Here is a 144,179-nt window from a genome sequence, read left to right as displayed (position 1 = left end):
ACGATAGGACTTTGTACAAACTTTCCCGTGGATTTTTGTACAAAGGGCGTTGGCCTTAAACTAATTAAGCATACACACGGCAGGACTTTTTCATCCAACTTTCACCAAGTCACGTGGTTTTTCAGCTCCTTACTGCCACCCTTTGGTCAATTTCTGTATCGGCAAAATTTGAGACCTGCGAGCCCCGTTGCGGGAGCCGGCGCCGAGCTGGCTCGCTCATCGGTAAAGGAAAAATGTGTTTTTACCTTTTGCAATGAGCTATAAGCATTGCCGACAGGAGTTTGGTATGAATCTTGAGGAGGAACTCCACGTCAAATTTTAAATAAAAAAACGGCATGGGTTCCCCTTCAGGAGCATACCAGGCCCTTAGGTCTGGTAGGGGTTTTAAGGGGAACCCCTACACGAAAAAAACGGCGTGGGGCCCCCCAAAATCCATACCAGACCCTTATACGAGCACGCAGCCCGGCCGGTCAGGAAGGGGGGTGGAGATGAGCGAGTGCCCCCCTCCCGAACCTGGGGGGTGGGCGCTTTGGGGCTGGGGGCACCCTGCGGGCCCCCCCACCCCAAAGCACCTTGTCCCCATGTTGATGAGGACAAGTGCCTCTTCCCGACAACCCTGGCCGTTGGTTGTCGGGGTCTGCGGGTGGAGAGCTTATCGGAATCCGGGAGCCCCCTTTGACAAGGAGGCCCCCAGATCCCGGCTCCCTATGGAATGTGAATATGAATGTGTATGGGGTACATCATACCCCTACCCATTCACCTGGGGAAAAAAAGTGTCAATGAAAAAAACACACTAGACAGGTTTTTAAAGTAATTTATTAGGCAGCTCCGGGGGTCTTCTTCCGACTTCTCCGCTCTCTCCGGCCTCTTCTCCCAGTGTCCAGTTCTTTTCCCACTCTCCGGCCTCTTCTCCCGGCCTCTTCTCCCCAAGGCATGATGGGACTGTGACATCATAAGGAGGCGGGGTCACCAGGTGACATCACTCAGTGACCCCGCCCCATGCCTATATAAGTCGTCGCGCACATCGCACACGGCATTACAGCGGGAGAGAGCGTTGTGTCAACATCGGAAGAAGAGAAGAGGGAACAAGATGACGGAGAAGACCGAGTCACCATTAGCAAAAGAGCAGCAAAAGAGCAGAAGATAGCGGATGAACCCAGCAGAAGAACCGGAGAGTGGGAGAAGAACCAGACACCAGGAGAAGAGGCCAGAGAGCGGGAGAAGAACTGGACACCAGGAGAAGAGGCAGGAGAGCGGGAGAAGAACCGGACACCGGGAGAAGAAGCCGGAGAGTGGGAGAAGAACCGGACACCGGGAGAAGAGGCCGGAGAGCGGAAGAAGAACCGGACACCGGGAGAAGAGGCCAGAGAGAGCGGAAGAAGTCGGAAGAAGACCCCCGGAGTCTCTAATAAATTACTTAAAAAAATTGTCTAGTGTCTTTTTTTATTGACACTTTTTTCCCCAGGTGAATGGGTAGTTGTACGATGTACCCCATACTCATTCACATAGGGTGAGGGTCCGGGATCTGGGGGCCCCCTTGTTAAAGAGGGCTCCTGGATTCCGATAAGCCCTCCGCCTGCAGACCCTGACAACCAACGGCCAGGGTTGTTGGGAAGAGGCCCTTGTCCTCATCAACATGGGGACAAGGTGCTTTGGGGTGGGGGCCCCCCTGCCCCAAAGCACCCACCCCCCATGTTGAGGGCATGCGGCCAGGTATGGTTCGGATTAGGGGGGCTCTTGTTCATCCCCACCCCCTTTCCTGACCGGCCGGGCTGTGTGCTTGGATAAGGGTCTGGTATGGATTTTGGGGGGGATTTTTTTGGTGTAGGGGGTTCCTCTTAAAATCCATACCAGACCTAAGGGCCTAGTATGCTCCCAGAGGGGAATTCCCTCTCGTGCTGGCTGCAATAGGAAAATGTGTTTTTCCTATTGCAGCCAGCACGAGTTGTACAGTACCCTGTCGCCGAGAACCAGCGCGATGGGATCGCGCTGGAAACATTCTCGCGGGCAGTTACTGTAGTTTGTACAAAAGTCCGATGGCTTTGTGTACACACGATCGGACTTTGCTCCATCGGACTTTTGTTGCCGGAAAGTTTGTCCCTTCGCACAGCCAACAAAAGTCCGATGAAAACAGAAAAAGTTTGTCCGATGGAATGTACACACGGTCAGATGTTGCACCAAAACAGCTAATTTGCATGTTTGTTGTCAAAAAGTCAGATCGTGTGTACAGGCCTTTACACTTTAGCTAGCAAGGCCAAACTAAATAGTAAGGAATACTTAGAAAAATATAATTTAAAAAATTGGAACTGTAAAAATAGACGTAGACAGTGTCAGTAGGGCAGTGGACGGTGTCAGTACGGCAGAAGTTGGTGTCAGTAAGGCAGTGGACTGTGTCAGTCAGTAGAGCAGTGTACAGTGTCAATAGGGCAGTGGATATGTCAGTAGAGCAGAAGTTGGTGGCAGTGGACAGTGTCAGTAGTTTTTTTTAATTTTTTTATAATCTTTTACAATTTTACAATTTTGTTTATTATTTTTTACAATTATTTTAGGAGCCCTGTTGGGGGCTTTGGTGAAATATCAGGGGTCTAAACAGATCCCCTGTGTCTCACTTTTGAGGACACAGATTCTTCAATTCCTTTCTCTGTAGCCTCAGTTGCACTGAAGATGAATAAACAGGGATAGCTCTGTGCAGAGGCTCCTGTTATTTCAGAACTGAAACATAGTAAACACGGTGTATTATGCTTCAGTTATAAATGAACACAGGAGCAATCAATACTGATCACTAACTGTGTTCATTCTGTCATGGCCGCGATACATACATTTTTTTAGAATTTTTAGAATTCATGAAACACTCAGCCAAGGAGTCGTCATACCAGGGGAACGTTCCCCCCCTACACCAGAAAAGGTTAAATATCCTCTCCAGTGGAGGGTTGAGGTCAATATACAAACCTTATGTTAAAACAGAGTAACCTGAACAATGAAGCAACTACTTAAACCCAATAGACAATGGTCAACTGGTATTTTGAGTTCCAAATATCAAGGCCTTTTGTTTAAGGAAAAGCCAGGGTAAATATCCCCATTGCTTCAAAGGGTGAGATTGTCTTCTTAGTAAGAACCCAGTGTCGACTCTGCTTTTCCCCAGACAATGGCAGAAAACAATCAGTTAATTATACACCAGAAGGACACCAGTCACAAGTTTAAACAGAACCAAGAGTATATATATATATAGAGAGAGAGAGAGAGAGAGAGAGATATATATATATATATACACACATACATATATATATATATATATATATATATACATATATATATATATATATATATATATATATATATATATATATATATATATATATATATATATATATATATATATATATATATATATATATACATATATATATATATACATATATATATATATATATATACATATATATATATATATATAAATATATATACATATATATACATATATATATATATATATATATATATATATATATATATATATATATATATATATATATATATATATATATATATATATATATATATATATATATATATCTATGTAGATATATATATATTATGTTAAATTACAATGTTGCAACGCATTTCGCAAGAATCAATGTGTAACGAGCCCCTTGCTCACTCGGTTCCACTCTCCCAACACTCCTCTGCAACTATTGGATCAGATTGCAACGTCTAATGGTTCGGTCATCCAATGCTCCGGGATTAGAACTACAGCTCTGTGCTGTTCTAACCCAGTTGTGATAGCTCAGAACAAACACCAGGCAGGCTGTATGTAAGTTCAAACAGGAATCTCTCTTTATTGACAAAATACAGGCTTTTATACACTCAAAGTGTAGGTGCAGACCTCCTGCTCATATTACTCTAACAATACAGCTGTAACCTAATTAACCTAATTAACATGAGCTAATTAACTAATCCCTTTAGACAGCCTAGATGACTCAGACATGACCGTTAGGACAGACTGGCCGTCTTGTAGTTCAGAAAGTCCAATCAACATTATCACAATCAACATAGACTCTTCTTCACACAATAGCAGTTAATTAACACAAATAACAATGGGGATCTAATGACTCTTAGATCCCATAGTAGACTTATTTACAATACACATTTTAGCAGATAATAGACAGACAGGTGTTGGAATCTCCTAACAGTATCTGTCCCAGCATTATGAATCAGCCACTATTCCAATATGGCAAATCCAGGGTCCCCAGACATACAGCTCACAAAGAGCATCGTTCCCCCAAATGCAAGGACTCCAGGAGAGAAGAAGACAGGGTGTCTGGGCTCACTCCGTCATGCTGTTGGGGATCTGGGCCGACTGCCCAGCATCCCTGGGGTATACAGGTGGAGACTGAAGATCCATCCACCTTCACAGGACATCCATCCACTGTTAGTTGAGGGCAGAGTCCAGCAGTACTCGGCCCTGTTGCCAGCCCTTCTGCTGGAAACCCCACACCATCTGCTCCGGCTAACTGTTGGGGAGGGATGACGAACACCTCCTCTCCCTTCTCCCCCTGTATCCTGATCTGCTGCTGGGACGTGACCACCTCCTTCTCACCCTGAGTCTCCGGAACAGCAGCAGCTGTAGGGCAGAGATCTTGGACCCTCTGTCCGGTTGCCAGCGCTTCAGCTGGGGTACTTCCTTGTGACTTCACAGATACTTCTGTTGGTGCTGGGCAGAGTATAGTGAAGTTTGGCCCTAATAACAGCTCTTCTTCTGCTGGAGGCTCACCAGGTTGTTCTTCCTCAGCAGAAAAGTCTATCAAATCCCCTGTCTCTGCAACTGGTGTCTGGGGATAAAGGTTCACCATCTCCTCTCCGTGGAACCCAGAAGATGCTATCAGTGCTGGGCAGAGGTTAGCAGAGCTCTGCCCTGTTGTCAGCACTTCAGGTTTGGGGACGGCAATCTTCAGATTTTCCACTGCCGATTCTCTGGCATTCTGCTGGACAGGCACATTCCTCCATCCAAGATCATCCAATGCAGAAACAGGTTCATCAAGGTCAGTCAGCACTTGCTGCATCTGCCATAAGACCTCTGCCTCCATAGCTGCGGGTGCAGGTTGGCAAAGCACACCGTTACTCTGCCACATTGTCAACTCTTCAGCCAGGATTTCAGAGTTGTCAACTGGTATTTCCTGATAGTCCCAGGCAAAGGGAGCACCACCCTGCTGCTGAGCAGAGTCTAACAGCTGTTTGTAGGCGATCTCCAACTCCCATTCCTGAACGGCCAGAAACTCCAAATCTTCCAGTGCCCAATGCACTTCTGAGACATTCAGTCCCCGCTCTCTGTGCTCCATTATTTCCTCCAAATGCCCCTCCCGATCACTTCCAAAGTCAGGGTCCCTGGACAGCTTCCAGTATAACAATCCCAGGCCATCGTAGTCAAAGCCTTCCGTGGGGCTGTCATGCGCCGTCCATGGGCACACTTGGGCTACATACCACTGGAGGGCTCTGTAGCTCTCGTCCAACCGCATTTCTGCCCGGATCAGCCTGCTTAACTCGGCTGTCCACTCCTGGTTCGGCTGCTCCCCCAAAAACAGCATTCGCACTTCATACTGCGACCAGTACCTCACATGGACGGAGGGGAGAACTTTTCCCTGGTGTCGCTGCTCACGGGCTAGCGCTTCCTTCCAGAGCTCACAGCGGACAGAATCAAACCATCCTAGCAGGACCTGCTCTGATACTGGTCCTCTGTGCTGTATCTCCTCTCGCAACCTCCTTCTGAATTTCTCATCCATGGTGGCTGATATTTCTCCTCTCCTGCTATCCTGCTACCTTGGATCCAGGTGATGGTTTGAATGTGTTCACGGCAAGGAAGCACGATCCCACCATTCCCTCCACGGCTCTTAAGTAAGTCTTTCAGCGTGGCTCTCCTGCAGGCGGGTTTGGAGTGTCCCAGTAACTGGAGAGCAAATCCCACTGCTGCCAACCAATGTAACGAGCCCCTTGCTTGCTCGCTTCCACTCTCCCAACACTCCTCTGCAGCTATTGGATCAGATTGCAACGTCTGATGGTTCGGTCATCCAATGCTCTGGGATTAGAACGACAGCTCTGTGCCGTTCTAACCCAGTTGTGATAACTCAGAACAAACACCAGGCAGGCTGTATATAAGTTCAAACAGGAATCTCTCTTTATTGACAAAATACAGGCTTTTATACACTCAAAGTGTAGGTGCAGAGCTCCTGCTCATATTACTCTAACAATACAGCTGTAACCTAATTAACCTAATTAACATGAGCTAATTAACCAATCCCTTTAGACAGCCTAGATGACTCAGACATGACCGTTAGGCCAGACTGGCCATCTTGTAGTTCAGAAAGTCCAATCAACATTATCACAATCAACATAGACTCTTCTTCACATAATAGCAGAGTTAATTAACACAAATAACAATGGGGATCTAATGATTCTTAGATCCCATAGTAGACTTATTTACAATACACATTTTAGCAGATAATAGACAGACAGGTGTTGGAATTTACATCAGCATCTCCTAACAGTATCTGTCCCAGCATTATGAATCAGCCACTATTCCAATATGGCAAATCCAGGGTCCCCAGACATACAGCTCACAAAGAGCACCGTTCCCCCAAATGCAAGGGCCCCCAATCGATCGGCAAGAGGCTAGCATACAGTCCCCTCCAAAAGTCTCTTTCCCGGCTAGGTCTGTCACACAATGGTACTGTAGTCACCCATGTATTGGACAAGGATTTGGCACCAGTCTGTTATGGTTAAAAGGTGGTGTTGTTTGATTCCATAAATCTCTGTCAATCTCAATATATTTGGTAAGGTAGAAATTTCTTATAGCCAGCAAGGTACACAAGATGGGGACAACAAATGACAGGGCATAAGGCAAGCAATCGCCATATTATATTAACATGAAACATATTAAAATACATTTCATAATAACACTAAACATCATATTCTGATTAAACCTTTACCATGATCACAGACGGGCGGGTGAGAATTAGGGCAGTTACCTCCCATATTTGGAACCAACCAATCACGAGATGATAAACATGGGAGGTAACCATCCAAAATTTGCACCAAAGAAAAATGAGACACACACATAATTAATGAGGGGGAGGACCACAGATCCACATGCTGACAAACATTCTCTGGACGAACACAAGTGTGGTAATTAGTGACCACTCCCCATCTCGCTGGACGTTGCTGTTAGGATGAATCGAATATACAGCCTTTCCTTTAAACAGTGACCATATAAATATTGATAACATTTTTCTTCCCAAATTTATAGGAATCGTATTTTACTGTTTATATTTTAATCAAAGTACTGTGTGAAGCGTAGTTTAGTATTTAATAATTGTCCCATGTTATTGGTCTTGTCGTGTGTTGAAGCCGTGTGTGGGTGAAATTGAGATCAACCTGTATTGCAACTAATCTGGCTATTGTGACCCCAGGCTTCACAAGACATATTTTGACTTCCTTCCGGCTGGAGAAATTCAGAAGATTGTCTTCTGAGCAACAAGGGATATTGTGTTTTCTCAAATATTAGGGAAGATAGTTTTATCGTCACGTTGATGTCTTTGGTAATGTGTATGAAATATTAATCACCAGAAATTCCGGTTTTATATGAAGTTGTATAATTATACTTGTAAATTAATAAAATGTATTTAACTTATTAATTTTATTGGGAGATATTTATACATTGGTAAGAATTCCCCATAGATTAACAAACTCAGGAAATTATTGTGATATGTTACTGATTGTCTGAACAAAGTTCAAATTTTTTAATACATTGCTGTAACTGGCTGTAGGCACTGAAAAATCCATTGTACTTATAGTCAGACATTAACCTATTATCTATAATTTACTATTCGCCAAAACACTAAATTCTGTTTAATTAAAATTCCCCATATTTATTATCATTAAGATTCCATACCACACTCACAACAATTCAGAAAAGGAAGGGGCTGGTAAATTACACATTTACAGTGATGTGGGTAGGACAGAGGTGTGTCAGTGATGTGGGTAGGACAGTGGAGTGTCAGTGATGTGGGTAGGACAGAGGCATGTCAGTGATGTGGATAGGACAGTAGAGTGTCACTAATGTGGGTAGGACAGAGGCGTGTCAGTGATGTGGGTAGGACAGAGGCATGTCAGTGATGTGGGTAGGACAGAGGCATGTCAGTGATGTGGGTAGGACAGAGGCATGTCAGTGATGTGGGTAGGACAGAGGAGTGTCAGTGATGTGGGTAGGACAGAGGAGTGTCAGTGATGTGGATAGAACAGAGGCGTGTCAGTGTTGTGGGTAGGACAGAGGAGTGTCAGTGTTGTGGGTAGGACAGAGGAGTGTCAGTGATGTGGGTAGGACAGAGGCGTGTCAGTGATGTGGGTAGGACAGCGGTCGTCAGTAAGTCATTGATGGGAGCAGACACTGATGTTTTAGTGATGAGGAGAGGACAGTAGGTGATTGATCAGTCATGTGCACAGCAGTGTCTGTGTTTTCTCACCTGCCTCCTCCATTTATCAGTCCTCGTCGCCCCCAGCTTATATCCTCCTCCAGTCTCTGGACTTGCTCAATTTTTCTCTGATACAGGCTGCCTCACACTGCTAGCATTTCCCTACACAGAAGACACATCAGTACCTTGGGCGGAGCCGGTTTTACTCCGCCAATCACGAACAGTCACCTGCCAACTTGGGCATGTCCTCCCCTCACCTTTGACTATCACTGGGTCTTAACGCTACCCAATAAAACCTCAGAGAAAGACAAAGCAGGGATCATAATGATAGCTACCATTGCTGATATAATTACCGACACCATCACCGCTGACACCAATATTATTAATACTGCTGCTAACGAAGGTGCAGTTTACCACCCACCTCCCCCCCTATCCTGGTGTCCCTCTTGATGTGACGCCTGGGGAACATGCCCTTGCTGCCCCCCTTCCCCCAGTATTGGCCCTGCCTATTTATATAGGCTATAAACATATTAGGTGAATGTAGAAATAAGGAACAAGTTTCGTATTAAAATGCTCTCTAAATCCTGGCTGCTAGCCTGGTTATGACAGCTTGTTTTATGGGTCCTGTTTATGTCCTGCTTATCCTCTGCCTGTGTCATGACTTGCCTGAGTGTCACCTATCCTGGTCTCTGTCTGCAAGCAAATTTCACTCTTACATAATCAGATGATGCTACGTATGTGCAATTGACTAAGTGCAAGCTTTAAAATTCTACACAGCAAGCCCTAAATCTCCATCGCCATGCCATCACTCAGCACAAATGACACATAGGATCCATGTGAATCCCTGAAAGGTGTCTAAGCAATTCCTTTGACATTAATCATTCTTCATCAGCACAAAGTTTTACTGGCAACTGGATTGATTTGCTAAAGGCATTGCACTGTTGTATTGGAAACCTTGTGACCTGATTTTGATAAACCCCCGTTCTCCAGCTCCTTTCACACCTCCAAACTTATCTTACAGTTTCTCATTCATCAACACGCCCTACTGGATACATGAAGGGAATGTAATTCCGCATGCCACCAATATACCTTCTACACTCATCCACACAAAACATTCTTAGAATTGATCATATCTTTATTTTAATCTGGAAAAACCCAGCACTGCTTTCCTCTTCCATAGGTCCGATAGCAGGGTCAAACCATAGTGCAGTCATGACAACCTTATCCTTGCTAATCCCTGAAACCCACGACTGGTCCTGGTGCATTAATGATTCACTGCTAACACACCCAGTGCATAGATAGCAGAGACAGAAATAGTGTTTAAAGAATATCTTACTCATAACTCAACCTCTGACATTTTCCTGGTCATTCGTGGGACATGCATTCGGATAGCAACCCAATCAAAGAAGGAGTGTCACCATTTACAGCGAACATTAGATGCAGAATTTCAGAAATGTTAATGCACTTCCAAGCTGCTGACACTTCAGATAATAGAACACGCCTAGATAAAGCTTGCACTGAGCTTGATTTTTTCCTGATTGAATCCGCCGATAGATCAGTACAAAGATCAAGACATGTATATTAAATTAAAGCAAATAAAGCAGACATATTTGTAACCCAGGCACTTAGGAAACTTGACTAAAATCACAAATCAATTTGATTGAAGTTCCCCACTGACACTTATGCCGCATACACACGACTGAACTTTACGGTATACTTGGTTCGGCGCACTTTTCGACTGACTTTATGATGGACTTTTCAAATGAACGGACTTGCCTACACACGATCAACCAAAGTCCGATGGATTTGTAAATGATGACGTACGACCGGACTAAAACAAGGAAGTTCATAGCCAGTAGCCAATAGCTGCCCTAGCATCGGTTTTTGTCCGTCGGGCTAGCATACAGACGAGCTGACTTTTCCACCGGACTCGAGTCCGTCGAAAAGATTTGAAACATGTTTCATTTCTAGGTCCGTCAAACTTTTGGGGGAAAAAAGTCAGTATTCAATACATTAGCAATATAGGGATACCGACTCATCCTGTGTGGGTTGGGCCTCCTCCTTTTGTCCTGAACTCGGAAAGCTAGTGGAAAAAACAAAGGAGGGGTACAGACCCATAAAGTTCAGATACAGACAAAGGATAGGGCAGACAGCGGATATCACCTATAAGTGAAAATTCATTTAATGCTTAAACTTGATATTCAAAAATACATAAAGATAATAGGCAGAAGATATACAATTAAAAAACTTTAAGAACAAAATAACCACAGGTGTGCACAGGTGTGCACACCCACAAGACAACAATTCACACAAATGTATCCATTTATATTGCCTCACATGTCATGACACAAAAGGGGGGCCGCAATCGGCAGGATCAAGGGAAAGAGGTTCACAAAATGTCTTATTGAGGTGTCAACTGATAATTAGATAATACAGACATCATGCAGACATCGTTTGCTCAAACCCCAAGGGCCTCCAAATGGTGATACCTGGTACATTAATTAAATATAGACATAAATCACAACAACTATTCAAAAATTGAACTAAGATATACATGCAAGGCATCAAGAAGGAGAGCAGAGGTAGTGACGTTTACCAGATAATGGCTAAAACGAACACACTACATACCTCCTGTAGCTCATTTTCCAAGATCTACCGAGCTGTCAAGTGAGTTATTGTGAAAAGTCCACTAATAGAGGGCCCCCTATGGTAATGTCAGGGGATCAAAAAGTCCCAAGCTGCTGAAATAGCCGTATATTAAGTGAAGCACCTATGTCCTATACATGCAGTGCGACTCACTACAGCCTTATTGAGACTTTATCCAGCTCAGAGGACCTGTTTTGGATCAACTTACCGTGAGTAATTCACATTAACTTACACTTAGAAAAATTGCTACATTAAAATCATTGGCTGGATTATCATCATATTGAGGATTCATTATTAGCTGCTTCATGATCTTTGTTATAAGCTGGCCAATACATATCTGCACTATATACAGCTATTTCAGCGGCTTTTACCTGTCTCCGTTCCCAGTAAAAGCCTGTTGAGGGGAAACGTGCGTCGGATGGAGCAAGTGGCTGTAATGCCATCACGTTTTATTCATTTTTTCCCAATGCAGTAAGAAGGCTCAACCCTCTGCTGCCTGTAACTATTGCTATTTTTTATCCGGTTCCCTTTGCTGTGCACAATTTGCGGTGTATTTTGCTGTGCAATTTGATTTGACTTTTTGGCTTGCAGTTCCTGGAATGCTGTGTTTTTAGTGCTGTGCGCAATTGATGTGGAGTGATAAGTGACTTTTTATAATACATTTTATACATCTACACTATGGAGTCTCCCCCGTTTTGTCTTCATTGAGGGGTCTGGATATGTGGAGGATCCAGGGAAGATAATTAATCTCTTCTCCCGCAGTTGTGGAAATCAACACCTGAACCTTAAACAAGTGTCTGTTTGCTGTTCCACTGAAGGAAGAGAGGACAGCTTTCTGGAGTGTTACCCAGGTGGAGATCACAGAAGCCGGCAGGCAAATGCAACAAGCCTTTTAGATCTCTATAATCTGAGATCCAACAGATTCGGTAAGCGAGCATTTTTACTTTACCTAAAGTGGGAAGATCATCTGTGTGTGTCAAAGTGGAAGATTCATGGTTGATCCACAATACAAGATATCCTCACATGGACTTTATTGTTTATGATATATCACGAGGGTGAAATTTTTTTTCCAGAGGAACAATTAATTTAATTGGTGTGTGAAGTGGGAGCAATTAGATTGCTGAGCACATAGATCAACATAATTTCTTTTTTCACAATAACACTAGTTTTAAAAGGCACATAATTATTTCACAATTCTGAAAAGGATTTCATTTAAATATGTTGGTATTAGGTTACTAGTATATAGAGTAACTTAGTTGCTCTTTATTTGTGATATATAAACACTAGGTACAACAATGTATCACAATTTTGTTATTTATTTTTTCATTTATTTTTTCACAAAAATAGTGGTAAATCACGTGGATAAAGCTGTTGTATACATTGTATCACAATATATATTCATTGGTGGCGCGCTTGTAATTTTTCATTATTCTTTTAGGTTTTTTTTTTATTTTTGACTTACACGAGCAGCTGCACCTTTTTGGATCTTTATATGGTTAGCGCAAAATATATTCTTTTGACACAGTGTGATTCTGTACTTGCCAAATATGCTGCAGCAATCTCCCTCCACTGAATCTGGCTGCAATCATTTTAACTGTGGGCAGCTGAAGCTGTTGCCTGTTCACTTCCTGGATTTACACAGACACACAGAGGCACACCTCCAGCTCTGCAGCTCTCATTGGCCCTCTTGTGACTCATCCCCCCTCCCTTCCTGGCAAACTCTCACAAGAGTGAACGAGAGAGAGCTGTGGATGATGTCATAAGCCTAGGCTAATGACCATATAAGAAACAGAAAGTGGGCTGTATAAGGTATTTACTGGCAGAAAAAAAAATGTTTTACTATCTAAAGTTAAAACAACAAGGACAGAAGATTTAATAACTGGAAAGTTGAAAAAATGACTGAAGTTCTGCTTTAAGCAAGTGTACAGCAGAAATGTGCCAGTTATTTTCTTGGTGCTTTCTCCTTGCTCTTTTAGTACATTGGGTCCAATTAATCTTGCATGTATGCATACAGTATGTGCTTACCATATATACAGAACCATTTTTGGCACTGTCAGAATGTGGGCCCATATAAATGTAGCGCTACTCCCATAGGAGCCGCTGGTATTTTGACCAGGTCTTTCCAAATTTTAGCCCCGCAGCCAGGCACAGTATTTCCTACAGCCAGGTGCACAGACACTTCCACTCATTTCTTCAATGATCAGTCTAGTTTTTGTTTTTGAAGAACTTGCATAGGGTTAGGGTAGAGGTGGGATACTCCAAGAATAAGAACTATGTACACTGAGGACTCGGTTTCTTCCTTGAGCAAGCTTTAAATTAAGTCTAGGCAATGTAACAAATGATAGACTTCAGCTGTTAGCAGAGCTTTTGCACCATAGACAAAGGTAATTTTAAGTAGGAGCTTTTCTTGGACAGCATGGAATTCTCCACTCTGGGAGAAGACCCAGAATGCAGTCTGCTCTAAGAATAAATACAGTCACCTATCCTGCCTTCAGAGAATGCCCCTCTGGGATAGGCCAAGGCTGGATCCATATTAATGCCACCATCTACATAGCTTCACACCTACATTCCAGAAACTTTTCCAGTCTCCTGGACAAATTGGAAGCTTATGCAGACTGGCAACAGTAGGGCACACAGATAGACATAGCTAGCAGATTGTGGCTGCACTGATTGCAGTGAGCCAGAATATGCAGAAATGATCCACAATGCTTACAGTGTGGCAACTGAATGTACATATCAAAACAAACCTAAAGCTAACCTATCTAATGGCTAGTACCACAGCTGATCAAAGATCACGATAAAGGACCACAGCTGCCCTTTACCATGTGATAAGCTAATAACATATAAACAGACTTACCGGTTGTCAGCAGTGCTTTCCTCCCACGCTGTGTCTATGGGAGGAAAGGAGAGCCGTTAACTGGTAAGACTGTCAGTACATCTTCAATCTTAAGTGCAAGTGCAAATAACAGTCAATGTATACAAAGGTGTGAAAAAACTGAACCATTCATCTACAGATTCTTGTTCTATAAGGCCGTCATTAAGTGGAACTTCCCACCTAAGACTCCTTGGTACTAGATTTGCTTTGATATATCTATCAAAAGTGGTGACATCCCACCATAGACTAACTTTCTTTTCCATATTGTGGCCCAATTTCCTCATTAGACTTTCAAGATTGCGAATTTTCTTAGTGTTCTCAATACTAAAAACTTCATCCACATTAATCTCTCTTTGTTTAACAAATTTGAAAATTTCCATGACTGCTGCAAGAGTGAATAGGATAAAAAAAAAAATGAATGGATAGGTGATAATCTCGTGCTGTCTGCTGGGACTGATTAGGTATAAACGATCTGCAGCAGACACCATTCAGCTTATCCCTGGCAGATATATTAAATGATAAAAATTTGCCAGGCATTGGCCATTTGTTCACTGGTTATGATGAAGGTACCATCACTCATCCATCATCCTCCGATTGTCCTACGCACCATCACTTTTTGATTGCTATTTGTGCTCAAGGTGGCACATGAGACTTTTTTTGAGTTTATTGCACTTATTCACTTTTCTGTTTGCTTGAACATCAAGTTTTTCACTTATTTACTGTGCAGTTCATTTATATTGTGATTTATTGATTTACTGTGGGGATATGCACACCTTTGTATACATTGACTGTTATTTGCACTTTCATTTAAAGATTTTATATTTGTCACAATCACTAGTCACCTTACAGCGCAGCACCACCATTTTTACCATTTAATATCTGCCACGGATTAGCTGAACGGTGTCTGCTGCAGTTGGTTGCGTTTATACCTTGTCAGTCCCAGCAGACAGTGCGAGAGTATCACCTATCCACTGTCAGTACATTATTCACACTGATAATCAGGGCACTGATCATCAGTGCCCTGATTTTCAGTGCAGCCTATCAGTGCCCATCAATGCCGCCTATCAGTGCCCTTTAGTGCCGCCTATCAGTGACGCCTATCAGTGATCATCAATGCCGCCTATTAGTGCCCATCAGTGCCACCTATCAGTACTCATCAGTGCCGCCTATTAGTGCCCATCAGTGCCGCCTATTAGTGCCCCCTATCAGTGCCCATCAATGCCGCCTATCAGTGCCCATCAGTGCAGCCTATTAGTGCTACCTATTAGTGTCACCTATTAGTGCCTCTTCATCAGTGCCTCCTCAGCAGGACTCTGAGCTGAGAGCATTTCTCTCATACAGCCCAGAGCCTGCAGTCTGATGATAAAATTCAGCTGCTGGGCTTCACACTTCCCGCGGTGCACACACAGGAGGGGGGAGTAGGAGCATATCGGCTTTTTCCTCTCCAATCTGTGTGAGGGAGGAAGGAGGGGGAACTGCCAGTGTAGGTTCTGGGCAGTATGAGAGAGACGCTCTCAGCTTAGAGCCCTGTGGCCAGTAACCCTGCTGGGACCCCCCTGATAGTGGCAGAATGCCAGGGCCCGGTTGCAAGTGAGACCTTTGAGACTCTGGTAGGTCTGCTACTGCCTAACACCTATCTAGGAGGTTGCTACATAAATATACTAAATATGCTTGATACTGATTTTTTTAGGTGCACAGGTTAGTATGTGTTTATTTGTGGGGTCACCAAGCAGTGATGTGCTACATTATAATTGTGCCAATGGACAGTTTTATGCATTTATCCAGGACACAGTCACAAAACACACTAATAATGAAGAGTTAATATATATTGACTATTATAATCTTGCTTCCACGGCTGCAAAATGAATCCATCATCTGACACCTTTCATTTTAATTTTAACCCAAAACATATACTAATCTTTAATTTATAACAATTCAGCAGTGCATGAATTTCATTACATTACGACGGCCTAGAAGAGAGGCGTTGTTTTGATTCTGTGAGACACACTTAATATCATATTTGCTCACTGGGTTGAATAAAGATAGCTTCACAGCTCTGCGCTGTAGTGTCATGCAGAAAATGAGTTTAGATTTTGTACTTTCAAATAAATTTGTGGCTTCCGACTGTTTCCTCTCACTGGAAATTAAACTCAATATGTAATCTCTGTGTTAATTTATATTATTAATGTACTACAGGCATTTAATAATCTCTGAAGACTCAGCAAAAAGGTACTCAGTATAGTGTTAGATACTATAGTAAACTATATTATAATGTACAGGAACTCTAACCAGTAATTTATCAGGGTTGTGTTATGCTCTGAAAACCTTAAAAAAAAAAAAAAAAACGTAATGAGATCAGAAACAACAATAGATGCTGCAAAATGTATAATGCCTTTTGGCGGGTATGAATTTAGGACAGGAAAGTAATTCCCTATAATTTCTAAAGACTGTCACAGACAGATTTTGTGAAAGTGTCTCTGATGCGTTCTACAAGTGGTGCAGAATACACCAAATTCATGCACCTGTCAAGACTTGTTCTTGAATTTGGCACATGCTACACCACTTTTCATAATACACGTGAGACACTCTTGAAAAATCTGTCTGTGTCAGTTTTTCTCTCTGTATGCCAAAAGAGAGTTGGTCTTAATTAGGCCTACTTTTGTAAGAAGCAAACTGTTGGTATTTTATTTAGAATTTGGCCACAATGAAAAAGTGACTCATCTTAGACTTATCTGAATTTTGTGCACCAGTCACTGTCAGAATGAAGAATGTTGCATGTGTTCATGAATTTGGGGCAATACGTTAACAAGAGAGCTTAATGCCAGAAAAGTGGTTAGGCAAGTTTATTAACCCCCCACCTCCATTGTTTCTCAATCACCACTGAGTGTCTTTGGATCCACAAATGTGTTTTTGTATGTTCTATGTGCTTATATTCTTAAATCATTTTGAAATGAAGAGGAGTGTGAAAAGTTTTATGCCGCTTACACACAATCGGAATTTCTGACGGGAAATGTTCGATGTGAGCTTCTTGTCCGACCGTGTGTATGCTCCATCGAACATTTGCTGTCGGTATTTCCGCACACAAATGTTTGAGAGCAGGTTCTCAAATTTTCCGACAGCAAAGGAAAGTCCAATCGTGTGTACACAAGTCCGACGCGCAAAAGTCCACGCATGCTCGGAATCAAGCAAAAGGGGCCGCACTGGCTATTGAACTTCCTTTTTATAGTCCCGTCGTATGTGTTGTACGTCACCGCGTTCTTGACATTCAGAATTTCCGACATTTGCGTGACCGTGTGTATGCAAGACAAGTTTGAGCCAACATCCTTCGGAAAAAATCCACAGTTTGGTTGTCGGGAAATCTGAACGTGTGTACGCGGCATTACAGTCATTTTGTACTCTATTTTCTGTAGCCAGTTGTAACATAGAATATGTGTCACATGTTATGTATGTGCTTTCTAATACTTTGCTATGCCTACTTTGTCAATAATATTTATTATTACTAGTAATATAGTATTATTTTTGTTGACCCATTAAATATCGTATTGTATAATGATAATACTTTATGTGGTGACTTATAAATCTACCTTTGTAATGATTTTTCAGGCAATTATTCAGTGATTTTATCCAATGAAATGGGATGTACAGGTCAAACAGGAACATATATAATTTGAGCCAAGTGCACAGAGCTCAAACAGACTGCCTGTCATCTCTTTGTGTCTGGCTACAATAAGCACAGTCAAAGAAGGCCTCCCAATTATCATCATTAGCTGTTATTATCACTAGGTATGTGGATAGCCAGAGAATGACTTGTTTTTATCCTATTAAATTAGAATTATTGTGCTTGTTCGAGTATGGCACTGTAATGTGAATGTTTCAAATCAATTTTCATTACTAGTGTATGATATAATCAATCAATTTTTATGCAGTTGTTTTCTTAAAATGTAGGTCCAGGCAATACATTTTTCTTACTTTTGGATGACGTGGAGAACGGGTTAAACCGTCTGTTTACTGATATCTGGGGCACCTACTGTATACATAGATTCCACATTACTTCCTGACCTGCTGACAACATTTTACCTGACAGGAAGTAAGGGGAGCTCTCCGGATAAACTAATGCAGACTGTGCCCCTGATGCCCCAGACTGGACACGTTAACCAACCAGGAGGCTGTCATTAGGATCCTATGCCTCTGATGATGCTATTTACCTCTTTGTTATATTGGAACTCTTACTTTACTATTTTGAGTCTCTGGCCCTGAACAGCCATCAGATAAGCATTTATGACTTTTCTCTGACTTTCTTGGTCTGCATATTTGTTTTAGGTCTGTTATAAACTACTAAGAGCAAGCGTAACAATCGGACAACTTCCGTATTCAGAAGGAGGTCTGTCATGTTTACTTTAACCTCCCTGGCGGTATGATTATGTCAGATTTTTGATGCTCAAAGCGGTACAATGTTTTGCATGTAAATTTGTCGTTTTATATTGTAGGCCTGTAATTCTAATGCCCCCGTACACACGATCGGATTTTCTGATGCATTAAGGACAAAAGGGATGTGAAATAATTTGATACAGTAATGTAATCTGTAAGATTACAGTTTACTGTATGTATTATGTGTTTTTCACTTTTTGAATTTGGCGCCGAACTCCGTCCCCGTGTGTTACGATACTCGCAGGGAACGGAGCTCGGCACAGTGATGAATCGAGTGGAGGACACCGCTTGCACACACAGCGGGGAGACATCGCAGGATCCTGGGGACAAGGTAAGTAACTTTGCCTGGATCCTGCCATGCAATCCCGAGTGTGGCTCGAGGTTACCACTTTTGGTACTGAAAATTCACCCCAAGCCACACTCGGGAATACCGTCAGGGAGGTTAACCTTCACCTTCTTCCTGCCCAGGCTATTTTTTCAGCTTTCAGCGATGTCGCACTTTGAATGACAATTGTGCGGTCATGCAACACTATAACCAAATTAATTTTTAATCATTTTCTTCACACAAATAGAGATTTCTTTTGGTCACTGCTGTTTTTTTTTTTATTTTTTACTAAAAAAAAAAAAGAAAAAAGACCAAAAATCTTGAAAAAAAAAAAAAAAGTGTTTTTCTTAGTTTCTGTCGGTAAATTTTGTAAATAAGTAATTCTTCTCCTTCACTGATGGCGCTGATGAGGCTGCACTGATGGGAAATGTTAGGCTGCACTGATGGGCACTGAACAGGTGGCACTTATGGGAACTGATTAGGTGGCACTGATGAGGAGGCACTAATATGGCACACTGATGAGCACTGATAGGTGGCACTGATGGCCACTGATTGGCACTGATAGGCAGCACTGGTGGGCACTGATAGGCGGCACGGATGGGCAGCACGGATGGGCGGCACTGATGGGTGGCACTAATGGGAAATGTTAGGCTGCACTGATGGGCACTGAACAGGTGGCACTTATGGGAACTGATTAGGTGGCACTAATATGGCACACTGATGAGCACTGATAGGTGGCACTGATGGCCACTGATTGGCACTGATAGGCAGCACTGGTGGGCACTGATAGGTGGCAGGGATAGGCAGCACGGATGGGTGGCACGGATGGGCGGCACTGATGGGAGGCACTGATGGGAGGCTCTATTGGGCATTGATGGGCAGCATTGATGAGCAGGCACTGTTGGGCACTGAAAGGCAGCAGTAACTGGCATCACTAATGGGCACTGATTGGTGTCATTGATGGGCACTGATTGGTGTCACTGATGGGCACTGATTGGTGGCACTGGGGGGGCTTTACTGTAATCAGGGCACTGATGATCAGTGCCCTGATTACATGTCCGGGTGTTCCTTGCGAGGAGATAATGCTGATCAGCTCTCTTTGCCACAATGTCAGTGTGAGGCGATGAGAGCCAATCACCGGCACTTCTGCATTTACATGTGACTGGCTGTGATTGGACACACATGGTTAAAGAGCCATGGGCGCGCAAGAGTGGCTGTTCTGGGCGCCGTCATGTGACGTCCACCCAGAACGAGAGCCGCACCGTCCCTCCGTTGATGGTGGGCGGGTGGGAAGTGGTTAAAGTGAATGTATACCAATGGTGGCTGGTGCCCAACCACCACCCTTCCCCCCTGGTCGATCGGTCCGTCCGTCAGTCAAACCCCCACCAACCCCATTCATTCGGTCAGTTCGTCAGTCAAAATCCCCCACCCACCTCCTTATCTCTTGGTCGATCGGCAAACCCCATACTTACCCCATCTAGGTTGTGGGCTTAAGTCTCCTCCTTCTTCTCTGTGCTCCTCCTTCGTGTATCCTCCTCTGCGTCTTCTCCTTGGCGGCTTCCCCCACGTCTCCTCCTCGGCGGCCAATACAGTCACTACTCCTCTCGGCCAATCTGGTCTTCAGACCCACTTCCTGATTGGCCTGGAGAAGAATCAGGAAGACAATAGCGAATATTAATTTGCTATTGTCACACAACTGGGTGGGCTCAATTCACAGTGCTCTGAGCCCCAAGCCCACACTTTTTGAAGCCAATTAGAGCCTCAGGCTTTAATCATGTGCTTCAACAAAAAAAAAAAGCCATTGAAATCCATGCGTCCAGCACCTGCATGTAGATTAGGGGTGCATGGATTAGGGGGGCGGAGCCCCTGCGCCCCTTATGGAGTCACCGCCAAAAGAGGGACCCGAGAAGAGGAGGATATGGGCTGCCCTGTGCAAAACCACTGCACTGAGCAGGTAAGTATGACATGTTTGTTATTTTTAGAGAAAAAAATGAGACTTTACAATCACTTTAGGTTTTACTCATATGCTCTGGGGCAATCACACCCAGCACTTATATGCACAAATACAGACTTGAAGCAGTACATCCAAAAAACAATCCAAATTTAAAAACAATCACAATGTAATCCAAAGAAAGTTTGGATGATTTTATCACTGTTGGAGAAAAATAATAAGCACTGCTTGTCTGCTATATTTGATGCTTTGGCAAAAATGTAACCAAGAAACAAAATCCTTTAGCATCCAAAAAAGTGTAGCCATGATTTACGTAAGGGGAAATAAGTTGCCCCTAATTAAATGCTACTTAACTTCAACATATGCCCCACACTATATTGGTCTAATAAGGTAAGCTATGACTATTTGAAGATTTAAGCACCAGCAGTAATCAATATGAAAAATACTTCCCAGCTGCTAATAGCTGATACTGCTATTTAACTCCAGCACCTTGAAAGATATATGAGCAATGCTAGCATGCTAAGAATAGCTTATCATTAGTGTTGCCAATCTGAATTCAAGACAGACAAAAGGATTATAGGCTTTAGTTACACAGAGCTAAATGTACTATCATTATTCAGCTGGAGAGTATAGTAGGGAAAATCATGGCATTCTGCACCCTCCAATCATTCGTACCCTTAACTATGGAAACAGCAAGGACAATCAGCGGCTGGATAAAAAGCTTTCCCTCTAACCAGGCATTCACATTTCAATAACTTTAAGGCCTAACAGGCCAAAATATCTACTACTGGTCTGAGGGCTTCATATTAATGGCCATATCACTCTAGAATGAAACAAAGAGGGAGTCATCTTGGGAGTTTGGAATAGCGTCAATTAAAAAGAAAACACTACCCTTCTGGGTAAAATCTTAATTACAAAAGGATTAATTTAATATGACAACCCATTTAAACTGTGGCTGCATATTTTTTTTCCAACAGCCTTTATTGTTCTTGTAGATGCAAACAATTACTCAAAACGTTACCTTAATGCCCCAGTGGCCTGTTAGATCTGCTAATAGGTAGAATTAAGTGCAAAGCAGCATACATAAATATGCAGAATACATTCACATTCATATTGTTTAGCTAAGAAGAAACACCATTCATTCAATGGATAAGGGAGCAATTGAACAATCAAAAGTGAATTTTCAATAGTGCTGTTGTGTAAATAGCAAGTATGTTTTGATTACAAAAAAATGAATAAAATCTGATTCATCAAGTATGGATTATATTATTAGACCAGTGGTATAACCCTTTAAAAAGGTAGTACAAATGTAAGGCCTGCCTTCTACTGTTAGCTGCTAATGTCACAGTGTTATGTATAAGTATGTATTCACACTTCCTGTCTAGAAAGGGGGCTTTGAAAACCCAGGAGAAAGTGAAGAGAAAGATAGAGAACTGAGCCACCTGGACTTATACACATTGGAACTGCTACTACTGCTTTATTTTTAGTCAGACCAGACCCAGAGACTATTATGCAAGTATTCCTATGTTCTAATAGTTTAACTGCAGCTGCCCATAGCTTCTTGAGTATATTTCTGAATCCTAGTAAAAGACGAGTATCTGCCCTATTTTTATTTCTCACATGCACAGTACCAGATAGCTAGGGCTATGCTACTGTAAGTCTGTAGTGGTCACGTTATAGTATATTAGTAGGTGAACCTCTTGATTGTAGTATAGTTTTAATGCACCTCCTGTTATTCTAGTTAACCCTGTCCCTTCTGATCTAGGATTCTATACCTATTTTTAGCTTAGGGCTCAATAACCAGTGTAGGCTAGAGCCAGGTTAGGCATCCACTGGCCACTCCTGGTAGTTAGAGGTCTGGTTGCATAACTGGTTGGAAACTATTATGGAGAGACTAAAGCACAGTGTAGATAGGATGACTCTGAGTTCCAGTGCCACACCACTGTTCCTGTCAGTGCGAATCTGTGTTCCAGGCTTGTTGTACAACAGCTGGAAGATCCCCCATGACTGCTGTCTTCAGGTCTCTTACACAAAGACAGATGCTACATCATCCTCAGGGGTCCCTGCAACTGGACTTTGCTGAAACATTCATCTGGAGGTATCTCTATTATTAATGATACAAAGCCAAAAATAGAGGCACTCACTTGCTTGCCTTGCTGGGGAGATAGATCAAAACAGCAGCATTTTTATGTTTGATGTTTGATGAAGCTCAGTCCATCTTTTTCAAGATGAAAGAGAACTGAGATGAATGGACTTACTGACTGAGCTTTATCGAAAGTTGACAATAAAAATGCTGCTGTTCTGTTCTATTTCCTTTGCAAGGCCAGTGAGTGCCTCTATACCTGCTTTGGATTTGTATGGATCTCTTTGTGGGTGAACATCTGGGGATTTACCTCAAATGGTTGCATGCAACAATGGCACCGACCTTCTTTCCGCCCTCCAACAGGGACACTTGACCCATGTTCGATGTTTGGCACACATCCTGAATTTGGTGGTGCAGCAGTTCTTGAGAAGGTACCCAGGCTTACAAGATCTCCTGAGGAAGGTCAGAAAAGTCTGTGGTCATTTCCAACGGTCATACAATGCCAGTGATTGGATGGCTGACATTCAAAGGGAATGCAACCTGTCCTCCAACCGCCTCATTTGTGACATGTCCACCAGTTGGAACTCAACATTGGCAAAGCTGCAGTGGCTGCACACACAGCAGAGGGCCATCAATGAATACCTGTGTGAGTATGGCACCAGGACAGGGTCAGGGGAGTTTGGCTTCTTTTGGCCACGCTAGTGGCTACTGATCAAGGATGTATGCACTGTCCTGTCACCATTTGATGAGGCCACGAGGATGGTGAGCAGCGACATGCATCAGTGATACTGTCCCTCTTGTCTTCCTGTTGGAGCACACGCTTCATGGAATAATGGACAGGGCACTTGAGGCAGAACAGCGGGAGGAAGAGGAGAACTTCCTTACCTCTCAAGGCCTCCTTTATCTAGATATTATTCCTGCAGGCCCACCAAACACACAGGAAGAAGAGGAGGAGGAGGATTGTGTCAGCATGGATGTGGAGGATAACACTCAGCAGCAGTCTTCAAGGGATGGTTTTCAGTCCCCAGAAACCCAAGGAGTTGTACGTGGCTGGGAGGAGGTTGTCACGGAACATGTGATCTAGAGGACTCAGAGTCGAATGCCTCTGCAAACTTTCACAGGCTTTGCAAAATCAGGGAGGCCATGCAGCGTAAGGACCCTAGGATTCTTGGTATCAAAGAGAGAGATCATTACTGGCTGGCAACCCTTCTTGATCCACGTTACAAGGGTAAGGTTGCAGAACTCATCCTGCCTTCACAGAGGGAGCAGAGGATGAAACATCTTCAGGAGACCTTGAAGAAAGGTTTGTGCAATGCATTTCCAGACCCTGGGAGGTTACAATTTCCTGGTGCTTGACAACGTGTTGCTGAGGCTTCGTTCAGTCAGAGGAAGAGCAGTGGAGAAGGTGGCCGGCTGACCGATGGCTTTAGAAAATTTTTCAGTCCTCAGTGACAAGGTCTGATCGGTTCAAACAAACATCGCCAGCGTCTGCAATACATGGTGCAGGAATATCTAGGGGCAAGAGCAAACTTGGAGACCTTTCCAACAGAGAATCCACTGGGTTATTGGGTCTTGAGGATGGACCACTGGCCACAACTAGCTCAATATGCAATTGAGCTACTGGCCTGTTCTGAACGCACATTCAATGCTGCTGGAGGGTTTGTAATGGATCATAGGGTGAGCCTGTCCACAGACTCCGTTGATAGGCTCACATTCATAAAAATCAATCAGTCTTGGATCAGCAGCAGCTATCAAGCACCTGATGCTGATGTACCTGATTTTTCTATGGATGTGGGATCCCTTGAAGACTGCCTATGCTGAGTGACTATCCTATTCCTCTTCAATCTTGATGATGCTAGCTTCCAACAATATTTTTGGTTTAGGGCACCACCACCACTGCCTAGGGCCCAATTTTTCTGTCCCTGTTTAACAGGGGAATGTAAATACAATTTTTGATGTAATATTTCACAGCAGGGCCCGTTCCTGCGCCCAACAAGAGTATCTGTGAGGGGTTACCACCACCACCAAAGGCCCAATTTTTCTGTCCCTGTCCCAGCAGCAGAAAAAAAGGACAAGCGTGCCCCACAGCCACCTGCAGAATATGCACCATGTCCGTGACCAGCACTGTGGACTGTAGACACAGAGCCTGCTTGCCTTCTTTTAGTGGCCTGTAAGTAGGGATGAGCTGAACACCCCCCTGTTCGGTTCGCACCAGAACATGCGAACAGGCAAAAAATGTGTTTGAACACGTGAACACCATTAAAGTCTATGGGACACAAACATGAATAATCAAAAGTGCTAATTTTAAAGGGTTATATGCAAGTTATTGTCATAAAAAGCGTTTGGGGACCCGGGTCCTGCCCCAGGGCACATGGATCAATGCAAAAAAAAGTTTTAAAAACGGGTTTTTTTTCGGGAGCAGTGATTTTAATAATGCTTAAAGTGAAACAATAATGCCCCGTACACACGGTCGGATTTTCCGATGGAAAATGTCCGATCGGAGCGTGTTGTCGGAAATTCCGACCGTGTGTGGGCTCCATCGGACATTTTCCATCGGATTTTCCGACACACAAAGTTGGACAGCAGGAGATAAAATTTTCCGACCACAAAATCCGATCGCGTCAATTCCGACCGTGTGTGGCCTGTTCCGACGCACAAAGTGCCACGCATGCTCAGAAGAAATTCCGACACGGGACAGCTCGTTCTGGTAAACTTAGCGTTCATAATGGATAAAGCACTTTCGTCACGCTGCAATGTAAAAAATGGTTTAATATAGCGCACTCTCTTCTTCTTTATAATGTGACAAGAATTAAGTCGTTTTGATGCTCATATTCACACACACTTCTCACAAACTTTTTTCGTTACTATTTATCGGGATTCCCTCAATATATTTTGATTTCTCACATCTGACAACATATTTTTTATTTTTTTTTTTTTACTTTAATGTAGAATCTTTTTTTGTGTTTCTCTTTTTATTTATTTTTTTTTGTTGGTGATTTTGATTTGTACTCCCGAAAATGTTTGTGTGTTTTTTGTGACAAGTTCCCACAACACCATTGATATGTTGTTCTATTTAATCTGTAGGAGGAGATTGTTTGGTGTTGTTGTCCCTTGTTAATTTCACATTGTACTTTAGAAATGTACCTGAATCGTCACCAACAAACTGTCCTTTTTGGATGAAAACACACACAGGAGAGTAGAATTTACCTAAAAATATTTTATTAAGGGGTCACAACTATAAACAAAGAGGGAGGCAACGCAGGAGAAACTGCAGAAGTGGGCGAAGCCTTGGACCCCCAGGGCAGACATCAATTATTTAAAAGCAAAATTGGTGGCCTGAGGAGTCCATATCTAAGGGAGGGCAGTCTGGTCCAGAAGTCCCAGAGATCCGGAAAGCAGCAGATGACATCTGTGTCCCCAGGCTGTGGTCATACGAGAGACTGCAGCTTCTGTCAGACCAGACTGAACCCAGGGCAATCACTCTTTGGTCTTCCTTACACGCTTCCTTACAGGCTTTGGCTGTGGTGGTGGAGTTGTGGCAGCAGGAGGAGGAGGAGGAGGAGGAGGAGGATCGTCCCTCTCCATGACATCCGTCTTGGGTGTCAGTTCCCCACTCTCCCCCTTACGAAGGACTTTATAAATCAGGTCCTCAGAGATCTTGCGTTGACCCTCCTGCATGCCCTGCAATTTGGTGGCAGCCATGCAGGCAAAGGCCTCTTCAGGACTGGGGAAGGCTCTGAGGGACGCCGAAGCCTCCTGGATCAGCCTGTATGCTGAATCCTGCACAGGACTGGGAGTGGCCTTCCTGGCCCTTTTATATGGCAGGCGGAGGGGAGGAACCTGAGACTCAGTCAGGCTGCGACTTGTCCCAGGCTTCTCTTGGCTGCCACTTAGCCCCGCCTCCTCCTGGCTGCCACTAATCCCCGCCTCCTCCTGGCTGACACTAATAATCCCCGCCTCCTCCTGACTGCCACATTCCACAGCCTCCTCCTGGCTGAGGTCTTCCTGTGTATGAAAAAGGGACATAGTTTTAGTATTGTTTTCATCAATTACACACAATTTTTACCTCCTGACTGCTGCAAATTGAATGTTAACAAATATAACAGACTATCCTTCTGAGCCCAGCATTTTTCATTCTTGTCCCAATTTTGGGTGCCCACTACTGTCTATTGATATGTAAAACACTTTCAAGCAGCAATTAGTGATCAATAATAACATCTAGTAAACATCATTTCTTTATTGCCCAGAAATCTGTAGAAGAATGCTATACCTGACTCCAGCTGGGCTCCTCCACTTCTTCCTGGCTGGAAGGCCCAGGTTGGACATCGGAAGCCTCAGCTGGGGTGGAAGGAAGAGTGGAAGGAAGAGTAGAGAGGGATTCCCTGACTTCAGTGTGGTCTGACAGAAATCGCAGTCTCTCATAGTACCAGAGCCTGGGGACATAAACGTCATCTGCTGCAGCTCCTGATCTCTGGGAATCTGTGACCTTCTTGCGCTCCCTAAGATAAGTGCTCCTCAGGCCCCCAATTTTAGCTTTTAAATAAGGGATGGTTGCTGTGGGGACCACCGGCTTCACCAACTCCAGCAGTTTCTCCAGCACTGCCTGCCTCTTCTGTTTGTGATTATAGTGGGGGTGTCTCACTTGCCACAGACAGGGCAGCTCCCTGTACTTGTCTATGAACAGGGGCAGGATTTTGTGGTTGTTGAACCCATCCATTTTCTCTGCAAGACACAACACAAGACAAACCCTAATGTCAGGCCAAACTCCCCTAATCTTGTTACAATATAGGCTTCCATTTCGAAGCAGTATAGGCCCAAGTTTAGATCCTACCTTCGTTAGCACGATCGGCGTCTCCGATGCTCCTTCCTCCGCTCACAGATCGTACGTAAGACGCGCGCGTTACGATTTATACACACTGCGCATGCGTATAACTCCGCCCGCCCCTGACGTTCTTTCTATTCCCCGCCCCTTTTCGTTCGGCGCAGTGGAGGAAGAGCACATGGCGGATAGACAGCAGGATCGTGCTATTTACAGCAACGAGGAGGAGGAGGAGGAGGAAAGGCTGGAGCCTGAAACGTCCCGATCCAGAAGGAGATTAAAGGACTCAAATATGTCCTTTGGGGAGATGTTGGAGATGGATGACATCCTGAAGAAGGCCGACTATGATGGAAAGTATGGGCCTTACCCCAACCACAATGTCCGAAAGGCCAAGATCATGGGGAAAGTGGTCAGGAGTCTGCACCGGAAATTCGGGGTACGACGATCGAAAGATCAGCTCAGGAAGCAGTGGTCAGACCTCAAATTACGAGAACATGAGCAGTACAGAAAGATCCGGAGAGTGCTGCAAAAAAGTAAGTAGTTGTGCTGTGTTCCTATTCTTTTTATGTTTCTTACGTTCGTGCTGCTCCATGTGCTTTTAGGAACTGTTGTACAGTTTAAAATGGCAACTTTCATGTTCATGGGCACATTATTCGTTCGGATCACACATTTTTTTTTCGGACTATAAAACACCATTGTTTAGCCCATATGCATTTGGCCACCATTTTGAGGCCCTATACTTGTCTTCAAAGAATTGGGTTGTGTAGATGGCTTTGTTACTAGAATGAAATGCAAACTAGATTGTGTGTAAGGAGAGGACACTCAGCAGCTGTTTTCACATCTGGACACTGGAGCACTAGTGTGGGACCCCAGAACACCATTTTTATTAGGGGGGCCACACAGGTGCTCCAGTGTATACTATAGGGGGGGCTACATCTGTGAAGCTTGTACTAAACAGGTAAAGTATTGCAGCTTGACAAAGGACACTAAAAAAGCTACATCTTGGAACTCTGCTAAAATAGACAATTGTACCCCACTTCCAAGCAATGTTTCATCTTTAGAGTTCTGCCATCAAATATCTGTGTGCTAATTATACCATTTTTGTTTTACATAGGGGAGAAAAGACTCGGAGGACACCCCTCATCCCAGGAGACCAGAGCCCCCCCCCCTCTGGAAGAAGGGGAAATCCCCCCAACACAAGCTGAGCAGGAGGAAGAAGATGTGGTGGAAGTAGTCACCACAACAGGTGAGTGTCTGCGACTACAGGCTCAGATAAGAGATGGATGGCGGCATTTTTTTTTGACCTAATTTATTTTGGGGTTCCTTTCTTTTTAGGTGATCGTGAGGTTGTGGATGAAGATCCTTTCACATCCGAAAGTGCCCAGATCCTGATCGGGGAGATCATGGGGTGTAATTTACAATTGGAAAACATCAAGCAAAACATCAATGATGTTATTCCAAAATATAAAAACATCATTGATGTTTTGGGGCGAGTTTAAAGCCCCTCCAAATCACTTTCTTCTTTTGTGTGCTACAATGTGCTAAATGTTTTTGTGATTTTTCCCAAAGCCAAATTTGGAGGATGCACACAGTGTGCCAACATGTGCTATCTGCCATCACGGAAGATCAATGGACGCGTTTTGGGGGTGAAACCCCTTCCTCAATTATAAAGTAGCGGTGAGGAAGGGCTTTCTCCCCCAAAACACGTCCCTTGATCCCCCGTGATGGCAGATAGCACATGTTGACATTGGGAAATTTGTGTGCATCTTCCAAATTTGGCTTTTCCAGGGGTGATTTCCCCCATCTGAACGCAATATCAAACACAGTTCCTAAATACTCATGTCTGATATTGCCTTCAAGTTCTACCAAATGTGAACTTTGTAAGATCAAGATTTGTTTCTTTCTTGTTGGTTTTACACAGGCCTCTTTTCTATAAAATGCACATTTTGATTTTGGATAATGACACCACAAAATATGTTATACAATAAACATATTGGTTTGTCAGAAAAACCTTTGGTAAATGCACATGTGATTGTGCAGGTATTAAAAAGATTGTTCATCAAGAATGTGTGGATTATTGTCTCAACGCTACAACACTTTTGGGGTGATGTAATTGTTGTTTGATGAGAAAATGGGGGTTATTTCCTAAGGGCAAATCCACTTTGCACTACAAGTGCAGTTTCAGGGCAGTTGCAAGTGCACTTGTAGTGAAAAGTGTCTTTGCATTTAGTAAATAACAGCCAACAGTGCTTTGTATAAGGTTACACAATCACGCCATTTTCTGGACTCCACACATTTCTGTCAGGGTCAGCTAAAACAAACACAAGCAGTAAATGTCCACAAAGAAGAGCCTGGGGGGAGATGCCTGTCGAGAACTTGAGGTCCTGCAGACTTCTCCCTGTGGCCAAATACCGCAAGGTAGCAACCAACCTCTGCTCCGGAGTGATGGCTTGCCTCATGCAGGTATCCTGCCTGCTAATATAATGGGTCAGCGAAGCCAACAAACGGTGAAACACGGGGTCCGTCATCCTGAGAAAGTTCCTGAAATCCTCAGGATTCTTCTCACGGATCTCACGGAGCAAAGGCATATGACAGAACTGGTCACGCTGAAGCAACCAATTCTTGGTCCATGAACTCCTCCCCACCCTGTTCATGGACTGGACTTGTGTCAAGGTCAGGACCCCAACACCAAGCCCCCGCACAGCACGAACTGTACGAGGAGTACGCATACGAAACATGGCTAGAAAACGGTCGGCTGCTCAGAACGAAGTAACAGAACGCACTGAAGAACAGCAAGGCCTGTGAAGAGCGACCTGAAAAACAGCAACGAGCGGACAAGATCGCACAGAAAACTCCGATACGAACTGACTGCACGCACTGAAGAGCAGATACAAACCCACAAGCACAAACTGAACGGCAGAAAACGATCTGAAAGCCACGAGTCTGAAAAAGCGCGAATCGTCTCTCACCAAACTTTTACTAACACGAGATTAGCAAAAGGAGCCCAAAGGGTGCTGCGCTTGGTTCTGAACCGGCCTTTTCTAGTCTCGTCATAGGTGCTTGACGTCACCGCGTTCTTGGCGATTGGAAATTCCGACAACTTTGTGCGACCGTGTGTAGGCAAAACAAGTTTGAGCCAACATCCGTAGGAAAAAATCCGAGGATTTTGTTGTCGGAATGTCCGATCAATGTCCGACCGTGTGTACGGGGCATAAAAGTGTAATATTCCTTTAAATTTCATACCTGGGGGGTGTCTATAGTATGCCTGTAAAGGGGCGCATGTTTCTCGTGTTTAGAACAGTCTGACAGCAAAATGACATTTCAAAGGAAAAAAAGTCATTTAAAACTACTCGCGGCTATTAATGAATTGCCGGTCCGACAATACACATAAAGGTTCATTGATAAAAATGGCATGGGAATTCCCCACAGGGGAACCGCAGACCAAAATTTTTTTAAAAAATGGCGTGGGGGTCCCCCTAAATTCCATACCAGGCCCTTCAGGTCTGGTATGGGTATTAAGGGGAACCCCGGCCAAAATAAAAAAAAATGGCGTGGGGTCCCCTTCAATATCTATACCAGACCCTTATCCAAACACGCAACCTGGCAGGCCATAGGAAAAGAGGGGGGAACGAGAGAGCGCCCCCCCTCCTGAACCGTACCAGGCCACATGCCCTCAACATTGGGAGGGTGCTTTGGAGTAGCCCCCCAAAGCACCTTGTCCCCATGTTGATGGGGGGCAAGGGCCTCATCCCCACAATCCTTGCCCGGTGGTTGTGGGGGTCTGCGGGCGGGGGGCTTATGGGAATCTGGAAGCCCCCTTTAACAAGGGGACCCCCAGATCCTGGCCCCCCTGTGTGAAATGGTAAGGTGGTACAAAAGTATCCCTACCATTTCACAAAAAAAGTGTCAAAAATGTTAAAAATGACAAGAGACAGTTTTTGACAATTCCTTTATTTAAATGCTTCTTCTTTCTTCTATCCTCTATCTTCCTTCAGTTTCTTCCTCCACCTTCTTCTTCTTCTGGTTCTTCTGGTTCTTCCTCCGGTGTTCTTGTCCGGCATCTTCCTCCGCGGTGTCTTCTTCCCTTCTTCTCCTCGGGCCGCTTCGCATCCATGATGGGAAGCTCCCACTGTGTGACACTTCTCGTCTTCTGACGGATCTTAAATAACGGAGGGCGGGGCCACCGTTGTGTGACTGTCTGTGTGTGTGTGTGTGTGTATATGTGTGTGTGTATATATATATAGATATATCTATATATATAGATATATCTATATATATATAGATATATCTATATCTATATATATATAGATATATCTATATATATATAGATATAGATATATCTATAAAGATATATCTATATATATATATAGATATATATATATATATATATATATTAAATACACTGCAACTAACTGAATAACCTGCCTGCCTGAAGTATATTAGAAACAGTACACCAGGAACGGCCTGCAGTCAGATATAGCTAAACTGGATACAGTGTGTATATATGTATGTATGTATGTGTGTGTGTGTGTGTGTGTGTGTGTGTGTGTGTGTATATATATAAATAAATATATATATATATATATATATATATATATATATATATATATATACATATATATATATATATATATATATATATATATATATATATATATATATATTTTAAATACACTGCAGCTAACTGAATAACCTGCTTGCCTGCTCAATCTAATTAGCCAATTATGGCTCTCTTAGCTGAGGGCGCTGGGATTGGCCAAAGCATGCAGGTCATGGTGCCTGCTTTTTCCAATCATAATACAGCAGTGCACTGTGCTCCCACAGTGCATTATGGGCCATTACGCGCCACTCGAATTTGGCGCGAAAGGCCCAAAATGTTCGGTTTTCGATGAACGGGCAAACAGCCAATGTTCGAGTCGAACTCATGTTCGACCCGAACAGAAAGCTCATCCCTACCCCAGAGGTTCTCCCCCTAGTGAGTAGATTACATTCATGTTTTTGTCACCTAAATGCATTATTTTACATTTTTCTACATTAAACCTCATTTGCCATGTAGTTGCCCACCCCATTAATTTGTTCAGATCTTCTTGCAAGGTTTCCACATCCTGCGGAGAGGCTATTGCCCTGCTTAGCTTAGTATTGTCTGTAAATACTGAGATTGAGCTGTTTATACCATCCTCCAGGTCACTTATGAATAAATTAGCCACTTCAATACAGGGCACTTATACACCTTCCTGCCCAGACCAATTTTCAGTTTTCAGCGCTGTCGCAATTTGAATGCAAATTGTGCGGTCATGCTATACTGTACCCAAACTACATTTTTATCATTTTGTTCTCACAGATAGAGCTTTCTTTTGGTGGTATTTGATCACCTCTGGGATTTTTAATTTCCGTTAAACAAATAAAAAAAGACCGAAAATTTTGAAAAAAAATGTTTTTTTTTTCTGTTACAAAACTTTGTAAATAAGTAAGTTTTCTCCTTCACTGATGGGCACTGATGGGGCTGCACTGACGGGCACTGATAAGGCGGCACTGATGGGCACCGATGAGGTGGCACTGATGAGGTGGAACTGATGGGCACTGATGATGGGCACTGATGGGGCACTGATAGGTGGTACTGATGGGCACTGATAGGTGGCACTGATATGTAGCACAGATGGGTACACATAGGGGGCACTGATGGGCACTGAAAGGTGGCATGGATGGGCACTGATAGGCAGCATGGATGGGCACTGATAGGTGGCACAGATGGGCACTGATAGGTGGCACAGATAGGCATGGATGGGCACTGATAAGTGGCACTAATGTACACTAATTGATTGGATGGATGCCAATTGGTGCCAAACAATGCATGCCAATCAGTGATGCCCATTGTGGGCACTGATTGGCATCCATTGTGGGCACTGATTGGCATCCCTGGTGGTCTATTGTGACATACCTGGTGGTGACATCCCTGGTGGTCCTAGTGGCATCCTTGGTGGTCCAGTGTGGCCATCCTCAGGGGCATGCGCTGATAATCAATCGCCACAGACCCCCTCTGTCAGAGGAGCAGCTGATCGGCTCTCTTCTACCCGCATCTTACAAACGCAAGTGAGGAAAAGCCGATCAACGGCTCTTCCTGTTTACACTGTGTTAAGCCGTGATTGGACACGGCTAATCACATGGTAAAGAGTCTCCGTCAGAGACTCTTTACCTGGATCAGTGTTGCGGTGTGTCAGATTGACACACCGCAACAATGATCGCCACGATGAACGCCCCAGTCAGGATATTGAAACCACTTTGCCGCCGTTACTTTGCTATATGGCAGGCAGCAAGTGGTTAAATAGGATTGGTCCCAGGATAGAACCCTGAGGGACCCCACTTTCCACATTGGACCATTCCGAGTACTTCTCATTTATCACTACCCTCTGAACTTGCCCTTGTTGAACTTGCCCTTGTTGAACTCGCCAGTTTTCAATCCAGGTACTCACCCTTTGGTCCATGCCGACAGACCATAGCTTGTATAGTAAACATTTGTGGGGAACTGTATGAAATGCCTTTGCAAAATCCAGATACACTACGTCTACGGGCCATTCTTCATCTAGATGGTAGCTCACCTTCTCATAGAAGGTTAATAGATTTGTTTGGCACAAACGATTTTTCATGAATCCATTCTGATTACTGTTAATGATACTATTTTCATTACTAAAATCTTGTATATAGTCCTTTATCATCCCTTCCAAGAGCTTGCATACTATTGAAGTTAGGCTAACTGGTCTGTAGTTCCTAGGGATATATCTTGGTCCTATTTTACGCACTTCAGCCCCGGAAGATTTGGCTGCTCAATGACCAGGCCATTTTTTGCGATACGGCACTTCAACTGATAATTGCCCGGTCGTGCGATGTTGTACCCAAACAAAATTGACGTCCTTTTTTCCCACAAATAGAGCTTTCTTTTGGTGGTATTTGATCACCTCTGCGGTTTTTATTTTTTGCGCTATAAACAAAAGAAGAGAGACAATTTTGAAAAAAAACACAATATCTTTTACTTTTTGCTATAATAAATATCCCAAGAGTGGTGCTACATTGGCTTTTCTCCAATCAGCTGGTACCATACAAGTCAGGAGACTGTTCGTAAAAATTAGGAACAATGGTCTGGCAATTACTTGACTGAGTTCCTTAAGGATCCTCGGGTACAAGCCATTTGGCCCCAGTGACTTATTTATGTTAAGTTTTTCAAGTCTGTTTCTGATTTTATCCTCTGTTAACCATGGGGGGCTTTCTGTGATGTGTCATGAGGATAAACATTGCAGTTATGGTTACTGAAGCCCCCCGTTTCCCTTGTGAAGACTGAGGAGAAAAATACGTTCGAAACCTTCGCCATCTCACTCATCTTTATGGGGCCAATATGCTCTGTCCTCTCTCTTTTACTATTTATGTACTTAAAGAATTTCTTGGGATTTTTTTACTCTCCTCCACTATGTGCCTTTTGTGTTTTATCTTAGCCACCCTGATTACACCCTTACATTTATTACTGCATTCTTTGTACAGTTGGAATGCTGATGATGATCCCTCAGCCTTGTATTTTTTGAAGGCCTTCTCCTTTGCCTTTATATGAATTTTTATGTTGGCGTTAAGCCACCCAGGGCTTTTATTAGCTCTTTTAAAATTATTACCCTTTGGGATGCACTACCCTTATTTAATATGCTCCTAAAGCACACCCATTTTTCCTCCATGTTCTTTATTCCTAGGATTTTATCCCATTTAGTATCTTCTAGCAAGGATACTAGAAGTAATACTGGAATACTGGAATACTGGAAGTTGGCTCTTTTGAAATTCAGTGTCTTTGTATTCCCCTTATGTTTCCTATCCATGTGATTTATGCTGAAAGGAATTGACCTGTGATCGTTGTTTCCTAAGTTGCCCCATATTTCTACATCCGTGATCAAGTAGGTCTAGTAAGGCATTGTTTCTTGTTGGTGCATTTACCATCTGACCCATGAAATTGTCCTATAAGTCATTTAGGAAATGGCGAGCCATAGATGAATGCGCAGTTCCTTCCACCCAGTCTATGTCTGTATAACTTAAAGCGTTTGTAAAGGTGTTTTTTTTTTTTTTTTAAAATAACAAACATGTTATACTTACCTTCACTGTGCAGCTCGTTCTGCACAGAGTGGCCCCGAACCTCGTCTTCTGGGGTCCCTCGGCGGCTGTTTCAGCTCCTCCCCGCAAGCATTCACCACCTTAATGCGAGCTCCCTCGCACGGTGGTGAGTGCTTGCGGGCGCGCTCCCGTGATACAGCCGGCGGCTATAGCCGCTCGCTGTATCACTCGGCCCCGCCCCCCGGCGCGCCGCGTCATCGGATGTGATTGACAGCAGCGCGAGCCAATGGCTGCGCTGCTTTCAATCCATCCACTGCAGCCAATCAGCGGCCAGGGTGAGCGGAGGAACAGATGTCGGGAACGCGAAGCTGACTTTCGAGGCGTCAGGTAAGTAAAACGGGGGGCCTGGGGGCGGCGGTTCTGTCAGAAGTTTTTTCACCTTAATGCATAGAATGCATTAAGGTGAAAAAATTTTTACCTTTACAACCCCTTTAAATTTCCCATTATAATGACACTTCCCATCCTGGCCGCCATTCCAAACTATGATAGGAGGTCCATCTCCCCCTCCTCCCTCAGGTTAGGGGGCCTATAGCATACTCCCAGTATTACTTTCTCCTGGGTTTCCTCCCTTTGTAACTCTACCCGTAAGGATTCCACCTCCTTCCTTGCTCCATTAGTGATGTCATCCCTCACATTCAACTGTATATCATTTTTGATATACAGGCATACCCCTCCCCCTTTTTTTACCCTTCCTACCCCTGTGATAAAGGAAATACCCTTGAATGGTTGACAGCCAACCATGAGAGCTATTGAACCAGGTCTCTGAAATTCCCACTAAATCTAATTCCTCCCCATACAGTAGCAGCTCTAGTTCTCCCATCTTGTCTGCCAGACTTCTGGCATTAGTGAACATGCCTCGTCGTTTTGTCTGACGCATACTATCTCCTTATTGGGTGTTCTGAGGTTGCAAATATGACTTTTTACTATACTTACCATGGGTTTAGGTGTTTTAGTCAACCTACCACTAATGCCCCCAATACTACCAACTGAAATACGTTTCACACTGGCTATCTCTATGTCTGGACCCTCCCCCTGTCGTCTAGTTTAAAAGCCCCATCTATACTGTATACTTATGGTTAATGTTATATGCTAGTTGCAGTGGCTCTTCTGCTCCCAATTTCTTTGTTTAGATTACTGATTAATTTGCCAAGAAGCGATCCCCTCTGTTCACAGAGGCCCTGTACTGGATGGAGACACTACCAAATTTACTATCAAACCCAGGTTCTGATTCTTTTGTTTACCTACAGATTAGATGCAATTTCCTGTTTGGGGAGAGCCATTTCCCGTAAACATTCCCAAAAGAGGGCTACAGAATAATTTCTAAACACTAATCTTTTGGGGGGCAGGGTGGAGCCTGAGCACAATGGATTGCAATGCACTTATTCATAAACAGGGGCATTGATAAAATGGTGAAGAACTTGGCACAAACTTGGCACATATGCAATGTGCTTAGAAGACTGTGATAAACTATGCGTGCCTGAAGTCTAGCAACACCAATGTAAAGAAATATGTATTGAGATGAACAATTGTTGTATTGTAATGTAAAAGACGAAATTAATATATTGGTATAAGACACAATTTAAAACTTAGCAAAACTCATTAGTAGGAAAGCATGTTATGAAATAAATATAATACACTGTATGCATCCATGTGCCCATAACACCTTATTACATAGAATAAAAGTCTATGTATTGAAACTACTGACAAAACACAGTTTTCCACAGGTAATGTAAAAAATAAAAAAAATAAAAATAAGGAGAACAACATATGCCATAGAAATATGCTCAGAAAGATTGTGTGTCAGGCAACAGGTTGCCCTTATTGACAAGGGGAAAACCATTTTTTCAGTATTTTATGCTCTAGTGTCAGGACTCTGTTGCTGTTAGTTTCAGCTCTAGCCAAGCTTACCATAGTGCCTTACTACATCCTACCCTAGGGCACCCATCCAACAATTAACTTTTAACACTTAATCCTACCCCTTGACACTTGACCCCCTCCCCAATTGTCATTTTTTTTTAATACATTTTATTGAGTTTTACAAATGTAAACATTTAAAAATGTCAATACAGCACTAACATGGGGTCAGAGACCTGTTAAAATGTTACTAAATCCACAACAGTAAAAATCTGTCTGTATATGCAGCATAGCATGCTTGTTATACTCACTGTGGAACTTGAGAGGTTATCCTCTGCATTGTGTAAAAAGGCTGTTTTATCCTGTATGAACAGATCCTTCCCTCCTGCACTGTCTATCTGGGGAAAGCCAGCTAACACAGGCAGGGTATCCGACCTGCAATGCTCAGTTGTGTCTTTTATACTGGAAAGAATATTTACTTGTTCTCAGAGCTAGCCAGGTCACATGATATTGGCATCACACATGTGGGTGTGTGTATACAGGCTGAAGTGGAAATCTCCTCCTACCTGAACTCTCAGCACTGGAGAAACTGTGCAGTTTATCACTGATCGTGGTATACAGATCAGCCAAAAAGGTATATAGTGGGAATATTTTAATGTAAAAAGAAGATTTATAAGCTGTGGGCACTGTGGGAGGGCAGACAAACTATTTTCATACTACTGGGTTTAGTAACACTGTAAGAGTAGATTACTTGTGAAAGAATGTGACCTACAGTAAGAAACAATGTGCTGATCATGACCAACATACTGAAAGAAAACAGATAAACCCATACGGTTAGGGAGACATGAATGGGAATTCCCCTATGAGTCACTGCCAACTGGGGGTCAGAGTGAATCTGAGGAGAGCAATTACAAATAAATACACATATGTTATTTATTAATTTATTTTTAATTATTTCAGGTACTTATGTAGCGCCGTCAATTTACGCAGCTCTTTACATATATATCACACATTCACATCAGTCCATACCCTCAAAGAGCTTACAATCTAAGGTCCCTAACTCACATTCATACATACTAGGGGACAATTTAGACAGGAGCCAATTAACCTACCAGCATGTCTTTGGAGTGTGGGAGGAAACCGGAGTACCCAGAGGAAACCCACGCAGGCACAGGGAGAACATACAAACTCCAGGCAGGTAGTGTCGTGGTTGGGATTCAAACCAATGACCCTTCTTACTCCTAGGCGAGAGCGCTACCCACTACACCACTGTGCCGCCCCATATGTTATCTTCCACTTACATGGGAATTAAGACTCATTACACTAAGGAAAAAATAACATATTATGAAAAACAAAGACTAAGCCTGGGAGACTTGCCTGAAATAGTGTTGTTTTCAAGGTCGATGAAACTACATTCTCAATGAAAGAGGACTGAAGTAGTACCCAAATCAGCTACTGCCAAATTTCTCATATTAATGTTAAAAAACAACATAAATGATCAGGAGCATGCTGTGGAGACCTGTACAGGAGGAGAAGCTGGAAGATGACAGTCCTGTAGATCTTAGCTGCTGGGAATAACTCCTAGGAGGGAGTATCATAGAAAAACTGCAACAAAGTTCTATAAAACACTTATACCCAGGTACAGTATCTGACAAAAGTGAGTACACCCCTCACATTTTTGTAAATATTTTATTATAAATTTTTATGTGACAACACTTAAGAAATGACACTTTGCTACAATGTAAAGTAGTGATTGTACAGCTTGTATAACAGTGTAAATTTGCTGTCCCCTCAAAATAGCTCAACACTAGGGATGAGATGAACACCACCCAGTTCGGTTTGCACCAGAACATGCGAACAGACAAAAAATTTGTGCGAACATGCGAACACCGTTAAAGTCTATGGCACAGGAATGTGAAAAATCAAAAGTGTTAATTTTAAAGGCTTATATGCAAGTTATTGCCATAGAAAGTCCTGCCCCAGGGGACATGTATCAATGCAAAAAAAAGGTTTTAAAATGGCGTTTTTTTTCAGGAGCAGTGATTTTAATAATGCTTAAAGTGAAACAATAAAAATATATTCCTTTAAATGTTGTGCCTAGATGTCCCCTTAGTACCGCAGCAAAATGTCATTTCTAAAGGAAAAAATGTCATTTAAAATTTCTTGCGGCTGTAATGTATATTTGGATTCCTTTTGGGTCTGGTATGGTATGGATATTAAGGCAACTCCACACCAAAATGTAAAATAAAAATGGCGTGGGGGTCCCCCCAAAATCCATACCAGACCCTTCAGGTCTGGTATGGATTTTAAGGGGAACCCCGCACCAAATTAAAAAGAAAATGGCGTGGTGATCCACCGCAAAATCCATACCAGGCCCTTATCCAAGCATGCAACCTGGCAAGCCACAGGAAAAGGGGTGGGACAAAAGAGCACCCCCTCCTGAACCATACCAGGCCACATGCCCTCAACATGGGGGACACTTTTTTTTTTAATAAAGGAATTGTCAAAAACTTTCTGCTGTCATTTTTACTTTTTTAACACTTTTTAGTGAATGGGTACAATGTACCCCTACCCATTTACATAGGGGGGGAATCTGGGGACTCCCTTGTTAAAGGGGGCTTCCAAATTCCGATAAGCCCCCCGCACGCAGACCCCCACAACCACCGGGCAAGGGTTGTGGGGATGAGGCCCTTGTCCCCATCAACATGGGGACAAGGTGCTTTGGGGAGGACCCCAAAGTACCCTCCCCATGTTGAGGGCATGTGGCCTGTATGGTTCAGGAGGGGGGTTGCTCTTTTGCCCCACCCCTTTTCCTGTGGCCTTCCAGGTTGCATGCTCAGATAATGGTTTGCTATAGATTTTGGGGGGACCCCCATGCCATTTTTTTTTTTAATTTTGGTGCGGGTTCCCCTTAAAATCCACACCAGACCTGAAGGGCCTGGTATGGATTTTGGGGGGACCCCCCATATCATTTTTTTTTTTAATTTTGGTGCAGGGCTCCCCTTAACCACTTCAATACACTGTGTTATATAAACTACACCTTCCTGCATTGACTGAATATAGAATCTACACTGAATATATAGGCTACACTAAATGCAGAGTATGTATATATATATATATATATATATATATATATATATATATATATATATATATCAAATACACTGCCTGAACTGACTTGAATATAGCATCTACACTGAATATCCAGTCTATGCTAAATGCAGAGTATGTGTATGTGTGTATATATATATATATATATACTTTGCTACATTGAAAAGGAATGAGTGCACAGCTTGTATAGCAGTGTACATGTGCTGTCCCCTCAAAATAACTCAACACACAGCCATTAATGTCTAAACCACTTGCAACAAAAGTGAGTACACCCCTAAGATAAAATGTCCAAATTAGGCGCAAAATGTGAATATATTGTGTGGCCACCATTATTTTCCAGTACTGCCTTAACTCTCTTGGGCATGGAGTTCACCAGAGCTTCACAGGTTGCCACTGGAGTCCGTTTCACTCCTCCATGACGACATCACGGAGCTGGTGGATGTTAAAGACCTTGTGCTCCTCCACCTTCCATTTGAGGATGCCCCACAGATGTTCAATAGGTTTTAGGTCTGGAGACATGCTTAGCCAGTCCATCACCTTTACCCTCAGCTTCTTTAGCTAGGCAGTGGTCGTTTTGGAGGTGTGTTTGTGGTCATTATCATATTTGGAATACTGCCCTACAGTCCAGTCTCTGAAGGAGGAGGATCATGCTCTGCTTAAGTATGTCACAGTACCTGTTGGAATTCATGGTTCCCTCAATGAACTGTAGCTCCCCAGTGCCGGCAGCTCTCATGCAGCCCCAGACCATGACACTCCCACCCCCCCTAAGCAAGACACACTTGTCTTTATATTCCTCACCTGGTTGCTGCCACACACGCTTGACACCATCTGAACCAAATAAGTATATCTTGGTCTCATCAGACCACAGGACATGGTTCCAGTAATCCATGTACTTAGTCTGCTTGTCTTCAGCAAACTGTTTGTGGGCTTTCTTGTGCATCATCTTTAGAAGAGGCTTCCTTCTGGGATGACAGCCATGCAGACCAATTTGATGCAGTGTGCGGCTTATGGTCTGAGCACTGACAGGCTGACCCCTCACCCCTTCAACATCTGCAGCAAAGACAATCTCTGGATATGATATTGAGCACGTGCACTCAACTTCTTTGGTCGACCATGGCGAGGCCTGTTCTGAGTGGAACCTGTCCTGTTAAACTGCTGTATGGTCTTGGCCACCGTGCTGCAGCTCAGTTTCACGGTCTTGGCAATCTTCTTATAGCCTAGGCCATCTTTATGTAGAGCAACAATTTTTTTTTTCAGATCCTCAGAGAGTTCTTTGCCATGAGGTGCCATGTGGAACTTCCAGTGACCAGTATGAGAGAGTGAGAGCGATAACACCAAATTTAACACACCTGCTCCCCATTCACACCTGAGACCTTTTAACACTAACGAGTCACATGACACCGGAGAGGGAAAATGGCTAATTGGGCCCAATTTGGACATTTTGACTTCGGGTTGAACTCACTTTTGCTGCAAATGGTTTAGACATTAATGGCTATGTTTTGAGTTATTTTGAAGGGACAGCAAATTTACACTGTTATACAAGCTGTACACTCACTACTTTACATTGTAGCAAAGTGTCATTTCTAGAGTGTTGTCACATGAAAAGATATAATAAAAAATTTACAAAAATGTGAGGGGTGTACTCACTTTTGTGTGATACTGTATATGTTTCAATGTGGATGTGGGAGAAAACTGACCATTTTTCAGATTGTGTGATGGATAACAACCTCTAAGCCCACTCTATACGTCTATTCTCTCCTACTTCCCTAAGAATTGCTGTGATCTACCGGCCCCCTGGACAATTATCGACTTTCCTTGATGAGTTGTCTGCCTGGCTACCCTACTTTCTCTCTTCGGATATTCCCACAATCCTTCTCGGTGATTTCAACATCCCTGCTAATACAAACACTCCTGCTACTTCTAAACTTCTTAGTCTAATCTCTTCATTTGACCTGAAGCAATGGGTACAGGCTTCTACTCACTCTGATGGCAACACCCTTGACCTTGTATTCTCCTACCTATGCACTCCATGCAACTTCTCAAACAATCCTTTTCCTCTCTCCGACCACCACCTTATTAGTTTCTCTCCCCCCCCTGTATTCCACCACCTTTCCCTCCAATCGCCTAACCATCACCCGTAGAAACTTTCGCAACTTCAACTCCTCTCTCCTCTTTTCTGCTACTGACCACCTCTATGACAAAATCTCTCCCCTGTCCTGCCCCAACCAAGCCATGTCCATCTACAATAAATCTCTGTCCTCCACCCTGGACAAGCTCGCTCCCCTCACTACACGCAGAATCAGGCCTCAACCCCTACAACCCTGGCAAACAGATCACACTAAAATTCTCAAAAACGTAGTCGCGCTCTTGAGCGTCTGTGGCACAAGACTAAGTCTCTCGAAGACTTCAACCAATACAAATCTGCCCTCCAAAAATACTATTCTTTCCTCCACACTGCCAAGCAAACCTATTTTACAACTCTTATTAACACCTTCTCATCCAATCCCCGTAAACTCTTCTCTACCTTCAACTCTCTACTTTGTCCTCCACCACCTCCACCCACTGACTTACTCACTGCCCAGGAAATCGCTAATCACTTCAAAAACAAGATTGATACAATCCGTGATGAAATCTCCATTCTACATGTATCTCCCCCAGCTAAGACCCCATGTCAACAGGTACAACTGACACTCCCCCTATTCAAATCCACTACTACAGACGAAGTTGCTAAACTCCTTTCTATCGCCCACCTAACCACCTGTCCCCTGGACCCTATTCCCTCTCAAATGCTACGGTCACCCTCTGACCCCATCCTACACTCTCTAACCCACATCTTCAATCTCTCCCTCACCTCTGGCATCTTCCCCGATGCTCTAAAACATGCACTGGTCACCCCCATACTCAAAAAGCCGTCCTTGGACCCTACCAATCTTAACAACCTACGCCCAATCTCCTTGCTCCCCTTTTCCTCTAAACTCCTTGAACGCCTGGTTTACAACCAACTGAGTGACCACCTCATTAAAAACAACCTTCTTGATCCCCTTCAATCTGGATTTCGCCCTCAACACTCCACAGAAACTGCTCTTTTAAAACTCACAAATGACCTACTAACTGCAAAAACCAACGGACACTATTCTGTACTCCTACTTCTGGATCTTTCAGCTGCCTTTGACACGGTTGACCACCCCCTCCTCCTCGAAAAACTTTACTCCCTCGGTCTCCATGACTGTGCTCTTCATTGGCTCTCATCCTACCTATCCCAACGCACCTTCAGTGTCACTTACAATTCTACTTCCTCCACTCCTCTTCCCTTCTCTGTCGGGGTCCCCCAAGGTTCTGTTCTTGGACCTCTTTTATTTTTAATCTACACCTCTTCCCTGGGTCAGCTGATAGCCTCTCACGGCTTTCAATATCATTTCTATGCTGATGACACACAAATCTATCTCTCCACCCCTCAACTCACTCCATCAGTCTCCTCACGCATCACTAACTTACTAACTGACATATCTGTATGGATGTCACACCACTTCCTCAAACTCAACTTGTCCAAAACCGAGCTTATAATATTTCCTCCCCCACGTTCCTCTTCCCCTGACTTCTCTGTCAAGAGCAATGGCAAAACCATCCACCCGTCCCCACATGTCAGGGTGCTAGGTGTTATCCTAGATTCTGAACTCTCCTTTCAGCCCCACATCCAATCACTTTCCAAAGCTTGCCGCCTCAACCTCCGCAACATCTCTAAACTATGTCCCTTTCTAACCAATGAAACCACAAAGCTCCTGATTCACTCCCTGGTTATCTCTCGCCTTGACTACTGCAACTCACTCCTCATTGGCTTACCTTTAAACAGACTATCCCCCCTTCAGTCCATCATGAATACTGCTGCCAGACTCATCCACCTTACAAACCGCTCAGTGTCTGCTACCCCTCTCTGCCAATCCCTCCATTGGCTACCACTCGCCCAACAAATTAAATTCAAAATACTAACAATAAGTTACAAAGCCATCCACAACTCTGCCCCCAGCTACATCACTAACCTAGTCTCAAAATACCAACCTAATCGCCATCTCCGTTCCTCCCAAGACCTCCTGCTCTCTAGCTCCCTCATCACCTCCTCCCATATCCGCCTCCAGGACTTCTCCCGAGCCTCGCCCATCCTCTGGAATTCCCTACCCCAATCTGTCAGACTGTCTCCAACTTTATCCACTTTTAGGCGATCCCTGAAAACTTTCCTCTTCAGAGAAGCCTATCCTGCCTCCATCTAACAACTGCACTATTTTCTCCATTAGCTTATCCCCCTCAGCTATTACCCTTTTGTATAACTTGACCCTCCCTCCTAGATTGTAAGCTCTAACGAGCAGGGCCCTCTGATTCCTCCTGTATTGAATTGTATTGTACTTGTACTGTCTGCCCTAATGTTGTAAAGCGCTGCGTAAACTGTCAGCGCTATATAAATCCTGTATTATAATAATAATAATAATAAATTGCCATGTTAAAAATAGTTTATTGAAACTTACATGAAGTCTGCCAACCCAGTCAGCCAGTCTCAATCCACAATTCCCGGTGGCTGTATAAACATGCCTGTCCTCAGATACAAGGGTCCTGGATGTGTCTCTATACCTGTCACCATTGTAGATGGTGGTACGAGGAATCCAGAGGCAAGGTAGATGGATGGGGTGGGGGAGCCGTGTGTCATCCTGTGGATAGATATCATGATGCCGGGACCACGCTATTGACCTACGCCCCTGTGTCATCCTCTTCACTTTCTCCATTGGCAACTGCTTTGTCCTCCGGTGCAGCGAGTGATGTCATCATGAGTCACCGCCCCTGCACGGTGTCACTGTGGGGAGATCTGCAACAACCCCTGGTTTACCATATCCATCCCTGGCACAACACACGGCTCCCCCACCTCATCCATCTATTTTGCCTTTGGATTCATCGTATCACCATCTACAATGGTGACAGGCATAGAGACACATCCAGGACCTTTCCATCCCTGAGAGAAAGAGGTTGAGAGGAAGGATGCTTTTGAGTTAGATAGAGTGCAGTCTTTGAAGGCTTGCCATCTGGAGGCAAAAAATGTTTAAAGGTAGAGTGGAACAATGTAGATTGGTTAATTGTTGTGTGATATGCAAAAAGTAGTAGGAAGGGTTCTTTAGGAATGTGGCATTGTGTGATCCCATTGATAAAGTTTGTCACCTGATGCTATTAGTCTGAAATTAATTGGCACAACCACAGACGATGTGTGAGGGTGGGTCTTGGCAGGCGACATAAAGGACAAAGAGCCATCTAAGGATCATCTTTAGCAGCGAGGAATGGGATGTAAGCTGAATGGATGATTATAGGTTGTGACTCTCCATGTCTCATTGATTACTAACTTAGAGATCTTGTTGTACACAATCAGGAGCTTATCAGTAAGTGAGTCAGTTGGAAAGTCCTTGACTCAGAAGGATTTTGTAAAGCTCAAATGGAGAGGCTTATAAATATCTGAGATGGAGTGTTCTTGGTCTTGCAATAATCGGTCTATTAGGGACAACTGGAATCTCTTGAACCTGTCCATACAGCAAGATTTAATGTAGCTCACTCATCACCAATAGTAGATGATGGTTAGGTTGTGCAAACATGTTGGCAAGATCTTCAAAGGGATATGGGTTGCCGGAAGCTGGCTCATCCATGGAGGAGATCAGCGGTAGACCCTTGTGTTTCCAGACTGAAAAGGCCTCGTGTTCCATTCCTGAGGGAAACATGGGATTACTCTGTATGGGTAAGTATCTAGAGATAAATGGGGAAAGGCCCAGCTTCCTTAGAATTTCTCTCCATGTTATATCTGTGTCCCTTATAAGTAAATTGTGCTGAAGATTAGAAGGTAAAAACTTTAATCTGATGTGAAGTAGAGCCCCTAAGGAGTAAGGCTCCAACATCCAATTTGAGTAACGTGATTAAGCAGAAAACCAGTCCAGGCCTATACGTAAGAAACAAGCCAAGTTATATGCCCTAATTGTTGGGAAGGTTCACCCCCCCCCCCTTCGCTTCTAGGGAGATATAATTTACAGTGCCTTTAAAAAGTATTAACCTCCCTGGTGGTTTTCCCGAGTGTGGCTCGGGGTTAAATTTCAGCACCATTAGCGGTAACCCTGAGCCACACTCGGGTTTGCATTGCAGGATCCTGGTGCGGCATACTTACCTTGTCCCCAGGATCCTGCAATGTCCCCCTGTTGTGTCTGCGGGCTCTGTCCTCCGCCCGAAGCCTCTCTGTGCTGGGCTCCGTTCCCTGTGAGCGTTGCGACGCACGGGGGCGGAGCACAGTGGCAAATTCAAAAAAGTTAAAAATCATAATACATACAGTACACTGTAATCTTACAGATTACATTACTGTATGAAAATATTTCACATCCCTTTTGTCCCCAGTGCTTTGTCCAATGCCCTGCATGCAGTTTTATATTATATATACTGTTCTTTCTGCCTGGAAACTTGAGATTGTCCATAGCAACCAAAAAGTGTCCCTTTACGTCAAAAGTGGCTTTAGACCAGCTAGAAAACAGCGATAGTAAATTAGAACACTTGCAGAATTGAGCGATAGTGAATCGTGGGAAAATTAATTTTATTATTATTGTATAATTATTTTTTACAATTATTTATAGTTATTTATTATATTATAATTTATGATTTTGTGTTTTTCAAACCTCATCATATCCGGGATATCTACTAGACTCTTGGTGGACAGATTTAAGTGTGTTATTGCTAACAATTACAGGCCTACAATATAAAACGCAGAATTTCTATGCAAAATAAATGTACCGCTTTGAGACACAAAAATCTGACATAATCATACCACCAGGGAGGCTACTACCCCTTGAAATTTTCCACATTTTGTCATGTTTCAACCAGAAACGTAAATGTATTGTATTGGGATTTTATGTGATAGACCAACACAAAGCAGCACATAATTGTGAAGTGGAAGGAAAATGATAAATGGTTTTCAAAATTTTTTACAAATAAATATGTAAAAAGTGTGGCGTGCATTTGTATTCAGCCCCCCGAGTCAATAATTTGTAGAACCACCTTTCAATGCAATTACAGCTGCAAGTCTTTTTGGGTATGTCTCTACCAGATTTGCACATCTAGAGAGTGACATTTTTGCCTATTCTTGTTTGCAAAATAGCTCAAGCTCTGTCAGATTGGATGGAAAGCATCTTATAACAGCAATTTTCAAGTCTTGCCACAGATTCTCAATTGGATTTAGGTCTGGACTTTGACCGGGATATTCTAACACATAATTATGCATTGATCCAAACTATTCAATTGTAGCCCTGGCTGTATGTTTATGGTCGTTGTCCTGCTTGAAGGTGAACCTCCGCCCCAGTCTCAAGTCTTTTGCAAACTCTAATGCCCCGTACACACGGTCGGACATTGATCGAACATTCCGACAACAAAATCCATGGATTTTTTCTGATGGATGTTGGCTCAAACTTGTTTTGCATACACACGGTCGCACAAAGTTGTCGGAATTTCCGAACGCCAAGAACGCGGTCACGTAGACCCCGTAAGACGAGACTATAAAAGGGCAGTCCAGAACCAAGCGCGGCACCCTTTGGGCTCCTTTTGCTAATCTCATGTTAGTAAAAGTTTGGTGAGAGACGATTCGTGCTTTTTCAGACTCGTGGTTTTCAGATCGTATTTCTGCTGTTCAGTTTGTGCTTGTGGGTTTGTATCTGGTCTTTAGTGCATGCAGCGAGTTACCCTTGACTCTGTCATTGTGTTCTTGTTTGTTCGTTACTTATTTTCAGGTCGCTCTTCACAGGCCTTGCTGTTCTTCAGTGCGTTCTGTTACTTGTTCTGACCAGCCGACCGTTTTCTAGCCATGTTGCGTATATGTACTCCTCGTAGAGTTCGTGCTGTGCGGGGGCTTGGTGTTGGGGTCCTTACTTTGACACAAGCCCAGTCCATGAACAGGGTGGGGAGAAGTTCATGGACCAAGAATTGGTTGCTCCAGCGTGACCAGTTCTGTCACATGCCTTTGCTCCGCGAAATCCGTAAGAATAATCCTGATGATTTCAGGAACTTTCTCCAGATGACGAACCCCTTATTTCACCGTTTGTTGGCTTTGCTATCCCCTTATATCAGCAGGCAGGATACCTGCATGAGGCAAGCCATCACTCCGGAGCAGAGGCTAGTTCCCATCCTGCGGTACTTGTCGACGGGGAGAAGCCTGCATGATCTCAAGTTATCCACAGGCTTCTCCCCCCAGGCTCTGGGGATCATTATCCCGGAGACCTGTTCTGCCATCATCCAGGTCCTGCAGAAGGACTATATTAAGGTAAGATTTTTATACTTTAACATCACATTTTATTGTATATAATGTTTGATAATGTATTGTATTTCTTTCCTCATTCCCTAATTACCATGATTGTAATATGCTGTGAATGTCCCCTTTGTCCTCATGCATGCTGGCTTTTTATGTATTTTTTTTGTCCTTCATACATATTTGCCTTCACTTACCTCCCCAGCATGCTCTCCTGGGCCTATATTCACCACGTGTAGTCACTTAACAATGTATTTTGTCAGCTCCATAGTAGTGCTTTACCCTAAACAACCCCTAAAATGTGTAAAAATGTGATGTGTGCTTTAAATTCAGGCAGAGAGCCAGAGGCTTGTTTTTTTGGGTCCCATAATCATTTGGAACCCTCCCTTCCCCCAACTGCTAACTCAGCTGATACCAATCCTCTATCTGCTGACTTTGCCAAACCCATACACACTATACCCACCTCTTTTGTGGTCAGATTTATGGATGAATTCCCCAAAGCATGTAGTGCAAGGGCCTGCCTGAATACTTTCAAATGGTAATGTTTAAAGTTTTTGTATCCTATTATTATCTTGATAGGTAATAGCAGAATGTAAAAATGTGCTAAAATGTGTACAGTGTGTATTTATATCTTTGTATTATGACACTTCTTACCTGTCCAGTGGGCTGCCAGTAGTGTAAGTAAGGAGGAGCTGACCAAAGTAATACACATTATTTATGCATTCATCTCTCAATGAACTGGAGAGGGTTACCTGTCCAAAACATATCCCCCCTCATAAAATTTAAAAAATGGCCCATGAGAGGGAGGGAGGAATCTGATAGGTGGACCTTATACCTTTGTCTTTAAATAGTCCCTAAAATAAATATTATACTGATGTTGGCCAAGAATGTTTGTGTCTAATCTACTTTCCATGTTTATGTGCAAAATAAATCATTTTTTATTCTTGTTTGACTCCACAGTTTCCTTCCAACCCACAGGAATGGCAGACTGTGGCATCCCACTTTGCCCAGCGGTGGGACTTTCCTAACTGCGGAGGGGCAATTGATGGGAAACACGTCCACATCATTCCACTACCCAACTCGGGGTCATACTATTACAACTACAAGGGGTTCAATAGTATTGTGATGTTGGTGGTGATGTCGGCTACTTACGAGTTCCTGTATGTGGACATGGGGAAGAATGGCCGGATGTCAGATGGTGGAGTCGTCGCCCAGGTGGAGGCGTCTCCATAATGGCAGCTTGGGCTTGCCACCTCCAGAAGACAATGCGGAAGGACTCCCATTCGTCTTCATTGCGGATGAAGCGTTTGCACTGGGGGACCATCTTATGAGGCCATTCCCTATGAGGACCCTCACCCCGGACCAGAGGGTTTTTAATTACCGGCTATTTCTTACACCCATACACATGGCGGAGTATAAACTCAATCACATCATCCTGGCTTGCTGTAGCACAAGCGTTTTCCCCGCACCAGGTTGTATCCAAACCAGGTATAAACTGAATGTTGCTCTCCAGAGTTGAAAAGCCCCAGGTGCTGGCTAATGCTAATCCATGTTGTGAGGGAAGAAAAAAGTCCGGACAGCCGCACACCAGGAATCCTTTTAAATCCTGGCTTGCTGTGTTCTCCACAACTTTTTAAGGAGAAATTCTGTGAACTATTCTGGCTCAGTTGGGCCTGAGGCCGGAATTAATCTCAATGAACCAACCCTGACGGCACTTGAAGCTGGCCGTCCTGGCTTGCCCCCCCTGAGTGCCCACGAGGTCCGTCTAAGATACCTTGAATACTTTGCGGGTAGAGGGGCCATCAATATGCCAGACAATGTCTGAGACATTTTTTAAATAAAAATAACTTTGGAACTTCAAAAATATTTGCTTACATTTACTGATTGTGTATCTTTTAGCTGACCCTGACAGAAATGTGGGGAGTCGTGAAAATGGCGTGATTGTGTAACATGATAAAGCACTGTTGGGTCTTATTTACTAAAGGCAAAGACACTTTGCACTACAAGTGCACTTGAGACTGCACAGAAACGGCACTTGTAGTGGAAAGTGGATTTGCCCTTAGGAAATAACCCCCATTGTCAGTGAAAACACCAATTTTACCACAAAAAAAGTTTAGGACCATTGAAAGAAGAAGCCAAACATTGTTGATTATTAGGGATGAGCTTCGTGTTCGAGTCGAACCCATGTTCGACTCGAACATCGGCTGTTCGATCGTTCGCCGAATTGCGAACGTTATGGGCCGTTCGCGCTAAATTCGTGTGGCGCGTCACGGCCCATAATTCACTGCGGCATCGCAGTGCATTGCTGGCTGATGATTGGCCAAGCATGCACTATGACCCGCATGCTTGGCCAATCACAGCGCCGTCAGTAGAGAGAGCTGTAATTGGCCAAAGCCAGGGTGGCTTTGGCCAATTATGGCTCAGGGGATTTAGTACACACCCCACACTATATAAGGCCGCCTGCACGGCGGCCCTGTGTAGTGTGTGTTCCGGTGTGCTGAGAGATAGAGAGAGAGAGAGACAGTGTCATTTGATTTGAGTTAGATAGATTAGGCAGAACAGTCAGTCAGTTAGCTGCACTTACAGTGTATTGTGTATATATATGCATCCCAGGTGTTGCATATATATATATACACTGTATTCAGTTTAGCTAGATCCGTTCCTGTTATCTTCTATCTAGACTATTTACATTTAATGCAGTGCGTCCTGCTCACAGTGTTCAGCTAGATCCGTTCCTGCTAATTTACATTTAGTGCAGTGCGTCCTGCTCACAGTGTTCAGCTAGATCCGTTCCTGTTATCTTCTAGACTATTTACATTTAGTGCAGTGCGTCCTGCTCACAGTGTTCAGCTAGATCCGTTCCTGCAATTTACATTTAGTGCAGTGCGTCCTGCTCACAGTGTTCAGCTAGATCCGTTCCTGCTATTTACATTTAGTGCAGTGCGTCCTGCTCACAGTGTTCAGCTAGATCTGTTCCTGCTATTTACATTTAGTGCAGTGCGTCCTGCTCACAGTGTTCAGCTAGATCCGTTCCTGTTATTTACATTTAGTGCAGTGCGTCCTGCTCACAGTGTTCAGCTAGATCCGTTCCTGCTATTTACATTTAGTGCAGTGCGTCCTGCTCACAGTGTTCAGCTAGATCCGTTCCTGCTATTTACATTTAGTGCAGTGCGTCCTGCTCACAGTGTTCAGCTAGATCCGTTCCTGCTATTTACATTTAGTGCAGTGCGTCCTGCTCACAGTGTTCAGCTAGATCCGTTCCTGTTATCTTCTAGACTATTTACATTTAGTGCAGTGCGTCCTGCTCACAGTGTTCAGCTAGATCCGTTCCTGCAATTTACATTTAGTGCAGTGCGTCCTGCTCACAGTGTTCAGCTAGATCCGTTCCTGCTATTTACATTTAGTGCAGTGCGTCCTGCTCACAGTGTTCAGCTAGATCCGTTCCTGCTATTTACATTTAGTGCAGTGCGTCCTGCTCACAGTGTTCAGCTAGATCCGTTCCTGTTATTTACATTTAGTGCAGTGCGTCCTGCTCACAGTGTTCAGCTAGATCCGTTCCTGCTATTTACATTTAGTGCAGTGCGTCCTGCTCACAGTGTTCAGCTAGATCCGTTCCTGCTATTTACATTTAGTGCAGTGCGTCCTGCTCACAGTGTTCAGCTAGATCCGTTCCTGCTATTTACATTTAGTGCAGTGCATCCTGCTCACAGTGTTCAGCTAGATCCGTTCCTGTTATCTTCCTACTGACAGGCAGGCTTGTCTGGTTACAGTATATAAAGCTACCTGAAGAAAATTACAGGTGTTCTATTTGATCCTATTAGTACCACGGTCAGGCAGCTAGACTATTTACATTTAGTACAGTGCGTCCTGCTCACAGTGTTCAGCTAGATCCGTTCCTGTTATCTTCCTACTGACAGGCAGGCTTGTCTGGTTACAGTATATAAAGCTACCTGAAGAAAATTACAGGTGTTCTATTTGATCCTATTAGTACCACGGTCAGGCAGCTAGACTATTTACATTTAGTACAGTGCGTCCTGCTCACAGTGTACAGCTAGATCCGTTCCTGTTATCTTCCTACTGACAGGCAGGCTTGTCTGGTTACAGTATATAAAGCTACCTGAAGAAAATTACAGGTGTTCTATTTGATCCTATTAGTACCACGGTCAGGCAGCTAGACTATTTACATTTAGTACAGTGCGTCCTGCTCACAGTGTTCAGCTAGATCCGTTCCTGTTATCTTCCTACTGACAGGCAGGCTTGTCTGGTTACAGTATATAAAGCTACTTGAAGAAAATTACAGGTGTTCTATCCCAGCTTAGTGCAGCTACAGGCCATTAGTATGTCTGGAAGGCCAAGAAGGAGAGGCAGACAGTCACAAGCCAATAAGAGAGGGCAAGCAGGCTCTGTGTCTAGTGCTGGTCGTGGAGACGGTGCATCCTCATCAGCACGTGGCCATGGGACACGCTTGGCCTTTTTTTCGGCAGCTGGCCGTGTTGAGCCGCAACATGCGGAAGACTTGGTCGAGTGGATGACCAAGCCGTCCTCATCCTCCTCATCCTCTCTCACCCATGCCCAGGGTGCTTTGTCTGGCAAAGCAGCGGCCTCTTCCCTCAGCTCAATGTCATCAGTGACTCCTTCCCTAGCTCCACCATGTCCTCATGAGGATTCCCTCGAACTGTTTGACCTCAGTGTTGGGTACATGCTCCAGGAGGATGCCCAGCGTTTGGAAGGCTCTGATGACGATACTGAGCTCGATGAAGGCAGTAACATGAGCACGGACAGAGGGGGTGCCCAAGAAGGACAGCAATCTGGCAGTCATGCTCCCCCTGCTGCAGCATACTGCCAGGTTTGCTCCAGTGATGAGGAGGGAGGGGATGATGAGGTCACTGACTCAACGTGGGTGCCTGATAGGAGAGAGGAGGAGGAGGAGGAGGAGGAGGAGGAGGAGGCGGCGGCACATCACCAACGAGGCAGGATGCCCTCCAGGGGCCAGCCTAAGGGCAGCACATTGACTGCATCACACCCCAAAGCTCCACATGTGCAGGGCGCTGCAGTCTCTGCGCGTTATTCAAAAAGTTCTTTGGTGTGGGCCTTTTTTGAGACGAGTGCATCAGATCGCACCGCTGCTATTTGCAACATATGTCTCAAGCGTATCTCGCGTGGCCAAAACATCTCCCGCTTGGGTACCACATGCTTGACCAGACATATGTTGACCTGCCATGCAGTTCGTTGGCAAGCGTATCTAAAAGACCCACACCAAAGAACAAAGAGGATCTCTCCTTGCTCCTCATCAGCTGAGATTTCCAACCCCACTAGACCTTCAGTCCTCTCTGAGACCTGCAGTGAGAGGAATGAAGGTGTAGAATTAGGTGTGTCACAGCCAAGTACTTGTGGGCAATCTGCTTTTGGTACACCGACGTCAGATTGTACCAGGCAAATTTCCCTGCCCCAGCTGCTGCACCGCCGAAAGAAGTTTGCTCCCAGCCATCCACATGCCCAGCGGTTGAATGCTAGCTTGGCAAAATTGCTAGCACTTCAACTGCTGCCTTTTCAGTTGGTAGACTCTGCCCCCTTCCGTGAGTTTGTGGAATGTGCGGTTCCTCAGTGGCAGGTACCCAAACGCCACTTTTTCTCACGGAAGGCGATTCCGGCTCTCTACCGGCATGTGGAAGGCAATGTCCATGCCTCGCTGGACAGGGCGGTCAGCGGTAAGGTGCATATTACCGCTGACTCATGGTCCAGCAGGCATGGACAGGGACGTTACCTAAGTTTCACGGCGCATTGGGTGACTCTGCTGGCAGCTGGGAAGGATGCAGGACAAGGTGCAGTAGTGTTGGAGGTTGTTCCGCCACCACGCCTCCAAAATGCTGATTGTGACACACCTCTCTCCTCCACCCCCTCCTCTTCTTCTTCCTCTATGGCCTCTTCCTCGGAACCAGCGGTGCTCCGTAGGCGTTCAAGGGGCTACGCAAGTACGCAGGCCAAAAGATGCCATGCGGTGCTTGAGCTGGTGTGCTTGGGGGACAGGAGCCACACTGGGGCAGAGGTTTTGTCAGCTCTGCAGGGGCAGGTTCAGAGGTGGTTGACGCCACGCCAACTTAAGGCAGGAATGGTGGTTTGCGACAATGGCACCAACCTCCTCTCTGCCCTCCGACAGGGACAAATGACCCATGTGCCCTGTTTGGCTCACGTCCTTAACTTGGTGGTGCAGCGGTTCTTGGGCAGGTACCCGGGCTTACAGGATGTCCTGAGGCAGGCCAGGAAAGTCTGTGTGCATTTCCGCCGGTCATATAATGCCAGTGCTCGGCTGACGGACCTCCAAAAGGAGTTTAACCTGCCCAAGAACCGCCTAATCTGTGACATGCCCACCAGGTGGAACTCAACGTTGGCCATGCTGCAGCGGCTGCACACGCAGCAGAGGGCCATCAATGAGTACCTGTGCGACTATGGCACCAGGACAGGGTCAGGGGAGCTTGGTTTTTTTTCCCCACGCCAGTGGGCCATGATCAGGGATGCATGCACTGTCCTGTCACCATTCGAGGAGGCCACGAGGATGGTGAGCAGTGACAGTGCATGCATCAGTGACACTGTCCCCCTTGTCCACCTGTTGGAGCACACGCTGCGTGGAATAATGGACAGGGCACTTGAGGCAGAACAGAGGCAGGAAGAGGAGGACTTCCTTAGCTCTCAAGGCCCCCTTTATCCAGACAGTGTTCCTGCGTGCCCGCCGATCACACAGGAAGAGGACGAGGAGGAAGAGGAGGAGGAGGAAGATTGTGTCAGTATGGAGGTGGAGCCTGGCACTCAGCATCAGCAGCAGTCTTTAAGGGATCAGTCCCAAGAAACACATGGACTTGTACGTGGCTGGGAGGAGGTGGCTGCGGACCATGTCGTTCTTAGTGACCCAGAGGACTCCGGACCGAATGCCTCAGCAAACCTACGCTGCATGGCCTCCCTGATCCTGCAAAGCCTGCGTAAGGATCCTCGTATTCGTGGTATCAAGGAGAAGGACCAATACTGGCTGGCAACCCTCCTTGATCCACGTTACAAGGGTAAGGTTGCGGACCTTATCTTGCCATCGCAGAGGGAGCAGAGGATGAAACATCTTCGGGAGGCCTTGCAGAAAGGTCTGTGCAACGCGTTCCCAGAGACTGGGAGGTTACAAACTCCTGTTTCTGGACAACGTGTTGCTGAGGCTTCGGTCAGTCAAAGAAGGAGCGGTGGAGAAGGTGGCTGTCTGACCGATGCGTTCAGACAATTTTTTGGTCCGCAGCCCCAAGGTATGATCGGTTCCAGCAACCATCGCCAGCGTCTGTTTTATATGGTGCAGGAATACCTAGGGGCAAGATCAGACTTGGACACCTTTCCCACCGAAAATCCTCTGGGTTACTGGGTCTTGAGGATGGATCACTGGCCAGAGCTTGCACAGTATGCAATTGAGCTACTGGCCTGTCCTGCATCCAGCGTTCTTTCGGAACGCACATTCAGTGCTGCTGGAGGCGTGGTAACCGATCACAGGGTGCGTCTGTCCACCGACTCGGTCGATCGGCTGACCTTCATAAAAATGAATGAGTCTTGGATCACCACCAGCTACCAAGCACCTGATGCTGATGTAACCGAATAATTTTTTTTGAAATCTCAGATCCCTTCAAAGACTGCCTATGCTGATGCTGAGTGACTATCCCTGAGTAATTATCCTCTTCCTCCTCAATCATCACGCTGATAGCTTGTAAGAACATTTTTGGTTCTGGGCGCCACCACCAGTGCCTAAGGCACAATTTTTCAGCCCCTGTTTAACAGGGGCGTGTAATTACAATTTTTGATGTAATACTTTGCAGCAGGGCTCGTTCCTGCATTCCAACTAGAGTGTCTGTGAGGGGTTGCAGTGTTGTGGCACCAGCACCAGTGCCTAAGGCCCAATTTTTCTGCCCCTGTCTAACAGGGGCGTGTAATTACAATTTTTGATGCAATACTTTGCAGCAGGGCTCGTTCCTGCGTTCCAACTAGAGTGTCTGTGAGGGGTTGCAGTGTTGTGGCACCAGCACCAGTGCCTAAGGCCCAATTTTTCTGCCCCTGTCTAACAGGGGCGTGTAATTACAATTTTTGAAGCAATACTTTGCAGCAGGGCTCGTTCCTGCGTTCCAACTAGAGTGTCTGTGAGGGGTTGCAGTGTTGTGGCACCAGCACCAGTGCCTAAGGCCCAATTTTTCTGCCCCTGTCTAACAGGGGCGTGTAATTACAATTTTTGAAGCAATACTTTGCAGCAGGGCTCATTCCTGCGTTCCAACTAGAGTGTCTGTGAGGGGTTGCAGTGTTGTGGCACCAGCACCAGTGCCTAAGGCCTAATTTTTCAGCTCCTGTTCAACAGGGGCATGTAATTACAATTCTTGATCTAATATTTCACAGCAGGGCCCTGTGAGGGCTTACAGTGTTGTGGCCACAGCAATACCTAAGGCCCAAATTTCTGCTGAGTATATAGGGCAGGACCCTACTTTCAAACATCTAACTTACAAATGACTCCTACTTGCAAACGGAAGGAGACAACAGGAAGTGAGATGAAATCTACCCCTAGGAAGGGAAATTCTCTCCTGTAAGAGTTAATATGGGAAAACAATTTCTCCTTTCCACTGATGCTTTCCAATCCTTGTTCCACAAAAAAACCCAAATTTTCAAAAAACATTTTTCATTGGGACAAAAAAGTGAGGTGAAATCTTCTGAAGAGGAGGAAAGACAGCAAAACAAATGTCACAGGGGTGATAACCCTTCCCTATGTTTTCCAAAAAGCTTAGAAAAGATTTTTTGGCTGGAGCTAAACACGTTAAAAATGTTCAAAATTACAAACAGATTCTACTTAACAACAAACCTACAGTCCCTGTCTTGTTTGCACTGCTGTTCAGAGTATATAGGGCCTGGTGGCCCCACACCTTTCCTTATTTTAATTTGGGTGCGGGGTTCCCCTTAATATCCATACAAGACCCAAAGGGCCTGGTAATGGACTGGGGGGTACCCATGCCGTTTGTCTCACTGATTTTCATCCATATTGCCATGACCCGACATGACATTAAACCCGCAAGCAGTTTTAAATGAGATTTTTTCCTTTAAAAATGACATTTGGTGCAGGGACTGTTCTAAACATGGGAAACACGCGTCACTTTACAGGCATACTATAGACACCCCCCAGGTACGATATTTAAAGGAATATTTCACTTTTTTTTTTTACTTTAAGCATCATTAAAATCACTGCTCCCGAAAAAACGGCCGTTTTTAAAAGTTTTTTTTGCATTGATACATGTCCCCTGGGGTAGGACCCGGGTCCCCAAACCCTTTTTAGGACAATACCATGCAAATTAGCCTTTAAAATGAGCACTTTTGATTTCGAACGTTCGAGTCCCATAGACGTCAATGGGGTTCTAACGTTCGTGCGAACTTTCGGTCCGTTCGCGGGTTCTGGTGCGAACCGAACCGGGGGGTGTTCGGCTCATCCCTATTGATTATCAATCTTTTTAATCAAAGCACAATCGCATGTGCATTTATAAAAGCTTTTTAAAGCAAAACAACATGTTTGTTGTCTAAAATATTTAGAGGTGACATTAATAAAAGTAGAAATGTCCATTTGAACATCATTGATGTTTTGCTTGATGTTTTCCAAGTCCCTATTACACCCCATGATCTCCCCGATCACGATCTGGGCACTTTTACTGGTGAAATGACCTTCATCCACAACATCATGATCACCTAAAAATATATTAAAAAAAACACACCATGTATTATAAATATGCTGGCATCCATCTCTTACCTGAGCCTGTGGTCGCAGACACTCACCTGTTGTGGTGACAATTTCCACCACATCTCCCTCCTCCTGTTGGCTTTGGGGGATTTCCCCTTCTTCCTGAGGTGGAGGGTCTGTTGTCTCCTCTGATGAGTGGTGTCCTCCGAGTCTTTTCTCCCCTATGTGAAAAAAATAGGTATACTTAGCACACAGATATTTGATGGCAGAAATAGGAATATGAAACATTGCTTGGAAGTGGGGTACAATTGTCTGTTTTGCCAGAGTTCCAAGCTGAAGATTTTTTAAGTCCTTTGTCAAGCTTGAATACTTACCTGTTTTGTACAAGCTTCACAGATGGAGTCACCCCTATAGTATACACTGGAGCACCTGTGTGGGCCCCCTAAAAAAAAAAGGGTGTTCAGGTGTCCCACACTAGTGCTCCAGCGTCCAGATGTGTAAACAGCTGCTGAGTGTCCTCTCCTTACACAGAATCTAGTTTGCATTTCATTCTAGTTACAAACCCATCTAGACAACAAAAATGTATTGAAATGCATCTGGCCAAAACATGGTGTTTTCTAGGCCGAAAGAACAATGTTTCCTATGAACGAATAATGTGTCCATGAACATGAAAGTTGCCATTTTAACCACTTGCCGACCGCCTCACGCATATATACGTGAACAGAGCGGCACGGGCAGGCAAAATCACGTACCTGGTACGTGATTGCCTTCCCGCGGGCGGGGGGTCCGATCGGACCCCCCCCGGTGCCAGCGGTGGTCGGCATTTGTCTAGGAGCGATCAGAGATGAGGGGGAGGCCATCCGATCGTGGTCCCCCCCTCGCGATCGCTCCCAGCCAATGAGAAACATCCCCTGCCTGTGTATAGTACACACAGGCAGAGGATGTGATGTCATCTCTCCTCGGCTTGGCAGTTTCCGTTCCGGCGCCGAGGAGAGAAGACATCCGAGTAAGTGTAAAAAACAAACACACACAGTAGAACATGCCAGGCACACTAAACACCCCCGATCCCCCCCCGATCGCCCCCCGATCCCCCCCCAATCACCCCCCCCCCGTCACAAACTGACACCAAGCTGTTTTTTTTTTTTTTTTCCTGATTACTGATTGGTGTCAGTTTGTGACAGTTAGAAGTGGTAGGGCAGTGAGTATTAGCCCCCTGTAGGTCTAGGGTACCCCCCTAACCCCCCTAATAAAGTTTTAACCCCTTGATCACCCCCTGTCACCAGTGTCGCTAAGCGATCATTTTTCTGATCGCTGTATTAGTGTCGCTGGTGACGCTAGTTAGTGAGGTAAATATTGAGGTTCGCCGTCAGCGTTTTATAGCGACAGGGACCCCCATATACTACCTAATAAATGTTTTAACCCCTTGATTGCCCCCTAGTTAACCCTTTCACCACTGATCACTGTATAACCGTTATGGGTGACGCTGGTTAGTTTGTTTATTTTTTATAGTGTCAGGGCACCCGCCGTTTATTATCGAATAAAGTTTTAGCCCCCTGATCGCCCGGCGGTGATATGCGTCGCCCCAGGCAGCGTCAGGTTAGTGCCAGTAGCGCTAACACCCACGCACCGTACACCTCCCTTAGTGGTATAGTATCTGAACGCATCAATATCTGATCCGATCAGATCTATACTAGCGTCCCCAGCAGTTTAGGATTCCCAAAAACGCAGTGTTAGCGGGATCAGCCCAGATACCTGCTAGCACCTGTGTTTTGTCCCTCCGCCCGGCCCAGCCCAGCCCACCCAAGTGCAGTATCGATCGATCACTGTCACTTACAAAACACTAAACGCATAACTGCAGCGTTCACAGAGTCAGGCCTGATCCCTGCGATCGCTAACAGTTTTTTTTTGTAGCGTTTTGGTGAACTGGCAAGCGCCAGTGGCCTAGTACACCCCGGTCGTAGTCAAACCAGCACTGCAGTAACACTTGGTGACGTGGCGAGTCCCATAAGTGCAGTTCAAGCTGGTGAGGTGGCAAGCACAAGTAGTGTCCCGCTGCCACCAAGAAGACAAACACAGGCCCATCGTGCCCATAGTGCCCTTCCTGCTGCATTTGCCAATCCTAATTGGGAACCCACCGCTTCTGCAGCGCCCGTACTTCCCCCATTCACATCCCCAACCAAATGCAGTCGGCTGCATGAGAGGCATTTTCTTTATGTCCTCCCGAGTACCCCTACCCAACGACCCCCCCCAAAAAAGATGTAGTGTCTACAGCAAGCGCGGATATAGGCGTGACACCCGCTATTATTGTCCCTCCTGTCCTGACAATCCTGGTCTTTGCATTGGTGAATGTTTTGAACGCTACCATTCACTAGTTGAGTATTAGCGTAGGGTACAGCATTGCACAGACTAGGCACACTTTCACAGGGTCTCCCAAGATGCCATCGCATTTTGAGAGACCCGAACCTGGAACCGGTTACAGTTATAAAAGTTACAGTTACAAAAAAAGTGTAAAAAAAAAAAAAAACCACAAACAAAAATAAAAAAAAATAAATAGTTGTCGTTTTATTGTTCTCTCTCTCTCTATTCTCTCTCTCTATTGTTCTGCTCTTTTTTACTGTATTCTATTCTGCAATGTTTTATTGTTATTATGTTTTATCATGTTTGCTTTTCAGGTATGCAATTTTTTATACTTTACTGTTCACTGTGCTTTATTGTTAACCATTTTTTTGTCTTCAGGTACGCCATTCACGACTTTGAGTGGTTATACCAGAATGATGCCTGCAGGTTTAGGTATCATCTTGGTATCATTCTTTTCAGCCAGCGGTCGGCTTTCATGTAAAAGCAATCCTAGTGGCTAATTAGCCTCTAGACTGCTTTTACAAGCAGTGGGAGGGAATGCCCCCCCCACCGTCTTCCGTGTTTTTCTCTGGCTCTCCTGTCTCAACAGGGAACCTGAGAATGCAGCCGGTGATTCAGCCAGCTGACCATAGAGCTGATCAGAGACCAGAGTGGCTCCAATCATCTCTATGGCCTAAGAAACCGGAAGCTACGAGCATTTTATGACTTAGATTTCGCCGGATGTAAACAGCGCCATTGGGAAATTGGGAAAGCATTTTATCACACTGATCTTGGTGTGGTCAGATGCTTTGAGGGCAGAGGAGAGATCTAGGGTCTAATAGACCCCAATTTTTTCAAAAAAGAGTACCTGTCACTTCCTATTGCTATCATAGGGGATATTTACATTCCCTGAGATAACAATAAAAATGAAAAAAAAAAAAAAAATGAAAGGAACAGTTTAAAAATAAGATAAAAAAGCAAAAAAATAATAAAGAAAAAAAAAAAAAAAGCACCCCTGTCCCCCCTGCTCTCGCGCTAAAGCGAACGCAAGCGTCGGTCTGGCGTCAAATGTAAACAGCAATTGCACCATGCATGTGAGGTGTCACCGCGAACGTCAGATCGAGGGCAGTAATTCTAGCAGTAGACCTCCTCTGTAAATCTAAAGTGGTAACCTGTAAAGGCTTTTAAAGGCTTTTAAAAATGTAATAAATTTGTTGCCACTGCACGTTTGTGCGCAATTTTAAAGCATGTCATGTTTGGTATCCATGTACTCGGCCTAAGATCATCTTTTTTATTTCATCAAACATTTGGGCAATATAGTGTGTTTTAGTGCATTAAAATTTAAAAAAGTGTGTTTTTTCCACAAAAAATGCGTTTGAAAAATCGCTGCGCAAATACTGTGTGAAAAAAAAAATGAAACACCCACCATTTTAATCTGTAGGGCATTTGCTTTAAAAAAATATATAATGTTTGGGGGTTCAAAGTAATTTTCTTGCAAAAAAAAATAATTTTTTCATGTAATCAAAAAGTGTCAGAAAGGGCTTTGTCTTCAAGTGGTTAGAAGAGTGGGTGATGTGTGACATAAGCTTCTAAATGTTGTGCATAAAATGCCAAGACAGTTCAAAACCCCCCCAAATGACCCCATTTTGGAAAGTAGACACCCCAAGCTATTTGCTGAGAGGCATGTCGAGTCCATGGAATATTTTATATTGTGACACAAGTTGCAGGAAAGAGACAAATTTTTTTTTTTTTTTTTTTTGCACAAAGTTGTCACTAAATGATATATTGCTCAAACATGCCATGGGAATATGTGAAATAACACCCCAAAATAAATTCTGTTGCTTCTCCTGAGTATGGGGATACCACATGTGTGGGACTTTTTGGGAGCCTAGCCGCGCACGGGACCCCGAAAACCAAGCACCGCCTTCAGGCTTTCTAAGGACGTAAATTTTTTTATTCACTCTTCACTGCCTATCACAGTTTCGGAGGCCATGGAATGCCCAGGTGGCACAAACCCCCCCAAATGACCCCATTTTGGAAAGTAGACACCCCAAGCTATTTGCTGAGAGGTATAGTGAGTATTTTGCAGACCTCACTTTTTGTCACAAAGTTTTAAAAATTGAAAAAAGAAAAAAAAAAAAAATTTTCTGGTCTTTCTTCATTTTCAAAAACAAATGAGAGCTGCAAAATACTCACCATGCCTCTTAGCAAATAGCTTGGGGTGTCTACTTTCCAAAATGGGGTCATTTGGGGGGGGTTTGTGCCATCATGGCATTTTATGGCCTTCAAAACTGTGATAGGCAGCGAGGAGTGAAATCAAAAATTTATGCCCTTAGAAATCCTGAAGGCGGTGCTTGGTTTTTGGGGCCCCGTACGCGGCTAGGCTCCCAAAAAGTCCCACACATGTGGTATCCCCGTACTCAGGAGAAGCAGCTGAATGTATTTTGGGGTGCAATTCCACATATGCCCATGGCCTGTGTGAGCAATATATCATTTAGTGACAACTTTTTGTAATTTTTTTTTTTTTTTGTCATTATTCAATCACTTGGGACAAAAAAAATAAATATTCAATGGGCTCAACATGCCTCTCAGCAATTTTCTTGGGGTGTCTACTTTCCAAAATGGGGTCATTTGGGGGTGTTTTGTACTGCCCTGCCATTTTAGCACCTCAAGAAATGACATAGGCAGTCATAAACTAAAAGCTGTGCAAATTCCAGAAAATGTACCCTAGTTTGTAGACGCTATAACTTTTGCGCAAACCAATAAATATACGCTTATTGACATTTTTTTTTACCAAAGACATGTGGCCGAATACATTTTGGCCTAAATGTATGACTAAAATTGAGTTTATTGGATTTTTTTTATAACAAAAAGTAGAAAATATCATTTTTTTTCAAAATTTTCGGTCTTTTTCCGTTTATAGCGCAAAAAATAAAAACGGCAGAGGTGATCAAATACCATCAAAAGAAAGCTCTATTTGTGAGAAGAAAAGGACGCAAATTTCGTTTGGGTACAGCATTGCATGACCGCGCAATTAGCAGTTAAAGCGACGCAGTGCCGAATTGTAAAAAGTGCTCTGGTCAGGAAGGGGGTAAAACCTTCCGGGGCTGAAGTGGTTAAACTGTACAACAGTAAAGAAACGCACATGGAGAAGCACAAATTTAATAAAAATAAAGAATAGGAACACAGGACAACTACTTACTTTTTTGCAGCACTCTCCTGATCCTTCTATACTGATCGTGCTCCCTTAATTTGAGGTCCGACCACCGCTTCCTCAGTTGATCCTTGGATCGCCGTACCCCAAAATTCCGGTGCAGACTCTTGACTACTTTCACCATGATCTTGGCCTTTCTGACATTGGGGTTGGGGTAAGGTCCATACTTCCTGTCATAGTTGGTCCTCTTCAGTATGTCCACCATCTCCACCATCTCAACAAGCAACAATGGCTTTCTTCTTGCTACTATTCCATAAAGGCCAGATTTGTGGTTGTATAACTAATGCCGTGTACACACGGCCGGACTTTGCAACCAAACTTGTTCGACAGAACAATAACTAAGAAAGTACAAAAAAGAGGAGTGCGCATGCACGGGCCTTCCAACATGGCCACGTAAGCCAGGAGCTCCGCTTTGCCTGAGCCACCCAGCCGACCTAGCTCTGGATCCAGGCCAGAGGGATGCCCGTAGACAGCGGGATTAGATCGGGGATCACCCCGTGAACATTCTTATGCAAGGCGGCTCGGTCCGCCATGATCTGGAACCGCTATTCTCGGCCGAGGGAACACAGGCCGAATCCAAGATGGCAGCCGCGCCTCAGACACGAGACACACACGCAGGGGGACAAACAGATTACAGGCAAGTCATTGCCCCAGCTACTTTAGCTTTCACCCCCCAAGCTAATCCCAGCATGTCCCTTAATGTGACCCCATCAACTGCATCCACAGAATCACTGATAGAGCGATCGATAGACAATTACATGCTGACTCCTTTGAATGCTACTCCGGTGCATCCGGAAGTCATTATCCCCTCAGGAGACCAAGTCCATGATATACCCCAAAACGCAGGAGACTTATTCATCAAATTCTCAGAGTTACTGAAAAGGGGTCTATCTATTACAGCCATCAGGATCACAAATGACATTCAAGCTGACTTTCAAAATCTGGGCTCAAGAATGGAAGCAATAGAGCATAAGCTTAATATCACAGTGTCCAGGGCTAACCAAAATATTGACCATATACACGTAATACAAGAACAACTAGATGTGGTACTTAACAGAATCAACGACCTTGAAAACCGTTCCAGGAGGGACAATTTCAGGGTCAGAGGTATCCAGGAATCTACCACTGACGCCCCCAAAGCTATTCAGGACCTCATTCAGTCTCTCATCCCTGCCATATCTCCACACAAATTGTAATTGGACAGAGCACATAGGTCACTGGGCCCCCCCAGAATGGATGGGACTCCCGCGGACATAGTGGTGAAACCGCATTACTACAGTGTGAAAGAAGAGATTATGAAATTCTCTTGACAAAAATCTTGTATATCCTTCCAAGGTCAGGAAATCCAGATCTTTGCGGACATTTCCCTAATGACTATTCAAAGGCACAGAGCACTCAAACCACTGCTGCAGGTCCTGTCACAGAAGGAGATCAAATACTGGTGGGCCTTCCCCTTTGCACTTAAATTTAATTTCAAAGGTAGAACATACTCCTTCACCACACTCCCAGAGGGAGAGCAGGTTCTACTTTCCCTAAAACTTATTTCACAAGAATCAACAATGGACACCTCTAACACTCAAGCAGGAGCCTCCAAACGCCCTACACCCGCAAGTCCAATTTCTCCATCGTGGAAGACGAGCAAGAGCAGGAGAGTGAGGGAACCCATGCCTACCTGAGGATTGTTTACTTACTAACTTACTCCCCTTTCCTCCCAGGGCACAGCCCTGCTAGGCAAATTCTACTGGGTTCTCCTTCTTGACCCGGGAGACCCACCTGTCACCACTACAATACCGCTTTCAAACCCCTTGACAAGAGCGAATTTCTACCCCATTGCCAATTCTGCATTTTCTTCATATATAGGTCTGCGGACAAAAGGATCCCATCCTAGCAAGTGACTCGCCCGAAGAGGACTCGATCACTCCACGCAAGAGAACTTAAACTGAACTCTCGTCGTTCAGCTTTAACGTCAATCACCAATGCCTCAAGCTCATGAAGGGCTATCCTGGAACAGTCTTCTTGGGGATAAGGGGCCCCCAAGGGCATATCTCGAGGTAGCCAAGTATCTTGAGATATTTGGCATCTACCTCCTTTACCTAAGTGCCTTGGACCCCCCTTTCCTAACTCCCCAGTCCAACCAGCTCCAATCCCTTTCCCTACCTGATCCTTCCCTGTCTGGTTTCAAAGGACCAAGTTAGAAATATCCTGAAGGCTTTGTTCCGCTTATGCATTATCATTACGGTTTATGGATCTGTTAAGATTTTTATTTGTTGTTTGTTTTAGCTCCAAGGTTGGCTGTGGCTGGGGCAGCAGTCATGCGCCTCCCTCCACCTCTCGAATATGGGTTTACTATATTCGGGTGATGGAAAGGTAGTCCCCTCGGAGGGCTGCCTAAATTGGCTTTCTACTGACGAAGGAGGGAAGCTTTTCCCCTCTCTTCGCAACCGGCCTCTGTTAGGCCTATTTGCATTTCTTCTTTCTCTATTCCTTTTTCTTCTCTCTAACCTCTTCTCTCTGGTTGCCAGCCCTCAGATGACGCCAATCCTCCCGGAAGCTCCAGGTCCCAGGTTCCTCTCCAAGCTGCATCCAAGATCGATTCAACTCATGCAAAAAAAGGGTAAGTGATATCCATATCGATGCACCCCTACTCACACAAAGTCATGCCTAGACTAACACCACAATTACCCCGTCACTCAGAATAGTATCCCATAACGTGCAGGGATTTAACTCGGTAATCAAGAGAAGGAAAATTCTCCAGTCATACCACTCCCAAAAAATGGCAGTGGTGTTACTGCAGGAGACACTTTCTGATACAATACAACCCTCCCTTCCTTCACGGCCATTACCCCCAATTTCATCTAGCAAATGCTAATGATAAAACAAAAAAATCAGACAACAGGATGGCTCAACTACCTTAAATCCCCTACGTATTCTGCAATCATTTCAATATTTCTATGTTAAATTTATACCAGAAAGGCAATTTGGCTGACGAATCTGCTATGGAGGCCTTCCTAGAAGACCTAAATATCCCCTCACTTAGCAAAAATCACACTGACCTTATGGAAGCCCCCTTCTCCACAGAAGAAACCCTGGAAGTGATTAAAAATCTAAAAAGTGGCTCAGCTCCGGGAGCAGATGGGTTCTCTACCCTCTATTACAAAACATTTGCTGACACCCTAGCCCCACGCCTCACTAAATTTTTCAATTCCAAATGGCAGGGAGATGTCATAGACACCCATTTGAACACGTCTTTCATTTCAGTTATCCCCAAACCAGATAAAGACCCAACACAAGTAGAAAATTATAGACCCATCTCCCTTATTAACAATGATTTGAAAATACTCACCAAAAATACTGGCCAACAGATTGAGCTCTTTTATAAACCAATACATTCACAAGGATCAAGTGGGTTTCATCCCAGGAAGACAGGGTCCCGATCAAATTAGGAGGGTGATAGACATCAACTCTATCCTACAATCCAGCTGGGATGGAAGCCCCCGTCAGGAAGGCCTCCTACTATCATTAGATTTACAAAAGGCCTTCGATTCCCTCTCATGGTCATACCTATTTACAATCCTAAGGCAATGGGGGTTCGGGGATTGTTTCCTGGGTTATTACAATCCCTGTATTCCAATCCAGAAGCTAGGGTCAAACTTCAGGGCTTTTACTCCAATCCCACCAAAATTTCTAGAGGCACTAGGCAAGGCTGCCCTCTTTCTCCACTAATCTTCGCCCTAGCGATCGAAACTCTGGCCATCTCAATTAGATCAGACCAAAATATCAAGGGGGTGCGGTGCGGACAATCAGTCCACAAGTGCGCCCTTTTTTTAGACGATATCCTGCTCTTTGTCACCTCTTCTATAACCTTCCTCCCTAACATAAATAGACTTTTGGAATCCTTTGGGAACATCTCAGGCCTAAAGGTGAATATGAACAAATCACATGCACTGAATATATCACTACCCCCCTCCTTGGCCAAACAATTGAAACATTCATATAATTTTAAGTGGAGCAGTACATCAATACATTACCTAGGAATAAACCTTACCCCGAAGATTGACCAACTCTATCAGGCAAACTTCCCTCCATGTATCGAAAACTGGAAAAAGACCTTCAATCATGGTCCCTACACAACATTTCATGGCAAGATACACTCCATTAAGATGACCCTTCTACCTAGGCTTCTCTACTTATTTCAATCCCTCCCAATAGCAATTAGGAAAGATCATCTAAAGTTGTTCCAGGGAAAGATAATCAAATTTATCTGGGGCAAAAAGGGTTACAGATTGGCAAGATGTATTAAATACAGCCCCAAAACAGGAGGAGGACTGGGCCTCTCGGAACTCTTTAGATACTATCAAGCTGCTAGACTAGCACAACTTTCAATGGTAGACTCCAGACATGAGAAACTGGACTGGATCACTATAGAGAGACAGGCGGTCCCCACATACACATTAGATTACCTGTTATGGTTCCCCCGAAAATCTAGACCCCCAATAATGTCTCTGACCCTATCCCATTCCATGCAATTATGGGATGACATGAAACATTTATCTACTCTGACATCAGAAATTCACCCGTTAGCTCACATTTTTCATAATCCCCTCTTCAAACCAGGTCTGAATATCAAATCCTTCCAATAGTGGTTGGATAAGGGAATGTATCGTATTAGCCACTATTTCTCCCCATCGGGCCCGATCTCGTTGAGATACTGCACCGAAAAGTTAGATCTCCCCAATTCGGAGAAATTCAGATTTTATCAGATTTCCCACTTCCTAACCTCAATCTGGAAAAGCAAACCCGCCCCCCCAGATTTCTCAAACTATGAACGATGGTGTGGCCAGGGATCAGAGCAAAAGGGGGGTATATCCATAATCTACACTTCATTATCAGAACCCTCCTCCAAATTCTCATATATGGAAGCTTGGGAAAAGGACTTGCAGGAAACCTGGGACCTGGAGGAATGGCATAGAAGAGGATTGAGAGCTTATAAAGGTATTTTGACCATCACAATGATAGAAGCACATTTGAAAGTTCTAACCAGATGGTACCTGGTACCGACAAGATTAGCTAGGATGTTTCCCTCTACCTCCCCACTCTGCTTTAGGGACTGCCAAGCCCAGGGATCCATGCTTCACATATGGTGGGAATGTCCAAGAATTGGAGGTTTTTGGAATAAAATATTTAATCTTATCCGTAGAGTCACAGGTCTCGCAATCCCAAAAAACCTGCAAATAGCTTTACTGAACGCACACATCCCCAAGATTCCTAAATACTCCCAAAGACTGATAGCATTTATGCTTTTGGGAGCAAAAATCACTGTCGCTAAGGCATGGAAGACACCAACAGTTTCCCTCTTAGCCGCTAAGAGGAAGATCTCTTGGATCATGTCCCAAGAAAAACTGGTCAGCACCATCCTGGATAACACAAAAGTATTTGAAGCAATCTGGGAACCCTGGGCTGGGCACTTAGGTTTATCCCTCATCCCAGGGAACAATGCAGTTTGAAAGTTCTACATGATTTGGGTACTGGCATCCTTCCCCCTATTTCCTCCCTTCTTTCTGTTCTTTCCTTCCTATTCTTTTCTCTTCATTAAGATTACTAAAGTTCACGACAGATTTTACCGGTTATATATCAACCAACTGTTTAAGAATACTCATCCTCCATCTTAACTTGGGCAAGAGCATCTGAGTTCTAACCTTATATCATTAGGATGATTATTGTATTAAGAGAAATTACAATAGCAGTTTACAGAACTCCCCCCAGAGGGCAGTCATGCTTCTTGGGAAAAGTACTGTTGTTCCAGGGAGGCATGACAAGTCCCGTCGTCAAAAGAGCACTTTTCTGATCGTCTGATAAGGCCAGCACCTGGCACAGTGTGATCCCCTATGGGGTGTCAGGTCTGACCCAAATCTGTAGTGCTCAACTGTACTTTGTATTTTGAATTTGTGTTTCTTTTTTATTTGTTTTCTCTTTTATTCAGCGGTTCTGTTATTCTCATGCGAAGAATTCTGATGGTATGCTGTATTGATTCAGCGTAAAAAGATGGAATTAAGATGTATTGTACCGATTTTCAATAAATGATTTAAAATAAAAAAAAAAAAAAAAAAGTACAAAAAAGAAGGAAGTTTTCCTATCTTTACACCTAAAGCCCGATATACGGTTGTTTTTTTTCTGTTTAACCGAGTGGGTATTCAACCCATGTGTAAAGGGCTTAAGTATGTAATATGGCCTTTGGCTATAGAGAAGGGGGAGGATAAGGACCATGAAGGGGTTAGAGAAGCCCCAGAAGAAGTACCTCACTTTTATTATAGTTGAAACAGAGGTCTGAACAAAGAAAAAACTTGTCAAATGTGCTTTTAATAATGGTCACATTGGTCACAGGGTTGGAGGTAAAGATCATAATGCCATCCGCAAGAAGCTGCACACACCTCTGTGCTTCCTACTGTATATGCACACCATGTAGGGGGGCTACCTTGATTAGGTGCCTAGAAAGATACATACAGGGATATACAATGTAATACTGACCTATAATCACACACATAGGTTGGGCTTGTGTGGTCTTATGAAAAACCAGAAAGAGCCATTTAAAGCTGATGTTATCAAAGGCTTTCTCTGCTTCTAGTGTAATGATGGCATAGTTTCTGGATGAGTTCAATTTGGCATGTACTAGGGTCGAGAGGACTTTGCGAATGTTGATCAAGGCTGTCCTACCTTTGACAAAGCTGGATTACGTGGGGATTATGACTGCTAAAATGTCGGCCAGATGGCAGGCAACAATTTTGAAAAGGATTTTAACATCAAGGCTTAAATAATTGTAAACAATCACCTTGTAAATCAAAATATTCAGCTTAAAATAGATATGAAAGGCAAAACATTTGTGTATAGATATAAAAAAAATTATAAATACCTCTCTTTTTTTTTTTTAAGTGATCACATTCCCTCTGTTCTCAGCTGCATAAGAGCTGGGGGAAGGAGAAGCACCAGGAACACTAGGTATTTTACACAAAGTGCTGCTTTGGAGGATGAGCACAAGTGAAATTACCATTATGTTGAATGGAAAAGCATGTTCATACTGCACTCTCCCCCACACTGGTGCCACACTGCCGGGGGTAGGGGTGAGCGGATACCTGTTTTTGACAGGTACCCGCTCCCACTTCCAGGTAATCTTGCCATGGCAAGATCATCTGGAAGTTGAAGAGCATGGATGGGCACTGATGATAAGGCACTAATATGCAGCACGCTGGTTTCCCTTACAAGCAATGGCATCGGCAGCACCTGAGAGGCGATGGAAAAATTGGTTGGGGTGCTGACATCGCTGGGTTCCTGGACAGGTAAGTATCTTAATATTAAAAGTCAGCAGCTACAGTATTTGTAACTGATGACATTTAGTTTTTTTTGTATATACAGTATATATACAGTACATATCCACTTAGGAGTCTATAGTGCAGCAATATACATTTTTTGTGTATTTTTTGTGGTATTTTATGGGAATATGACAATTTTGTGAAAAAAAAAGAAAATAACTTGATTTTGCAAAGAATTGTGGGAAACAATTACAATTTCAAAAACCTCACCGTGCTTCTTTTTAAATACCTTGGAATGTCTACTTTCCAAAAAGGGGTCATTTGGGGGGTATTTGTACTTTCCTGGCTTGTAAGGGTCTCAAGAAATGAGATAGGCCAACAGTGCTTCAGATGTGATCAATTTTCAGAGATTGGCACCATAGCTTGTGGACTCTATAACTTTCTCACCAAACCAAATAATATACACCAATTTTGATTATTTTTACCAAAGATATGTAGCAGTATAAATTTTGGCCAAAATTTATTAAGAAAAATTACTAATTTGCTAAATTTTACCAGAAACAAAGATTTTTTTTTTTACAGAATTTTCTGTATTTTTTGATTTATAGCGCAAAAAATAAAAAACCCAGCGGTGATTAAATACCACCAAATTAAAGCTCTATTTGTGTGAAAAAATGACCAAAAATTTCATATGGGTACAGTGTTGCATGACTGAGTAATTGTCATTAAAAGTGTGAGAGCACCGAAAGCTGAAAATTGGTCTGGTTAGGAAGGGGGTTTAAGTGCCCAGTGGTCAAGTCATTAATGATATACAGTAGCTAGAAAATATTTTTAACATCTTCTGCATTGGGAACATTCTACAGGCTAAGATTTCCAAAATGTTTTATGCACTCTAAACGTACAAACAAAACTGTATAGTAAAAAACTAGGAAATGTTGGACTTTACTGGTATCAAGAGAAGGACGGGCACATTTTGTTAAAATTAAAAAATAACAAAACTTATTACAAAAATATAAAAATAGTTACTAAAACCAAGTATTCATGTTAACATAGGTCAATATCCACTATATATATATATATATATATATATATATATATATATATATATACCATAGATTTTTATTGATTTCCACAGTGTACAGTTAAAGTAGAAAGCAGTTTTTACATCATAGTAAACATACAAAGTGGGTACCAAAGAGCAAACTTACTGTGTAAATGTTGCTAAATACACTCGGGCTTTTTAAAGTTTTGCGGAATATGAGCTCAACAGGAGGTATGGCCTGTCACCCCAACTGGGTACACACTGTGAGCCGGCTCTCGGTTAAACTTCTAGGAAGCAGCCCGCCTTGGACCTCAGTGATGGTCTCTGGAGATATGACTTGTAGTAAATTCTCAAGTGCAATATCATTAACCAATAAACAAGCAGTAAACTTATCTCTTGATACAGAGCAGTACACATATTCTAGCAAAACTGTGATCACAGACTCTTATGCCCTGTAAACACGGCCGGATTTTGTGCGATCGGAGCTTGTTGTCGGAAATTCCGACCGTGTGTGGGCTCCATCGGACTTTTTTCAGACACACAAAGTTTGAGAGCAGGCTATAAAATTTTCCGACAACAAAATCTGATTGCGTCAATTCCAACCGTGTGTGGACAATTCCGACGCACAAAGTGCCACGCATGCTCAGAATAAATTCCGAGACGGAACTGCGCGGTCTGGTAAAATTAGCGTTCGCAATGGATATAGCACTTTCGTCACGGTGCAATGTTTGAAATTGTTTAATGCAGTGCACTCTAGGGTTGTCCCGATACCACTTTTTTAGGACCGAGTACAAGTACCGATACTTTTTTCAAGTACTCGCCGATACCGATACTTTTTTTAATGTCACGTGACAGTGTTTTTTTTTTTTTTTTTTTTTTTTTTTTTTAGGGGGGGGGGAGTGAATGGTGTGTGTGTGGTTTTTTTTTGTTTTTTTTCATTTACATTTATTATTTTTTACAATTTAATTTTTTTTTATTCTTTATTGCACTATGTGTGTATTTTTTTTTTAATCAGCCCTGTTGGGGGGCTTTGGTGAGATATCAGGGGTCTTAACAGACCTCTGATATCTCCCCCTTGAGACAGAGAAAGAGACCGAGGATAGAGATTCCCCAGTCCCTTTCTCTGCAGCCTCAGCTGCACTGACCACGAATGGAGAGAAGACAGCGGCTCCTCTCCATTCATAAACTGATACATTGTAATCACAGGTGATTACAATGTTTCAGTTATGTGAATAGACAGAGTCAGCTGACTCTGTCCATTCACACAGCGGAGAGACAGCAGAACTGAGGGGACAGAGGAAGAGAGAGGGGGACAGCGGAAAGCCGGAACGGATGGGGACAGCGGAGGGGGACAGAGCAACGGAGGGGGACAGAGCAAAGAAGGAGGACAGCGGAGGGGGTCAGAGGAACGGAGGGGGACAAAGCAATGGAGCAGGACAGCGGAGGGGGACAGAGGAATGGAGGGGGACAGAGCAACGGAGCAGGACAGCGGAGGGGGACAGAGGAACGGAGGGGGACAGAGCAAAGAAGGAGGACAGCGGAGGGGGTCAGAGGAATGGAGGGGGACAAAGCAACGGAGCAGGACAGCGGAGGGGGACAGAGGAACAAAGGGGGACAGAGCAGCAGAGCAGGACAGCGGAGGGGGACAGAGGAACGGAGTGGAACTAAGGGGGATGAGGTGACAGTCAGCGGTGATCGTGTGTGGGGGAGTTACAAGCACCAATCACCGCTGTATGTCACTAAAGCAGCTGAAAGCTGCGGGGGGAGAAGCTTGTGACTCCCCCACGTGCCGATCACCGCTGACAGTCAAGGTATCGGGGGAAGCATCAGGAGCATTTGCCCGAGTACAAGTACTTGGGCAAATACTCGGTATCGGTGCCGATACCGATACTAGTATCGGTATCGGGACAACCCTAGTGCACTCTCTTCTTCTTTATAATGCGAGAAGAATGAAGTTGTTTTGCTGCTCATATTCACACAGACTTCTCACAAACTTCTTTCTTTATTATTTTTTGTGATTTCATCACTATATTTTGGTTTGTCACATCTGACTAAAAAATGTCAAACTTTTTTTGTTTTTTGTTTTGGTTTGTATTTTGTTCAAGCCTGACCTTGTGTTTTTTATTTATTTATTTATTTATTTATTTATTTTAACTCCAGAATAGTTTTGGGTGTGTTTTGTGTGTCAAGTTACCACCACACCATTATTATCTTGTATTATTTAATCTCAAGGAGATTGCGTGGTGTTGGCGTCTCTTGTTAATTTCACATTGTAGTTTTGAAAAGTACCTGCCTCCTCACAAACCAACTGTCTTTTTTGAAGGAAAACACACATAGGCGAGTATAATAAATCAAATCACAAATTTATTAAGGGGTCATAACCAAACAAAGAGGGAGGCAACGCTGGAGAAACAGCAGAAATTGGCGAAGCTTTTGGCCCCCAGGGCACACATCAATTATTTTACTGCAAAATTGGTGGCCTGAGGAGTCCTTATCTAAGGGAGTTCAATCTGGTCCAGAAGTCCTAGAGATCATGAACAGCAGCAGATGACATGTATGTCCCCAGGCTGTGGTCATACAAGAGCCTGCATCTTTTGTCAGACCAGACTGAACCCAGGCCATCACTCTCTGGTCTTCCTTCCACACTTCCTTTCACGCTGTGTCTGTGGTGGTGGAGTTGTGGCAGGAGGAGGAGGATGGTCCAACTCACACAGGTGGGTATTGGGTGTGATTTCGCCCCTCACCCCTTTAGTTAAGGTTTTATAAAGAATGTCCTCACACATGAGGCGTTGGCCCTCCTGCATGTCCTTCAGTTTTGTGGCAGCCATGCAGGCAAAGGCCTCTTCACGAGTGGGGAAGGCTCTCAGGGACGCAGAAGCCTCCTGAATCAGCCTGAGTGCTGAATCCTGCATGTTACTCCCCTTCCTGGGTCTTTTGTTTGGAAGGCGGAGGGGAGGGACCTGCCATTCTGTCAGGCTCCTACTTGGCCCGGCCTTCTCCTGGCTGCCACTTAGCCCTGCCTCCTCCTGGCTGCCACTTACCCCCGCCTCCTCCTGGCTGCCACATTCCACAGCCTCCTCCTGTGTGCCACATTCCACAGCCTCCTCCTGGCTGAGGTCTTCCTATGTATGAAAAAGGGACATAGTTTTAGTTTTTTCTTCATCAATCACACACAATTTTAACCTTCTGACTGTTGCAAATTGAATGTTAAGAAATATAACAGACTATCATTCTGAGCCCAGCATTTTTCATTCTTGTCCCAAGTATTTGTGCCCACTACTGTCTATTGATATGTAAAACACTTTATTAAATCAGCAATTGGTGATCAATAATAACATCTAGTAAACATCATTTATTTCTTGACCAGAAATATGTAGAACAATGCTATACCTGGCTCCAGCTGGGCTCCTCCACTTCTTCCTGGCTGGAAGTCCCAGGATGGACATCGGAAGCCTCAGCTGGGGTGGAAGATAGGGTGGAAGGAAGAGTGGAAGGAAGAGTGGAGAGGGATTCCCTGACTTCAGTCTGGTCTGACAGAAATCGCAGTCTCTCGTAGTACCACAGCCTGGGGACATAAACATCATCTGCTGCAGCTCCGGATCTCTGGGAATCCGTGACCTTCTTGCGCTCCCTAAGATAAGTGCTCCTCAGGCCACCAATTTTGGCTTTTAAATAAGGAATGGTGGCTGTGGGGACCACCGGCTTCACCAACTCCAGCAGTTTCTCCAGCCCTGCCTGTCTCTTTTGTTTATTGTTGTATTGGGGGTGTTTGATCTGCCACAGACAGGGCAGCTCCCTGTATTTGTCTCTGAACAGGGGGAGGAAGTTGTGGTCAATGAAGCCATACATTTTATCTGCAATACACAAGACAAACCCTAATGTCAGGCTAAAGTCTCCTAATCTTGTCACAATATAGGCTTCAATCTAGAATCAGTATAGGCCCCCCCCCTTCTCGTTCGGCGCAGTGGGGGAAGAGCACATGGCGGAGACACAGCAGGTGCGTGCTAATTACAGCAACGAGGAGGAGGAGGAAAGCCTGGAGCCAGAAACGTCCCGATCCTGGAGGAGATGATTTAAGGCCTCAAATATGTCCTTTGGGGACATGGTCAACATCCTAAAGAGGACCGACTATGACGGGAAGTGTGGACCTTACCCCAACCCCAATGTCAGAAAGGCCAAGATCATGGCGAAAGTAGTCAAGAGTCGTCTGCAGAAGAATTTTGGGGTACAACAATCGAAAGATCAACTCAGGAAGCGGTGGTCGGACCTCAAATTAAGGGAGCACGAGCAGTATAGAAGAATCAGGAGAGTGCTGCAAAAAAGTAAGTAGTTGTGATGTGTTCCTATTCTTTATTTTTCGAACGTTCGTGCTGCTCCATGTGTTTTTCTTAACCGTTGTACAGTTTAAGATGGCAACTTTCATGTTCATGGGCACATTATTCGTTCGTAGGAAACATTGTTCGTTCGGCATAGAAAACACAATGTTTTGGACATATGCATTTGAATACATTTTTTCTAGCATACTTCTCGTCAAATAATTTTAATGTCTAGATGGATTGGTAACTAGATTGAAATGCAAACTAGATTCTGTGTAAGGAGAGGACACTCAGCAGCTGTTTACACATCTGGACACTGGAGCACTAGTGTGGGACACCAGACCACCCTTTTTATTAGGGGTCCACACAGGTGATCCAGTGTATACTATAGGGGTGTCTCCATCTGTGAAGCTTCTACAAAACAGGTAAGTATGAATAATATAAATATTTCTTCATCTTGCAACTCTGCCAAAACAGACAATTGTACCCCACTTCCAAGCAATGTTTCATATTCCTATTTCTGTCATAAAATATCTGTGTGCTAAGTATACCTATTTTTTTTTACATAAGGGAGAAAAGACTCGGAGGACATCACTCATCCGAAGAGACCACAGACCCCCACCTCATGAGGAAGTGGAAATCCCCCAAAGTCAACAGGAGGAGGAAGACATGGTGGAAATAGTCACCACAACAGGTGAGTGTCTGCGACACAGGCCGGCTCAGGTAAGAGATGTATGCCTGCATATTTATAATACATGGTGTGTTTTTTTTTCTATATTTTTAGGTGATCGTGATGTTGTGGATAAAGGATATTTCACCAGTGAGAGGGCCCAGATCCTGATCGGGGAGATCATGGGGTGTAATAGGGACTTGGAAAACATCCAAAAAAACATCAATGATGTTAAAAACAAAATGAAGAACATCACTGATGTTTTAGGGAGAGTTTAAAACCCCTCGAAATCCCTAATGTAGTTTGCATTTTTTCCACAAAAAATTGTTGCACCTTTTTTTACATAGTGTCGAAAAGCCAAATTTTGAATATGCACACAGTGTGTCAACATGTGCTATCTGCCATCACAGGAGATCAATGTATGCGTTTTGTGGGTGCAACCCCTTCCTTAATAATAAAGTAGCTGAGAGGAAGGGGTTGCACCCACAAAACACGTCCCTTGATCCCCCGTGATGGCAGCTAGCACATGTTGACATTCGGCAATTTGTGTGCATCTTCTAAATTTGGCTTTTCCAGGGGTGACTTCACCCCATCTGAACGCAATATCAAACACAGTTTATAAATACTCACGTCTGATATTGCCTTCAATTTCTAACAAAGTTGAACTTTGTAAGTTCCAGATTTGTGTATTTCTTGTTGGTTTTAAACATGCCTGTTTTACCTTAAATGGACATTTCTACTTTTATTAATGTGACCCAAAAATTGTTATACAACAAACATATTGGTTTGTTTTAAAAACCTGTGATAAATGCACATGTGATTGTGCTTGTATTAATAAAATTGTTAATCAAGAATGTGTGGATTCTTCTTTCAATGCTCCAAAAATGTTTTGGTGGTAAAATTGTTGGTTTCTGTGACAATGGGGGTTAGTTCCTAAGGGCAAATCCACTTTGCACTACAAGTGCAGTTTCAGTGCAGTCACACTTTGCACTTGTAGTGCAAAGTGTATTTGCCTTTAGTAAATAACACCCAACAATACTTTCTAATGTTACACAATCACGCCATTTTCAGGACTCCCCAAATTTCTGTCAGGGTCAGCTAAAAGAAAGACAAGCAGTAAAGGTCAGCAAATATTTTAGTAGTTAAAAATTGTTTTTTATTTAAAAAATGTCTCAGACATTGTCTGGCATATCGATGACCCCCCAACCCGCAAAGTATTCCATGTATCTTAGACGGACCTCGCGGGCACTCTTCTTCCCCACATCCACATAAGGAACTCATAAGTAGCCGACACCACTGTCAACATCACAATACTATTGAACCCCTTGTAGTTGTAATAGTACGACCCCGAGTTGGGTGGTGGGACGATGTGGACGTGTTTCCCATCAATTGCCCCTCCGCAGTTAGGAAAGTCCCACCGCTGGGCAAAGTGGGATGCCACAGTCTGCCATTCCTGTGGGTTTGAAGGAAACTGTGGAGTCAAACAAGAAAATAAAATTATTCATTTTGCACATAAACATGGAAAGCAGATTAGACACAAACATTCTTGGCCAACATCAGTATTACATTTATTTTAAGGAGTATTTAATGACAAAGGTATAAGGTCCACCTATCAGATTCCTCCCCCACCTCTCATGGGCCATTTTGTGAATTTTACAAGGGGAGATGTTTTGGACAGGTCACCCTCTACACTTCATTGAGAGATGAATGCCTAAATAATGTGGATTACTTTGGCCAGCCCCTCCTTACTTACACTATTAGCAGCCCATTGGACAGGTAAAAAGTGTCATAATACAAAGATATAAATACACACTGTACACATTTGAGCACATTTTTACATTCTGCTATTACCTATCAAGATAATAATAGGATACAAAAACTTCAAACAGTACCATTTGAAAGTATTCAGGCAGGCCCTTGCACTACATGCTTTGGGGAATTCATCCATAAATCTGATCACAAAAGAGGTGGGTATAGTGTGTATGGGTTTGGCAAAGTCAGCAGATAGAGGATTGGTATCAGCTGAGTTAGCAGTTGGGGGGAGGGAGGGTTCCAAATGATTTTGGGACCCAAAAAAGAAAAACCTCTGGCACTCTGCCAGAATTTCAAGCACACACCACAATTTTGAACATTTTAGGGTTTTTTTAGGGTAAAGCACTACTATGGAGCTGACAAAATACATTAAGTGACTACACGAGGTGAATATAGGGCCAGGAGAGCATGCTGGGGAGGTAAGTGAAGGCAAATATGTATGAAGAACAAAAATAAAAATTACATAAAAATCCAGCATGCATGAGGACAAAGGGGACATTCACAGCATATTACAATCATGGTAATTAGGGAATGATGAAAGAAATACAATATGTTATCAAACATTAAATACAATAAAATGTGATATTAAAGGATAAAAATCTTACCTTCATATACTCCTTCTGCAGGACCTGGATGATGGCAGAACAGGTCTCCGGGATAATGATCCCCAGAGCCTGGGGGAGATGCCTGTCTAGAAATTGAGGTCCTGCAGGCTTCTCCCCATCGCCAAGTACCACAGGGTGGCGACTAGCCTCTGCTCCAGAGTGATGGCTTGCCTCATGCAGGTATCCTGCCTGCTGATATAGGGGGTCAGCAAAGCCAACAAACAGTGAAATACGGGGTCCGTCATCCGGAGAAAGTTCCTGAAATCATCAGGATTATTCTCACGGATCTCACAGAGCAAAGGCATGTGACAGAACTGGTCACACTGGAGCAACCAATTCTTGGTCCATGAACTCCTCCCCACCCTTGTGTTAAGGTAAGGAGCTCAACACCAAGACCCCGCACAGCACGAACTCTACGAGGAGTACGTATACGCAACATGGCTAGAAAACGGATGGCTGCTCAGAACGAAGTAACAGAACGCACTGAAGAACAACAAGGCCTGTGAAGAGCAACCTGAAAATCAGTAACAAATGAACAAGAACACAATGACAAGTCAATTGTACTCGCTGCATGCACTGAAGAACAGATACAAACCCAGAAGCACAAACTGAACAGCAGAAAACGATCTGAAAGCCACGAGTCTGAAAAAGCGCAAATCGTCTCTCACCAAACTTTTACTAACATGAGATTAGCAAAAGGAGCCCAAAGGGTGCCGCGCTTGGTTCTGAACTGCCCTTTTATAGTCTCGTCGTACGTGGTGTACGTGACCGGGTTCTTGGCAATCGGAAATTCCGACAACTTTGTGCGACCGTGTGTATGCAAAACAAGTTTGAGCCAACATCCGTCGGAAAAAATCCATGGATTTTGTTGTCGGAATGTCTGATCAATGTCCAATCGTGTGTACGGGGCAATATTGTTATTTAAAGGTAACAGGAAATGACGACAGCTATTATCAGGATGAGCCCGATGTTCGAGTTGAATGTAAGTTCGACTCGAACATCGGGTGTTTGCCTGTTCGCCGAACAGGGAACAATATGCAGTGTTCGCGGCAAATTCGAAAGCCGCCGAAACACTGTTAAAGTCTATGGGACACTAACATGAAAAATCAAAAGTGCTAATTTTAAAGGCTTATATGCAAGTTATTGCCATAAAAAGTGTTTGGGGACCTGGGTCCTGCCCCAGGGGACATGTATCAATGCAAAACATTTTTTTTAAAATGCCCGTTTTTTTCAGCAGCAGTGATTTTTTTAACGCTTAAAGTGAAAGTATAAGAATGAAATATTCCTTTAAATATCATACCTGGGGGTGTCTATAGTATGCCTGCAAAGTGGCGCATTTTCCTGTGTTTAAAACAGTACCACAGCAACTTTTCTAAAGGAAAAATTGTCATTTAAAACTGATCGCGGCTGTAATGAATTGTCGGGTCTCGGCAATATAGATAAAACTCATTGAAAAAAACGGCATGGGCCTCCCCCCAGTCCATTACCAGGTCCTTTGGGTCTGGTATGAATATTAAGGAAAACCCCGAACCAAAATTAAAAAAAAAATTGCTTGGGGGTCCCCCTAAAATCCATACCAGGCCCTTCAGGTCTCATATGGAAATCAAGGGGAACCCTGCACCACATTAAAACAAAATGGCGTAGGGATCCCCCCAAAATCCATACCAGACCCTTATCCGAGCACGCAACCTGGCAGCCTGCAGGAAAAGAGGGGGGATGAGAGAGTGGCCCCCTCCTGAACTGAACTGTACCAGGCCACATGCCCTCAACATGGGGAGGGTGCTTTGGGGTCTGACCCCAAAGCACCTTGTCCCCATGTTGATGGAGACAAGGGCCTCATCCCCACAACCCTTGCCCATTGGTTGTGGGGATATGTGGGTGGGGGGCTTATCGGAATCTGGAAGCCCCCTTTAACAAGGGGACCCCCAGATCCCGGCCTCCCCCTCTGTGTGAATTGGTAATGGGGTACATCGTACCCCTACCATTTCACAAAAAAAGTGTCAAAAATGGTAAAAAAGACAAGAGACAGCTTGGAACAAGTCCTTTACTAAAAATGGAAAAATAAAAATCTCCAGCAATGTCCATTCATCTTCTTCTATCACATCGCCGATGAACCAAAAAAGAGAAAAAATAAATAAAGCTGCAACCGATCCGCCTTGCGGCTTTTTTTTCTCTTTTCTGGTTCGTCGTCAGTGTGATAGAAGAAGAAGAAGAATGAACATCTCTGGGGGTCCCCTTGTTAAAGGGGGCTTTCAGATTCCAATAAGCCCCCTGCCCGCATACCCCCACAACCACTGGGCAAGGGTTGTGGGGATGAGGCCCTTGTCCCCATCAACATGGGGACAAGGTGCTTTGAGGTCACATCCCAAAGCACCCTCCCCATGATAAGGGCATGTGGCCTAGTACGGTTCAGGGGGGCGCTCTCTCATCCCCCCTCTTTTCCTGCGGCCTGCCAGGTTGCGTGCTCAGATAAGGGCCTGGTATGAATTTTACAGCCACTCAATTTTTTTTTAATTTTGGTTCAGGGTTCCCCTTAATATTCATAACAGATCCAAAGGGCCTGATAATGGACTGGGGGGGACACCCCGTGCCATTTTTTTCAATGAGTTTTATCTATATTGCCGAGACCTGACAACTCATTACAGCCGCAATTTTAAATTACATTTTTTCCTTTAGAAATGTCATTTTGCTGTGGTACTGTTCTAAACACGGGAAAAATGCGCCACTTTACAGGCATACTATAGACACCCACCCAGGCATGATATTTAAAGGAATATTTCATGTTTATTGTTTCACTTTAAAATCACTGCAATTTAGGCAATACTTGCATTTGGTATGCAGCTATTCTCCCAATCCATGTTAGATGTAGTTTACCGATCTGGTTTAATTCCTCTTCTACTTTAGCTAGTAGTGGAGGGTAATTGCTTGGATATATTCTAGAGGAAGAGGAGGTTAGTTGTAAGTCAAGGTAGGTAATTGAGGGGAATCCCAATTGCAGGGGAATATCTTTTTGATCTAGGTGTTTTTTTCCTTAGGTATATTAAGTGCTAAGGCAAAACATTTAGCTGTGTTGACTTTGTAAAAGGAGACCTGTCCACATTTGTTTAGTAGGGAGGGATTTCATTGGGATAAAAGATTCTGTTTTGGATATAGTTAGTATTATATCATCAGCGAAAAGTTCTAACTTGTGACTTTCGGAGACTATTTTGATACCTTGTACTACTTCATTGGACCTGATGTATTCCGTTAATGGTTCAATGACAAATTAAAATATAATCGGAGAGAGAGGGCAGCCTTGACAGGTCCCATTTGACAGTGTGAAAGCGTCAGAGTAAGCTGGAAGTGTAGATTCAAGCTGTGGGATTGGAGTACATGATTGCTAAGTGGATCAAACCAGATATTCCAAATTTGTTCAGAGTTCTAAATAGGTATCCCCAATGGACCCTGTCAAAGGCCTTTTCTGCATCAAGGGCCAGGAATACGGTAGGTTCTTGGGTGATCTCTGAAAAACGCAGGAGGTTCAACATTCTTCTAGTCCTGTCTTGTGCTTGCCTGCCCTTTACAAAGCCAACTTGATCAAGGCCTATGAGGGATGGGGTAATTTCCGTTAATCTATTGGCTAAGATTTTGGCATAGATCTTTAGATATGAATTCAGTAGTGAAACTATCACAGCTTAGAACATTTCACTTGGGAAGGAGCCAGAGGTGGCTGCAGTACTGAAAATGTCAACTAGTTTTTGAGTGAGGAGGGAGGTGAATGCTTTATAGTATTCGGCGGAAAATCCATCCGCTCCCGGTGATTTGTGCATGGGAAGGGATTTTATGACTGTCTCAACCTCTTTATTGGTGATGACGTATTTAGTTTTTGAAGTGTGGTGGCATCTACTGAGGGCTGATGGACTCCTTGAAGGAAATCATTGATCTCTAAATCTGTAGGTTGGTGGGTGAGTGGGTCTTGGTTAAGATTGTAGAGGGATTCAAATTAATCTCTAAATGCGTTGGCTATGTCTTTTGGGTTATGTAGAGTGACATTAGATTGATGGTGTTTAATATGTGTGAGGGTGGAACGTTCTCGCCGTTTTATGAGTTGGGAGGCCAGGAGTTTTCCTGCCCTGTTGTTTTGCGAGTAGAAGGACAGTTTCATTCTTTTTAAATATGTGTCATAATCCGCCCTGAGTTCCTGCTGTAATTCCTCACAGCAGGAGGTAAGGCATTTTAGTATGAGGGTCGAAGCAGTGTTCGGCTTTTTGTGTTGAGCCTCTAATTCTGTAATGGATTTGTGCAACTGTAATATGTGCTGTAATTTTTTTTTTTCTATTTCCCTGGCAATTTGGATAAGGGTTCCCCTAGCGAATGCTTTATGTGCACACCATATCGTCAATGGAGAACTTTCTTCATTATCATTGATTTGAAAATATTAGTTGAGTTTTCCTTCAATTTCATCCCTGAGCTCAGGGTGCGATAGGAGGAAAGTATTGTTGCACCATAGGGGTTTGTGGGAAATTGTGCTTGTATCCACAACATCAATAGTTATAGGTGCATTGTCCGACCACGTGATGTTGTGTCTATCCGCATTACATACATTCTGCAAAGTATACATATCAGTAAGAAAAAAGTATATTCTTGAATAGCTATTATGTACCATGGAGTAATAAGTGTAATCCCTTTCGGTGGCTCTAAGGCAGCGCCATGGGTCAAAGAATCTCTCTTCTAGGCATGATGATCCTAAAGCCTCCGCCTGTGAGCCACCGATGAGGAGTCAAGTTCTTCATTCAAAATCATATTGCAATCCCCACACAGTATCAAATTGCCCTTATGCATTCGTTTAGTAAGCTGAATGACCTTACGGATAAATTTCAGCGACTTAATGTTAGGCGCGTATAAGTTCACCAGCGTGTAGAGGATGCGATCAAGTTCTGCAACCAGTATGATGAAACATCCTTGGGAGTCAATATGGTCCTCCAATAAAGAAAAGGTGATAGTGTCCCTGATAGCAATCAATCCGCCATTTCTTTTGGATGTGTCATTGACTGTAAACATGTGTGGAAATTTAACATGAGAGTATTTTGGAGGTTTAATGCTGGAGAAATGCGTCTCCTGTGCACACAGAAAATCACACTTTAAGTCCATTGCTATTTTCCATACTGTTCTGCTCTTGTAGGGACTGTTTAGGCCTCTCATGACATTAACTTAAGGTTCATTTAAATGGTAAAAGGTGCATTGCCCCATCTAGTGGTAATAGTTGGTATGAGACGTTGTAAAAATTTCTTGCTTGACATGTGTATGTCCTGAGGTAATTTTTTCAGCATAGTAATCAAAAAACAAAAAACAAGGGGGCACATGCACGGCGCGATGGAAGACAGATGCTTCCTGTGAGAGCTCCGGCAAACAGTGAGACTAGAAAGACACCCACAGGGCTATACAGCCACTAGTTTTCACCCAATCCTACTTGCATCCCTGTGGGACTACAAGGTGCATGTCGTCCGGAAAGAAATCCAAACAGAAAAGCAAGCCGCAATGATCCCTTACCACTTATCTCCTGTGGGCCTCTGAGCAGGCCAGGATGGTGGTGCTGGGTCTCCGGCTTCCTCAAATACGGCCTCCAACCAGCAATCAGACAACTATGAGTACTCTTCCCAGCTCACTAAAGCTGATTTGAAAGACTAGCTGAGAAGTTCCAATCTGAGTTACATAAGACCCCTAGCATGCTGACACAGGAAATCACGGCGTTAGGCGACCGCACAGATCTGTTGGAAACATAGTTACATAGTTACTTAGTAGGTGAGGTTGAAAAAAGACACAAGTCCATCAAGTCCAACCTATGTGTGATTATATGTCAGTATTACCTTATCGATGCTCCCCGCTGAGACCACCGCCTGTGGAAGGGAATTCTACATCCTTGCCGCTCTTATGCCCTGTACACACGGTCGGACTTTGATCAGACATTTCGACAACAAAATCCATGGATTTTTTCCGACGGATGTTGGCTCGAACTTGTCTTGCATACACACGGTCACACAAAGTTGTCAGAAAATCCAATCGTTCTGAACGTGGTGACGTAAAACATGTACATCGGGACTATAAACGGGGCAGTATTTGTGTACACATGATCAGAATTTCTGACAATGGATTTTGTTGTCGGAAAATTTTATAGCAAGCTCTCAAACTTTGTGTGTCGGAAATTCCTATGGAAAATGTGTGATGGAGCCTACACACGGTCGGAATTTCCGACAACAAGGTCCTATCACACATTTTCCATTGGAAAATCCTATCGTGTGTACAGGGCATTACAGTAAAGAACCCTCTATGTAGTTTAAGGTTAAACCTCTTTTCTTCTAATTTTAGTGAGTGGCCACGAGTCTTGTTAAACTCCCTTCCATGAAAAAGTTTTATCCCTATTGTGGGGTCAACAGTACGGCATTTGTAAATTGAAATCATATCCCCTCTCAAGCGTCTCTACTTCAGAGAGAATAAGTTCAGTGCTCGCAACCTTTCCTCATAACTAATATCCTCCAGACCCTTTATTAGCTTTGTTGCCCTTCGTTGTACTCTCTCTAGCCAGTACATCCTTCCTGAGGACTGGCGACCTGAACTGGACAGCATACTTTAGGTGTGGCAGGACCAGAGTCTTGTAGAGTGGGAGAATTATCATTTTATCTCTGGAATTAAACCCCTTTTTAACCACTTCAGCCCCGGAACATTTGGCTGCCTAAAGCCCAGAGGACAATTTGGCACTGCGTCCCTGTAACCGGTCATGCAATGTTGTACCCAAACAAAATTTGCGTCCTTTTTTTCCCACAAATAGAGCTTTCTTTTTATGGTATTTGATTGCCTCTGCGTTTTTTATTTTTTGCGATATAAATGGAAAAAGACTGAAAATGATATTTTCTACTTTTTGTTATAAGAAAAATCCAATAAACTCAATTTTAGTCATACATTTAGGCCAAAATGTATTCAGCCACATGTCTTTGGTAAAAAAAATTGTCAATAAGCGTATATTTATTGGTTTGTGCAAAAGTTATAGCGTCTACAAACTAGGGTACATTTTCTGGAATTTACACAGCTTTTAGATTATGACTGCCTATCTCTTTTCTTGAGGTGCTAAAATGGCAGGGCAGTACAAAACACCCCCAAATGACCCCATTTTGGAAAGTAGACACCACAAGGAAATTTATGAGAGGTATGTTGAGCCCATTGAATATTTAATTTTTTTGTCCCAAGTGATTGAAAAATGACAACAAAAAAAAACATTTTTATAAAAAGTTGGCACTAAATAATATATTGCTCACACATGCCATGTTTATATGTGGAATTACACCCCAAGATACATTCTGCTGCTTCTCCTGAGTATGGGGATACCACATATGCGGGACTTTTTGTAAGCCTAACCGCGTACGGGACCCCGAAAACCAATCACCGCCTTCAGGATTTCTAAGGGCGTAAATTTTTGATTTCACTCCTCACTACCTATCACAGTTTCGAAGGCCATAAAATGCCAAGATAGCACAACCCCCCCCCCCCCAAATGACCCCATTTTGGAAAGTAGACACCCCAAGCTATTTGCTGAGAGGCATGGAGCGTATTTTGCAGCTCTCATTTGAAAATGAAGAAAGAAAAGAAAAATGTATTTTCAAAACTTTGTGACAAAAAGCAAGATCTGCAAAATACTCACCATACCTCTCAGCAAATAGGTTGGGGTATCTACTTTCCAAAATGGGGTCATTTGGGGGGGGGGTGTGCCATCTGTGCATTCCATGGCCTCCAAAACTGTGATAGGCAGTGAGGAGTGAAATCAAAAATGTATACCCTTAGAAAGCCCCGTACTCAGGAGAAGCAGCAGAATGTATTTTGGGGTGTAATTCCACATATGCCCATGGCATGTTTGAGCAATAAATCATTTAGTGACAACTTTGTGCATAAAAAAAAATAAATAAAAATGTCTTTTTCCCGCAACTTGTGGCAAAATGTAAAATATTACATGGACTCGACATGCCTCTCAGCAAATAGCTTGGGGTGTCTACTTTCCAAAATGGAGGCATTTAGGGGGGGGTTTGAACTGTCCTGGCATTTTATGGACAACATTTAAAAACTTATGTCACACATCACCCACTCTTCTAACCACTTGAAGACAAAGCCCTTTCTGACACTTTTTGTTTACATGAAAAAATATTTTTTTTTTTGCAAGAAAATTACTTTGAACCCCCAAACATCATATATTTTTTTAAAGCAAAGGCCCTACAGACTAAACTGGTGGGTGTTGCATTTTTTTTTACATAGTATTTGCGCAGCGATTTTTCAAATGCATTTTGTTTTGGAAAAAACACTTTTTTAAATTTTAATGCACTAAAACACACTATATTGTCCAAATGTTTGATGAAATAAAAAGATGATCTTAGGCCTAGTACATGGATACCAAACATGACATGCTTTAAAATTGCGCACAAATGTGCAGTGGCGACAAACTATATACATTTTTAAAAGCCTTTAAAAGCCTTTACAGGTTACCACTTTAGATTTACAGAGGAGGTCTACTGCTAAAATGACTGTCCTTGATCTGACCTTCACGGTGATACCTCACATGCATGGTGCAATTGCTGTTTACATACGACGCCAGACCGATGTTTGTGTTAGCCTTCGCACGAAGGCTAACACAAGTTCCTTTAATTTTTTTTTATCTCAGGGAATGTAAATATCCCCTATGATAGCAATAGGTAGTGACAGGTACTCTTTTTTGAAAAAATTGGGGTCTATTAGACCCTAGATTTCTCCGCTGCCCTCAAAGCATCTGACCACACCAAGATCGGTGTGATAAAATGCTTTCCCAATTTCCCAATGGCGCTGTTTATATCCGGCGAAATCTAAGTCTTGAAATGCTCATAGCTTCCAGTTTCTTAGGCCATAAAGATGATTGGAGCCATTCTGGTCTCTGATCAGCTCTATGGTTAGCTGACAGAACCACCAGTTGCATTCTCAGGTTCCCTGTTGGGACAGGAGAGCCAGAGAAAACCATGGAAGATGGTGGGGGGGTTGTTCCCTCCCACTGCTTGTAAAAGCAGTCTAGAGGCTAATTAGCCACTAGGGTTGCTTTTAAATGAAAGCCGACCACTGTCTGAAAAGAATGATACCAAGATGATACCTGAATCCACAGGCATCATTCTGGTATAACCACTCAAAGTCCAGCAACATACCAGTACGTTGCTGGTACTTGTTGGGCATATATTGTAATGTTTTTTTTTTTTTATGCAGCCTGTGGGCTGCATGAAAAAAAGAGATTGATCAGTGTGTATGCCCACCATTAGAATACCTCCCTTCATCCACCCACTTCTAATGATGGGCATACATGACCCATTTTTTTTTAGCTGTGGTGGTGAAATCACCTCCTACAGCGCTGAAGTCACGGCTTTATGTATCGTTGGAGCAAACGCTGTTGCTGTCAAGATAAATAAATTTACACTGCAGCTGAATGGCGTACCTAAAAACAAAAAAATGGTTAACAATAAAAGACAGTAAACAGTAAAGTATAAAAAAATTACATACCTGAAAAGCAAACATGATAAAACATAATAACAATAAAACATTGCAGAATAGAATACAGTAAAAAAGAGCAGAACAATAGAGAGAATAGAGAGAGAACAATAAAACTACAACTATTTTTGGTTGTTTTATTTTATATGTTTTTTTGTGATTTTTTTTTTTTACACTTTTATTTGTAACTGTAACGGTTCGGTTCCAGGTTCAGGTTTCTCAAAATGCGATGGCATCTTGGGAGACCCTGTGAATGTGTGTCCTAGTCTGTTCCGTGCTGTACCCTACGCTAAAACTCCACTAGTGAATGGTAGCATTCAAAACATTCACCAATGCAAAGACCAGGATTCTCAGGACAGGGGGTACAATAATAGCGGGTGTCAGGCCTATATCCGCGCTTGCTACAGTTACGACATCTTCTTTGGGGGGCTCGTTGGGTAGGGGTACTAGGGAGGACATACGGAAGACACAACCGGCTTACTGCATTTGGATTGGGAAGGTGAGGTGAAGCAAAAGGGCTCTGACTATCTCTTCTTGGAATTTAAGGAAGGATCCAGTCCATCCTGAAGCTTTGAATAGCACATGAGTGTTCAGCAAAGCCAATTGAAATAATTAAACAGGCACTTTTTTGTACCAGCATCTGGCCTTACAGGCAACTAAGTACGGTGCCAACAACTGGTCGCTGAGGTCCACCCCTTCCATATTTTGGTTATATTCGTGGACACAGAGGGGTTTCTCCACAACACCAGTGGCCATAGGAATTTGGACCATTGTATCTGCGTGAAGGGAGGACAGAACGAAAACATTCTTATTATCCCTCCACTTCACAGCCAGCAAATTATTACACTTCAAGCAGGCTCTCTCCCTCAGCCTAAGGCCCCTTTCACACTAGGGCGGTTTGCAGGCATTATTGCGCTAAAAATAGAGCCTGCAAACTGCCCCTAAACAGCCTCTGCTGTTTGTTCAGTGTGAAAGCCTGAGTGCTTTCACAATGAAGCGGTGCGCTGGCAGGAGAAGAAAAAATCTCCTGCGAGCCGCATCTTTGGAGCGGTGAAGGAGCGGTGTATTCACCGCTCCTAAACCGCTCCTGCCCATTGAAATCAATGGGACAGCGTGGCTATACCACGGTAATACCGCGACTATAGCTGAACTATACGAGGGGTTTTAACCCTTTTTCGGCCGCCAGCGGGGGGTTAAAACCGCACCGCTAGTGGCCGAATACCGCGGTAAAACAGCGCTAAAAATAGCGCTGTTTTACCGCCGACGCCCCTACCGCCCCAGTGTGAAAGGGGCCTAAGATAGGAATCTACAAGCCTCTGGGGTAAGCCCCGGCGATTAGATCGCACGGTGTCACATGCGCCAATCTTATGATCAAACAAGTGACTAAAAAGTGGCACGCTCATGTAATAATTGTCCACATACAAATGGTACCCCTTTCCGAATAAGGGTGACACCAAGTCCGACACAATCTTGCCAGTGCTCTCTATGTAATCTGGGCAGTTTGGCGGCTCTACGTGGCTATCTCTTCCCTCGTAAACCTTAAAACTATATGTATAGCCTGTGGCCCTGTCACAGAGCTTATACATCTTGACCCCGTATCTGGCACACTTGCTGAGAAGATACTGTTTGAAAGACAAGCGGCCAGAAAATGTAATCAGAGACTCATCAACGCAGACAACTTGATCGGGAGTAAACAAGGCTGCAAAATGTTGGTTGAAGTGGTTTACGAGGGGCCGAATTTTGTAGAGCTGATTGTATCCAGGGTCTCCACGAGGACGACAGAGTTCATTGTCGTTGAAGTGCATGAACCGCAAGATCTGCTTGTATCGTGCCCTTGCCATGGAAGCAGAGAACACAGGCGTATGGTGAATTGGGTCAGTGGACCAATATGACCGCAACTCATTCTTTTTAGTTACACCCATGAGGAGGGATAGGCCCAGAAAGGTCTTAAATTCGGAAACCGTAATTGGTTTCCAATCTCTGGCAAGGGAGGACAACTGGGGATTAGCGGCGATGAATTGAGCAGCATACAAATTACTTTGGTCCACAATAGATCTATAGAGATCTTCCGTGAAAAACAGCGACTAAAAAGCAAGTGACGTAAAATCAACTGAGGGTGCAATTAGGACGGCTAAGATAGAACATGAAAGTCACATAGCGGAGGAGAGCAAAAAAAAATCCCAAGAAATTCTTTAAGTATGTAAACAGTAAAAAAGGGAGGACAGACCATATTGGCCCCATAAAGAATGAGGAAGGACATCTGGTTACAAAGGATGGGGAGATGGCAAAGGTATTGAATTTATTCTTCTCCTCAGTCTTCATGAGTGAATCGGGGGGGCTTCAGTAACCAAAACTGCAGTGTTTTCCTCATGACACAACACAGGAAGCACCTCCATGGTTAACAGAGGACAGAATTAAAATTAGACTTGAGAAACTTAACATTAATAAATCACCGGGACCAGATGGCTTGCATCCGAGGGTACTTAGGGAACTCAGTCAAGTGATTGCCAGACCGTTGTTCCTGATTTTTACAGATAGTCTACTGACTGGAATGGTACCAGCTGATTGGAGAAAAGCCAATGTAGCACCAATATTTAAAAAGGGCCCAAAAAACATCCCTGGGAATTACAGACCAGTTAGCCTAACATCAATAGTATGTAAACTCTTGGAGGGGATGATAAGGGACTATATACAAGATTTTAGTAATAAGAACGGTATCATTAGCAGTAATCAACATGAATTCATGAAGAATCATTCTTGCCAAACCAATCTATTAACCTTCTATGAGGAGGTGAGTTGCCATCTAGATAAAGGAAGGCCCGTAGATGTTGTGTATCTGGATTTTGCAAAAGCATTTGACACAGTTCCTCATAAACGTTTACTGTACAAAATAAGGTCCATTGGCATGGACCATAGGGTGAGTACATGGATTGAAAACTGGCTACAAGGGTGAGTTCAGAGGGTGGTGATAAATGGGGAGTACTTAGAATGGTCAGGGGTGGGTAGTGGGGTTCCCCAGGGTTCTGTGCTGGGACCAATCCTATTTAATTTGTTTATAAAGGACCTAGAGGATGGGATAAACAGTTCAATCTCTGTATTTGCAGACAATATTAAGCTAAGCAGGGCAATAACTTCTCCGCAGGATGTGGAAACCTTGCAAAAAGACCTGAACAAATTAATGGGGTGGGCGACTACATGGCAAATGAGGTTCAATGTAGAAAAATGTAAAATAATGCATTTGGGTGGCAAAAATATGAATGCAATCTATACACTGGGGGGGGAGAACCTCTGGGGGAATCTAGGATGAAAAAGGACCTGGGGGTCCTAGTAGATGATAGGCTCAGCAATGGCATGCAATGCCAAGCTGCTGCTAATAAAGCAAACAGAATATTGGCATGCATTAAAAGGGGGATCAACGCAAGAGATAAAACGATAATTCTCCCACTCTACAAGGTTCTGGTCCGGCCGCACCTGGAGTATGCTGTCCAGTTCTGGGCACCAGTCCTCAGGAAGGATGTACTGGAAATGGAGCGAGTACAAAGAAGGGCAACAAAGCTAATAAAGGGTCTGGAGGATCTTAGTTATGAGGAAAGGTTGCGAGCACTGAACTTATTCTCTCTGGAGAAGAGACGCTTGAGAGGGGATATGATTTCAATTTACAAATACTGTACTGGTGACCCCACAATAGGGATAAAACTTTTTTGCAGAAGAGAGTTTAATAAGACTCAAGGCCACTCATTACAATTAGAAGAAAAGATGTTTAACCTTAAACTACGTAGAGGGTTCTTTACTGTAAGAGCGGCAAGAATGTGGAATTACCTTCCACAGGTGGTGGTCTCAGCGGGGAGCATTGATAGCTTCAAGAAACTATTAGATAATCACCTGAATGACCGCAACATACAGGGATATACAATGTAATACTGACACATAATCACACACATAGGTTGGACTTGATGGACTTGTGTCTTTTTTCAACCTCACCTACTATGTAACTATGTAACTATGTAACTGTTTTCAACTGAATTCTGGGTTGGCCAGTGAATAGGGGAAGTACGGGTGCTGCAGAAGTGGTGGGCTCCCAATTAGGATTGACAAATTCTGCAGGAAAGACACTATGGGCACGATGGGCCTGTCTTTGTCTTCTTGGTGGCAGTGAGACACTACTTGTGCTTGCCACCTCGCCAGCTTGAACTGCACTTATTGGACTCACCATGTCACCACGTGATACTGCAGTGCTGGATGAACGACCAGGGTGTACTAGGCCGCTGCTGCGGTTTTTTCACCTCAACAACAGCAGGAGAAGATCAGGGTCTGGTACACCTGACCTTGGCAGGGACCACAACTCTGTCGTCAGAGCTATCTGTCATGGACTTGCTGTGGTCTACAGGATCATATTCTGAGCCTGAATCTGATAGATGAGTGACTTTCTCTTCACTATCTGTCATGCTCAGAAACGTGTAGGTCTCTTCACTAGTGTACCTTCGATTTGCCATTTTGGGCTCTAAATTTACTGGTACACTAGTGAGACTCACAGGAAAAAAAGCTCCTAGGCTGTCAGCAACTGTATTAAATGCTACCCAAAAAACTGTTAGTGATCGCAGAGATCAGGCCTGACTCTGCGAATGCTGCAGTTATGTTTTTAGTGTTTTGTAAGTGATAGTGATCGATCGATACTGCATTTGGGTGGGCTGGGCTGGGCGGAGGGGCAAAATGCTCCGCAGAGATCAGGCCTGACTCTGCGAATGCTGCAGTTATGTTTTTAGTGTTTTGTAAGTGATAGTGATCGATCGATACTGCATTTGGGTGGGCTGGGCGGAGGGGCAAAATGGAGGTGCTAGCAGGTATCTGGGCTGATCCTGCTAACACTGTGTTTTTGGGAACCCTAAACTGCTAGGGACGCTAGTATAGATCTGATCAGATCAGATACTGATCCGTTCAGACACTATACCACTAAGGGAGGTGTATGCTACATGCGAGGGTGTTAGCACTACTGGCACTAATCTAACACTGCCTGGGGCGACGCAGACCCTAACTGTCCCTAAAACCTAACTGATATCACCCGCCGGGTGATCAGGGGGTTAAACCTTTATTGGGCAATAAATGGTGGGTGCCCTGACACTATAAAAAACAAACTAACCAGAAACACCCGTAACACTTATACGGTGATAACTGGTGACAGGGGATGAAAGGGTTAATTAGGGGGCAATCAGGGGGTTAAAACCTTTATTAGGTAGTGTATGGGGATACCTGATGCTATAAAAACCTGACGGTAAACCTAAATAGCTAACTGGCTAACTCGCGTCACCTGTGACACTTATACGGTGATCACTGGTGACAGGGGGTGAAAGGGTTAACTAGGGGGCAATCAGGGGGTTAAAACCTTTATTAGGTAGTATATGGGGGTACCTGACACTATAAAAACCTGACGGTGAACCTAAATAACTAACAGGCTAACTAGAGTCACCCGCGACACTAATACGGTGATCAGAAAAAAGATCGCTTAGTGACACTGGTGACACGGGGTGAAAGGGTTAACTGGGGGGTGATCAAGGGGTTAAACCTTTATTAGGGGGGGTTAGGGGGGTACCCTAGACCTAAAAGGGCCTATCACTAACTGCCCTAACACTTATAACAGTCACAAAATGACACCAATGCAGTCATCAGTAAAAAAATGAAAACTGCTATTGGTGACACTGTGACAGGGGGTGACAGGGGGTGCAGTGGGGGTGATCAGGGGGTGATGGGGGGTGATTTGTGTGCCTATGTGTACTGGTGTTAGTGTGCTGTTGGTGTAACTCACTCTGATGTCTTCTCTCCTCAGGCACCGGAACGAAAAGGCTTCACAAGGAGAGATGACATCACTTCCTCTGCTTCTGTTCACAGTTTCAGAAGCAGAGGAAGCTTCTCATTCATCAGGAGCGATCGTGAGGGAGAGGCCATGAATCAGTGGCTTCCCCCTCAGGACGGATCTCTCCTGGAATGATGCCGACCACCTTGGGCACCGGGGGGCACGATTGCCCGCGGGAGGGGAGTAATGTACCCATACGTTACTCTGCCTGCCCGTGCCATTCTGCCGACGTATATCGTTGTGAGGCGGTCGGCAAGTGGTTAATGCATGCCAATATTCTGTTTGCTTTGTTAGCAGCAGCTTGGCATTGCATGCCATTGCTGAGCCTATCATCTACTAGGCCCCCCAGGTCCTTTTCCATCCTAGATTCCCCCCAGAGGTTCTCCCCCCAGTGTATAGATTGCATTCATATTTTTGCCACCCAAATGCATTATTTTACATTTTTCATTGAACCTCATTTGCCATGTAGTTGTCCACCCCATTAATTTGTTCAGATCTTTTTGCAAGGTTTCCACATCCTGCAGAGAAGTTATTGCCCTGCTTAGCTTAGTATCATCCGCAAATACAGAGATTGAACTGTTTACCCCATCCTCCAGGTTGTTTATGAACAAATTAAACAGGATTGGTCCCAGCACAGAACCCTGGGGAACCCCACTACCCACTCCTGACCATTCCGAGTACTCCCCATTTATCACCAACCTCTGAACTCGCCCTTGTAGCCCGTTTTCAATCCATGTACTCACCCTATGGTCCATGCCAACGGACCTTATTTTGTACAGTAAACGTTTATGGAGAACTGTGTCAAATGCTTTTGCAAAATCCAGATACACCATGTCTACGGGCCTTCCTTTATCTAGATGGCAACTCACCTCCTCATAGAAGGTTAATAGGTTTGGCAAGAATGATTCTTCATGAATCCATGCTGATTACTGCTAATGATACCGTTCTCATTACTAAAATCTTATATATACTCCCTTATCATCCCCTCCAAGAGTTTACATACTATTGATGTTAGGCTAACTGGTCTGTGATTCCCAGGGATGTATTTTGGGTCCTTTTTAAATATTGGTGCTACATTGGCTTTTCTCCAATCAGCTGGTACCATTCCAGTCAGTAGACTGTCAGTAAAAATTAGGAACAATGGTCTGGCAATTACTTGACTGAATTCCCTAAGTACTCTCGGGTGCAAGCCATCTGGTCCCGGTGATTTATTAATGTTAAGTTTCCCAAGGGTAATTTTAATTCTGTCCTCTGTTAACCATGGAGGTGCTTCCTGTGATGTGTCATGAGGATAAACACTGCAGTTTTGGTTACTGAAGCCCCCCGATTCCCTCGTGAAGACTGAGGAGAAGAGTACATTCAATACCTTCTCCATCTCCCCATCCTTTGTAACCAGATGTCTTTCCTCATTCTTTATGGGACCAATATGGTCTGTCCTCCCTTTCTTACTATTTACATACTTAAAGAATTTCTTGGGATTTTTTTTTGCTCTCCTCCGCTATGTGTCTTTCATGTTCTATCTTAGCCGTCCTTATTGCACCCTTACAGTTCTTGTTGCATTCTTTATAAAGTCTGAATGCTGAGGATGATCCCTCAAGCTTGTATTTTTTGAAGGCCTTCTCCTTTGCTTTTATATGCATTTTTACATTGGAGTTAAGCCATCCAGGACTTTTGTTTGCTCTTTTAAATTTATTACCCAATGGGATGCATTTGCTAATGCCCTTATTTAATATGCTCTTAAAGCAAACCCATCTCTCCTCCGTGTTCTTTGTTACTAAGATTTTATCCAAATTTATGCCTTCTAGCAAGGTTCGTAATTTAGGGAAGTTGGCTCTTTTGAAAACACGATGAGCTGGCTCTTGCTCATTCAGATCTCTGCAAGGATTTTGAATCCCTGGCAGAAAGCTATTCCTTCATGCAGTCTCAAGTCGAGGACAATCGCCAGAACAACCTGAGGCTGTGAGGTATCCCTGAGTCGGTCACAGACCTGGTGTCTGTCAGCCACCTCCAAGTTGTTCAATTCCCTTCTACCGGATGCCCCCACAAAAGCCTTTGCATGTGATAGACTACACAGGGCTCTACGCCCGAAACCCCCAGTGGATAACCCCCCTCGTGATGTGATACTCTGCATTAAGGATTTCTTGACTAAGGAGGAAATCCTGATGGCCTTGAGGAACACCAATCACATTGAATTGGATGGGGTCAAAATTCAGATATATCCCGACATTTCCCAAGCTACTTTAGACCGTAGACGCAAGATGAAGAAAGTCACATCGGTACTTCAAGCAGCCCATATAAGATACCGTTGGGGTTTCCCCTTAAGCTCACAGTGCCACACAACGGCACTATGTACACGGTCTATAACACCACTGAAGGCAAGGATCTTTTGGTCAAGCTTGGTCTGATGGAATCGGGCAACACCCTTCCCTCGTCAGGACCGAAGAAGATGGCGCCAACCATTTCGAGACCTTCCAGCCTGACAAGCCTGTGCCGTGTTTTACTGCCCATAGGCCACACCGGGAGCACCTAACCCAGTTCTGTTATCATGTCGTAGTTTGCTTTGCATGCACAGTTGTGCCGTTCACTTGATGGACCGAGTATCCCACAGATCCCTGTAAAGGACTGTTTCTCTTTCTACGAGGACCCTTGAATCTCATGGTGAGAAGCCTTCCTGACTCAGACCTCAAGGTACCACTATCGAAAGACAAGGCTCTTTAAAGTTCGGATGACAGCTTCATAAGGACATACTATCACATTGAGACTCTCACTGTCTAGCATGAAGTCTACTCGCCTACACACTTATTCCCCCTACTTACTCCATGATCCGACCCCGGGTGGTGTTCTGTGCAGCGTGTTCTAGTAGGCTGCCCTGTTTGCCATCTTGGTCTGCTTCAGCTCTTCTAGTGGGTATTGGACACTTTAGTCCGAAGTTTGATTGGTTTTGGTCAGTTCGGAGGTTCTCCCCTGACCCCCTTACTCTATGTTGGTTTCTGTTTTTATTGTTTCATGTTTTTACATTTTTTGATTATGGAAGATTCAAGAGTAATGTTATACTGTACTGCAAACATCTTCACAGCAATTCAGACAATAGCCTCTGTTTGATATCGATACGTAGGTTTAGCTGCACTGGATCGGCTGCTCCACGGAGACTACCCACCCCCCATGAATGGGATATTCTGCACCCACCTTCACATATCCTCCTCTTTTACCGGTTCATTATGGTACTTAAAATAATCTCTCACAATGTCCAAGGTTTTAACCTCCCTCAAAAGTGTAAAAAGGCTTTCCACCATTATAAAAGTTTGGAAGCCAATATCCTGCTATTACAAGTGATCCATTTCTCGGTATCTAATCATCCCCAGTTTTTTGATAAATCCTTTAAGCAATTCTATTGCACTACCCATACAACTAAGTCCCGTAGAGTAGCAATATCCATATGCAACTCATTGACGTTTGACATAACCCATGTATATAAAGACCCAAAAAGCCGATTTATAATTCTTCAAGGTATGATACAGGGTCGTGCTACCACCATAACCCCAGTCTATGCTCCTAACAAAGCCCAGGCGTATTTTTTAGACACTTTTTCAACACTTTGGATCAATGTTTCTCCCCACATTTGACTGTGGGAGGCGATTTCAATCTTACAGCACACCCAATGCTGGAAAGAAGCAGAGTTACCCCATCAACCAAAGCCTTCTCTAAGTTGGTAGTCAGTTCTCTAAACGCTTTACAACTCATCGATGCTTGGAGAGCGCACAATGTGGGCTCTAGATCATATGCCTTCTACTTCAACCCACACGATAGCTACGCTAGACTAGACTACGTTTTTTTGCACCTCTGTAGTCCTTGCCAACTCTTCAGCGGCGGAGATTCATGTTTGCCCTTGGTCAGACCACCACATGGTGGCAATCTCAATAACTCAAATAGGCCTCAAACCCTCCACATATACATGGAGACTGAATGATTCTCTGCTTGCAGACCCGGCAACCATAGAAACTCTCTCTAACTTCTTAAACAACTACTTTGTTGAGAATTCTTTACCTGACACTTCTCCCACCACATTATGGACAGCCCATAAGGCCGTCAAGCATGGTCATCTCATTAATCTGGTGACAAAACAGCACAGGACTAAATTGGTGAACTTACGTTCCCTTACAAAAGAACTAGATTGCCTGTACGACGGTTATAATCAATCTCTCACCCCCGAACTTCTCGAACAAATTAATTCCAAAAAACGCGCTCTAGACTCAATACTGTCTGAAGACACGGAAAAGGCTTTGCGTTGGTCCAAGGAAAAATTTTTGTTGTTTAGTAACTCTGCTTCTACTATGTTTGCAAGGAAATCACTAAATCATTTGGTTAAACCACTTCATGTATATAAACTGTGTAACTCTACCGGCTCCCTGGAATCTCACCCTAATGACATTCTGGATGTGTTTGTCAACTACTACCAAAAACTATTTTCCAAACCAGCAGGGTCCTCTGACCCAACCTCCCAAGCATGGTTTGTAGATTTAGCTCTATCTGTCCAGCAACTAGAAACCCTAAATGCTCCCTGTACTATATCAGAAATAGAAGATATTATTAAGTCCCTCAAATCCTCTACAGCCCCTGGTCCAGATGGCTACTCTACCCCAAAATATTCTCCTCTTCGCTGTCCCCAAAATTAGTCACCCTTTATAATCACATCCTGAAAGGCCACGACTTTCCTCCGGAAATGCTCCTGGCCAATATGTCCCTCATCCCAAAACCACACAAAGATCACTCTATCCCCCAAAACGTCCATCCTATCTCTGTTATCAACAATGATTTGAAAATATTTGGCCGATGTTGGCAGATAGACTGACCGCGGTGATCACCTCACTTATCTCTCCAAAAAAGACTAGTTTTATACCGGGCAGACAGATCACTGATAACATACGTTTGGTGACAAACATTATCCAGGATGCCAATCTGCACTCTACCAAGGTACTGCTCCTTAGCCTAGATATACACAAGGCATTTGACAGCATGATCTGGTCATACCTAGATCACCTACTGCCCAAATTTGGGATCACGGGAGATTTTAACGAAGGTTTTTATGCGCTTTACCAAGCCTCCCAAACTCGTATCAAATTACCGAGTAACAATTCAAAATTTTTCCCACTTCAGAGAGGTACGAGGCAGGGCTGTCCCCTATCACCTCTCCTATTTGCTAGCAATAGAACCTTTGTCTAGAGCTATTGCAAATAATCTGGACATCAAAGGCTACGGAAAGGGACCTGTAGAACATAAACTGAGCCTATATGCCGATGATGTTCTCCTATTTTTGACAAACCCTCTAATTGCACTTCCAAATTTAACATCACTGTTAGACTCATTCCAAACTTTTTCAGGTCTAGGAGTAAATTTGTCCAAATGCACTGCTATGCCAATTAATATGGCCACCACCTTGCAACAGCACTTTACATTCATGTGGTGCACCCACTCTTTTCGGTATTTGGGTGCACCCTCATTTTCAGATTTTTTTTATCTCAATTACCACCTGATAGTTGCTCATATAAGGACCTTACTAAAAATGTGCACATGTACCGCATCTCCTTTTTTGGCAAAGTAAAGACATCAAAATAGCGATCTTGCCCAAAATACTCTTTTTTTTTTTTTTTTTTTTAGGACCTTACCCATATCTCAAAATCCTATATTGAATCACTCCAAAGGGATATTAATATATTTATATGGCATTCAAAGCACCCTAGATTTAATAAGTCACTGCTATATTGGCTCCAAGCTCTCTAAGATTTAGGCCTCCTGAATTTATGGCAATATTATGTAGTGGCCAGACTCACCCAGACCGCCCAATGGCATGCTTCGATATCGGACATCCCATGGTTACAATTTAAAACAGATGCTGTATTTCCGTACCACCCCCTACTGTGGTCCAAATCAATATAGATGCATAATATAGCTCCCCTCAACCATATTATTTCTCAATCCCTTCACCTCTGGTCTCTATACCACAGCAAATACAAACTAGCCTCACCACTAGCACCCCTTTATTCATTTATAGGAGACCCTGACTTCCCCTCGGCTTTTCCAAAGTGAAAGTGTTCTTAGATGGAGCTCTAATGGCCTAACAACCTTTGTATCCCTTAAGTCGGGCTCACAATTTAAATCTTTCGCCCAACTCAGAATAGACCATGATTTACCTTGAACATTTTAGATATCTCCAAATTCAACACTTCTATCAAAGCAAAGGTACTTTATCGTCCCATATTCATAGTACTCAATTTGAACTTATTTGCGAACACACCTATAGGCACAGAGGAGTAATCTCACACTTATATAGGTACATTAATGAGTCCTTCCTTGACCAGAAGACTAAACCAATGACAAGCTGGGAAACGGAGGTGGCTCCCTCTTTTTCACCTCCTGAATGGGAAGAGATGCTGAAAAATATGTATAAAAACACTAGATCCTTGTCAATCCATGAAACTGCAATTAAACTTCATACCAGATGGTATTTGACCCCCGCCAAGCTTCACACTATATATCCAGCTGTATCTCCCCATTGCTTTCATGGCTGGCCTGAAACAGGCTCTTTACTCCAAATCTTCTGGAGCTGTAAATATCTGCAGCCTATTTGGCAACAGGCAGCCACCAGAGCCTTCACAATAGCTGGTCACCTCCTTACGTTGACAGTGCAAATGTGTATCTTTTTCACTTCTATCCCTGATATTCCCGTTCCCTGTCAAAAACTGATTCACACTCTATTTGTGGCCATTCATTGGGTAACAGCCCTGAATCGGTGCTCCTCTTCTGTGTCCTGGTCACAGGTTTTGGCCAGGATGGAGCCGATAAAATTATCTGCAGTAATACATCACACGCTGTATGATACGATGCACCTCTTTGACAGGAAATGGGAACACTGGAACTTTTCACTTTGAAAGTATTTTTACTGCAGACGATAAAGAGCCAAACAGGCTATAAAAGTGCTACCAAGTCTGTCAATTTTTTGTTTGCGTTTTTTTTTTTTCTCTTCATTTTTTTTCCTGTTCCACATCTAACAATGAACAATGGGTGAAGATTGAGCTGACACAGAAATATGTGGTCAGTCAGGAAGGCACCAAGGGTTCAGTGACCCTGAGGAGGATATTAGGCATTTAAGTGGACTACAAGCGCTCAAACATGAATACGTTATCTACCTCTCCTGTTTTGCCGGTTATTGTTGCGTCTGTCCTGGAAGGGTTCAGGATCTGCAAAGTCACCATTCATAGGGAGGAGACACCATTTTTGGAGAATCTCCATATCTTTCTCCAGTTGAGTGATTGAATGCGATTCATTGTGCATTTCCACTAGTAGCTTGGCTGGAAATCCCCACTTGTAGAGGATTTTGTGGTTATGCAGTATTATTGTATTGGGAACCAGATTGTGCCTCGCCGTCAATGTAGCTTGCGACAGATCAGCATACAGTGCAAATCCAGTGAAAAGATCTAGGAGTGCAGGGTGCTGTCTGGAGTATTGCATCAGTTGATCCTTCACATGATAGAAATGGATCCTCGATATGACATCTCTAGGGATCTGTTCAGGCAGGAATTATGGTTTTGGCAGTCTGTCGGCTCTGTCTATAATTATATCTGCAGGCCCCAGAGATGGGAGGGCAGTTGTCATGAGCTTTTGGAGGTATGTGGAAAAGTCAGCTGGTTTAACTATTTCAGGGATCCCCCTGAATTTGATATTATTATATTATATTAGCCCTGTCCTCAATATCCACCATTTTAAGATGCGTGGCTTTTAGCTCATCCTCAACATCAAAAATGGGTATCTACTAGTTCATTATGTGCCATAGTAAATTCCTTCATTTTCTTTTCAACATATTCCACTATATTGCTGACCTCTTTCATCTCTTGTTTTGTGGAATGCATGAAGGATGCCATATCCTGCTGAAGGGCCCCCTGCAGTGTTTGTAACATCTCCTTCATTGTGGTATCTATGATGGGCTGCCCTGTACAGCCCATCTAGGTGCTGTCTGTATGAGGAGGCTTCCTCCATTTCTTTCCCTGCTGTCCCTGTGTCACCCTGAGCCTCTCCCTCCTCCCCTAACCTCCTTTTTTGTTTTACAGGGGTGTTAAGAGGAGAGGATGGCAGTGGATGGTCTGTAGAATGCGACTCACCCGTGGATGGCAGTGGATGGCTGAGCATGCTGGCTGGGGATGAGGAAGAATGGCTACTGGCATCGGCCCCATCTTGGATCGCTCGGCCTGCTGCTGGGGAAGAAATCTATTTCCTCTGGGCCCTCTTTCTCCTTCCATTTGCTCATGGTGATCAGTGTATGCCCCTTGGCCTCCCCTTGCTGTGGATGCAATTCTTGCCTGTGTCAGTGAGCTGTGAGCCACGGTAGATCACCCGTTGTGGCAGAGTTCCTCACTCACACCAACATCTGCTCTTGCCACCAGCTCCGCCCCCATATCCTCCATATATTGAAGAGCCATGTCTTTGCTAAATGTTTCAAGAGGTTGACACGTTTCGCTTTCTCAGGACCTCAATATCTTGGCAGCAAAGAAATTTGGCATATCATCACAAGAGTGTTGCACAAAGATGGTGGGACATCATATAGTGCGGGCAAAATATATTATGTGGGGTAGCGGAATGGCATACACAACTATGGGGCCTTATCTGTAGATGGCGTAAAAGAAGTAGTACGCAAGATGTTAAAGGTTATTATCTAAATGTTCATTCATAAAACAGATCAAACATTTCCACAGTGTCATTTTCAGTTGCTAGGAAGGAACCTGCCAATCCTCTCACTGTATCATACAAATAAGGATTTTCCTCCCAGTATGCCCAATCAAGGTTTCAAGATCCCCCCCATGATCCACAACCACAACATGTCCACCAACAGCTGAATAATATTACTTATATTGGTGATCAGTGAGAATAGTGGGGTTGATTTACTAAAACTGGAGAGTGCAAAATCTGGTGCAGCTGTGCATGGTAGCCAATCAGCTTCTAACTTCAGTTTGTTCGATTAAGCTTTTACAACAAAAAAAAAAACTGGAAGCTGATTGGTTTCTTTGAACAGTTGCACCAGATTTTGCACTCTTTAGTTTTAAGAGTTCAACCCCACTGTTTCTTAGATCAGTGATCAGTGGGAACAATGTTCATTACAATGGCAGCCAGTGGGGAAAATACATTTTACATTAGTGGTCAGTACTGTATAAGAAAGAATTCCCCTTACATTGGTGATCCTTGATCCTTTGGAGAAGAATGTTGCTTGGTTAATTCTACTGCCTACTGTCTAATTTTAATTTAAGGTAGAACTTAAGGCAAACTTTTTTTTTTTTTCATTTTGGGGAGATTTCCTTCACTTCCAGTATAGAAGGGCTAATATGTGGTTATACTTCTTTAGCACAGACCTATCTCCATTTCTGCTGCATGGTGCAGGACAGTAATTAGAAGGGCAGGAATGCCTGAAATTGCTAGGTTATGCTTTAAAAAGGAACAATAAATTATGCTCTCAATGCTGTAAACCCCTTGTATTTTGTTTCTGTCATGTCCTGTTCTCTCACTTCCCTGTCCTCTAATGAGATATGGGAACATGCCCCTTAATAGTATTTTCAGTTTACATCATACAGCTAAAATTAAAAAATATATAATGAATAGGTTAATATACAATAACCATTTTTATATTTACCCTAGTTTGTTTGAGCAGAAGGGTTATTGCTAGAAATTCTGCAATATAGTTTTCTGGTATTTTAAATGTGAGTTAAAATAATTAACTATTAAATGCAAGTGTAGTTTATAGCGGTTTCAAAACGTGCAACTTAATTATATTGACAATTGTGGGCAAGACACTAAAATAATTTGGCAGTAAAATGCCTTTCCTCATTAGTGTACACTGTCTGAATAAAACTAATTTGTTGAGCATTTCTTTCCACTTGGTTAAGGACAATGTGTATGGAAGTGCGAAATTTAAAACACACTGCAAATTGTTAGCGCTGCTGGAGATGAGCCTTTGGTTTGCTGAAATTGGGCCAAGTCTTGAATCTGCTAATACTGTTTCTTCAGCTGTTTGTACCTGATGAAACAGGATATATGCCCTATCTGTAGAATGACATGAAGATGTTTCATTTATTTATTTATTTTCATTGCTAATAGACAAATTAAACATTTTGTCCACCACAGATATTGTTTCTGTCAGTGGACACTAATGGACCGAATCACTTATTCAGGCTAAATTCACTAAACAAAAGTGCAAAGGTTACCATGTGAAAAGAACACTTGTCTTTGTATGCACGTTTGCACCTAATTCAAGAAAGTTTTTGCATGCGCCACTAAGACACAAAATGGTGCACATTCCCTTGCTTGAAAGCAAACAATGAGGGGTATTTCCTAAAGCTGGTGCATACAGAATGGTGTGCAGCTGTGCATAGTAACTAATCAGCTTCTAACTTCAGCTTGTTCAATTAAGCTTTGACAAAAAAGGTGAACTTGCACGATTTCAAACCCACATTTCAGTGCGAGTTTGGGGGTGATTTGAAAGACATCTGTGTGGGTTCATGCACACATGTCTATTAAAATCGCCCCAGAAGTCACCAAAAGTAGTGCAGGAACTACTTTTGGAAATCAGTGTGGCGCCGTATCTGTTGGGACAGTGCTGTTGCCAGCAATAGGCTGCGTTTTTTCAAATTGCATGTCAAATCGTGCCAATGTGAACGGGTGCCAAAACCTAAATGCTGATTGGTTACTATGCCCAGTTACACCAGATTCTGTGTGCACAAGTTTTAGTAAATCTCCCCCGTTGTGCCATGCAAAACTGGGTCATGTGCACACATTGCATGCTGTGTCCAGTAAAACGATAACAGTGTTTCTGGGTGATGATTGTTGGTATTTCACTGATGCAGCAAGACAAGTTTTTTCGAACCATGGTAAGCACATGTATATTGCATTACTTACCAAATTAAAGAACAACTTCCCCTGCCAGTGGAAGGAACATAGCTAAATACTTCCCCTCATGTCATGACTATGGACCCAGTCACTGGAATGAACAGGGTAAAAAGTGCTCATGCACAGTATCAGTGCTCATCATTTCTGCATATTAGTGCCACCTATCAGTGACCATTGGTGCAGCCTCATTAGCACACATCAGTGAAGGAGAAAAATGACTTATTTAAAAAATTGTATAACAGAAACTAATAACAACTTTTTTTTAGAAAAAAATAAAAAACCCAGTGGTGATCAGCATGGGAAGAATTTGCCCCCTTAATGACCAGGCCATTTTTTGCGATACGGCACTGCGTCGCTTTAACTGACAATTGCGCAGTCATGCGACGTTGTACCCAAACAAGATCCTTTTTTTTCTCACAAATAGAGCTTTGTTGGTGGTATTTGATCACCTCTGTTTTTTTTTTTTCTATAAACAAAGAGCGACAATTTTGAAAAAAATTTTTTTTTAAACTTTTTCATATAATAAATATCCCCCCAAAAATATAAAAAAACATTTGCCCGTTTAGGTTGATATATGTTCTTCTACATATTTTTGGTAAAAAAATTGCAATAAGCGTATATTGATTGGTTTGCGCAAAAAATTATCGCGTGTACAAACTATGGTATAGATTTAGGGACTTTTATTTTTTTAGCGGGATTGCAACATTGTGGCGGACAAATCTGACCCCAAATTACACTTTTTGGGGACCAGTGATATAATTACATTGATCAGTGTTAACCACTTCAGCCCCGGAAGGATTTACCCCCTTCCTGACCAGAGCACTTTTTCCAATTTGGCACTGCGTCGCTTTAACTGCTAATTGCGCGGTCATGCAATGCTGTACCCAAACGAAATTTGCGTCCTTTTCTTCCCACAAATAGAGCTTTCTTTTGATGGTATTTGATCACCTCTGCCGTTTTTATTTTTTGCGCTATACACGGAAAAAGACCGAAAATTTTGAAAAAAAATGATATTTTCTACTTTTTGTTCTAAAAAAAATCCAATAAACTCAATTTTAGTCATACATTTAGGCCAAAATGTATTTGGCCACATGTCTTTGGTAAAAAAAATGTCAATAAGTGTATATTTATTGGTTTGCGCAAAAGTTATAGCGCCTACAAACTAGGGTACATTTTCTGGAATTTACACAGCCTTTAATTTATGACTGCCTATGTCGTTTCTTGAGGTGCTAAAATGGCAGGGCAGTACAAAACCCCCACAAATGACCCCATTTTGGAAAGGAGACACCCCAAGGAAATTGCTGAGAGGCATGTTGAGCCCATTGAATATTCATTTTTTTTGTCCCAAGTGATTGAATAATGACAAAAAAAAAAAAAAATTACAAAAAGTTGTCACTAAATGATATATTGCTCACACAGGTCATGGGCATATGTGGAATTGCACCCCAAAATACATTTAGCTGCTTCTCCTGAGTATGGGGATACCACATGTGTGGGACTTTTTGGGAGCCTAGCTGCGTACGGGGCCCCGAAAACCAATCACTGCCTTCAGGATTTCTAAGGGCGTACATTTTTGATTTTACTCCTCACTGCCTATCACAGTTTTGAAGGCCATAAAATGCCCAGATGGCACAAACCCCCCCCAAATGACCCCATTTTGGAAAGTAGACACCCCAAGCTATTTGCTGAGAGGCATGTTGAGTCCATGGAATATTTTATATTTTGACACAAGTTGCGGGAAAGTGACAATTTATTTATTTATTTTTTTTTTTTTGCACAAAGTTGTCACTAAATGATATATTGCTAACACAGGTCATGGGCATATGTGGAATTGCACCCCAAAATACATTCTGCTGCTTCTCTTGAGTACGGGGATACCACATGTGTGGGACTTTTTAGGAGCCTAGCCGCGTACGGGGCCCCGAAAACCAATCACCGCCTTCAGGATTTCTAAGGGTGTACATTTTTGATTTCACTCTTCACTGCCTATCACAGTTTCGGAGGTCATGGAATGCCCAGGTGGCACAAACCCCCCCAAATGACCCCATTTTGGAAAGTAGACACCCCAAGCTATTTGCTGAGAGGCATGGTGAGTATTTTGCAGCTCTCATTTGTTTTTGAAAATGAAGAAAGACAAAAAAAAAAATTTTTTTTTTCTTTTTTTAATTTTCAAAACTTTGTGACAAAAAGTGAGGTCTGCAAAATACTCACTATACCGCTCAGCAAATAGCTTTGGGTGTCTACTTTCCAAAATGGGGTCATTTGGGGGGGTTTTGTGCCACCTGGGCATTCCATGGCCTCCGAGACTGTGATAGGCAGTGAAGAGTGAAATCAAAAATTTACGCCCTTAGAAAGCCTGAAGGCGGTGCTTGGTTTTCGGGGTTCCATACGCGGCTAGGCTCCCAAAAAGTCTCACACATGTGGTATCCCCGTACTCAGGAGAAGCAACAGAATGTATTTTGGGGTGTAATTTCACATATTCCCATGGCATGTTTGAGCAATATATCATTTAGTGACAACTTTGTGCAAAAAAAAAAAAAAAAAAAATTGTCTCTTTCCCGCAACTTGTGTCACAATATAAAATATTCCATGGACTCGACATGCCTCTCAGCAAATAGCTTGGGGTGTCTACTTTCCAAAATGGGGTCATTTGTGGGGGTTTGAACTGTCCTGGCATTTTATGCACAACATTTAGAAGCTTATGTCACACATCACCCACTCTTCTAACCACTTGAAGACAAAGCCCTTTCTGACACTTTTTGATTACATGAAAAAATTATTTTTTTTTGCAAGAAAATTACTTTGAACCCCCAAACATTATATATTTTTTTAAAGCAAATGCTCTACTGATTAAAATGGTGGGTGTTTCATTTTTGGGGGGGGGAAAAACACACTTTTTTACATTTTAATGCACTAAAACACACTATATTGCCCAAATGTTTGATGAAATAAAAAAGATGATCTTAGGCCGAGTACATGGATACCAAACATGACATGCTTTACAATTGCGCACAAACGTGCAGTGGCAACAAAATAAATACATTTTTAAAAGCCTTTAAAAGCCTTTACAGGTTATCACTTTAGATTTACAGAGGAGGTCTACTGCTAAAATTACTGCCCTCGATCTGACCATCGCGGTGATACCTCACATGCATGGTGCAATTGCTGTTTACATTTGACGCCAGACCGACGCTTGCGTTCACCTTAGCGCGAGAGCAGGGGGGACAGAGGTGCTTTTTTTTTTTTTTCTTTATTTTTTTTTGCTTTTTTATCTTATTTTAAAACTGTTCCTTTCATTTTTTTTTTTTTAAAATCATTTTTATTGTTATCTCAGGGAATGTAAATATCCCCTATGATAGCAATAGGTAGTGACAGGTACTCTTTTTTGAAAAAAATGGGGTCTATTAGACCCTAGATTTCTCCGCTGCCCTCAAAGCATCTGACCACACCAAGATCGGTGTGATAAAATGCTTCCCCAATTTCCCAATGGCGCTATTTACATCCGGCGAAATCTAAGTCATAAAATGCTCGTAGCTTCCGGTTTCTTAGGCCATAGAGATGTTTGGAGCCACTCTGGTCTCTGATCAGCTCTATGGTCAGCTGGCTGAATCACTGGCTGCATTCTCAGGTTCCCTGTTGAGACAGGAGAGCCAGAGAAAAACACGGAAGACGGGGGGGGCATTCTCTCCCACTGCTTGTTAAAGCAGTCTAGAGGCTAATTAGCCGCTAGGATTGCTTTTACATGAAAGCCGACCGCTGGCTGAAAAGAATGATACCAAGATGATACCTAAACCTGCAAGCATCATTCTGGTATAACCACTCAAAGTCGTGAATGGTGTACCTGAAGACAAAAAAATGGTTAACAATAAAGCACAGTAAACGGTAAAGTATAAAAAATTGCATACCTGAAAAGCAAACATGATAAAACATAATAACAATAAAACATTGCAGAATAGAATACAGTAAAAAAGAGCAGAACAATAGAGAGAGAGAATAGAGAGAGAACAATAAAACGACAACTATTATTTTTTATTTTATATTTTTGTTTGTGTTTTTTTTGTAACTGTAACTTTTATAACTGTAACCGGTTCCAGGTTCGGGTCTCTCAAAATGCGATGGCATCTTGGGAGACCCTGTGAAAGTGTGCCTAGTCTGTGCAATGCTGTACCCTACGCTAATACTCAACTAGTGAATGGTAGCGTTCAAAACATTCACCAATGCAAAGACCAGGATTGACAGGAGGGACAATAATAGCGGGTGTCACGCCTATATCCGCGCTTGCTGCAGACACAACATCTTTTTTGGGGGGGTTCGTTGGGTAGGGGTACTCGGGAGGACATAAAAATGCCTCTCATGCAGCTGACTGCATTTGGTTGGGGATGTGAATGGGGGAAGTACGGGCGCTGCAGAAGTGGTGGGTTCCCAATTAGGATTGGCGAATGCAGCAGGAAGGGCATTATGGGCACGACGGGCCTGTGTTTCTTTTTGGTGGCAGCGGGACACTACTTGTGCTTGCCACCTCACCAGCTTGAACTGCACTTATGGGACTCGCCACGTCACCAAGTGTTACTGCAGTGCTGGTTTGACTATGACCGGGGTGTACTAGGCCGCTGGCGCTTGCCAGTTCACCAAAACGCTACCAAAAAAACTGTTAACGATCGCAGGGATCAGGCCTGACTCTGCGAACGCTGCAGTTATGCATTTAGTGTTTTGTAAGTAACAGTGATCGATCGATACTGCACTTGGGTGGGCTGGGCTGGGCCGGGTGGAGGGGCAAAACGCAGGTGCTAGCAGGTATCTGGGCTGATCCCACTAACACTGCGTTTTTGGGAACCCTAAACTGCTGGGGACGCCAGTATAGATCTGATCGGATCAGATATTGATCAGTTCAGATACTATACCACTAAGGGAGGTGTACGGTGCGTGCGTGGGTGTTAGCGCTACTGGCACTAACCTGACGCTGCCTGGGGCTGGTGCTTGCCAGTTCACCAAAACGCTACCAAAAAAACTGTTAGCGATCGCAGGGATCAGGCCTGACTCTGCGAACGCTGCAGTTATGCGTTTAGTGTTTTGTAAGTGACAGTGATCGATCGATACTGCACTTGGGTGGGCTGGGCTGGGCCGGGCGGAGGGGCAAAACGCAGGTGCTAGCAGGTATCTGGGCTGATCCCGCTAACACTGCGTTTTTGGGAACCCTAAACTGCTGGGGACGCTAGTATAGATCTGAACGGATCAGATATTGATCCGTTCAGATACTATACCACTAAGGGAGGCGTATGCTGCGTGCGTGGGTGTTAGCGGTACTGGCACTAATCTGACGCTGCCTGGAGCGACGCATATCACCGCCGGGTGATCAGGGGGCTAAACCTTTATTCGGTAATAAACGGCGGGTGCCCTGACCCTATAAAAAATAAACAAACTAACCAGCGTCACCCGTAACGGTTATACGGTGATCAGTGGTGAAAGGGTTAACTAGGGGGCAATCAAGGGGTTAAAACATTTATTAGATAGTATATGGGGGTCCCTGTCGCTATAAAACGCTGACGGCGAACCTAAATATTTACGTCCCTAACTAGCGTCACCAGCGACACTAATACAGCGATCAGAAAAATGATCGCTTAGCGACACTGGTGACGGGGGGTGATCAAGGGGTTAAAACTTTATTAGGGGGGGTTAGGGGGGTATCCTAGACCTAAAGGGGGCCTAACACTCACTGCCCTAACACTGTAACTGTCACAAACTGACACCAATACAGTAATCAGAAAAAAAAAAAACCTGATGTCAGTTTGTGACAGGGGGGGGGTGATTGGGGGGGGATCGGGGGGCGATCGGGGGGGGGGGATCGGGGTGTTTTGTGTGCCTGGCATGTTCTACTGTGTGTGTGTGTGTTGGTGCACTCACATTACAGTCTTCTCTCCTCGGCCCGGAATGGAAAATACCGAGCTGAGGAGAGATGACATAATTTCCTCTGCCTCTGTGTACAATACAGAGGCAGGGAAATGATCCCATTGGCTGGGAGCGATCGCGAGGGGGGGGCCACGAATGGATGGCCTCCCCCTCACCACCGATCGCCGGGGGAGATTTGCCGACCGCCGCAGGCACCGGGGGGGGTCCGATTGGACCCCCCACCCGCGGGCAGGCAAGGACGTACCTGTAAGTCCTTTTGCCTGCCCGTGTCGCTCTGTCGACGTACATCGTCGTGCAGCGGTCGGCAACTGGTTAAAAATGCACTGATCAATGTAAAAACTGACACTGGCAGGGAAGGGGTTAACACTAGGGGGCGATGAAGGGGTTAACTGTGCTCCCTCAGCGTGTTCTAACTGTAGGGGGGATGGGCTGCCAGGGACATGAGAGAGATCACTGTTCCCGATCACTGGGAATAGTAGATCTCTGACATGTCCCCTGTCAGAACGGAGAATCGCCTTGTTTACAAAGGCAGTTCCCCATTCTGCCTCTGTAATAGGTGATTGCGGGTCGCCAGCAGACATTGAGTCCACCCGGGCACGCTCCTGCAGCTTGCAGTGGGCATGAGCTGCCGCCGGTGCATGCCTGCCCGCAACTGCACCTGCGTGAGCCACCGTACAGCTACGGCAATTCGCCCAGGAGAGCCAACCTGTCTTCGTATAATGTCGGCGGCTGGTCAGCAACTAGTTAAATAGCACAAAAAGAAGGCTCTATCTGTCTCAAAAAAATTCTAAAAATATTGTTTAGGTACAGTGTTGCATGACCACACAATTGTCATTTAATGTGTGACAGCGCTGAAAGCTGAAAATTGGCCTGGGCAGGAAGGGGATGAAAGTGCCCAGTATTGATGCTGTTACGGGCGCATTCACATATACTTTGCTCTCTAAATAGACATTCAGATTGCTTTTTAGAGAGCATTTGGCAGGTAATATATTTAAGATGATTCTCAATGCAACTGTTTTTTTTAATCACCCATGTTGAAGTATCAAAAAACACTACGAATAATTATGTGTATACTAAGAAAACATGATAACTAAACAAGTGAAAATAATAGCAAATTATGCTCCCCTGGCAGCTGCTAACACTGATGTGTTTCCCACACCTAACTAAAAAAGTCTATTAACAAGTGCTGTGCCTTAGTCCTAATTTTCATCATTTTCAAAATAGTACCTCCTTTATGTGCTTGTGATTACTCATCTATTATTTCTCACGTGAGTTCCACCATGTGTTACTCAGTGCGCACACCTGGATGAGTTGACCTATATAATAAATAGGTAATCGTGTGCTTTCTCCTTTAGTGGGTTCTAACCATCTCCTCAGGATATCTCCAGATGTATCTTCAGACTCCCTTATTTTCTCCAGATCTAATTATGAGGTAGAGCAGTAGAGCGTTTCAACTCAAAAAAATTAAAAAGCCATAAACTTGCTTTACCACTTCAAAAATAAAACTTTATTAGAGATTACAAAGATTACACTCACATAACTAGTGCACTGTACACCCAGTGAACACCATTTTTTTTACCTCAATCTGTCAAAGCATTGCCCTCTTAAAGTGGTTGTAAACCTCAGACATAAAATATAAACAAAGCATGTCCCTCTATAGTGTGTACTCATCTCAATTAAGAGCACTCTTAAGTGTAATTTCTGTCTGCTGCTTTGTTCCTCTGCTATCATAATGAATCACTTCTGACAAGTTTTCCTGACACCAAGAGAAAAATGTTGACAGGGGAGGGATCTCCAGTAGATTGACAGCTTCAGATCTGTTCCTGTTTGCTATGTGGGTGGGGTGTGTCCCTTCCGTCCCTTCCCTCCAATCAGCTCTTAGAGCTTTGCTTACTGAGCTCTACAGAGTGTAATTTCAGCGCTCCACCCCCTTTTTATCATCTCAGATAAGCTTTATAAATTCTGCACTTTGAATGTATTTATAGAGAAGAAAAGGCTGCAGATAAACATCTACAGCTTATGTAGGAGCATTTACCTGAGGATAGCCACTTCCCTGGTTATATATGTAAGGATTTACAACCACTTTAAGGCCTGAGAATCGTCATCACCTCATTAAAATCCCCCAGCTGGTTCCTTAAGGGACTTTAAAAATAACCTTTCTACCTGGTGCATCTTTCTGATCTCCCAAGACTTATACAAACACTCCATGTTGGTCCACCTACTGAACACTATAAAGGCCTGTATAGTTTTCAGTTGTGGATTATTTCTTACTGGAAAATGGTGCTCCCCTCCACTCTGTCAGTGGAGTGTCTCTTGGTGTCCTCACATGCAATACAGGGCAATGGTCTCTGCATCAATCTTGATGATGTCAAAGGACCTTAGACCACTAGAATGCCGGGTGAAAGAGGTTGCAGAGGCCGATGTTGTAGACTGCTTTTCCCAGTGCCCTAGGTACAACTGAGCAGTTAACCCTTGCTTCCCTACTGCAAGGAATGACTTTTAGTTTTCTTAGAGTTCAGCTTAAGAACGCTTTCACACTGGGGCATTTTTCAGGTGTTTTTCAGGTGCTTTAGCGTTAAAAAAAGCACCTGTAAAGCGCCTGAAAGAAGCCTCATCTGCAATACCAATATGAAAGCCCGAGTGCTTTCACACTGAGACCCCTTTCACACTGGGGCGTTTTTCAGGCGCTTTAGCGTTAAAAAAAAAGTGCCTGTAAAGCGCCTGAAAGAAGCCTCATCTGCAATCCTAATGTGAAAGCCCGAGTGCTTTCACACTGGGGCGCTGCGCTGGCAGGGCGTCAAAAAAAGTCCTGCAAGCAGCTTCTTTGCAATGTTTTTGCTACCAGGCTGGGTGCGCTGATGGCCCGAGCCCTTTCACACTGCCAGTGCCCGAAAAATGCCTGAAAAATGCCCCAGTGTGAAAGGGGTCTTAAGCGGCGCTTTACCAGCATTTTTTGGGCGCTGGCAGTGTGAAAGGGCTCAGGCTTTAACATTGGGATTGCAGATGAGGCTTCTTTCAGGCGCTTTACAGGCGCTTTTTTTAACGCTAAAGCACCTGAAAAACGCCTGAAAAACGCCCCAGTGTGAAAGGGGTCTTAAAGGGGTTGTAAAGGCAGGAGGTTTTTTATCTTAATGCATTCTATACATCAAGATAAAAAGCCTTCTGTGCGTAACAGCCCCCCTCAGCCCCCCTAATACTTACCTGGGGTCCCTCTCTGTCCAGCGATATCCACGGGTGTCTCAGCCATCCAAGATTCTCCCTCCTGATTGTCTGAGACACAGTAGAGGTGCCATTGGCTGCTGCTGCTGTCAATTAAGGTCAGATAGCCAATCAGGGGAGAGAGGGGGCGGGGCCCGGTAGGGGCTCTGTGTCTGAATGGACACAGAGAGCTGTGACTCGGCTCGGGTGCCCCCATAGCAAGCTGTTTGCTGTAGGGGCACTCAAGAGGAGGGAGGGCCCAGGAGTACAGAAAAGGGACCCGAGAAGAGAAGTATCCAGACTGCTCTGTGCAAAACCACTGCAACAGAGCAGGTAAGTTTAGCATGTTTGTTATTTTTATAGGGAAAAAACAAGACTTTACAATCACTTTAAGTTAACTAACACATACTGATGCTGCTAAATTAGCATATGGGCATCCAGAGTTCAATGATGTCTGAGAAAAAAAGAGTTAATACCACCATTTTAAATGTATTATTTTATTTCTTCACAGGTTATTTTACCGTATTAAAATACACCCTAATATCTTTTAAGTTGATTGTGGAAAGAAATCAAGTTATATAAGTGTTTAAATACAGATGAGAACTAATTCAGTCTTTGTCTTGCTCTATTGTACAGAAATAAAGGTTGAACAAAAACACTCTTTATTAAATCAGGTAATTAAAGCTGCCTAAGTACTGGAACTGCCATACCAATCTTTCCATCAGCAACCGAGTAAAAGGGTAATTCCATAAACTAGATTGAAAAACTCATGTTTATTGCTCCAACACTGAGATTACTATGCAGCAAATTATGGTTCATAAAGTTAGAATTTCAAGAAGATGGTGTTCTGTCTCTAGGACAGAGAGCTAAACCTTCTTGCTCTAAAAACTTTAGATTCCATATTTCTTTGATCTTAGATTTATTGGAACAAGCTAGGTGAAACTACAAATCAATAAAATAAACATCAACCAGTACAATATTGCATATTATAAAGAAACATTGCTCTATAACACAGAATGAGATAACAAGAACTCACTTTTTAAGCTCGCTAAGGGGGTTATGGTGAGAGATTGAAGAAACAGCCTTATAGCCTTGCTGTGGTTTATTAAAATGGTGGCTGACTCCCAGAATGTTCTAGTTCCTAACAACTTTATTAACACATTCTAAGAAATGACAATGTGTAACTAAACAAACAGCTAAAGCTTTACCAGAACGGGACAGTAGGTGGTGCCTACGCACTGCATATAACTAGCTTGGCGTACATCAAGGAAAAAAACAACATATTATTTAATCACATAAACACAGTAAATGAATAAGTCCCGGTGGGCAGAACACTCCCCGTTTGACAACATGTGACGTCACTAACAGAGTCTTCTGCAGAAATCAACAGAACAAGTTTGGTCACTGGTCTTAGGAATACTTTGGCCTCATTCTGCTGGAAGATCTTGACTTCAACTTTACGGACACAGTTGTCCTCATTTGGCAGTACTCTAGTGACCAGACCTAAAGGCCACTCATTTCTTGAAACTTGAAATTGATGTCAAGGGTCTGGCATTAATGATGGTTGTAACCTCTGCCATAAAAGTCACTAGGCATTCATGGGTAAGCCTTGCATTTCCTACTTGCAAAAAGATGGAGTCCAGAATTCTGCAGGCTATGCCTATCATCCTTTCCCAAACACCTCCCATGTGAAAATAGTGAGGGGGGTTGAAAGTCCATGTGCAGCCTTACTTACTCAAGTATCTTTCTACACTGAAAGTGTCCAAGTTGAAAGGAATTTGCAGTTCCTTTGCTGCTCCCACAAAGTTAGAACCTCTGTCAGCGACTGAGTTTCACTGGGCCTCTGATTGCAATGAAGCATCTAAGAGCATTAATGAAACTTGAAGTGTCCATTGATTCAATCACTTCAATATGGACAGCTCGGCTAGACATGCAGGTGAATTTGACTGCCCAGCGTTTACTGTTTGAATGTCCTCCTTTGATGTACTTTGATGGTGACAGACCAGGGACCAAAAACATCAAGTCCAAAATTTGTGAAAGGCGGATCCATGCTAAGTTTGTCAGATGGTGAATTGGCCATCTGGTCTGTAACATTCTACAAAGTTTATGGCAGATAACACACTTGAAAAGGAACCTGCTCACGCATCTCTTAGCTCCAACTATCCACAGCCCAGCAGCTCGTAAAGCTCCTTCAGTAAACAGTCGGCCCTGGTGTTTTGTTTGGTCATGGTAGTGTTGAATGATTAAGTAGACAATATGATGGTGATCTGGAATCACTAAAGGATGTTTCTCTGAAAATTCTAACTCTCCTTCTTTTAAACGGCCTCCTACTCTCAACAGGCTTTACATCAAGGATTGCATCAAGCTTCTTTAAAACACTGTCTTTAGGAACAGGTTTCTGGTTGGCAATGCAGTTAATTTCTTTGGCAAAGACTTGTTTCTGTACAGCAGAGATTATCCTGTTTTTAGATTGTTCCAGGTCAGCTACTGGTTAGACCTTTTTACAGTGGTGACAATTTGTGAAGTTGTCATGAGTTAGTGGATCACTTTTGTAGGACTGAGCTATGTGGGTTAGGAAAGTGATAGCTCAAACAAGGGACTTCCAGGTGGAGAACCTGCTAAAATGGTGGGTTTTAAACTGGTTGAGAAAAGTTGTTGTAACTGAGGTAGAAACCTGAGAGTGGATTTCTTGATCCTTGTCTACATCTATTAAATCATATGTGGCAAAGTCATTAGTGTTGCAGTCTGGACTGTGCAGAAAGGTGGGACCTGTGAACCATGAAGTACTTTCAAGGAGACTGGCTGCAACAAATCCGGTTGCTAAGTCTGCAGGATTGTAGCCTGTAGGCACAGAATGCCACTGTTCTGGGTGGGTGGACCTCCTTATCCTCAACACTTTGTTATTGACATAGACATAGAAACGTCTAGTTTCATTGTAGATGTAACCTAGAACTACTTTACTGTCTGTGTAGAACTCGGAACAAAGTTCCAATCTAGGGATGGTGTGTTCAGGGAGTGGTGCAAGTTGTGCTTTACCCATTACAAACCCCACATGGCATTGCCCTTTAGTGTCTATGGTTTTGATGTAGACTACGGCAGCAATTGCTTTAACAGAAGCATCAGAAATCACACAAAGTCTTTGCATCTCAACTTCTATAAATGGCACAGGGGCATATGGGCATGGAACTTTGAGGCTAGATAGAGCTGTTAGTGAGTCCTTCCACTCTACCCATAGAGGGTCGTCCCAGTCTAATGTTTCAGGTTAAGTCTCTAAGTAGTGCTTTACAACGGATGGTAACAGGTGCTGCAAAACCCATAGGATCATACAGGCTGTTTATGGTAGGCAGGACACCTCTACGGGTAAAGGACTTTTCATCTGCTTTTACTTGGAAAGTAAAAGTGTCAGATTTTAAATCCCAAAGCAAACCAAGGCTGCGTTGCATGAGAAGTGAGTCTGTGCCCAAGTCTAATACCATGTACAGACGATCAAAATTTCCAACAACCAAACCGTGGATTTATTTCCGACGGATGTTAGCTGAAACTTGTCTTGCATACACACGGTCGCACAAATGTTGTTGGAAATTCTGATCAGCAAGAACGCGCTGACGTACAACACGTACGACGGGACTAGAAAAATGAAGTTCAATAGCCAGTGCGCCACCCTTTGGGCTCCTTCTGCTAATCTCGTGTTAGTAGAGGTTTAGTGAGAGACGATTCGTGCTTTTCAGCTTTGTGCTTTTTAGTTCGATACTGCTCTTCAGTTTGTGCTTGTGGGTTCATATCTGTTTTTCAGTGTGTTCTTGTCCACTCGTTTCTGATTTTCAGCTCGCTCTTCTCAGGCCTTTCTGATTTTCAGTGCGTTCTGTTAGTTCGTTCTGACCAGCTGACCGTTTTGAAGCCATGTTGCGTTTACGTACTCATCATAGATTTCGTGCTATGCAGGGGCTTGGTGTTGGGGTTCTTACTTTGACCCAAGCTCAGTCCATGAATAGGGGGAGGAGGAGTTCATGGACCAAGAATTGGTTGCTCCAGCGTGACCAATTTTCGCACATGCCTTTGTTGTTGGAGATCCAGGAGAATAATCCTGATGATTTCAGGAATTATTTCCAGATGACGGACAGCTTTGCTGTCCCCCTATATTACCAAGCAGGACACCTGCATGCAGCAAGCCATCACTCCTAAACAAAGGCTAGTCGCCAACTTTCAGTACTTGGCGACGGGGAGAAGTCTGCAGGACATCAAGTTCTCGACAGGCATCTCCCCCCAGGCTCTGAGGATCATTATTCCAGAGACCTGTTCTGCCATCATTCAGGTCCTGCAGAGAGACTATATTAAGGTAAGTTTTATCCTTTAACATTACATTCTATGTATTTAATGTTTGCTAATGTATTGTATTTATTTCATCATTCCCTAATTACCATGATAGTAATATGCTGTGAATGTCCTCTTTCTCCTCATGCATGCTGGAAGCTTTTAATGCTCCTTTTTGTCCTTCATGCATATTTGTCTTCACTAACCTCCCCAGCATGCTATCCTGGGCCCATACACACCTAGCCTAGTCACTTAACAATGTATTTTTCAGCTCCATTGTAGTGCTTTACCCTAAACACACCTTAAAATGTGTACAAATGTTATTTTTGTCCTTAAATTCATGCATAGTGCAAGAGGCTTTTTTTTTGGGGGGGGGGGCAGACTCATTTGGAACCCTCCCTCCACCCCAACCGCTAAGTCAACCGATACCAATCCTCTATCTGCTGACTTTGCCAAACCCATACACATTATACCTACCTCTTTTGTGGTCAGATTTATGGATGAACCCACCAAAGCATGTAGTGTATTTTAGCATGTAGTAGTATTTGTACAGTATGTATTCATATTCTTGTATTATGATACTTCCTACCTGTCCAGTGGGCTGCCAATAGTGTAACAAGGAGGGGCTGGCCAAAGTAACACACATAATGTATGCATTCAGCTCTCAATGAAGTGGAGATGGTTTCCTGTCCAAATCTCCCCCCCAACATAAAATTTTTTCACTGGGCCATCAGGGGGGGGGGGGGGGGTGGAATCTGATAAGTGTACCTTATACTTTTGTCTTTAAATACTCCTTAAAATAAATGTTATACTTATGTTGGTCAAGAATGTTTGTGTCTAATCTGCTTGCAATGTTTATGTGCAAAAGTACTATTTTTTTTTCTTGTTTGACTCCACAGTTTCCTTCAAACCCACAGGAATGGCAGATTGTGGCATCACACTTTTCCCAGCAGTGGGACTTTCCTAATTGTGGAGGGCCAATCAATGGGAAACACGTCCACATTGTCCCACCCCCAACTCGGGGTCATACTATTATAATTACAAGGGGTTTAATAGTATTGTGATGTTGGCAGTGGTGTCAGTGACATACGAGTTTTTGTATGTGGACGTGGGGAAGAATGGCCGGATGCCGGATGGTGGGGTCATCGCCTAGATGGAGTTTTACAGATGGCTGCAGAATGGTGGCTTGGCCTGCCACCTGCGGAAGACAACGTGGCTGGTCTTCCGTTCATCGCTAATGAAGTGTTTGGGCTAGGAGAACATCTGATGAGGCCATTTCCCATGAGGACCCTCATCCCGGACCAGAGGGTTTTTAACTACTGGCTGGCCAGAGCCAGAAGAGTGGTGGAGAATGCTTTCAGCATAATGGCCAGCTGTGTCCGCCTATTCCTGACGCCAATCCACATGGCAGAATATAAACTCAACCATATAGTCCTTGCCTGCTGCATTATGCACAATTTTCTAAGGAAAAATGCTACTAACTATGTGGCCTCAGTTGGGCCTGAGGCCGGCTTTCCAGATCAACCAACAGTGACAGCACTTGAAGCTGGCCATGCTGGCTTGCCCCCCCAAAGCACCCGCGAAGTCAGACAAAAATATCTGGAGTACTTTGCGGGTAGGGGGGCCATTGATATGCCAGCAAATTTTTGAGAAATAAAATAAAACAATGTAGCAGCGCTAATAATAGTGACAAAAATATGTGTTGAATAAGTCCAAAGGCAATTGATGTGTCGGAAATAAACAGTTGAATGTGGCTGGAAATACAATCCAAAAATGCACATATGTGAGTGCTGACCAAAACAACTCTTGACAACAGTGCACCACCACCACATACATATGCGCTTACCAGAGGCAAGCTAAAGGGAAGCCTGCAGCTAATACCCAGCCAGGGCCTTTTCCACAAGGAGGTTGACATCACACCACCAGCAGAGGAAAGCCTGGACCACACTCCAAATGGCTCAAGATTGAACGTCAGCCACCAGGGTTTAATATAAGTATTGCCCAAAAAATAAAGGAGAGAACGCCATAGTGCAGACTATACCTCTACCTATATGTCTCGGGGACGACGTCTTTTGATGACAAAACACACATTCCGGAGGTGGACGTGCTGACGTCATAGCGCTTCTCAGTGACAGGTGTTCGCTTGCTGGTCAGCCATTTTTACATGTCTGTTTTTATCCTCACATTGTAAGTGTACTACATCTATTTTAATAAATCACATTGTGGTATAGTCTGCACTATGAAGTTCTCTCCTTTATTTTTTGGGCAATACTTATATTAAACCCTGGTGGCTGACGTTCGATCTTGAGCCATTTGGAGTGTGGTCCAGGCTTTCCTCTGCTGGTGTGACGTCAACTTCCTTGTGGAAAAGGCCCTGGCTGGGTATTAACCGCAGACTTCCTTTTAGCTTGCCTCTGGTAAGCACATATCTATGTGGTGGTGGTGCACTGTCGTCAAGAGGTGTTTTGGTCAGCACTCACATATGTGCACATTCAACTGTTTATTTCCGACACATCAATTGCCTTTGGACTTATTCAACACATATTTTTTCACTATTTTTAGCGCTGCTACATTGTTTTATTGGATTTGTTCTATGTGTATCTCATAGTTTTAGCAGCTGCTTTGCTAAATTTTTAATTTTATGCACTTTAGCGCAGTATTTTTTTTGTTTTCACTTTTAAATGTTTGAGAAAATTTTTTAAAATACATTTTTATTTTAAACTGAAATAATATTTCATTTGATTTACTGCTTGTGTTTCTTATAGCTGTCTCCTAGGTTCTCCAATGGGCTTTTCTTTTTGGCCATTTTCTTAAATAGTGCAAACGTAATTTATTTGATACATGAGGTGACAATCTCTTCTTCAGCTAACTATTCTGTTGTTGGTCTGCTACACACACACACATTGTTTCTGTTGTTAATGTATGTAATGCATTAATGTTAAAAATAATCATACTTTTCAGCACCATGAAGTAATTGTTTTGAGTGCCTGATTAGGGCCAATTTAAGAGCACTGTGTGGGTTATTTACTAAAAGCAAATCCACTTTGCACTACAAGTGCACTGCAAGTGCACTTGAAAGTTCACTGAAACTGCACTGAAAATGCACTTGTAGTGCAATGTGGATTTGCCTTTAGTAAATAACACCCATTGTCACTGTAAACACCAACTTACTCCAAAAACTGGTATTGAGCATTGAAAGAAGAAGCCACACATTGTTGAGTATAAAACATTTTACTCAAAGCACATTCACATGTGTATTAAAAAAGGGTTTTTGAACAACCCAACATCTTTGTTTTTATGTTTGACATTAGAAATATCATTTTTTTGGTTAAACAGGCATGTTTCAAACCATAACATACACAATTCATGAACTCATGAAGTTCAACTTTGAAACTTTGAAAAAGTGAAGGCAATATCAGACATTATTATGTCCAAACTGTGTTGATATTGCCTTCATCAGATGGGTGATGTCATAGTTACATAGTAGGTGAGGTTGAAAAAAGACACAAGTCCATCAAGTCCAACCTATGTGTGTGATTATGTGTCAGTATTTCATTACATATCCCTGTATGTTGCGGTCATTCAGGTGATTATCTAATAGTTTCTTGAAGCTATCAATGCTCCCCGCTGAGACCACCGCCTGTGGAAGGGAATTCCACATCCTTGCCGCTCTTACAGTAAAGAACCCTCTACATAGTTTAAGGTTAAACCTCTTTTCTTCTAATTGTAATGAGTGGCCACGAGTCTTATTAAACTCTCTTCTGCGAAAAAGTTTTATCCCTATTGTGGGGTCACCAGTATAGTATTTGTAAATTGAAATCATATCCCCTCTCAAGCGTCTCTTCTCCAGAGAGAATAAGTTCAGTGCTCGCAACCTTTCCTCATAACTAAGATCCTCCAGACCCTTTATTAGCTTTGTTGCCCTTCTTTGTACTCGCTCCATTTCCAGTACATCCCTCCTGAGGACTGGTGCCCAGAACTGGACAGCATACTCCAGGTGCGGCTGGACCAGAGTCTTGTAGAGCGGGAGAATTATTGTTTTATCTCTGGAGTTGATCCCCCTTTTAATGCATGCCAATATTCTGTTTGCTTTATTAGCAGCAGCTTGGCATTGCATGCCATTGCTGAGCCTGTCATCTACTAGGACCCCCAGGTCCTTTTCCATCCTAGATTCCCCCAGAGGTTCTCCCCCCAGTGTATAGATTGCATTCATATTTTTGCCACCCAAATGCATTATTTTACATTTTTCTACATTGAACCTCATTTGCCATGTAGTCGCCCACCCCATTCATTTGTTCAGGTCTTTTTGCAAGGTTTCCACATCCTGCGGAGAAGTTATTGCCCTGCTTAGCTTAGTATCGTCTGCAAATACAGAGATTGAACTGTTTATCTCATCCTCCAGGTCGTTTATAAACAAATTAACCACCTCAATACAGGGCACTTCCTGCCCAAGCCATTTTTCAGTTTTCAGCCCTGTCGCACTTTGAATGACAATTGCGCGGTCATGTTACACTGCACCTTAATTAAATTTTTATCATTTTTTTCCCCACAAATAGAGTTTTCTTTTGGTGGTATTTGATCACCTCTGCGTTTTTTATTTATTGCGCTATAAACAAAAGAAGAGGGACAATTTTGAAAAAACACAATATTTTTTACTTTTTGCTATAATAAATATCCAATTTTTTTTTTTTTTTTTAACAAATTTTTTCCTCAGTTTAGGCCGATACGTATTCTTCTACATATTTTTGGTAAAAAAAAATTGCGATAAGCGTATATTGATTGGTTTGCGCAAAAGTTATAGCGTCTACAAAATAGGGGATAGATTTATAGCATTTTTATTATTTATTTATTTTTTACTAGTAATGGCGGCGATTTGCAATTTTTATTGTGACTACGATATTGCGGCGGACACATCGGACACTTTTGACACATTTTTGGGACCATTCACATTTATACAGCGATCAATGCTATAAAATTGCATTGATTACTGTGTAAATGTGACTGGCAGGGAACGGGTTAACACTAGGGGGCGCTCGAGGGGTTAATGTATGACCTAAGGAGGTGATTCTAACTGTGGGGGGAGGGGACTGACTGGGGGAGGTGACCGATCGCTGTCCCTATGTACAAGGGACACGCCATCGGTCTCCTCTCCTCTCTGACAGGACGTGGATCTGTGTTTACATGCACAGATCCACACTCCTGCTCTGTTACCCGGCAATCGCGGGTGCCCGGCGGACATCGCGGCCACCGGGCACGCGCACCGGGTCCCGAGTGACGCAGCGGGCACGCGCGCGCGTGCCCCCTAGTGGCTCGGGAGGGCGAGGACGTCATATGACGTCCTCCCAGAACAACAGAAGCCTCGTCCAGCCGTCATATGATGGTGGGCGCTGGCTTAGTGGTTAAATAGGATTGGTCCCAGCACAGAACCCTGGGGAACCCCACTACTCACCCCTGACCATTCTGAGTACTCCCCATTTATCACCACCCTCTGAACACGCCCTTGTAGACAGTTTTCAATCCATGTACTCACCCTATGGTCCATGCCAACGGACCTTATTTTGTACAGTAAACGTTTATGGGGAACTGTGTCAAATGCTTTTGCAAAATCCAGATACACCATGTCTACGGGCCTTCCTTTATCTAGATGGCAACTCACCTCCTCATAGAAGGTTAATAGATTGGTTTGGCAAGAACGATTCTTCATGAATCCATGCTGATTACTGCTAATGATATCATTCTTATTACTAAAATCTTGTATATAGTCCCTTATCATCCCCTCCAAGAGTTTACATACTATTGATGTTAGGCTAACTGGTCTGTAATTCCCAGGGATGTTTTTTGGGCCCTTTTTAAATATTGGTGCTACATTGGCTTTTCTCCAATCAGCTGGTACCATTCCAGTCAATAGACTGTCTGTAAAAATTAGGAACAACGGTCTGGCAATCACCTGACTGAGTTACCTAAGTATCCTCGGATGCAAGCCATCTGGTCCCGGTGATTTATTAATGTTAAGTTTCTCAAGTCTAATTTTAATTCCGTCCTCTGTTAACCATGTAGGTGCTTCCTGTGTTGTGTCATGAGGATAAACACTGCAGTTTTGGTTACTGAAGCCCCCCGATTCACTCGTGAATACTGAGGAGAAGAATAAATTCAATACCTTTGCCATCTCCCCATCCTTTGTAACCAGATGTCCTTCCTCATTCTTTATGGGGCCAATATGGTCTGTCCTCCCTTTTTTACTGTTTACATACTTAAAGAATTTCTTGGGATTTTTTTTGCTCTCTTCCGCTATGTGTCTTTCATGTTCTATCTTAGCCGTCCTAATTGCACCCTTACATTTCTTATTGCATTCTTTATAAAGTCTGAATGCTGAGGATGATCCCTCAACCTTGTATTTTTTGAAGGCCTTCTCCTTTGCTTTTATATGCATTTTTACATTGGAGTTAAGCCATCCAGGATTTTTGTTCGCTCTTTTAAATTTATTACCCAATGGGATACATTGGCTAATGCCCTTATTTAATATGCTCTTAAAGCAAACCCATCTCTCCTCCGTATTCTTTGTTCCTAATATTTTATCCCAATTTATGCCTTTTAGCAAGGTTTGTAGTTTAGGGAAGTTGGCTCTTTTGAAATTCAGTATCTTTGTGTTCCCTTCATGTTTCCTATTTGTGTGATTTATACTGAAACTAATTGACCTGTGATCGCTGTTACCTAAATTGCCCCGTATTTCCACATCTGTGATCAGGTCTGTATTGTTGGTAATCAGTAGATCCAGTAATGTTTTATTTCTAGTTGGTGCGTCTACCATCTGACCCATAAAATTGTCCTGCAAGACATTAAGGAACTGGCGAGCCTTAAATGAATGCGCGGTTCCCTCCGCCCAGTCTATGTATGGATAATTAAAATCCCCCATTATGATAACACTTCCCATCCTTGCTGCTAATCCAATTTGTGATAGGAGATCCGTCTCCACTTCCTCCCTCAGGTTAGGGGGCCTATAGCATACTCCCAGTATTATTTTCCCCTTAGCTTCATCCCTTTTGAGCTCTACCCATAAGGATTCCACCTCCTCACTAGCTCCCTCAGTGATGTCATCTCTCACATTCACTTGTACATTATTCTTGATATATAGGCATACCCCTTCCCCTTTTTTACCCTCTCTATCCTTGCGGTATAGGGTATACCCTTGAATGTTTGCCAGCCAATCATGAGAGCTGTTGAACCAGGTCTCTGAAATTCCCACAAAATCCAAATCCTCCTTGTACAACAGTATCTCTAGTTCACCCATCTTGTCCGCCATGCTCCTGTCATTGGTAAACATGCCACATAGTTTACACCGGTCGCATATTGTCCTCGTATTGGGTGTTTCAAGATTGCAACTAGGACTTGCTACTATACACACCTTGTGTTTTTGTGCTTTGGTTAACCTACCACTAATGCCCCCAATGCTACCCTCTGGAATATCTTCCGCGCTGGCTATCACTGTCTCTGGACCCTCCCCCCCATTGCCTAGTTTAAAAACCCCTCTAACTTTTTGGCCATCTTCATTCCCAGCAGATCTGCACCCTCCTCATTTAGGTGCAGTCCGTCCCTTCTACAGTACCGGTTACCGACTGAGAAGTCGGCCCAGTCCTCCAGGAACCCAAACCCCTCCTTACTACACCAGCTCTTCAGCCACTTGTTTACTTCCCTAATCTCCCTCTGCCTTTCTGGTGTGGCTCGATGTACCGGTAGTATTCCTGAGAACACTACCTTGGAGGTCCTTTTCCTCAATTTAGCACCTAAGTCCCTAAAATGGTTCTTTAGGACACTCCATCTGCCTCTGACTTTGTCATTGGTGCCAATGTGCACCATGACAGCCGGGTCTTCCCCAGCCCCTCACAGTAATCTGTCCACAAGATCCGTGATGTGCCGAACCCGAGCACCCGGTAGACAACATACTGTTCGGCGCTTCAGGTCTTGGTTACAGATTGCCCTCTCTGTCCTTCTAAGAATTGAGTCCCCTACCACCAGAATCTGTCTTTCCTTTCCCTTTGCTGCCCCCCCACTCTCACTGGAGGAGTTCTTCCCCTGGCAGCTAGGAGAGTCCCTCATCTCCAGCAGTGCTGGTCCCTGACTGGTTTCACCAATGTCACTCAATGGAGCGTACTTATTGGGATGCTCCAGTCCTGGATCGGCCTCTCTGGCATTTCCCCCTCTACCCCTCCTGACTGTCACCCATCTACTCTTTGCTAGTGCCTGCACCTCTTTGTCTCCACCCGCCTCTGTGCTGGCCCCTGCCGGCACCTGCCGTGTACGTTCCTGGCTCACCTTTAGTATGGAGGGACTTCTCAGTGCTGACAGTTGCGTCCCCAGATTCAGAACCTGGGCTTCCAGGGAAACAATGTGCTTACATTTTGCACAGCAGTATTCGCCCTCGATCAGATGATCAAGGAACACATACATGCGGCAAGATGTACAAAGAGTCGCCTCTCCACACCCGCCGGGCATCGTACCTATTAAATTTAGTGAGGATTTGGGGATTTTACCCTGTCCAAATTACCTAACAGCTAGCTTCCTGGCACTAATACTCAAGACAATACACAGGTACACAACAAGACAATACACAGGTACTCACAGACCTACGTGTAATCGCAGAACAGTCACAGACCTACGTGCACTCGCAATACTCAAGTATACAGTACACAATACACAAGTACTAACGATCCACACACACTACTCAGACAACACTCAGATACTCACACTACACAGGTACTATGACCCCTGTTATAACCTCCTGTTTTAAACTCTGGTTTTTAACTCCCACTTATACCAGCTCCACTTACACCGAGTTCCACAGCCTCAGACTGAGCACGCTCAGACTGAGTCCTACACCCAGTTAAATAGCCACCTGTGAGCAATTAACCACCCCCCTTAATTGATAGACTGATGGTACCAGAGAGAAAAAAAAAAAAAAAAAAAAGCTATTTCAAAAGTGACAGCAAAAGGCAAATGAAAAACTAAAAGGAAAAGCCCCCAAAATGCAACCCAGCAAACAATCAGCAAACAATCAGCAAACAATCAGCAAGCAAACAGCAAGCAAACAAACAGCAAGCAAACAAACAGCAAGACTTGTACACTCTAACTCTGGTTTTTAACTCCCACTTATACCAGCTCCACTTACACCGAGTTCCACAGCCTCAGACTGAGCACGCTCAGACTGAGTCCTACACCCAGTTAAATAGGCACCTGTGAGCAATTAACCACCCCCCTTAATTGATAGACTGATGGAACCAGAGAAAAAAAAAAGCTATTTCAAAAGTGACAGCAAAAGGCAAATGAAAAACTAAAAGGAAAAGCCCCAAAAATGCAACCCAGCAAACAATCAGCAAACAATCAGCAAACAAACACCAAACAAACAGCAAGCAAACAAACAGCAAGCAAACAAACAGCAAACAAACAGCAAACAAACAGCAAGACTTGTACACTCTAACTCTGGTTTTAACTCCCACTTATACCAGCTCCACTTACACCGAGTTCCACAGCCTCAGACTGAGCACCCCTTTAAAAGCCAAATTTTGAAGATGCACACAAATTGGGAGTCAAAATGTGGATTTCCCTCCTGATCCCATGCCTAATGTCAACATGTGCTAGCTCCCATCATGGGGGTTAAATGGACATTTTTCGGGGGTGCAACCCCTTCCTCTCATCTACTTTAGTTGCGAGGAAGGGGTTGCACCCCCAAAACGCGTACCTTGATATCCCATGATGGCAGATAGCACATGTTGCCACACTGTGTGCATCTTCAAAATTTGGCTTTTAAAATACTTTAAAACTTGAACTAAAATAAAAAAGTCCTCAACAAAACTGTACAATTTTTGTGCATTTTAGATTCTGCCTAAAACATCAATGATGATCTTCATTTTTGGTTGACCATCATTGATGTTTTCCTTTATATTTTCTAAATCACGATTGCACACCATGATCTCCCCGATGAGGACATGTGCAATTGCACTTGTGAAATGAGTTTCTTCTTCCACAACATCCACATCACCTAAAATTAAAAAAAAAACACACCATGTATTATAAATATGCAGGCATACATCTATTACCTGAAGCAGTGGTCTCAGACACTCACCTGTTGTGGTCACTATTTCAACCACGTCATGAACCTCTCCTCCCTCCACATCTTCAGGTTGTAGTGTGGTGACTTCCCCTTCTTTAGGAGGTTGGGGGTCCCTGGTGTCCTCTGATGTCCCAAGTCTTTTCTCCCCTATGTGAATAAAAAAAGGTATACGTAGCACACAAATATTTGAGGCAAGAAATAGGAATATGAAACATTGCTTGGAAGTGACGTACAATTGTCTGTTTTGGCGGAGTTCCAAGCTGAAGACATGCTTTTTTTCCTTTTTTCAAGCAGGAATACTTACCTTTTTTGGTAAAGTTTCCCACATGGAGACACCCCTAGTATCCACTGGAACACCTGTGTGGGACACCCTAAGAAGGGTGTTCTTGTGTCCCACACTAGAGCTCCTGTGTCCAGATGTGTAAACACATGTCCCCTCCTTACACTGTATCAAGTTTGCATTTCATTCTAGTTACAAACCCATCTAGACAACAAACTTCTTTTAATACAAATAGGCCTGAACAAATGTAGTTAACCTGCACCTGCAAAAAACATCGTATTAGTGAGCGAACGAACGATGTTTACTACGAACGAATACTGTGTCCACGAACCTGAAACTTGCCGTTTTAAACTCCATTTTAAACTGTACGACAGTAAAGAAAAGCACATGGAGCAGCACGAAAGTAATAATAATAATAATAGGAACACACGACAAAATACTTACTTTTTTGCTACACTCTCTTGATTCTTCTGTACTCATCCTGCTCCCTCAATTTGAGGTCTGACCATTGTTTTCTCAGTTGATCCTTGGATCGCCCTACCCCAAAATTCTTCTGCAGACTTTTCACAACTTTAGTCATGATTTTGGCCTCACATTTGGGTTTCTGTATGGTCTGTATTTCCCGTTATAGTCAGTCCTCTTCAAGATGTCCACCATCTCACCAAAGGACATATTTGAGGCCTTAAATCTCCTGGATCATGACGTTTGTGGCTCCGAGCTTTCATTGTTGCTGCTCTCCTCTGCATGCACCTGCTCTGTCTCCGTCATGTGCTCTCCCACTGCGCCAAAAGAGAAGGGGCGACAATATACTAGAAAGAAGGTCAGGGGAGGGCGGATTTTCACGCGTGTGCAGTGTATATAAAGCGTAACACGCATGCGTCATACGTACGATCTGTGAGCGAAGGACGGAGTAGCGTAAGCGCCAATCATGCTAACGAAGGTACAATTTTAACTTGGGGCATCAGTGGCCTATACTGCTTATAGATTGAGGCCTATATTGGGACAAGATTAGGAGCGTTTAGCCTGACATTAGGGTTTGTCTTGTGTTGTGTCTTGCAGAGAAAATGGATAGATTCAACGATCATGACTTCCTCCTTATCTTCATTGATAAATACAGGGAGCTGCCCTGTCTGTGGCAGGTGAAACACCCATTTTATAATAATAAAATAAAGAGGAAGGCAGCGCTGGATCAATTGCTGGAATTGATGAAGCCGGTGATTCCCATGGCAACCATCACCTATTTGAAGTGCAAAATTGGTGGCCTGAGGAGCACATATTATAGGGAGCGCAAGAAGGTCCAGGATTCCATGAGATCAGGAGCAGCAGCAGATGATGCTTATGTCCCCAGGTTGTGGTACTACGACAGACTGCGGTTTTTGTCAGACCAGACTGAAATCAGGCCATCACTCTCAACCCATCCTTCCACTCTTCCTTCCACTTTGCCTTCTTCCTCAGATGAGGCTTCAGAAGTCCAACCTTGGAGATGTGAAGGAGCCCAGCTTGAGCCAGGTATAGCATTGTTCAACATATTTCTTGCCAAAAATTAATGATGTTAACTAGATGTTATTCTTGCTCACAAATTTCAGAATTAACAAAGTGGTTTACATATCAATAGACAGTAGTAGAAAAAAATTATTGGGACAAGAATGACAAATGCTGGGGTCAGAAGGATAGTCTTTTCTATTTGTTAACATTCAATTTGCAACAGTCATGAGTGCTAAATTGTGTGATTGATGACCAAAAACCTAAAACTATGTCCCATTTTCATACACAAGAAAGTCTCAGCCAGGAGGAGGGAGTGGAAATTCTCAGCCAGGAGGAGGCCGTGGAAAGTGGCAACCAGGAGGTGGCCATGGAAAGTGGCAGCCAGGAGGTGGCCATGGAAAGTGGCAGCCAGGAGGTGGCCGTGCCCAGAAGCCTGGCTGAATCGCAGGTTTCTCCCCTCCGCCTTCCAACAAAAAGTCCCAGGAAGGGGAGTAACGTGGAGGAGTCAGCACTTTCCTTGATTAGGCAGGCTACTGTGGCGCTCAGAACCGCCCCCAATCTTCAAGAGGCCTATGCCTGCATGGTAGCCAGAAAATTGCAGGAAATGGAGGTGGGCCAATGCCTCATTTGTGAAGAAGTTATGTATCAGGCCCTAAATAAGGGGGTGATGGGTGAAAAAAAGTCACGTATGTGAGTTGGATCATACTCCTCCTCAACCTCCTGCCACAACTCCAACACCACAGCCACAGCCTGGAAGGAAGCATGGAAGGAAGACAAGAGAGTGATGGCTTGGGTTCGGTCTGGTCTGGCAAAAGACGCAAGCTGTTGTAAGACCACAGCCCCAGGACATACATGTCATCTGCTGCTGCTCCTGATCTCTCAGAGTCCTGGACCATATTGTGCTCCCTATTAAATGGACTCCTCAGGGTACCAATTTTGCCTGTCAAATAATTGATGTCTGCCCTGGGGTACAAAGGCTTCGCCAATTTCAACAGTTTATCCAGCGTTGCCTTCCTCTTTATTTTGTTATGATCCCTAATAAATGTCTATTTTTTTCACAAATACTTGGCTATGAGTTTTAGTTAAAAAATGACAGTTTGTGAGTAGGCAGGTACATTTCAAAAAGACAATGTCGAATTAACAAGGGACACCAACACCAACCAATCTCCTTGAGGTTAAAAAATATAAGATAATAATGGTGTTGAGGTAACTTGACACACAAAACGAAAAAAAAAATATCATGGAGATCACTATTAAAAAAAAAAAAAAAATCAGGAGATCACTATAAAAAAAAAATAGAAACATTATTCTGGAGATCTGGCGAAAAAATATTATCAGGAGATCACGAGAAATAATATAGAAATCAGTTTGTCAGAACTCTGTGTGAATATCAGCTATCAGCAGCAAAACAACTTCATTATTCTAGCATTCTAAAGAAGAAGAGAATGCGCTGCATTAAAAAATTAACAAAAATGTACAGCGTGACAAATGTGCTATCTCCATTATGAACGCTAATTTTACCAGACCGTGCGCTTCCGTCTCGTACTTGATTCAGAGCATGCGTGGAATTTGTTGTGTTGGAATTATCTACACATGCTCGGAATTTACGACAACGAATTTTGTTGTCGTAAAATTTGAGATCCAGCTCCCAAATATCTGTTGTCGGAAATTCCGAATGGAAATGTCTGATGGAGCCTACAGACGGTCAGAACTTCTGACAACAAGCTTACATCGAACATTTGTTGTCGGAAATTCTGATCGTGTGTACGCGGCACAAGTGTTTTAACTCGCTGGAATGATCTTGGGCAGGAAAGGCTTCTAAAACTTCCCTACTGTTAGAAGCAATCTTATGGAGTGTTAAGTTGGAGCAAGCAAGCATTGCCTGAGCTCTTTTGAAGAGATGGTTTCATTGGTAGATAGTGATTTCAAGCAGTCATCTACATAAAAGTCCTTGTCCACAAATTGTCTGACACCTGACCCATACTCCGACTCTCCAACTCTAGCAGAGTGTCTGAGGTCATAAATAGCAACTGCAGGGAGAAGGACTGTTGCCAAATATGTGCACCCTCAAGCGGTATTTTGTGATATCTCCAGAGGGGTCGTTGTCCCTGAACCAAAGGAACCTCAAAAAGTTTCTGTGTTCTTCTTTAACAAGAACGCAATGGAACATTTGTTGTATGTCTGCCATGAATGCAACTGAATCTTTGCAGAAGCGGAGGAGTAATCCTAATAGTCTGTTGTTAAGGTCAGGGTCAGAGCGAAGGACATCATTTAGGGAGACACCCTCATGCTTGGCACTAGAGTCAAACTCTGATCTGCCCTGGCTTCTTAGGGTGATAGACTCCAAATATAGGTAAGTACCAGCATTCCTCTACATCTTTGAGGTTTGGAGCTATTTCTGCATGATCATTCTTGAATATTTTTTCCATGAAGGAAAAGAAGTGTTCTCTCATCTCTGGTTTTCTTTGAAGATTGTGTCTTAGGGAAGTGAAGTTTTTATATACTTGCTCCCTGTTGTTAGGCAAACGTTGTCTTTGTGGCCTGAAGGGAAGAGGTGCAACCCAGCTATTAGACTCATTTTTCTCTATGCTCGCTTCCATAACTTCCAAGAAGAGCCTTTCCTCAATGGACATTGCTACCTGATTGTCCTCCTTTGTTCTCCTGAACACTGTGCATCCTAAGTCGTCTTGGTCACTGTCATAGGTATTTCTGTCACAGAGGGAACTTGTGAAAGGAAGAGGTACAGGGTTGCTGTGTGGTAGCTCCTTTATGAGGATGTGAATTTGACAGGGCTGGAAAAAGGAAGGATGACCATTCTCCAGGGTACTAGTGAGAAAGTTATTGTGTGCTCACTCTAGACAAACATCACCTATAATGACCCACCCAGGATCCAGTTTTTGGGCATAGGGGGCATTGTGAGGGCCAATGATCTGCTTTTTTGCTTTGTGGGCTTGCAAGATATCTGTCAGGGCTGAGCCCAGCCCTTTCTTCTCTGAGCTAGCTGCTCAGCTGTCAGATAATTGCCAGCTCCTATCTCTTCACAGTGACTCACCTGTTGATGATCCTGCTCATCAGTCCTGCCTACTTAAGCCGTCCAGTCCAGATGATCTCTGCCTTTGCCTTGGTCACATCTCTAGAGACGTTCTCCTGTGTTCCTGTTAAAGACTTGCTTGGCAGGGGCGCATGCGCTACCCTTCAAGATGGTGGACGCGTGATCCGTGAGCTCCAGTCCCGCTCCGTGTTACGCAGCCCCTGCACAGCTTCAACTGCAACCGATCGCAACAAGGGTTAGCTACCAAGACCCCTCGGACCTCCTAGCACTACATGGGAAAAATTGGGGACCAGCAATCCTACTACCGAGCCACACAAACACCGCGGCCCTCCTCCACTATGGATCACTATCTGACTAGGCCCCAATTCCCGGTCTTGATTTCACAGGGAGACCCAGAGGATTATGTCAGTACCCTGATGGCGGAGGATGGCTCTCTGCAGGCTCTCCCCCCACATATCCCCCCTTCTCATCAGCCTGTATTAACGCCTGAGATTCTGGATCATAAACTCCAGGCTCTGGTCCAACAGCTCACAAGGGGCATTGCCCAGGAGATGGGGAAGATCTCCAGGGAACTCAGAGGTGAGATAGACCTACTGGGCGAGCCCACAGCTTCCTTGGAAACAAAGTTTGATGAAACTTCGCACTATGTTCAGGCTCTAGAAGAGGAGAATGCCTTCCTTAAAAATTCTGTATCCCAGCTACAGCTCCAGCAAGAGGACTGGACAACAGGGAACGGCGCCAAAACCTCAGAATCCGTGGCGTCCTGGAACAAGTGGCTGACAATAATATCAGACCCTACCTCCTGGGTCTATTGAACACCCTGGCACCTGACATTGTGGACATAGACTGGCGCCTTGACTGGGCCCACAGGTCCTTGGCCCCCAAACCCCCTGCATGGGCCAGACCGCGTGACATAGTGGTAAGGTTCCACCACTATGAAAGCAAGGAGGTGCTCACTTTGGCCACTCACAACCAATCCAGTATTGAATTCAAGGGAGACAAAAGTCAACTATTTAGCGACCTCTCGCCAACCGCCGCTCACTACAGCCCATCACCTCTCACCTTCAACTACAAAAGGTCCCCTATTATTGGGGCTTCCTCTTTCACCTCAATGTCACTAAGGATTGTGTCCAACATGTCCTCTGAGACCTGCAAGAAGGAGATGCCTTTCTCAAGTGCCTAGGCCTCCCATCATTGCCTGCAGAAGAAGGCCAATTCGCACCTGCCACCCCACGCCCTCCACCAGCTCCTTATAAGACTTGGACACCAGCGAGAGGAAGGGGATTGAGGGCCTATTCCACACTCCAGCTCTCTCAACGTACCAGGCTACCTACTTGACTTGCTGGGAGTAATCCTTTTTCTTTCTTCCCACATGGGAACCTAACTCCCTGTCGGCCCCTTCATGGGACTGTTTCGCCTTCTATTTTCTTCACCCATGGAGGTGCCTTGAACTGTTTTTGAATTGTTTTTTGTTTTTTCTACTTGCTAACTTCTACAAAGTTCCAAAGAGTTCCAGGTTTGATAATGATAGATGTGCAAAACTGTGGCGGAACATCACAATTTTCCCCTTGTTGGAGAACACTTTGCTCCCCCACATGTCCTCTGGCTGTGGCCGAGGATTCCTGAGAGCGGATGCCTCTCAGGCCTACACCTGACGTTTTTGTGTTTTTTGGGCCAAACCTGCCTTCTTGTTAGTATGCTGCAATATTTCTTTTGTTCCATTTTGTGTTCTTGTTGTTTTCTTTTGTCCTTTTTTTTCGTGCATTAACGTTGATCAGTTTTTTTACTCTATGTGGCATAATAGATTACTAACTGTTATAAGGCTATATATGTGTGTCTGTACCGATGGGCTATCTCCACTATACTGAAGGTTCACTGGCTAAATTTCTCGGCTTTACTATGGCTTTGAAACTGCTGTCTTATTGTGAAAGGTCTGAATTTCATCAAAAAAGGATGGATGGCTTTAAAGGATTTCAGGGCCTCCGGCGCGGATGTGATCCTGGTGAAGGAGACTCACTTCTGTGCTGAGAGATCCCTGAAATTTGCTTCTAAGTATTTCCCAGTGTCTTATATGGCATCTGACTCATCTGGAAAGGCTGGGGTTGCAGTGCTGATTAAAAGGTCCTGTCCTCTCCAGATCAAGTCCACCCAGTTAGATCACCACGGTCATTATATAATACTGCAAGGTACCTATTTGTCTAATCCTATAACACTAATGAATGTATATGCTCCAAATATGGGTCAGATTAAATTCCTTACTGATGCATTTGAATGACTGCAACGCTTTTCTCAGCCTTTTATGGTGATTGGGGGAGATTTTAATGCTGTCCACTCTCCCACTCGAGATTGGAAATCTTTGTTCCATTCTACACTATCCCTCGCAACACAATCCTTGGCCACCTCCTTTCGTAAATTGACTCAAAAATTTTGTAAATTTGACGCATGAAGGATCAAACATCCCACTGGTAAACAATATTTGTTTTACTCCCCCCCATAAGATGTTCTCTAGATTGGACTGTTTCCTCTTGACAGCCCCCCTTTTACTTCATACGGTGTCATCCAATCTGGGCCCCATCACCTGGTCGGATCACGTGCCCCAGACCCTAGATCTTTGCCTCTCAGCTGCATTTGCCAGGAAGTGCCACTGAAGACTCAATGAATCTCTGCTAAAACATCTTGAAACCAAAGATAAACTCTCCCAAGCGCTAACTAATTACTTCAGGCTAAATACAGGTTCCGTATCCAGTCCATCCACCTTATGGGAGGCTCACAAGGCATTCTTCAGGGGGCAGTGTATCTCTGTAAGCTCATGAAGAAAGAAGGATGCAGCCCTCTTGAAATCCTATTTACTAACCAAACTGCTAGCCGCCGAACGTTCCCTGCTCTGCTCTCCCTCGGTGGTTCGACTGCGGGCAGTAACCTAGTTGCTCAATCAAATAAAATCTCTAGACATGTCAGCCATAGATAAGTCCCTCTTAACGGCAAAATAAAAATGTTATGAATTTTCCAATAAGCCACATAGAATGCTGGTCTCCAGGCTCAATCCTAGGCCTTCTCTCTCTTTCCCGGATCACCTCAAACGACCGGATGGCACCCCCACTCACCCCTTTTTTACCCCCACTCACTGCCCACAGACCATGACCCAGGTCTTTGGTGAGTTTTATGATAAACTCTACAACTGCCTTACTCCCAACCTACACTCCCCATTTGACCAGGAGACTTTCGAGGTGTGTATGTCAGACTTGAAGTTGCCTAAACTAACCAGGTCAGATGTGCATGCAACGCCCCCATTACTGGGGAGGAACTAGCCAATACTGTTAAGAGCCTACCAACCCACAAATCCCCTGGTCCAGATGGCCTCCCATACTCCTACTACAAGACATTCCTCCCAATTCTATAAACTCATCTAGTATCCTTATATAACTCTCTTCTTCAGGGCGAGTCCCCCAATCAGCAGTTCCCACACTCTTATATCACAGTTATACCTAAACTGGACAAAGATCCATCACTTCCAGATAGCTACAGGGCAATAGCACTTTTAAACTCAGATTATAAGCTATTCACAAAAATTTTGGCTGACCGCCTTTCCCAATTTTTTGAGAAAAACCAATCAATAGAAACCAAATGGGCTTTGTCCCCACTAGACATGTGGGTGACAATACCAGACGCACTATTGACCTCATTGATATGTTGACTAGAGTATGTAGGCCTGCTTTGATCCTCAGCCTCGGCGCCCAAAAGGCATTTGAAAGATTAAGTTGGCCCTACATGTTTGCCATCATTACTAAATTTGGTTTCCATGGTCCCTTCATCTCAGCCATAAAAACCATCTACTCCAACCCCTCACCCCAGGTCCAAATGGCTTCTTTCACGTCCCGATCCTTTCCAATGTCTAATGGCACTAGACAGGGTTGCCCTCTCTCCCCACTTCTTTTCATCCTATGCCTAAACCCCCTAGCAGAGGCTATAAGATCCCATCCTGACATCCGAGGGGTCTCCATGTGTCACAGGGAATATAAACTATCTCTATTTGTGGACGATGTACTTCTGGCTCTTACCAACCTACATATATCCCTCTCATCCCTGCATGCTCTCCTATACCAGTTTAACTCTCTATCTGGATACAAAATGAACGTATCTAAAACAGAAGCCCTACTACTACATATACCACCTGCAGACCTTCTATCGCTTCAAAACTCTTACCCCTATCGCTGGTGCACCTCATCTCTCAAGTACCTGGGTGTACAAATCACACCATCATACTCATCCCTATATTCAGCAGATTATATCCCCCTGTTCAAGGACATCAAGGCCATGCTGTCTCGATGGAATCCCCTACCAATATCCTGGATAGGTAGGATTAATGTGTTAAAAATGTCAGTTATGCCAAAACTACTGTATTTTTTTGAAACCCTGCCTATCCCTATTCCTATGACCCAATTAAAATTGATTAAACGATGGTTTCTTAACTTTATTTGGAAGGACAGGGCACACAGAGTGGCAAGCTCGGTGACAATTTCCCCCAGGAGCTGTGGAGGACTAAGACCCCCAGACCTTTACAAATATTACCTGGCCTCCCACCTTCTTGCAGTGGTGGCCTGGTCCAGTTTAAGGCCGCCGAATAGGTGGACAGAGATAGAGATGGGTTCTCTGTTTCTGGCTTATCCTTGCTCTCTTGTATGGTCGCCTGCATCATTTTCAAATCCTAAACTCCATAGCCTCTGTTTGGGCCCTATGTTGTTTTCACTGAGGATATGGCACTCATGTCACACCAAATTCTCCCTCTCACCCCCGCGCCTCCCTCTCTCTAATGTAATCCTTAAACCCTTAATTCCTGACAGCCTTTCCCACCCTCGAATGTTCCCTTGGGTGCAGGCCGGTCTGTTCCAACTTCGCCACTTTGTACACCTGGTCACACATAAATTTCGCCCTTTTGCAGACCTCCAATCTAAATATCAGATCCCGAAACATATGTCATATTCCTATCTCCAAATAACCCACTAACTCTCTCACAATCCCTTACCCTTTCCAAACCAACAACTTTTGAACTCATCTGTTCCCAGGGCCCCCACCAAATGCGACTAATATCTGCTTTATACCAACTGCTTCAGGAGACCCTTCCACTCTCTGTAGACTTCCACTCCTACACGTGCAAATGGACTCAAATTATACACCAACCAATCTCCCTCCAACAGTGGGCCAAAATAAGGACCTCAACTTCCAAAATATCCAGATGTGTGGTGCAGAGAGAGACAGCATTTAAAGTGTTATTTTTTTGGTATAGGACCCCCCGAGGTATTACATCATTTTGACCCCTCCCTCTCCCTCCTTTGTTGGAGATGTGGTAAAACTAGAGGAACTCACTACCATATCTTCTGGCAGTGTGAATTGATTGTTCCTTTCTGGTCCATAGTGATGTCTCTGCTCCAGCAAATTTTTGAGTCCCCCATTTCACTGGATCAGTTACATCTCCTCCTGGGCCTTCCATTTCCGGGTCTGGGAAAGACCTCGGATAGATTGGCTTCCTATATTTTACTAGCTGCAAAGACAGTTATTCCATTGTCTTGGCTATCTCCCTCCCCCCAAACCAAGCTCAGTTTCTACAAGCTATTACTGACATACGTAGAATGGCGTAAATGACAGCTATGGTAGAGGATGCTGTTGACAGGATTGACAGGATCTGGGATGTGTGGGATCATTCCGAGAATGGTTCTCCTCCCTGAATCCCTCCATTACTCTGCATACAGTTCCATGTCACCCTGTCATTACCCATCCTCCCTATCTCCTTGTTGACCTAGCTACACATAGCAGCCCAGTGCTTAACACCTCCTAGGTCTATGTCCTTAGTGTACACCCAGATAACACTCAAATGTCATTGGCTATAGCCTTTTCAATAGTTTTGACTGTATTATGATCAACATATTTTTATTTTTTATTTTGTATTACTTTGTCATTTCTTTTTATGTTAGATTTCTCTGACTTTAATATGTATAACTTGCTTCATCTGTATTCCAATAAACTTTCAATAAGAATACAATTAAAAAAAAGACTTGCTTGGCTGACATTCCTTCTGGCTCCCTGATGTTTTGGCTTGTCTGACTATCCGTTCCGGTTCCTGAACTTTGGCTATGTTTTGACTACGTTTACTCTGTTTACCTTTTTTTAATTATTATTAAACAAGTGTGATTTAACTGTACTTCTGTCTCAGTCTGATTCATGGTTTCTGACTAGGGATGAGCCCAATTTTCGAGTCGAAACATCGGGTGTTCGCCTGTTCGCTGAACAGTGAACAATATGCGGTGTTCGCGTCAAATTCGAAAGCTGCCGAAACACCGTTAAAGTCTATGGGACACTAACATGAAAAATCAAAAGTGCTAATTTTAAAGGCTTATATGCAAGTTATTGTCATAAAAAGTGTTTGGGGACCTGGGTCCTGTCCCAGGGGGCATATATCAATGCAACAATTTTTTTTACAAACGGACATTTTTTTTTTCCAGTGATTTTTTTAATGCTTAAAGTGAAACAATAAAAATGAAATATTCCTTTAAATATCGTGCCTGGGTGGTGTCTATAGTATGCCTGTAAAGTGGTGCATTTTTTTTCATGTTTAGAACAGTACCACAGCAAAAAGACATTTCTAAAGGAAAAATTGTAATTTAAAACTGATCGCGGCTGTAATGTATTGCCGGGTCTCGACAATATAGATACAGATAATTGAAAAAAAGAGCATGGGATCCCCCCCCTTCCATTACCAGGCCCTTTGAGTCTGGTATGAATAATAAGGGGAACCCCAAATCAAAATACCAGACCCATATCCGAGCATGCAACCTGGCAGGCTGCAGAAAAAGAGGGGGAGAGAGCGCCCCCACTAAACCGCACCAGGCTACATGCCCTCAACATGATGTAACCGAGTGATCCCGCCCCCCTCTGATGCCACGGGGAAGCCCGGTTATGTCACCGGGTGGCCCCGCCCTCAGTTATATAAGAGCTGTCATAGCGAAGAAACGGCGTGAAGAAGAAGAGTGCTGCACCAACGTGTGCAAACTTTGTCAACATACAGCCGCAGTGTACCGCCAATGTCATGCTATATAATCAGGACCTGTAATGCACACCGGGGCCCTTCCCCCTCTGTTCTCCTTGGATGTGGGGCAGTGGGCGGGAGCTCAACATGCATCGTACGCATGACGTCACTATTGGCGCCGTGCGTCGACGTGCTGGCTTTTCCACCCACGATCCCTACGAGGGAGGTTTGAGCCCCAATTGCCGAATACTATCAGCTGTTCAGACGTTGGCGGCGCCTCCCCCCTGATTATATAGTGTGACGTTGGCGGTACACTGCGGCTGTATGTTGCCACAGTTAGCACACCCTGGTGGAGCACTCTTCTTCTTCTTCACTTCGAGGCCACACGCACTTTGGCTGACATGCACACACTTTTTTAAGTTTAAGGTACATATTGGTTGTTTGGTTGCTTTTCTACCCTTTTCACTGGGCTTTTTTGGGTAAATCCTCTGTCATACTAGCCTTGGTTAGCTATGTGGCTTCCTTCACTTAGTGGGTCTACTCTCCATCCAGCTTTCCACACTATCACATGCCCTTATAGGCTGTAATCTTACCGTCTGCCTTTGTGCAGGTTCTCACACATAATTACACATTTTTATCTTTCCACAGAAATCTTCCGGAATCATCACTCAGTATATACTACACAATTGCCTTTGGGGATTACAGTCCCATAGATGGTTTCACTCCCTGCTGACTGTGCCACCATGTGGCCTTGGAGACTGTTGCCTCAGCTCCTGGGGAGGGTTGTTCCCATGGCGCCCTCAGCTGTCAATATTACTTTTTGAAGATTCAGTTTACCTGTAGGTAAGAGTGATTGGGGAATTTATGTCCTCTCTCTTCCTTCTGCCCCCTCATGCAAGCTATTTGATCCTTTTGCATTCATTTATCTTTTATAAATATTTTTAACTTTGAATTGCTCCTGATAAGTGGATGAACGCCACTGAGTAGAGCTACTATATGCTACACCTTGCAATCATGTGCTTGAGATTCTCCAGGACTATACATTTCATTAAAAAAAAACTATTATCTTCATTCATTTTGAGATCATTTATGTCTACCTCTAAACAATGTACTTTATATCAATATGTTTATTACTATAATTGTGGATCATGCTGAGATATGTGTATATATATATATATATATATATATATATATATATATATATATATATATATATATACACTGGGGGTCATTTACTATAGAGCTGCGGTGCTAATTAGTGCTAAAACGATATTCACTATAGCGCTGGTGAGAAAATACTCCCAAAATCGAATTTACTATAGTTCCCTGAAACCAAATAGCACCCAAACCCTTACTCTGCTAAAACCTGGAGTAGTGCACATGGAAATAATGTTTAGAGCATGATATAATTGCCTAAATGGTACTGAAATAGGCGGTATATTATTTAAAGATAATCTGCTTTTAAACTGTGTGAAAAAGTGATTTCTACAGTGAAATATCTTTAAAAGTCTGAGAAGTGAAAAATTCTCCATTTTGGACAACTAGGTGCCAACACAACTGAGCATGCTCAGACCTGAAAATAACTCTCATTTTAACTAAAGTGTCTTTTTTAGCCAGCGCTATAGTAAATACCAAAATGAGAGGTAATTAGAGAGCATTTTTTTAAATTAAAATCTGCTCTATTTTAGTCCAAATGAAGTATTAGCCATTGATTCTAATGGAACAATTCTAACTTTCACAAAAAAACCTTTTAATGTTGAGATGAAATGTATCTTTCTGTGAAATAAATTTTCCTTTGCAATATTGTTGCTTCTGCTTAAAATATTTTGATTTTAAGAATACTAGAATATGGAATGTTTTGATGTTTTGGTAAAATATATTTTTCTCAGTCACTTTCACTTGTTACTCTCCATCTCACAACAATCTTTACCCCAAACTCACACAGGTGTCTTTATAATCCACAAGCAATACCATTGCTGATGCAAATTTAAAATGAATCACAATCTTTTGTGCCTTTTATTATTTCCATATATTCATAATTTGAGCCCAAAAAATGTGATATGTGTACCAACATCAGAAAGCAAAATGTAATTCCCAAAAATTTGAGGGTAATATTCTACTCTCACCCACAAAAAAACACCAAATATCATAGAATAAATCAAGAAGAATAACTCTTGAGCAATGTAATTCCATCACTTGTATGTCCAAAGAAATGCAGTATTTATGTGTTTTATGTGTAGTTATGTGTAGGAGGTTCTCACATGTGGCAGCTCCGTGGCTTAGAGGTTAGAACTTCTGATGAGTATATGGGTTCAAATCCCAACCATGTTGCTTCATGTAGAGAAGTTGTCTCATTGCTCTGGTCCTATAACTATGTCTAAATGTAGTATTTATGTGTAGGAGGGTTCCACCACCATTGTAAGTCTTTTCCAGATACACTATTTAGCCAAAAGTATTGGGACGCCTGCCTTTACACACACATGAACTTTAATGGCA

This window comes from Aquarana catesbeiana, linkage group LG01, assembly GCF_042186555.1.
Source record: "Aquarana catesbeiana isolate 2022-GZ linkage group LG01, ASM4218655v1, whole genome shotgun sequence".
Lineage (NCBI taxonomy): Eukaryota > Metazoa > Chordata > Amphibia > Anura > Ranidae > Aquarana > Aquarana catesbeiana.
The sequence above is the reverse complement of the archived record's forward strand: the minus strand, read 5'-3'. Positions refer to the sequence as shown.